We start from the raw sequence: 143,547 nt of genomic DNA, 5'->3' as shown, positions 1-143,547 counted from the left end.
CGTAAAACTTTCGTTCATCTTCGGAACACAAATGAAGATCTTTTTGATGAAATCTGAGAGATTTCTGCCTCTCCATAGACTGCCTTTGTAACTTGATCTTTGACACTTTAAAAAGTTCATAAAGAGATCGTAAAACTTATATTCATATGAATCGAGCGGTTTAGTCCAAATTTTCTGAAGAGACTCGATCACTTTTTATGATGAACAGTTTTAATTTAGGCTTTTATTCACATATAAACCTTGATCAGCAAACAAACAGATGCTCAACCAAACTTGAATGACGCACGAACAAACCTCTTCCGGAAGATCAAAAATGCGGCACGAGAAATAACCTCATTGGTTACACAGCATGTTTGAGCTTCCGGAAAAGAGATTTGTTCTCGTGCGTCGTTCAAGTTCGGTCTTAATTTGTGTTCCGAAGATGATCAAAAGTCTTTCGGGTGGAATAACATGAGGGCGAGTAATTAATGACAGTATTTTCATTTTGGGGTTAACTTTAAGTAAAATACATCTTAAAATACAATTTACTGTAGCTAAAATCAGTAGAGATCATAACCACCACAGACATAGAGGGGGAATTCTGCCAATATTCAGAATAGTAGTTGATCAATATGAGTTTTTCAATGGAACAGTTAGTAGGGTTTTCAACTATTATATTTGGCCCCCCATAATCTTGAATATTTGGTTGCATCATTGCTCAGAAACCAGTGCATATAGCCAAATATACACTCTGACCTCAACCAGAAGCAGAGTACCATCCTAACACATATTTTCCAGAAAAGTGGGTTGAAAAATGTTTTGATCTCTTTCCCCCTCAACTTTTCAGAACATGTGGAGAACATAAACCAGGGCAGCAAAAAAAGTAATACAGAGGTCCTTGCTCTACTTCTTCTAGAGTGCAGGAACTGTGTCACACTTTAACTTTTTAAAAAGTATATTTTTGTGATCCTGGAGAACAAAAGAGCTCCAGGAATTGGATAGAGCTTATATTTTAAAGAGGAAATAGATCAGTGCTGTTATTGATAACTTAAACTATCAAGAACAATTTTCATTAACTGAAATGAGGCTGAAATAAAATAAAATATAAATATCAGTTGATAACTTTAATTTTATTTTAAGTACTAAAATTACTAAAACTAAAAGAAAGCTAAATGGAAATATTTAATAAAAATCATAAACTAATAAAAATGACAAAAGCACATAACAAAACTACCAAAATAATGCCAATTCAATTCGGTAACACTAAAATAATTTGGGAAATGGCATAAATTGATCAAGACAATTATATGACTAAAGTGAACTTTTTCCCAATCACTATATATTGCAAAGCCTTGTCTGCTTTTTAGCAACCATTGTAGCTCTGTTATAGGTTGAACAATATGAAAAAGACCTAGAAAGCCTTTTTTAATAGCTATAACAAGATTTTTGGCTTTCCCCCTCAGCCTTGAGGGTAAATTTACAATGCTGCATATTGTGATTCAGAAAAGCTTTTTATATTCTTAGTCTGTGAGCTCTCTGGTGTGAGTGTTAATAAGAAGCGTGGCTCACAGTGAGTGTGCACTGGAGGGTGTGGACATCACCATGTGCACTGACCACACCTAGGAAGCATCCTGCCACTCACCAGCAAGGCCTCCTGGTTATCAGCCAGAGCCTGCTTAGCCAGGTAACGCTCCCGCTTGATCTTCAGCTCCAAGGACTCAGGGATGTCTGGAACCATCCAGTCAATGGCACGCAGGACGAAGAACACTGCATGCTGAAGATGTGTACACACACTTATTATTAAGATGACCACAAAAATAGAAATGATAATTATTCATTTTGCTTATGCATGGGTGTTTGTGATGCTCTTTAATGTTCTACTGAAGGTAGAAAAAAACAGTATATTCAAAAAAAATTATTGTAGGCTGGCATCCAATTTTATCTAGGAATTGACTGGATAATGAAAAGTTGGTGTTACCTACTTAATTTTGATTTAACGTTGACTTTAAAATGGTCAAAGTGTATACTGAGAAGCTTAAATTCAAGAAAGAATCTGACTGTGATGTGGTTTGCAGGAGGAAGATCAATGATCACCTCAAAGGCGATGATAAAGCCCAGTCTTACAGCCAGAAGCTCCCAGTACACCAGCTTGTATTTTCCATTTTCATCCCGAAATGCTTTATATCTAACATGAAAAGTCATGACAAAAAATAACAAATACCGGTAACCACAAGAGAAAAAAAAAAATGACCACAGGAGAAGAAAATCGAACAGCGCTGACAGCTACAATTTTACAGTTCACTGCCTTGATGAACAATTTTCCCCTCTACTGCGTAACATGGAACGAAAGTCAGGACACTGCTGAGAAACATCAGAACATGGCTAACGTGTAAAAAATACAACAAATTACCCATCCTGAAAAGGGGAAAAATATATTTTTACTTATTTACAATATATAACTGATATAACAGAGTCTGATTTAAGATTGCTTAGACTGTATAACAGCATCAACAATGTTACCTGCACATGGTATGACTGGAGTAGTTGTAACTGGGTGGAGAGTAAGCCAACGTGAAATTGACATAACCATGCAGGTCACTGTTAAACTTGTACTGGTACAGCAGACGTGGCAAGAAATCTGAGGTAAATGCAATGAGGAAAGCCTGTAGAAAAAATAATAAAAGATATTGTGAAACCTTACAAGATGTTAAAAAGACAACATTGAATAATGTGAAGTAATAAGACATGTCATTTATGCTTTTCACAAATAAATAAATAAATATATTATATATATATACACACACACACACACACTGTGGGTACAGAAAGTATTCAGACCCCCTTAAATGTTTCACTCTTTGTTATATTGCAGCCATTTGCTAAAATCATTTAAGTTCATTTTTTTTCCTCATTAATGTACACACAGCACCCCATATTGACAGAAAAACACAGAATTTTTGACATTTTTGCAGATTTATTAAAAAAGAAAAACTAAAATATCACATGGTCCTAAGTATTCAGACCCTTTGCTCAGTATTTAGTAGAAGCTCCCTTTTGATCTAAAACAGCCATGAGTCTTTTTGGGAAAGATGCAACAAGTTTTTCACACCTGGATTTGGGGATCCTCTGCCATTCCTCCTTGCAGATCCTCTCCAATTCTGTCAGGTTGGATGGTAAACGTTGGTGGACAGCCATTTTTAGGTCTCTCCAGAGATGTTCAATTGGGTTTAAGTCAGGGCTCTGGCTGGGCCATTCAAGAACAGTCACGGAGTTGTTGTGAAGCCACTCCTTCGTTATTTTAGCTGTGTGCTTAGGGTCATTGTCTTGTTGGAAGGTAAACCTTCAGCCCAGTCTGAGGTCCTGAGCACTCTGGAGAAGGTTTTCATCCAGGATATCCCTGTACTTGGCCGCATTCATCTTTCCCTCGATTGCAACCGGTCGTCCTGTCCCTGCAGCTGAAAAACACCCCCACAGCATGATGCTGCCACCACCATGCTTCACTGTTGGGACTGTATTGGACAGGTGATGAGCAGTGCCTGGTTTTCTCCACACATACCGCTTAGAATTAAGGCCAAAAAGTTCTATCTTGGTCTCATCAGACCAGAGAATCTTATTTCTCACCATCTTGGCAAACTCCATGCGGGCTTTTATGTGTCTTGCACTGAGGAGAGGCTTCCGTCGGGCCATTCTGCCATAAAGCCCCGACTGGTGGAGGGCTGCAGTGATGGTTGACTTTCTCCCATCTCCCGACTGCATCTCTGGAGCTCAGCCACAGTGATCTTTGGGTTCTTCTTTACCTCTCTCACCAAGGCTCTTCTCCCCTGATAGCTCAGTTTGGCCAGACGGCCAGCTCTAGGAAGGGTTCTGGTCGTTTTTTTTGTAACCTTGGTCAGATCTGTGCCTTGCCACAATTCTGTCTCTGAGCTCTTCAGGCAGTTCCTTTGATCTCATGATTCTCATTTGCTCTGACATGCACTGTGAGCTGTAAGGTCTTATATAGACAGGTGTGTGGCTTTCCTAATCAAGTCCGAATCAGTATAATCAAACACAGCTGGACTCAAATGAATGTGTATAACCATCTCAAGGATGATCAGAAGAAATGGACAGCACCTGAGTTAAATATATGAGTGTCACAGCAAAGGGTCTGAATACTTAGGACCATGTGATATTCAGTTTTTCTTTTTTAATAAATCTGCAAAAATGTCAACAATTCTGTGTTTTTCTGTCAATATGGGGTGCTGTGTGTACATTAATGAGGAAAAAAATGAACTTAAATGATTTTAGCAAATGGCTGCAATATAACAAAGAGTGAAAAATTTAAGGGGGTCTGAATACTTTCCATACTCACTGTGTATATATATATATATATATATATATATATATATATATATATATATATATATATATATATATATATATATATCACACTAAAGGTTTAGTCACATCTTCATTCAAATTTGCTCTGGAAAATTCTGTGGGTGAAATCCAGTCACTTCAATAGGAATCTGCATAATCAGGAGTTTGCAGACCAACAGAAAGCTGCTTGGTTTGAACGTGACTTCTGTGTGAGCAATGTTTTCATACATAGCTGCAATGTTGTCAATGGACAATAACATTGACTTTGATTTCGTTAATGTGACTGCACCTTAAGTATCAAAGTAATTAGTCACATAATAGAGGTTTTGTGTAGGCGCTCACATTGACTATGACAGACACGTGGGACAGCGCCTCCAGTATGATGAACCACACACCGATGTTCTGGGCTCGCTCTGCCACGGGTCTCCGGTATTCACACACAAACTTATGAGCGTCCAGCCTCACTTCCACCCAGTTATTCAGCAGGGCGAAGAGAGGAGCCAGAGGAAAGGCCGCCACAAAAATGGTGATGAAGCCAAACTGAAGGACTGGCAGCAAACAAGATTAAATACTGTAAAGTCATTCATTAAGTAAAGTAAGAGCGCATCTGTACAGAAATGTCATTTCCATTGAATTTTTAATTAAGTTGCATGATTACTGTAGGTAAAAATGGACTCGTCTAAATTAGTGTGACAGAAATTCACTCTTACATAACCAGGGTCGGCAAGATTTTTTAAATAGTTTTGAAAGATCTCTCTAATGTTTAGAGAGGTTGCATTTATTTGATCAGTAAAAACAGTAATAATGTCAAATATTATTACAGTTGAAAATATTTGTTTTCTATATTAATATATTTTAAAATGTAATTTATTCCTGTGATGTCAAGCTGCATTTTTAGCATCATTACTTCAGTCTTCAGTGTCACATGATCCTTCAGAAATCATTGTAATATACTGATTTGCTGCTCAAGAAACATTTCTTATTGTTATTGATGTTGAAAACAGTTGTGCTGCTGAAACCCTAAAGTTGTTCCAAACCTGCATGAATTTCTTTCTTCTGCTGAACACATAAGATGATATTTTGAACAATATGGTTAACCAAACCCCATTGAACCCCATTGCAATATACAATGGAAGTCAATGGGGTCCATCAACTGTTTGGTTTCTGACATTCTTCAAAACATCTTTTGTGTTCAGCAGAAGAAAGACATTTATACAGGTTTGGAACAACATGAGAGTGAGTAAATGATGACAGAATTTTCATTTTTGGGTGAACTATCACTTTAATATGTTGACCATGATGCATTTTTTTTTTTTTTTCAGGATTCTTTGATGAATAAAACGTTCAACAGAACAGCATTTATTTGAAATAGAAATCTTCAGAATTTTTTTTTTCTTTGTCATGTCTCATCTTGTCTAGTGCACCAAGTGAGCCAGGACTGACAGCTCAAGATAGGTGCATGCTGTTCTGGCATCAGTAGCTGTACATTTTCTGACAGAAACTTAGAAAAAGCTCATTAAAGATGAAAGATTATCATCTTACCAATCTCCAGATACTCGTCAAAAAGACCCTCACATGGAATCAACTCATAGTCCTGCTCCCATCGCTTAGGCTCCTCTGCTTTCTGGGCCTTCTTCACGGATGATAAGGCCCGTTTCTGTCTCCAAGCCTTTATTTTACTGAAAAGCAGAGAGAGACAAAGAGAGAATGACACAACCAAACCGAAAGACACAGTGTTCTAATGATGATGATGGTGGCTCTTCTGGGTGTATTTCTAGGTCTAAAATAGAACTGTGCTCATTTTGAACGATCCAGTTTTGCCCAAGCCTGACTCTGGTGATACATTATTGATAAGGGAGTGCTAAAAGCTTCTCCTGTGTGGCATTTATCCTGCTAAACCATTGGAACTGCTGCCTTAGAGGAGAGACATGCTGCAGTACTGGCAGTGATACAGTGATCTGTCTGCACACTGCACCCTACAGTGGTATCTGTGGATTATACACATCAATCAATATCCGACAGCTATTTTTGCTCACATTAACACATTTTTACTCTTTTACCCCTGCATGAACCTACACACACTCTTTCTATGATAGTAGGGACTTCTGACTTCTGCATTTTAAGATGTTCATTAGGACATTATTTAGAATGTTTAATTATTCAGTATGTTTTCTGCAATGTAGGCAAAGCCTGGCCCACACATACACCTCCACAGAAGATTGCTGTGCCAACTCTGCAGCACTGACACACGGTGCTGATCAAATAATATATATTTGTAGGATTGAGACTTCAGCGGTCTTTTAGTTCAAATACTATGCGATTTGTTCTACAATATAAAAAGCTTTTATAGTGTAGCTACAATAAATATGACTTGTTTGATGAAAAGTCAGGCACTGAGGGAGACACGTACGGGATGATAAACTCCTGAGCGTTGTTGATAAGTTGTTTTCCCACCATGATGATGCAGAGCTGCTCAGCCAATTCGATCAGACAGCCCCCTGGTCCACACTGCAACCACAGATACACTTTTTTTAATAGTTTTGAAAGAGGCTCACAGAGGTTGCATTTATTTGATCAAAAATACAGTGAATAATGTGAAATATTATTGCAATTCAAAAGAACTGTTTTGTATTTTAATATATTATAAAATGTTATTTATTCCTATGATGTAAAGCTGAATTTTCAGCAGTCTTCAGTGTCACATGATCCTTTAGAAACCTATTTAATATGCTGATTTGGTGCTCAAGAAACATTTCTTATTATTATCAATGTCTATGATTATCAACAGCTGTGTTGCGTAATATTTCTGTGAAAACCTATAAAAAATATTTCAGGATTTTTTTGATGAATTAAATTCAAAAAGAAATTATTGAAATTTATTATTGTCACTTTTCATCAATTTGAAGCATTCTTTCTGAATAAAGTCATTACTTTTAAAATACTGACCCCAAACTTCTGAACATTAAAGGGTTAGTTCACCCAAAAATGAAAATTCTGTCATTAATTACTTACCATCATGTCGTTCGACACCCGTAAGTCCTTTGTTCATCTTCGGAACACAAATTAGGATATTTCTGTTGAAATCCCATGGCTCAGAAAGGCCTCCATAGCCAGCAATGTCATTTCCTCTCTCAAGACCCATAAAAGGTACTAGACGTCATTACAAAGTCCATCTCACTACAGTGGTTCTACAATCATTTTATGAAGCGACGAGAATAGTTTTTGTTCGCAAAAAAAAAAAAAACTAAATAACGACTTATATAGTGATGGGCCGATTTCAAAATACTGCTTCCTGAAGCTTCGAAGCGTTATGAATCAGTGTATCGATTCATGATTCAGATCGCCAAAGTCACGTGATTTAAGCAGTTTGGCGGTTTGACACCAGTGCCCAAGGAAGTCGACCGGAAGTTGAAGTCGGCCGCGTGCCGCCATCTTGTAGCAGAACTTCACTTGCGTTAGCCATCCCATTGACTCCCATTCATTTTGGCGTCACTTTGACAGCAAATAACTTTACATCTGAGGCGTTTAAAGACTCAATTTGTCCATTATTTATTTCTAAAGATACACGACAATGTATAAAGGGCTCCATTACCTTCTATGTTACATTATGGCCCCGTAGAAACAGTTTTTGTAAAAATAGGCTAACGATTGCGTCATAACCACTCGATTCTCTGTCGCACAGTAGAGAAATTACCGTACAGACAGGAGGAGAAGCTCGCAGGCAATAGTATGCATTAACTTAATATGGCGTACTGGCGTTACATTTTAAAATACTATACAAAATAATTAATCAGAATACTTACTCCTGCTCACTCACGCCAAAGAACTCCCCGCTCAAGCTCGCCGTCTCTGCAAGATTAACGATGGCAGTTTGCACGCACAGCTACTAGAAGATTTACATCTGTCAGACAGGTTGCTGACGTCATCAAGCTTAGTTTGAGTCTGCGCGTCAGAAACGGAAGTGCTAAAAATCGCTAAAAATGGGCTTCACTTGTCTCAATTGAGTTCCAATGGGGTCGCTGTGTCCATTTCTTTTACTGTCTATGTTTGACACGCGATCCGAATCATGAATCGAAACACTGATTCATAACGCTTCGAAGCTTCAGGAAGCAGTGTTTTGAAATCGGCCATCTCTATATAAGTCGTTATTTAGGCTTTTTTTGCGCACAAAAACTATTCTCGTCGCTTCATAAAATGATTGTAGAACCACTGTAGTGAAGACTTTGTAACGACGTCTTTAGTATCTTTTATGGGTCTTGAGAGAGGAAATGACATTGCTGGCTATGGAGGCCTTTCTGAGCCATCGGATTTCAACAGAAATATCTTCATTTGTGTTCTGAAGATGAACGAAGGTCTTACGGGTGTCGAACGGCATGAGGGTAAGTAATTAATGACAGAATTTTCATTTTTGGGTGAACTAACCCTTTAATGTACGGACATTATAGAGGAAAACTTTGCTTCTTTAGTTTTGAAAAACTACAAATAAAGTGTAACCTATTGTGGATGTTTTTGACATTTACACTTGTCCTTTATTACAAGGCTGTCTGGAATACATGACTCTGATTTAGCATCTTTATACAAAATATTTTCGGAAAATGACTGCTAAACAGCATATTTGAGCATTGTTAACAGTTATGGTTATCGTATTATGGCATATAACCATAAAACTAAAGGCAATGCACTTACATCCTCATTCCGCATCCCAAACAGTGTGCCATAATGACCAGGATAGCCTACAAATCTGCAATAAAAGAGCAATGGAAGTGCCCTAAATTATTTTATCTTGAAAATGATGGCACAAAAGGCTGCTTTGTTCTGTTAGGCTATTTACAGGTTACCTGCCCTTGAAGAAGGCCACATAGAAGGGCGATGAGTAAAAGTTGACAAACTGGAAGATGAAGACTTTGAATGTAAAGGCATCTTCATATTGTGTCTGAGTCCTGTGCATTTCTATAGGGAAAAATGTTTCAGGAACAGCCATATTTGAGTACACAAGATAAATGAGATTTATTTATATGGCATGTGTGAAGGCTCAAAGCTTTATTGTAATTGCCTCAGAGGGGAAGACTAAGGACTAGAGTCCTAATGGCTTATTGATTCTCAAAGTCAGCGTGGACGGGCAGGTTCATTACCCTGAGCCACAGAAAATGGCAACACTAGCTTGTGAGATTTGAGTTAAAGCCCTGTGCACGTGTTCCTTTATGGGGTCTGATGTGTGCAGAAAGCCTACCCCATTTAGTAAGCCGTTCTGCCAGGGCTGTGTAGACCTGCCCCATCAGCAAGATCAAAGCCAAGTTCACCAAAGTGCTGGAGATATTGGCGATATTCCCAGCCTGGAAGACAAAATGTGTATGTGGAGTGGATTCAGAGTTCAAGAGCTGCTGCAGGTGCGGAGGAGATTAATGAAATGCTGCATTACGGTAAGTCATCTCATATTTTAATTTAATGCAGATCGATGGGGTGCCCACCTGAGTACGCAGAACAGAACTCCCAGTTTCAAACATCATTACGCTCACTATACTGCGGTATATGATCACTGTGACCAAGAAGATCATCACTACACACAGCTGGGAAAACAAATTAAGAGGAAGAGGAACAGATTTGGGTGAGCAATTATGACACATTATCTCTCTTCTAACTGACCAATTAAAATCCTAGAGCTCCATTAAAGCTCTCCAGTGGGTCTTACCATTATAACGATGACCATAGAGCCAGTCAGCATGCGAGAAATCCGGGCTTTCTCTGGGAAGTAGGGCTCCTTCACTCCTGTCACTGGGTTTTCCTCCATCGCAGGGGCCATTGCAGCAAACTCAGGACGTGGTGGTTCCTGTTTATTTGCAAAAGAATAACTTATTATTACTGATTTATATACCATTTAAATAAAACCCCACTTAATCTGTAACTTTGTCCTTTTTTTCTAGTAAAAATAACTAAACATTCTAAAAACAAGCAAAATTTTCTGGTAAGGAATAATATCAGAGCAAAACAGAAAAATAGCTGACCGCACACTGAATCCAATAAAGACTGAAGCACAAAATTTATTTTATAAATTGCATGGTGCAATAAAGTGCAAAGTGCAGGTGAATTAAAAACAAATGAGAATGAGCAAATACCTAACATGATTGTTTAATAAGGGCAAGTGTCTTTATGAGTCTTTCCTACAATTTATTTTCTGCCAATAAGAAAAAAGGGCAAAAAAAAAAATTGCTTGATTTTCCCCCAAATACAAAAAAAAAAAAAAAAAAATCAAAACCATAAAAGTTATTTTCTGATTCCCCCCCCCCCCCACACAAATAAAAAACATTTTTCACTTCTGACCCCCCTCCTCCCCAAAAAAACAACAAACAAAAAAACTAAAACACTTCACTTCTGATTTTTCCACATACAAACTTTTTTCAATTTCCCCAAATACAAACAAAACAAAAACATGTTTCACTTCTGATATTTATCTTATTTCTCCTCAAATACAAACAAAACAAAAATCTAAAAAACATGTTTCACTTATGACTTTTCCCACATACAAAACAAAAAAGTTATTTTCAGATTTTTCCACCACAAACAAAAAACATTTTTCACTTCACTTCACTTCACTTCACTTCACTTCACTTCACTTCACTTCACTTCACTTCACTTCACTTCACTTCACTTCACTTCACTTCACTTCACTTCACTTCAGCTTTTTTCCACATAAAACTTTTTTCAGTTCTGATATTCACACAAACAAAACAAAAGCATAAGTTATTTTCTGATTTTTTCCCCACAACCAAAACAAAATCAAAACGACTTCTGATTTTTCAGTTCTGATTTTTTTCCCCCTCAAAACAAAACAAAAACTAAACAAAAACATGTTTCACTTCTGATTTTTTCCACATACAAAACCAAAATCATTTTCACATTGCTCTTCAGGAATTATATAATGTTTAGATACCTTTAATGGAAAAAAGACAAAAATACTGATTATGTGAATGATGTTCATCAAACCTCCTCTTCATGGAAATTCATGCAGTCCCAGTGGTGAGCGAGAGTGGCGTTCTTGCGTTTCCAGTACTCCAGGAACGTGACAGCCCATAAAGACATGAACACACTGAAGAAGACGGTGCCAGGATGATCAAACAGATACCCCACCTGAAGAAGTGTTGCCCAAAGCAAGCAGGAAGTCTTAATATTTAGTGTTTATTATTGGGAACCAGACTACATTCCAAAAGTGAAATTACTTAAAATATTCCTACATATTTTACACAATCCATATACACACATTCATAAACTATACAAGCATATTATTAAATTATATATAAGATATACAATCTTATTTTTCTCATATAGTACCCGAAGCAACTTGGGCCAGGGACGATTACCTTGGCCATGGGACAGATGTCTGAAATATTCCAAGGTTTACAGGTTTCACACAGTGGACACATTAGATAGAGTCCTCCACTCTCACAGATTTCCTTCCTGTAGATTGTAAATGGAAACAGGCAACAATGGTAGAGCTAAAAATGAAACAGCCTGTGTTTTTGAAGTAAGTATTTGTTTTCATGGTGAAACTGTGTTGACTAAACAAAGGGGGAAAAAATGTTAAAAATCTAGTAACCGCACTCTTACTCCATTCCTACCAAAAGCAATAGTTTAGTTTTATGTAAAGATCAATAGACCTCGAGTGGCAGAGTGTACATACGAATGCTTACAGCATATAGATACAGATTCAGTGCTTCTAATTGTGTCTTTCTTTATGGGTTCTTGCTCTCTCATTCTCATTATTTTGCTTGTTCATTCTGTGGCGTAAACCGCAGCAAATATTCCCAACCCATCACTATTAGTCCTTCAAGTAGATTTGGTCAACAGTTGCTATAGAAACAAATAAAGGTCATAAAGCCCATTGATATGAAATTATTTCTCATAGCAGCAAAATAGCGTAGAGGAGCACTAAATGTGTGAGTCATGTAGAGCTGCGAGAAGTTCAGCACAGCAGCAGAAACACTGTTAATCGATAATACAGGAGACACTTACGCTGGGGTATTGGATCCCATTGTCAAAATACCCGAAACAAAGACGCATGTCCCAACCAATGCAGCAGGCAAGAGCCAGGCTGTATAAAATCCTGTAAACAAAACTAAATTTGGTCATTATTGGTTATTACAATTGGTAAATATGTTCACAGTACTTGTTTTAGTGGCTCTGTAACACTAGCAATGCCAAGGCCATGTTTGATTCCCAGGGAACGCACATGCATGTCCCTTATTACATCTTTATCAAGTTGCTTTGGGAATGTCAGTGTCAAAATAATAAATAAATTATAGTATTTTAAATTTTATAATTTATATTAATATATGAATTTAATATAATAATTCAAGTGCCACTGATTAATGATTGCTAATTGATTGATATGCATTACACTCGCTCTTGCAATGTCAAGACAATGGAAATCAAATATGGAAATATGAATACTCACCCAACCATGCAAAATAAAGTGCAATTTTCTCTCCAAAGTATTCACGGATGTGATCCAGAGGCTGGTACTTATACCATTTTATCCAATTGGACCAATAGTGGTACAGCACTTGCCTTTTGTTCAGCTGATCAGGCTGGATGTCACAAACTGGGAGCTCAAAGGGGCCCTTTGAAGCAGAGAAAAAGCTGATTAAAAGCTATGCTTTTAACGTACAAGTTTGAAGTGCGTTGCTGTATTTGGTATCCTGTGCCTAACCTCATGCAGAGGGAATGCACCCGTAAAAGCCCCTTCGTTCAGCAGACGAGCGACTCCAACTTCTGCACGCTTCCTCCTGCCATATCCAGTCCTTGCTAGGATTTCATATACCTGCAATGAGCACAGGTGTAATCAATTATCATACACTTGTAATAATTCAATACACCTTCTTATACATTACAGCTTTTTTTTTTTTTTTTTTTGAAACAAATCAATTCTTTTAATCGTCAAGGATGCATTAAAGGTGCCCTAGAACGCTTTTTCACAAGATGTAATATAAGTCTAAGGTGTCCCCTGAATGTGTCTGTGAAGTTTCAACTTAAAATACCCCATAGATTTTTTTTATTCAATTTTTTAACTGCCTATTTTGGGGCATAGTTATAAATGCGTCGATTCAGGACGCTTCCCCTTTAAATGCTCGCGCTCCCTACCCCAAGCTCGCAACTCTATAATACATTGCATAAACAAAGTTCACACAGCTAATATAACCCTCAAAATGGATCTTTACAAAGTGTTCGTCATGCAGCATACCTGATTATGTAAGTATGGTATTTATTTGGATGTTTACATTTGATTCTGAATGAGTTTCATAGAGTTATATAGTGAATAAAGAATGAAGTTGTGTTTATAAATTATACAGACTGCAAGTGTTTAATAATGAAAATAACGACGGCTCCAGTCTCTGTGATTACAGTAAGAAACAATGTTAACTTTAACCACATTTAACAGTACATTAGCAACATGCTAACAAAACATTTAGAAAGACAGTTTTCAAATATCACTAAAAATATCATGTTATCATGGATCATGTCAGTTATTATTGCTCCATCTGCCATTTTTCGCTATTGTTCTTGCTTGCTTACCTGCATAAAGTCTGTGTGCTGTTCCAGACATTAATACTGCCTTATCTAATGCCTTGAACATGGGCTGGCATATTCAAAAGTTGGGGCATACATATTAATGATCCCGAATGTTGCATCACAGTCGGTGATATTTTGAGATTCAGAGGTCTTTTGCACAAATCAAATTTACATAAGAAGGAGGAAACAATGGTGTTTGAGACTCACTGTATGTCATTTCCATGTACTGAACTCTAATTATTTAACTATGCTGAGGTAAATTCAATTTTCAATTCTAGGGCACATTTAAATTGATTTAAATTGGCAGTAAAGATCTGCACATTATTACAAAAAAAAATAAATAAATAATAATAATAATAATAATTTTAAATAAATGCTGTTCTGTTGTATCACGGTTTCCACAAAAGTATTTAAGCAGCACAAGCAGTTTTCAACATAGAAATGTTTGTTGAGTATCAAATCAGCATATTAGAATGTTTTCTGAAGGATCATGTGACACTGAAAACTGGAGTAATGATGCTGAAAATTCAGCTTTGACATCACAGGAATAAGTAACATCTTAAAAATATATTAAAAAAAGAAAATTATTTTATAAAAATAATAATAATAGTTTTTGAAATAATATTTGAATATATTTCACATATTTTTGATCAAATAAACACAGTCTTGGTGAGCAAAACAAACATATTTCAAAAAAAAAATTTTTTAATCTTACCGACCCCAAATTTTTGAATGGAAGTGTATTTAATAACAATTTAATACACCATGTGATACCCAGTTTCTGTTTTTTGCACACTCACAATGCGGTGTCTTTGTGTGTTGGTGAAGTAGTTTTCACGGTCATCAGAGCCCAGAAACCTAACAAAAGAGGAAGCCAAGGTAAATGTCTATATTTTGCTATATTACGTCTATATTTTTGCAAGTAGATAAACATTAGGGCTTTTAACACTGCGCTTAACCCTGGGTTATCGTCGTTATAAATACCACTTTTAACCCCGGGTAAAGGAGCGTTTAACAGTCGTAATTTAGATGCGGGGTTAGCACCGCTTTTTACCCAGGGTTATGAAACCCTTCTCTGGAGCTTTTGCTATGCGGTGTTTGAATGTTACAACGAGATGCTATAGTCTTTATATAAACAGGTCACATGCTGCGTTTGTCCAATCAGTGACACTGACACCGCAAATATGCCCGGGGTTTAGGAATGTGCAGTTTGAAACGGTAGCAACGGTGAATAAAGAACCCAGGATTCCATTTACCAGGAATTTAGAATGATCCAGGGTTAAATTTCCAAGTGTTAAAATAAAGCCCTATTTTGTACATATAGCCTATAGAAGAAGAGCGTAACTTTTCCATTTTGGACTTGCGGAAGGCACACGTATAGTAGTCTACAGGACGGTTGGGGACCGAGTCTTTCATGATGTTCGGCACCCAGAGCTTCTGAAGAACTCGAGCAGAAGTGTTGAAGTCTGGGTTCGGCTGTGCCTGTCAATGAACAAATACAGTGTTACCAACTCTAGTGCTATTTTAAGCCTTCTGTATTTGCATTTGAGAGCTCAGTAGAGAAATGAACATGAAAAGATGTATCTGACCTGCAGAGGCGCTCTAAGACATAACTCCTCAGCGTAATACACCAACACATCCCATGGAGCATGGAGCTTCAGATAATGTATAGTCTTCTTTACACTGGATGATTCCTCCTGATAATAAAGAGAAAACCATTAGAAACATCACAGTAAGTTGCATAAATGGCGCTGTACTGAGAAAATGGACCTAACAACTGAACCTTTTCCATCAATAGTCCAGCACTGTGAAGGTTCTGGATGAATTTGTCCCTCCATCGGGCCAGTTGAGCTTTTCTCCTCTCTGACCTGCTCTCCTCCTGTGCTGCTTCTACTCCCTCCTCCGCCGCCTCTTCTTGTGGCTGTCCTCGACTTCGACGCTTGCGGCGCACCTTCACCTCCCACACCAGCACAAAGTCTGAGGCAAGAGTGACCAGGGTTAATATGATTAACATGTTTAGTCAAAGTAGTTGGTATACTTAAAGCACTTTCATCAAACCATTACCTATTTTTGTTTGGCCATCTCTGAAGTAGTTGCCTGGGGGCTGAACAGGTGGGCTTGCTGTCCGCTCACAATGAACGTATATGGGGTCATCATCATCATTTGCTGCAGCAATCAACTGTCAAAATGACATGAATATAGCCATTTAAGCAAGAGCAAAAGCTGTTGTTCCATAATTTTTCTGTATTATTTTATCATCATCATCATCCCATCATCACATCATCACTTTAATATTTCAGCATTATGTTGCTTTTGCACTAAATAATTTTAACCCTGATTTTCCAGAGTAAATTGAGATTTAGAGTCCAACAAAAGCCCGAATCTTGATCACTTGAGGGACGATCACTATGTGTGAATTTAAAGTCACCATGAAATCAAAATGGACCAGTCCTAATTTTTTTATGGAACATTGCAGTATTTATTATGAATTATTTATCCATGCACATCATTTTATTTTTTTAATTCATGAGCCCTCATAATATTCAATCAAATAATTCAATCAAATTGCAGAGACAACTCTTCTCTGATGACGTGTTTACTGCCGCGAGGGTGGGTCAACTTGACAGTCACGTGATCATAGAAATAATATAAAACACTGCTTCATGAAGCATCGGAGCATAATGAATCAGTGTATCGAATCATGATTCAGTTCACGTGTCAAACTGCCAACGGCTGAAATCACATGACTTTGGCGCTCCGAACAGCAGATTCAATACACTGATTCATTTATGTTCCGAATCTTCCTGAAGCAGTGTTTTGAAATCGGCCATCACTATACAAGTTGTTATTTTGTTATTTTTGGCGCACCAAAAATATCGTCGTTTTATAATATTAATATTGAGCCACTGTACTCACATGAACCGATTTAAATATGTTTTTAGTACCTTTATGGATCTTGAGAGAGGAAATGTCATTGCTCCCTATGCAGGCCTCACTGAGCCATCGAATTTCAACTGAAATATCTTAATTTGTGTTCTGAAGATGAACGAAGGTCTTATGGGTGTGGAACGGCATGAGGGTAAGTAATAAATGACAGAATTTTCATTTTTGGGTGAACTAACCCTTTAAATATCTAGACCTGTCTGCGAATCATCCTGGAGTATGAAACTTGTTTTGCCTGAAAAAAATCAGTGAAATCACTGACGATGATAAATTGTTGTGTAGAGTGAGAAGAACAGCAATCAGATGAGTTGGGCTGTTTAAGTCAAGTTCTGTTTTTGTTCCGCAAAGAAAATAGTTCCAAATGGAGTTCCATAATTCAACCATTGTGCATCTCTGGGCAACACATGGGCTGAATTCAGAATAACATACCACTCATCACTTTGGCCGGTAACACTTTATTTTACAGTGCCGTAGTTACACTTAACTACATGTACTTACTATAGTAATAACAGTAAATTATGTACAACTACAAACCGTAACCCTAAACCAAACCCTAACCCTAACTCTATAGTAAGTAAATGTTGTTAATTAATAGTACTCAGTACTTATTTGATTAATTACAATGTAATTACAGCACTGTAAAAAAAAGTGTAACCCTTTGGCCTTATAAAGATAAGAGTATATACCTTATTTTGCAACACCGAAGTAAGTTATTTTCTGTGAATGTGTGACTGAAACTTCCGATTAATTAGCTGCTATATTCATTAGCTGCTAAATAACTAGAGGAGTATGTTAAAAATGAGGTGGATGATTGCCACAGTAGTAGTAGTGTTTTGTTAACTGAATGAATCAGTGTTTTTGAACAAATCAGTTGAGTGAATGATTTAAATGACTCACTCAGAGTCTGCCACTTATCACCACCTACTGGCGTAAAGATGTAAGCAATAAAAAGTCGCTGGAACTGACAATCTGTCCGGATACTCAAACACAGACAAGCGGAGTGATACAAAGTGAAAGGTCCTGATGCAATTGGACTGCAGTTCGGACAATCAAATTTAAGGACAGGAACTAACTGTTGTATAAATGAAAATATGACAACAATTATACAACTAACCTATATTGTATGTTTTCTCAAAATAAGACTTTAAAAAATTAACCCAGTATCAAAAAGATATTTGTAATGCATCCTCTTTTAGGTCTAGGCATCTTGATGTCACAAAAAACTCACAGGAAAACCACCAGGTTGCTTAATCAGCAAAGCCATATGCTAATTTGACAGCAATTTTAATTCAACGAACAGAACAGCTATGCAATGAGTTTGATGATATCGTTACACACAGAAACTAGAACTCTTGTTCTGATGAATAAATGTATCTTATAAAGTATGCATCAGAACATCATGTTAAAACACAGATCTGTACACTCACATATCGGGGAGGGATGAAGCCCCCATTTTGCAGGCTTCCATAACTGTCTGGACCATGGGTCTCGCCGCTGTAGTCCAGATCCAGCAGAACCTCCCGGTCCATCAGCACCTCAGTGTTCCTCTTCTTCAGCATGAGAATCCCAGACCGTCACAACCAGATGCTGAGGTGGAGCTAGCACAGACTATGTCGTTTGACTCGCATTCAGAGCTTCAGTAGAACTGATGTATATACACAGTCCTACGCTCCAGTCCAGATACTCCTGCAGAACATCAGTGTCCAATAAATTATGCACATAAATTAAATTTGAGATAAAACTATAAGTGCATTCCTCCTGAAGAAGTGCTGCAGGAGAGGAGAAATGCATTAAGTGCCTCTATAAACGGATGAGACAAAACAAGGGCAGAAGTGGGTCTGCAGCATCTCTGTTCACTCTCTCTCTCTCATTCACTGCATCCCACTCCAGAGGGACACTTACCGTAGCTCCTCTGGAATACGAGCCTCTTGTTTTCTTTCATCTTCAGCAAAGAAAAACACGTAAACATTTTACAGCAATACATAAATCCTGCTTCCTTTTAAAGATATATGCATTATACATTGTCACTTAAATCACTATATGCTTGAGACTCTGGTGATGAGCAAGTTTTTAATGCATCAGAACTGCACATAATCCAGTTTCAGACAGACTATAGATGCACTAAATTTAGTGTTTCAGAGGGAACATAAATCTTGCTCCCTAAAGAGGTAAATGATCTATTGAAAGGACAGACCATCACAATCTAAAACTCTTCAGTGCGAAGACCGAAGAGGTAAAATGTCGCATTGGATATTGAAACATTGCCACCTGAAATTTATGAATTGGCTTGAATAAATGAGCTGAGTCACAGAAGAATGATGCTCCCGGCTTTAGTTGCATTGTGTATATTTATGTCTTGTCCTAATCATTAGCACTTAACAGCAATTAAACTCTGCCATTAGCTGTTTAGATGGTATTTGCAGACTTCTGGGTCAGTCCTAAGTGCTGCATGCTTGGCTGAGAGCACAAATAGCTCATATTTCTCATTAGTCAAGTGCAAGAGGGTTTGTGAGACAAAGAAAGTACAAATGACTTGGTTCTATGGTTTATGCCCCCCCAAAAAGAAAATCTCCAGATGTGGCATGTGATCCTTTTTGCTTCAAATTCCCCCATCCCATCCCCCCAATCTCTGTGGTGCATTAATATTTTGATGTTACTGCGGCATTGCAGACAGAGGGAGGAGAGAAATAAAGAGAAGGGGTTGGGCAGATAAAGGGTGAGGGAGGAGGGTTTGAGTACCTTCTGTTCATTGATGTGAACTGCAAGAGTAGGGAGGCAAGGGTAACTGGAAAAGAAGCAATACCACCTGACTGCAGAAATTCACCACTAAACAAGAGGAAAGTCAGAACATAAATTGAAACCGAATCAAGACAACTCTTTTTAGATGCTTTCTCACCATCACTGGATCTGCATGTCTATTTGAATATTTCAGCATACAAGGAAAGTAGCACTAGAGATTTTAGGGGTTCTTTAGAAAGAGGAACTACTGAAAATAAAGAAGAATTTGGGGTAACACTTCATTTTGTTGATGTAGTTACATGTTACTACATGTACTTACTATAGTAATAACAGTAAATTATGCATAATTACAAGTAACTAACCCTAAATCAGACCCTTACCCTATAGTAAGTATATGTAGTTAATATTACTCAGTACTTATACTCAGTAAGTACAATGCAACTACGTCACCTTAAAATAAAGTGTAACCGAATTTGGTAACCTTCATTCTGTTACCTAATGGTTGTGTTTAATTGCCATTGGCTATAGGACTTTGTACATTGGATAAAGTGTTTTTGCAAACAAGAAGCTAAAAAAGGATTTTAGTTCTATTGTCCTGACACCATTTGTTCGATTTTGGTGTGAATCAAAATAGGATTAGTTCATTATGTTTGGCCATTAGATGGCGCCATGATGCCAGTTTTACTTTATTTAATTACCACTTTTGTCTTATTTAAAAAAAAAAAAAAATATTCTAATTTCTCTGAGGGTCTTGTGTTTTTCTATACAATATTCAGTTATTGACCAAAAGATTTTACCCTTTTCAATCAATGTCAACGTCATTACAAATGCAGATATATTATTCATACTTTTTCCCCATTTAAAAAAGTCATTTTTATTTATATTTATCATATTAATGACATCTTCCAAAATGTACATGCAGCATTTAGTGTATCTGAGACATTAGAGTGTTAGAACAACAACTGACTACTGTTGGTCACTCCCATTAAAAAAAAAAAAAAATTAAAAAATTAAAAAGAACTGAAAGTTAAAAAAAAAAACCTTAAAAAAAACAAAACCACAATTCAATTGTTAATGAACAACTGTATTCCATCATTGTCCAGCAATGTATTATTTAAAATCACTGTTGACTGGAACAAACTTCAACATACCTGAGATTCTGCTTCTGTTTCCATTCATCACAGTCTGGCAAAGATCCACATACTCAAGTTTACTCAAGTTTGCTTTCTTTAAAATCACTCTACATTCTTAAAACAACTTTACAGTGTGTCACTGAACATGGTATATTATATCTAATGTACCAGTGAGAAAGGAACTGGAATGGCTTTAACATTTAAGCTAAAACACAGCAACGGATGATTGATCAGTGCAAAAAAACACAAAAAAAAACCACTGACAACATCTTTTGAAGAGTGTGACTTTAAACAAATGCCTGATTGATTGTATTCAATTGTGAACAAAAATAAAAAATTAATGCATTTTTCTCAAACCTGATAAAGCTGTGCTGTGAATGCTTATGTATGATCGTATGATCCTTTTAACGGCATGATAAAAGAGAAAAAAAGAAGAAAAAAAAAAAAAAAAAAACTTTTCTTTCAACAAAAGTACAAACAGAAACACCAACGAACGTGTAATTCTGAACCTTGTGCAATTCTGCTGTAATTGACTCCTTCACTTCTAAACATTGCCACTTTAGTTGCATGAGCATTAATAACTTAAATGACATACTAGAATTGTATGATCCCTAATAAAGTATCTCAATACCACCTGATTCTAACAAATTAGTCCATTATAACAACGGTGACATGCTGGTACCTCACCAGTGTTAGCAGATTGATATTAGATATCTAAAAATTAAATCCAGACCAATTCCCCCCATTTCTTTCTGTATTTTGAGTGTCAGTGCCAAGCCGCCATGCAAACCGTTATACTTTCAAATGGTTATCTTAAAGCAGCCAAATAATATCAATGGTGTAAACATAACTAAAATTCTCTTTCGCAAGAGCTCACAAAGCAGTTTGTACCTCTTTATATAGTTCAGGCATGAACAGTATCTGTCCATAGACTTTATACAAGGAAGAAAGGCGTATTTAAAAAAAAAAAAAAAAAACCTTGGACTATGTATTTACACTCTTTATAGTCCAAACACAATGTAATGTTAGAGAACTGATAGATCTCAGAGTGTCTTTTTGATTTCCTGTTGCAGACTTCCATTTGTAAAAGCCAAAGCCTTAATCTTAACTCCTTAAATATTTGTGCAAGGCAAGTGTAAACAAGGTCATCAGGCCTTATTACCGGTAGTTTAATATTATACGAGCCAACGTTGTTCAATATTGTCTCTGGTCTGGAGAGCTCACCGAGTCTGCTTGTACCTACTGTACGAAACAGTAGGTTTGCTGGTGAGCTGACTTCCCAGTGTTGTCCTATCCAATCCTAGGCTCACTGTAGTGATGTAAAGGTCGTCAGCACCACGGTTCTCTTTCTGATCGACCTCTGTGTAGGCTGTCACTCCTCTGCCAGGCGCTCTTCATCAGCTCCAGCGCCTCCCCACACCTCTTCTGCACCGACAGGTCTAACACCGGCTTACGAGGTAGAGGCACCTGGACAAACGTGTAGAAATTCAGGCTGTTAATCAATGAAATTAATGAATAATTAAATAAAAATAAAAATGTGTATACTTTAAAATGTAATTTATTCCTGTGATGGCAAGCTGAAATTTCAGCATCATTACTTCAGTGTCACATGACAACTTCAGAAATCATTCTAATATGCTGATTTTCACCTACTCCTAGACGATTCACCCAATCATCACCAAACTCGGTCAGCATGAAGCCAAGACTCTAAGAATGCTAAAATGCGGACGAATTTTTGATATCTCAAACGGTTTGGCCGTAGCGAGGCAACAAATTTATGGCGAGAAACAGGAAGCGTGTTATAACTTCTGCATACATTGATTTTGATGAAACTTCAGCTGTGTGTTTGTTGTAGGAGGCTGATCACACGGATGTGACTATTGTGAGTCAAAATCATAGCGCCACCAACTGGCAGCAGGACGTGTGTCAATTTAAAAAATGCTTTGAAATCACTCTCTTATTTTCCCCCCGATTTCAAACTTCATCAGTATAATGTCAAAACAGGGCAGATGTACACCTGTGAAATAATTCTTGATATCTTAAATACTGTTGCCATGGCAACACGTCAAACTTTAATAATATTCTTGGGTGTTTTTGAGGCTTTTAGTATGCTTCAAACTGCATGAAACTCGACAACCACATCAAAGTTGTTGGCCAGTAGACATGGGCAAAGCCTTACCAACGGGCATGGTGGAGGGGCTCAGTAACGCCACCTTTTGACAAAGATTAGGGGGTTGGGGACCAACAGAGTCAGCTAGTCAGCTATTTTGTTTTGAATTTGGATTTTTTTGAAAAATCAGGCTCTGAATTTTAAACTCTTAGCTAGTTTATATGATTCATACTAAACTTTTTCAACATGATGCTGAGACATTGAAGATGCTAAATTGTGAACGGATATTGGATATCTCAAATGGTGTCGCCATGGTGAGGGTTTAAAGTAATGACAAAAAAGGAAACGGGAAGAGCCTCATATCTTGCCATAATCCTAGAATATTCACCCAGTTTAAAGGGATAGTTCACCCAAAAATGAAAATTATGTCATCATTTACTCACCCTCAAGTTGCTCCAAACCTTTAAAAATTTCTTTGTTCTGTTGAACACAAAAGGAAGATATTTTGAAGAAAGTTTGTAACGAGGCTGCTTTGGGGCACCATTGACATCCATAAAAAAAAAAAATAAATAAATACTATGGAAGTCAATGGAGCCCCAGAACTGTTCAGTTTCCCACATTCTTTAAAATATCTTCCTTTGTGTTCAACATAAAAAAAATGTATACAGGTTTGGAACAGCCTGAGGGTGAGAAAATGATGACAATTTTCATTTTTGGGTGAACTAACCCATTAAATGCACATTGCCTGTCGTGCACATTCTCCCCCAAAGCCTCCGGGGTGGCAGTGGTGCTGAGGCTTGGGCCCGTCATCGCTGCTTGCAGCTATATTTTGAAAAATAAATTTTTTGTAACAAAAAAAGTTTGTGGTTTCTTCACCTGATAAACAGCAGTCCAAGCTTGGCTCAATTCTGCTAGTAGCCGATCTCGCTCCTCACATCCGCTAAAATACAAAACCCAGGGAGGGAGAAAGTGAGCGCGGTCTTCTGCAAATTCCTACAAAAAGACACAAAGGGTGAGGAATGCACAAGTTAAAAAAAGGTCTGTGAATCACAAAAGATTTCACATTCATAAGCTAATGTGATACATTAGTACACACAAGTACACATTTCTTCAAACAGTACAAAAAAAAGATCTAAGGAACACCCTATTTGTAGATGTAAAACTACAAACAGCAAACATCTGTTCACAGAGACATCTTATGCACTACAATTTAAATGAAGTCTTACAATGACACAGTATTCTTTATCGTCCTCCAGGCAAACAGCTGTGACATCGTTCAGATCAGCTCCTCCTAGAGAACGGAAAAAACTGGTCTGGCAATCCTGGTGACACGTGAGCAACTTCCTGTCTGTGAGCACAAGGCAACATGGAATACAGGGTGCAGGAGCTACTCCTTGTGGAATAATCTGAGAAACAAAAATATACAAAATGTACTGGTCAACATCTGGGGAATTCTGGTTAATTCTGGCAGGCTGGACTAAGAAAACATCAACTAAAATGCAAATGCATGTCTGGAACTGATGAGGAACAACAACACATTGTCATGAGGCGAATCTGAAAGCATTTCAAATGCAAATGCATGAATGGAAAGAAGTCTGAAACTGTGCATTTAGTCACACTTCCCAAAAAAATGCAAAGAGATCTCGTCTCCAGAATGCATAAATTAAGAACTTCAGGGAAAATGCATATAGAAAAAAAGGTTAGTGTGTGTGATGTTGGCTCACCCCTTTAGAGACAGACTGGCAGAGAAGCTGCATCCAGTCGGCCATTTCCAGTTCGTTTTCTGCGCTGAGCTCTAATGGAGGGTGTTCTGTCAGAATCACCTGAAATGCATGAGGCTTCTCCGTGCTGTTTGAACGCCTGCAGCCTCCACAGTGCCCTCCCCTACAACAGAAACACAATCACACGAACATATAAATGCTTTTAAGTGGCCATGTTTTATACTGATAATGATATATTTATTTCTTCATATTGATATTTATAAATTGCCAAGAGTGAAATCTATGAACTGGAAAACAGTACTGAGAGTAACTGATTACATGTAATCTGGATTACGTAATCAGATTAAGTAAATGTAATTAGATTGTTACATTTTAAAATACTTGTAATCAGACTACAGTTACTTTTTATTGATTACATGTTATTCTCACATTGGCAGTATTTATTTATAATTCGTTGAGTCTCCCTACTACTTCTTTTTTATCTTTTACATTTTCTTTTCTAAAAAAAGCCTACTGTTTAAATACATTTAGAAGGTTTTCCAGCTTTGTGGAATTGCATAGACCAGCCACGGAGCACCAAAGTCACATGATTTCAGTAAACGAGGCTTCGTTACGTCATAAGTGTTTCAAAATTTCAATGGTTCACGTGACTTTGGCAGTTTGATACATGCTCCGAACCACTGATTCGAAACAAAAGATTCGTAAAGCTTTGAAGCTTCATGAAGCAGTGTTTTGAAATCGGAAGCAGTTATTTTGTTTTTGTGGCACACAAAAAGTATTCTCTTTGTCAACCACTGTACTCACATGAACTGTTTTAAATAAATCTTTAGTACCTTTCTGGGCATTGAAAAAGAAAATTAACTTGCTGGCAATGGAGGCCTCACTGAGTCATCGGATTTTATCAAAAATATTTTAATTTACGGGTCTGTCTTACGGGTGTGGAACGACATGAGGGTGAGTAATTAATGACAAAATTTTCATTTTTGGGTAAACTAACCCTTTAAGAATTGTTTTCTCAACATTGCATTTCTAATCAGCTTGTGACAAACACATTAATTATTATTGTTATTTATCACTCAGTGAGTCATTTAACCATGTATTACTGTCTTTGGAAGGTTTTTATCTTCCAAACACATTAAAATGTACACATTCACATCATTTAATATCTGCAACTTTTTTGTCAGCTGTTCACTTGTTATTTACTTGATGTATCCCCTAAGATTTTAAGTTAATAAGTCAATTTTTAAAAAAATATTTTTTAATAAGGGTTTTATTTTGATTGCTTCTATTTTAAAATTATTTATTTTAATTTTTAATTTTAAGTTTTTATTATTTAATTACTTAATATCTTTTCATTAATGTATTATTTAATGCACTTTATGTTGTTGATAACGATATTTTCTTTCTCTGTATGGTATTTTGACCATCCTATTCCAATCAATGTGATAAACGAGTTAGGTGATGTCTAAAGGAAATCAAAAAGTAGTCTGACTATTTTACTTTAAATATGTAATCTAATGGACTATGTTACTAACTAAAAAATTTTCACATGTAAATTGGAAACAGTAACCGATTACAATTTCTAAGTCATCTGCCCAGCCCAGCTGGAACAACAGTGAAAGCTTACCCCATGGTAACAGACATCAAAGGTGTAACATCTGTTCTCTCTGCATACTGATACAGGATGCCATTGCTGCCAGGTGAACAGTAGATTAAGATTCAGTACACATGAACAGCTTGCAGAAACACTGTCAAATAGTTTAAAGCGCCAAACCCTTTTGTACCTGAGAACCAAGTAACAGCTTTTCCACACTTCCTTCCCCAAATAAGAGTTCCCGGCCCGGTACAACAGTGGCCCCTCTTTAGTACTGCTGGATTCTCTGGATCTGGATGGAGATGTAGGTGAAGCCACTGTCACATCCATGGGGTCCTCCCAGTGAACCAGAGAATATAGCCGGATGCTCATCTCCGACAACTACACAAACACATTTTAGCACAAAATCAATGACAAGTCCTAGCATGTGCATTTAGTTAACTATTTGATGTGCCAAATACTTTTGCAATGTCTTCCTTTCAAAAACAGGTAATTTGAACAGAAAGGAAAAAGATGCAAAATTATTTTCTTTCTCTTTGAAATGTAATAATTCATGCATTAAAAAAGGCTAAATATATTGTGTTATAATAATAATAATAATAATAATAATAATAATATTTTTTAGAATTTTAATCACGTTAGATTATTTAAATGTAAAAATAAAATTAATAATATAAATTCTATTAATAGTAATAACAATAATAATATACTCATTTGGATAATTTTAAGTCATCCTGCATTCCCCATCAGTTTGCTGAGGCCACCTAGTTGAGAACCACTGGTCTAAACTGTATGATCATTATCAATGCTTTAATTGTTATAGGAAGAGTCAGCATGAAGAACTAAGAATATCAAAGTGAGCCACTGTCTCATGCATTATTCAGGATGATAGATCTTCTCCACTTACCTCACAGTGAGTCTCTTGGCATACAAACTTAGAAAGAGCAAGTTTCTCCATGGTGGCGTCAGTGAGAACAGAGGGGTAGGGAGGTTCCCTACAGCCATTTTCCAAGGCTGCCTTGAGCACAGTCAGGAACCAGCTGAGGAGAGAACATGAAGAGATATTCTTCAAAGGCTTACATACTAATTAACCTCACAGGGATGTTCTTCAATTTAAAAAACTCACACAGTCAGAGATGAGTCGGCTGTGTCTAGCAGGAACTGCCGTCTTCTGTTAGTGCATACCAGAGTGATAGTCTGCTGGTGAAGTCCCACCTAAGGCACAAACAAGGGCTCTAATCTCTCTGCAGCATGTCAAACTGATCATTTAGGCTTCAGATTTTTTACTCACAGAGATGTAGTCAAGCTCATTATAAGACACTGCCTCCTCAACACTATAAGGCTTCTCTGCTGCCCCTGAAAAACAATAGGACACAACAACAAATGTAAACAAGAGCTTCTGCAGATGTTCCTAGCAATGTCCTGCTCTTCCACTGAAGGTTTGCTGACCTTTACGCAAGAGGTAAATGTAGCAGTCTGTCAACAGCAGATACAGGGGCTGTAAATCTCCTTCCATGTGGCCTGTGCTCATTCTCACCATCTGAAATAAATGTACAAATACAAACAATCAATAGGATAGAATCATTTTACATTTTATTAATGTCTGTGTGATTCATATTACACATTAATAGAAGCATACAATAGCATGTTTAATTACACGTAGGTCAATTATATTTGAAGTAGGGCCTTGTTTACTGGTATTATTTCCCAGATTTCATTCATTAATTTCAAGAGAGTCTCTTATTTCAGGATTATATACATTACCCACTACATAAACACACAAACACCACAAACTATTTCGAAATGTGCACACATTTTAATATCACTACAAATGTGACGTTTTAGGCAGCATATTTGCTCATACTTGTATTACTTTGGATATGCATGATTAATATGATTGTATGTTTATGTCATAACCAATTTTTTCAATAAACCATTGTACATGTACACTTTTATTCAAAAGTTTGTTTTTAAAAGATATTAATATTTTTAATTAATTGCTTTTTTCATAGAGGTCACATTAAATTGATGAAAAATGACATTAAAAACATTTATAATGTTACAAAAGATTTAAATCAAAAAATGCTGTTTTAATCTTTCTATTCACCAAAAAAATCCTGAAAAAAAATATATAATGGTTTCCACAAAATATTAAGTAGCACATCCATTTTCAACATTGATAATAATAATAAATGCTTCTTGAGCAAAAAATCATCATATTAAAGGTGCCCTAGAACTTTTTTTTTTAAAAAGATGTAATATAAGTCTAAGGTGTCCCCTGAATGTGTCTGTGAAGTTTCAGCTCAAAATACCCCATAGATTTTTTTTTTAATTCATTTTTTTAACTGCCTATTTTGGGGCATCATTATAAATGAGCCGATTCAGGGCTACTGGCCCTTTAATTCTCGTGCTCCACGTCCACGGAGCTCGTGCTTGCCTTGAACAGTGCATAAACAAAGTTCACACAGCTAATATAACCCTCAAATGGATCTTTACACAGTGTTTGTCATGCATGTGACAGATTATGTGAGTATTGTATACCGTTATATTGTTTACATTTGGTTCTGAATGAATTTGAGGCTGTGCTCCGTGGCTAACGGCTAACGCTACACTGTTGGAGAGATTTATAAAGAATGAAGTTGTGTTTATGAATTATACAGACTGCAAGTGTTTAATAATGAAAATAGCGACGGCTCTTGTCTCCGTGAATACAGTAAGAAACGATGGTCACTTTAACCACATTTAACAGTACATTAGCAACATGCTAACGAAACATTTAGAAAGACAGTTTACAAATATCACTAAAAATATCATGGATCATGGATCATGTCAGTTATTATTGCTCCATCTGCCATTTTTTGCTATTGTTCTTGCTTGCTTACCTAGTCTGTTGATTCACCTGTGCAGATCCAGACGTTACTGGCTGCCCTTGTCTAATGCCTTTCATAATGTTGGAAACATGGGCTGGTATATGCAAATATTGGGGGCGTACACCCCGACTGTTACGTAACAGTCGGTGTTATGTTGAGATTCGCCTGTTCTTCGGAGGTCTTTTAAACAAATGAGATTTATATAAGAAGGAGGAAACAATGGAGTTTGAGACTCACTGTATGTCTTTTCCATGTACTGAACTCTTGTTATTTAACTATGCCAAGATAAATTCAATTTTTCATTCGAGGGCACCTTTAAAGGATCATGTGATACTGAAGACTGGAATAATGGCTGCTGAAAATACAGCTTTATCATCACAGGAATAAATTATATTTTAAAATACATTAAAACAGAAAACAAAAAATTGTAATAATATTTCATATTACTGTTTTGTTTGTTTGTTTGTTTGTTTGTTTGTTTGTTTAAATAAATGCAGACTTGTTGAGCATAAGAGACTTCTTTAAAAAAAACTACTGCTAATACAAACTTTTGAACGGTAGTGTATATATATATATATATATATGTGTATATACCTTGTTTGATTTTTCCATCTGACTCTGGGGGTCACAAATGTCATAGAATGTTTTAGTAAATGGGCAAAATGAGGAAAATGTGGCCAAGATATCTTGCACTAGTAAGCTGCAGCATGGACACAAAGTAAAACTAATTACATATGTATCCATTTGTTTACCTTAAAGAGCTGTTCTTCATTCTCCCTGAAAACGTGAATCATGAGCAGCAGCAAGTGATTATTATCCACCCTGTACAACAAACAAAAAAAAATAACTTAACCTCATAATACATCACACATTGTGTCATTATTAGAGCTATTCTAAGCCTAAAATCTCATTGATTAAAAGATAACCACAGTTTACAATCTCACTTAAACTCTGCAGCATGGGAGTTTTGTATTGCACGGGCTTTATCCTCCTCCTGCTCTTCTTCTGCTTTACTCTGTTTCTCCTGAGCTGACGTCTCTATGGGGATGGACTGATCCTGCCCTGCAGCTGGTGCCTCTGCTTCTCCCTCATCTTCATCGCCAACAGGAACATCCTGCGGCTCGCCATTCCCTGCAGAGTCATTGTGCCCACCACACGAGGCAGCAGGGTCTGGACTCTGGGAGGTAAAGCAGTAGAAGTCTGCAGGTGGCAGGGGGGCCTGCAGGAAGCTACCGTTTGGGTCTGGAGGTTCACCACCTGAGTCCTCTCGAAAGGGCCGCTGATGGGGAGGTCCATCGTGACTAGTGCATATCCCATCCACTCCCTCCTCACCTTCATGTGGTTGCCAGATGTCTCCATCCAGAGAACCGTTCAGCCTGTCCATGACGTCACGGAGGGGTTGGCCCACACTGTCCATGGAAGTGTCCGTCATTTCAGGAAGCCTCAGTCCAGCCTCCGGGTCTTCATCTTCTCCTTCTTGTCTCCCATTCCTCATGGACTCTGTCCCAGGACCGTCTGGCCCCTCAGGAGGACCCCGACTGTCCACGTTAAGCTTGTCTACTATAATGTCTCTCTCAACCACTATCTGAAGGCTTTCCTCAGTGTCGGCCGTGTCTGGAGAAATGACATTCTGCTCACTGCTCACAGACACAGAGTCTGTTGACCCTCTTCCTCGTCGTTTCTTACCAGGCCTTCTGCGCCTTGCCATTCTGTCACACAAAGATATATTTATGAAAACAAAACAAGGAAATCATCAGTTCCTCTACCTAATGTTAAACCTATTTAGCATAGTGTCAATGTAAAATACATATATAAAGTACATATATTTAAATTGAGTTTAAAGGTGAAGCGTGTCACTTCTGTGGCATTAGTAGTAGCAAATATTATTGCAAAAATTCATTTTCCATTAACACCCATTCAAGAGTGTCCATTTATTCTGATTAAATAAAATATTAAATTAGTTATGTTATGCCAGCGACCTGTTTTGGAGGGCTCTTAAACCAAAAACCATGCTAGCAGAGCAACTGTCATAAAGAAAAATTGAAATGCTAACAGATTTTTCACCATATTACAGAGTTACTTGACAAAACAAGCTCACATCAGAGGTCAAGCCACAAACTGACATCTCAAACTGCTCAAAAAAATGTTTCGAGAACGTGTTTACAGACTTTGGGAAGTTAACCAAAAATGGTTTACTTATAGTTACATTAAATTAAAAGACATTATTGTAATACAAAATGACACGCTTCACCCTTTCAACGAATAATGTGTGATTTTCCACTACTATATTCCTTCACCATTAGCGCTAATGCTCAAGACACACCTAATGACTTCCAGCTCAGTGTTGGTGATCTCAGCATCTTCTCCTGTTGTGGAAGCATGACGGCTAGCCATGTGAACCGGGGTGACATCAGCGGAAGTGTTAGTGTCCGAGTCCTCATTGAAGGGATTGTGCCGAAACGTAGGGCTTCGAGACAGAGACATGGTCCTGATGGTGCCAGCAGAGGCCCTGATCACCACACAGTCACTGACAACAGTCTGAGGGTCCGATCCTGAGGAACGGGGCCCGCTGACTGGATCGGTCAAGTCTCCCTCTGTTAGAAAACGACAAGAAGCGAAACCATCTTAAACATGCAGGTATTAATAACTCATATTAGGAGTGTTAGGCAGAATAAACAGCTACTGAATCATGAGGAATGCACAGAGACATACAACAAACAGAAGTTGTTTTGAAAAACAAACTTAGCTTTCCAGCTACTTCCATCTCATCCTTTTATTTATCTAAAAATTATGGGAAAATAATCACAAATGGTGCAAATGATTAAATCACCTGTAAATAAACATTTTTTGCTGTTACTTTGCCTCATACATATATACATATATTGCAGTACTGAAGACAGACACGTGTGCTGGAGCTCTTGCAATGGTTCTGACTATTCTGACTGTTTATTTTAGAAGGAGGATGGAATATAATTGGAATATAAAACTGCTTCATTAAGTGTTATATCTGCATTAAATACAATGAAGTACTCTACAAAATATAATAATAGTATATTAATAGTATAATAGTCTTTTTTTTTTTAAAGAACATACTATTAATTAATTTAATATCATGCAAACAAAGACTTCTACATTTAAAAGACTGCTATTTGGCTATTATGGTCAGCATTTCATAATCAATAAGTTATGACTGATATTTGCCTTTGAATTTAAAGCTTTGGAAGCAGTTGGTTGAAATCCAAGCAGCAAACATGCAAACCAGCCGCCACACTGCTGCAGGTGCAATAGCAGAAAACGCAATTCATCAACAGACAGCGAGTTTCAGCTGCATCAGGCACTGTATATGCTTTAGTATCACCCCAAAAAGCCCTGCATCAGCAAAGGGTTGAATTCTGTTTAGTCTAATATAGACCATGGGCACCAGCAACCCGTCTATGAAATCATTACAAGCACATTGTCTATAACAGCTTCTGCACATGAAGAAACAAACGTGCACTGAGTGAAACAGACATGCGCAATGCTGGTTAGTAGGTTTGGATGGATGGATTGTGTGGGGTTGCAAACGTTAGATTGGGGAGGGGGAAATAACCATGTCCCACCTTCCCAGTCTGCACTCGGCAGTGACTGCAACACAGGGAAGATGTCACCAAAATCATAATCTAAAAAAGGAGAAATAAGACTCATCAATAGGCAGGAAAGGATGATGAAGTGAATGAAAGAAAAACAGAAACTGTAAGAGAACAAAAGTGTATGTGAAACTTGGCATATAAGGAACTAATAAAAAACTGAATGAGACATTGTGACATAATGAACTGTGAAATGTGTCACTACATTAAATGAAAGCATTAATGTGTGATGATCATGTAAGTTCACAGATTATTGAACACTCACTGTCCTCATCTTTTATATAAATAAACTTTAACAAAGTCATCTTGGTCCAGAATAATGAATTATATCAAGGGAAATATGCCAATTTGTAAAAGAAAGAAGAAAATAGAAAGACAGTATAATAATAGTGTGAAAATAAGATAGAGAAGTTGGAATAGTAACAGACACAGAGGGAGAAAAAAGAATCCGGGCAGCTCACCTTCACTGGATGGGGCAATGGCGCTGTCGTCCCACTCAAGGTTAGTGGAGGTGAGGGAAGTGAAAGAGTGCAACGACAGGCTATCAGAGCTTGGTAACCTCTCCTCAAAATCCAACAGATTCTGAGGTTTGTAGTATTCTGGCATGTAAGGAGCAACATCAAGGTATGGCACATCCTGTTACCAAATAAAAAAAAATAAAGCATTATTAGGCCATGGAGAAATCGAAACATTCAGTCATTAAAGATATTGTATGGTATAAGATTTATTAATGGAAGAGTGGGTAATTAAGAGGGTAACTGACATTAAATATGTATAAAGTGTATATGGCATTCATAACTCCATCTAAAACAATTTTAAATAGTTTTGCTAATTTTTACAAATATAATTATTAGCACTTCAAATTGAGAGACAACATAATATATACATAGTTATATATAAAAAAAAAAATTATATATATATATATATATATATATATAGTAGTCAGCATTTGAAGTGGAGCAAAACCTTTCATCAAAATTGTCCTAAAACCTTCTTCTTAGGACAACTTAGTTCTTAAGACAACTTTTATGAACTTTTTTTGATCCACTTCAAATGTTGACTACTGTGTGTGTATATATATATATATATTTTTTTTTTTTTTTATATATATATATATATATATATATATATATATATATATATATATATATATATATATATATATATATATATATATATTGCAGGGCTATTTAAAAATGAACTATTGAAGGAATGAGAGTGATTAAAAGGTGTCAAAAAAACCTGACCTGTCAGAGCACCTAAATGATACACTTTATCATATTTTGAAACAGCTTGTAAAGAGCAGTCAGTTGTTTGGCACTAAACTGTATAACATATGATATGTCCTGTATTAGACACTTCAGGTCTAGGACATACAGTGGAACAGCCAATAAATAAAGAGTAATACCAGTTCGAGGTCAAAGCGGATGAACTCGAGCCCAGAGACAAGCGTAAGAAACAGAGTGAGATGATCATGACTGCAAACCAAAGCATTTCTGTAAAGGAGGAAATCACAAAAATCAGATGACTGCTTAAAGGAAGCACTTATATGATCTGAAACCACAGAAAACAATAATACCCATTATCTCAAAGTCACTCACTTGTAATAGTATTTCTGGAGCAGTCCTTGATTCTCTTGAAAAAGTCGGAGGTAGCTTTCTAAAGAACTTTCACTGAGTGCCAAGTAGAGCCAGGCACGACCTGCAGAACACAGCAGTCATAACTGACCACATGAAACAAGGCCACACAGTGCCACAATATTCAACATCTGAATATATCTGCAAAAAATAATACTGACCCTATACATTTGAACAGTAGTGTACTTTAAAACCACTATAAAGCACATCACAGAGTCAGGTGGTAAAGGTTTTGGTCTTACTTCTGCCAAGATTGGTAGCTATGTGCTGGAGTTCGTCGATCTGTCTGACGGCCTCTCGCCGTGTGAAGTGTAATACCAGGACCCAGTAACCTGATGAGATGTCCTGCAGCCTTTAAATCATAAAGAAAAGAGAAGACCGGTGTGCTTTCAAATGTCTACTTAATAAGTGTTTGAATTTTCAAAGGTTTTGACCTCTATGTCTAACCCATAAAGCAGAGCATGATCCAGGTGTTCACACAACCGCTGAAGAACCCGGTCGTGATTCCTGATGGCTGGCGTCTCATCCTCACAGGCGGCAAAGTAACTCTGCAACTGCGGATCAAATGTTACAAAGTGTTAAAGAATGATCACTTGAACATGAATGAAAAATGAATTGTTCTGTCTGGTAAATTTCTGAAGTGCACACAACCATGACATTCCAATCAATCCTTTTCATTCTGGATGAACAACCTGAGATGAGAAATGCACTTTTCTTTTTTAGAATTCACCATTCTGTGATTAACTGATGGAAGTGGAGCTTATGTTTGTAAGTCCATCAAAAATCCATGAGAAAGTACTAATACCAAGCACCTGATGAGCTAATATCTGAATGACTAAGTCAAAAGAAGGAAGGGTGTGTAAGCCACTATTAATCTGATTGAATCGCAGGTGCAAAAGACCAAGAAAGAAAGTTGCAAACAGCAAAGGTTCAATAAGTTTATACAGAACAAAAAGACAGGATGACCTGAGATGTTCCCATAAAATAAGCAGCAAGCTGTTTGTCCTATTAATAGGATCCCATTTGATCACAGGACTTGTTTACAGGGGCATCCTGTCACCGTTTTGATGTGTCTATAATGCACAAGTGTTTACTTCACTGAAGCCTAAAATGAATTTATCCCTTTCATGTCATTTTACTGATAAGTAGGTATTAACTACGCTTTAGGTACACAATATAAACCAGAATAATCAATTTAATGCAGCGACAGTTGACTGGTTAACCTGGCTAACCTCATTAAACATTGACTTGGAAACACTGGATGTTATTCTTAAGATGTCAAGGCGTTTGTCTTCACCAAAACAAAACGGGAGGGGGAGGGAGGCCCAACTATTTTGATAGCGTTAACATCAAAAACCTCAAACTAACCTTCGAATTATAATCTAGAGAAGCTCGTTATATATCCTCGCTGCATGTATAGAGGTTTCTTACCTTCTTGACGGAAAGAGAGATGTTTTCGAGGATCCTGTCTTTGACTTTGAGTTGATCCATGTCTGGCTCTGCTCTTTCGGCGGGTGTCAGCTGACGCGCGCTCCCGACTCGGTTTGTGTTCACAGGCCACGAGCTGTTTAGTGATGACGTTAATGTGTAGTTTTTGCGGTTTCGTTTTATGTAATATAAGGTCTGTGGTAAACATTACTCGAAGAGACTTTCAAATGTTACTCTAAAACATAATTACACGCGGTCATACTTCAAATTTGGATTTTGAAACAGCAGTTTGTTTTAAAAACATACGTTTCTAGCAAGTCGCTATAAGGACTACAACTTCTGTCGGTTAAATTATACGTCATTGGTCAAGCACGTAAACCCACATTCTTGTCTTGTACGTCTCTTATTGCATTAACAAAACAGATAAAAATGTAAAATGACCAATTTAGATTAAAATCACATATAACAGTTTATCTCCAAGAAATCTGACTTCGAAGACTACTTACATTTAGATGTATTCATTTAGCAGACGCTTTTATCCAACGCGCCTTAAAAAATAGAAATATTTTATTCAAGACAGGAGGATTGTGTAGATTTGTATATTAGTCCTTATATTCACATAACAAATCATTCAAAGAAATGATTTTTTTATTATATGGATAAAAAATTGAACTGTTCTCGCAAACAGATGTGAAGGTGGCCCTGAGGTACAAAATGTTGAAACTTTTGACACCATACAGCATACACTTTATGCAATAGGAAAAAAACAAGGGTGTCAGTGATGTACACTACCATTCTTAAATCATTTAAAAATGTTTTTAAACAAATTTTAAATAAAACTAACGTTTATTCAGCAAACATGTATAGCATTAGACTTCTATTTCTAATAAATCTTGAAAAAATGTATTACAATAAAAACAATCGATAATAAGAGCATCAAATCAACATGATGATTTCTGAAGGATATGCGACACAAACTGGAGTAATGACTGCTGAAAATTCTGATCTGCCATCTTAGAAAAAAAATGACATTTTAAAATAGAAATATTGTTTAAATAGAAAAGTTTTTGCAATATTACTGTTTTTACTGTATTCTTGATCAAATTAATGCAGCCTTGCTGAATACAAGAGATTTCTCCCAAAAACAAACCTATATAAAATTCAACAACCCCAAACTTTCGAACAGTAGTGTATCAAATAAAATATTTAAAAAATGATAATGCACGTCATCTGTGTACAGTGTTGATATATTGTCACACGTTCCTACTATCCCATATTCCTTTCGATTCCTAAATACCCATATATTTAAGAATTTAAAAGGAATAACATCACAAATAAAATAAACTTGGCTGCGTAGATTAGAGATGAGGTTCTGTAAAAACTATTTATAACTCCATCATGAATAGAATCAGGCACTTTCAAGTGTGATGCAACTGAACAACAGAGAGACAAAAAAGTGTAGTGGTGGAATGTTAAAACTTTACTGCCTTCAGGTGTTTCAACCACATTTTGAGCATCAATTCCTCTTTTTACAAATGGTAGATTCCAAAACAATCTTTTCATAGCAAGAGCCGAAACATCAGTGCATGTTGTATAATAAAAACCAATTCAAGTTGCCTTTTATACAAATAAAAGAAGAGTGCCCCAAAATCACTTTAAATAACCAAATGGCAAACCAGAAAACAAAAACATATCTTTTGTTAGATTACCCAACCCCCCTCCAAAAAAAATGATTTACAATTGTTGTCTTTTGTTGTAATGGCACACCATCCAACTCACCAAAACGAGCCCATACCAACATATTTCAGATCTCTATTCATCATGACTGCTAGAGGTCTGGAGCACATCAGCTTTGTTTTTACATTTTCTTGCACTCCTCATTACTGGTACTCATTTTAATCAGACTTCTCTTTTTCTCTCATATGCAAAAAGACGAAACTGAAGACAAAGAGTCCTGCCATCATAGAGAAGGCACTGGCATAATATGGAAAGGCTGAGGGGATAAAGCGCTCATATTGGGTATGCTGCAGGGGGCGGACAGACACCTGTGGAATAACAAAAGAATCAGTAAATATCAAGAGTCTTAGTAAATCACTACGGAAATGTTGAGAACCCTAAATTTATACAGAAAGTTTTAAAATTAATTATGAATCTCACCTGGGTTGAGGAGTACAAGTGTGTGTAGCCAAGTCTGTTGTAGTCAACTTTGAACTGAAAAACTCCATATACATCTGGAAGCTTGAACTGTACACTGTATTTTCCACCTAAACAAACAGTCATATATATTTTAATGCCATTCATTATTAACATACACTACTATTTAAAAGTTTGAGGTCAGTAAGATTATGTTTTTGAAAGATGTCTCTAACACTCAGCCAAGGCTGCATTTATTTGATCAAAATACAAAGCAGTAATAGAGAGAAATATTACAATTTTAAATAACTATTTTTTCTAAAAAATCATTTATTCCTGTGATCCAAAGCTGAATTTTCATTATCATTACTCCAGTCTTCAGTGTCACATGATCCTTCAGAAATCATTCTAATATGCCGATTTGGTGCACAAGAAATATTCCTTATTATCATTGTTGAAAACAATATTTTTGTGGAAAATGTGATTTTTTTTTTTTTTTTTTGGATTCTTTAATGAATGGAAAGTTTTTACTGACACTTTTGATCAATTTAAAGCATCCTTTTTGAAATAAAACTCTTACTGACCCCAACATTTCGAATGGTGGTGTGCATGCACTTGAGACTATAATAATAACAACATACCATTTTTCTTAAGATAGGTCCTAACAAATGGATCAATTCTGACAAATTCCAGCTGAATGTCATCTCCATCAAAGGGCACCCACTTTCCACCAGACAGCATCTCAATCACAATGCTGTATTCCTGTAGAGACAATGCAGACAGTAGTAGTAAGTCAAATTGCTCTGTTTGTTGAGCATACCATGTTTCTTTGAAAGAAAAATGAAAACATTCTTTAGATTTAACAAGCAAAATATTTGCTTGCTTAAGTCACAAATCAGAAGACATTTCCAGTTCCAAAACTGTCAAATGGACTATAGGGCTTTCGCACCGGAGAACATTTCATAGTTCCTAGAACTATTGGCTGAAGTACCCGGATTTTGCCGTGCCGCACCGCAGGAAATAGGAATGATTTTAGTTGTAGGAACTCCTTTTAGGGGAACTAAATTAACTCCTACTTCAGAGTAGGGTCTAAACCAGCACTATAGGAACTATTTGTGACTCAAGTGAACATTGATTGGTCAAACGCAAGTCAAACACCGGCATTCTACATTTTACAAAAAGCCGTGTAAACATTTACTTCACAAACACGGAAAAAAACGATAACGGCATTTACCTGTTGTCTGCAGGGTTGTTTTTTTCTCCGCCTCGATGATATGCAATACTGAAAGTTGTCATAGGAGATTTTGTCTCTTAGCCCCACTTTTTGCTCTTTCAGTCGTGTAAATTATGTGTTTACATTTAATCTCTGTTATCACGAAACCCACGACACACAACAAACACAGCTCCGATCACGGCATCCTCCAACGTTTGTAAATGCCGCTGAAGTGGGGCATATATATATGAAATTAATATATATCTTTTAAGTTATTAATCAACATTTATCTTTCTGTTACATTATTTGAATGGCTTCTTCAACGTATGTTAAAGCATTTATTTTCCTTTTCAAACACTAGAAAATAAATTTTGAATATTGTCTGTACCTCTCACTGAGAGAAAAGAACATGTTATCAGTATGTTTTGGGAAAGTTTACTGCTCAGAGCAGAGCTCAGACCAACTTCAACCTTGAAGAAGGTGTGAATCATGTGTATCTGTGTATGTGCGCTAAGTGTTCTCTGCAGGTCCTTTGTACTGGTGGACAACTGGCACTCTGCTGGAGAACAGACAGACGCCATGTCATGACCCCAAAAGGACATCCAGTACCTAAATCCAAGGTCCCCTCGTCACGAATGGAGATATGCTTCTGACTATCTGTCCATGTGTGGAAGATTACCAAATTTGTCTATTTTTCTTAGCCAATCAGAATCATTTTTACCTTAGTAATGACATAGTTAGTAGACTCTGTTAGAGTAAAATTGTTGTGGAAATGTGAATGTACGCAGAGCGGCCTACAAACTTGAAGCTGGCTTCTGCTGATGAAACTGAGATCTATTCTTCAGTAAAAAAATTTCTTCAATTTATTATTTTTTAAAACTCTGACTCCAGGTCTTTATTTCATCATATCTGGTCTTTTGGATCTTTAACTGTAAAATTCCCTAAAGAAGGCCACTGTCGGCAGCTTCACAGTCCCTATTCCCGGTGCGAATGCAACCAGGAATATGACCCGAGGGAGAAATTAGTTCTCGGGGAACTATCTTAGTGGCTAGTTCCTATAACTGAGTTCCTAGAACTGTTCAGTGCGAAAGCCCTTACAATGCCTATAAAAACAATATACGCTATGCCTCACCACAAGGTCAGTGATGGTATAGGCAGCAGGGGGTGTGCTCTCTCCAACTGGATGATGGGTAACAGCCCCAACCCTCAGAACACCCGCCTCCTTAAACACCCAGCGGGACAGGGCCTCAGCCAGCTCCTGGTTACCAGTCTGTTCATATCTATGAAGAATAGACCATTATAAAAACTCTAAACAAATGGAGAATATCTTTCAGCATGATACAGTTAGTTTAGTTGAGAGCCTTGACTTCACAATTGATCAAACATAAAAACACATATTAATGGTTGACCAATATATCGACCAATATTTGGCATGTTTTAATTATCAGCATTGGCCATTAAGTTCTTGGCCTTTTTGGCCAGTAAGTGTCAGTGACAGATTCGCTGTCTTCATTAGTTTACTGCCTTTGTTTAACAGTTCTGTCTAAATTACACAGAATATTACACAGAACTGTTAAACAAGGAAAATGAATGTCATATGAAAAAAAAGCATTAAAGCATTTGCATTTCTATTATTAGTAATAGACAAATGCTATAATACTTTCTCATATAATGCTAACATTCATCTAATACACATTTGAGTAGAACAGACATACAGCAAATTTTGTATGTCAAAATATTCAGTTGGCAATCATTTTTGTGTCATATTCACTGTATGTAAAATAAGCCCTACCTGTTCTTTATTTGATAAAATATGATTCCCAGTGCACACAGACTCATCAGATTACTGACTGAGCTGTTGGTTACAGTGTTTACTTTCTTTTTATTCATTTTTCATCAATCTCTTTATTTGTGAAAATACTATAATAGCATTCCAGAATCAAGAAGTTTCTATCTAAAGTTTAAATCTGTTTATTTTAGAGTTGTACTTTGTCAAGCTTAAAGCATTTTTATATATTTTACAATTAAAGCTGCAGTCCGTGATTTTTGGCCCTCTAGCGGTTAATAAACAGAACTGCAAGCGTCTTGCGGAGGAACATTCTAGCCGGAGCTACTTTTCTCCGTGTATGTCTATGGCGAGTCACGCAGTTACTGTGATACTCTGCAGCGAGTCCTACCAGTCTTGTCTGAAATAGTCTGAATATAAACACTTATTAAAAGTGTACCATAATGATTCAGGGTAAGACTTTTTTTAACAAAAAAAGTTGCGGACAGCAGCTTTAAATACTTCTAATCCAGTAAATATGCAAAGTAATTAATTTTATTGTAGCAACTGTTACTGTGTGTTACTGTGTGTTCTCGAGCTCCGGCGAGAGCAGCGCGGCGCGTCTTGGACGGTGAGAGCGTCGAGGAGAGTTGAAATCAGGTTAACTTTATGGTAATGAGCTATGACGCGGTTCGGCGGCAACCAATTGGAATGTAGAGGTCCTCGCTTGAGAGGCTTCCGATTGGTTGACGCGACTTGTCATTTACTTTGACCCTCCCGTCGGCGGCGGTTTGAACGAACAGTACAGCGTTGTTGGCAGGGCGGCCAAGGCGAATGCTGACGCTCTCGCCGGCGGCGGTGTGAATGCACGGTTATGAATGTGTTATTTACTATCTTTAAAATAAAGTGTAATCTATTCATTTTAAAGATAGTAAATAACGCATTTGTTCACAATGCATTTTAACGTCTGAATATATAGCAATGTAACATAACAGACCTCTTTGACCCAGGGGCAGCCTTCTGCACAGGGGAGTTGAAGAAAGCATCACTGAAGAAGTGCAATGACCCGCTGAAAACCACACGTGCGTTGTTTCTTGCCTGCAGACCGGCAATCAGCAGGGTGTTCTTTCCGACTGCATGAGGATACTGGAAAGCACAAAGGGAACTGAGGTGAGTGGCAACGAATCTACCAAAAATGTAACATTAAAAGCTTTTGGCTGTCATCAAGCACCATACTTTGAAATATTTACCTGTGTGATGGGACGATCAGGAAAGTAGGAGTATGAGGTAGAGGATCCTGTCAGAATGTCCAGCACCAGAGAGTTATCTGGGTCAGCCACCATGCTGAGGAAGAAAGGTAACTTGTAACTTGAACAGTTACATTTTCACAATAAGCAAGTAACAGGGCATCAAGAGACCACTTACCCAACACCTTTGAACAGGACTGGCTTATCAGTGGGATTGCCAACTATAGTTGGGGCTTTAAGAAGATTCTCTGGATCTGCAACAATAAGCGTGTGCTGTAAAAAAAAAAAAAAGAATAAAGAATTAAACTTTAACATGCATGATAAGGCTTCAAGCAAAGATTTGAAACTGGTGTAAATGTCGAGAGTAAAAGAATTACAATATTAATTTATGAATATGAAATAGCAACCCATTTTAATTCTAAGGTCAAGTTCACCCTCAAGTGTTTCACATTAAATCTTTTTCTATTGTTTCCATATTCTTTATTACACAGTTTTCATAATAAAGCACTTAATTAGTGTTACAAAACAAGATTAAATATTTTATATGTTTACCTACATGTCATGTGACCATTAACCAATATCAGAGAACAGTGCACATGTTAAGTATTGCTAAATTATCGAAATATTAACTTAAAATCTGAGGGGGTACTTCAATGAAGTATTTTAAATCAAAGTGATTCGTCTGAAAAACAATGACTAAATGCTATCTTGCTATTGGCTAAAGCCAAACAGCCTACAGTAGGTGACATCAGCCAAAGTGAAAAATCATTTCAGAGTCTATGCAAATAATTTACATTACAGGATTTCAAAGACTTTTTTTTTTACTTGAATGTGGTGTAAGAGTCATGGGCAATAATACGAGAGAAGAGTGCATTAAGAAAATAAGTCAATTCTTATTTCATGCTCATATTTTCACATTTCATTGTATATAAACTGCTTGAAGCCGTTTTTCCTCCTTCCATTACTTGCCTCGCCAGGATCAGACACATCATAGTTATGGTGGTCAATGACAGCGGTTTTCTCCTCATCAAATTCAATCCCACATTCACTGCCTAGCTCTCTCAGAGGGTCACCTGCCAGAGTCATATAGGTAAAAAGATTACTTTGACATGAACAGGCCAGTATGCGTACACTTATTCAAAACCAATACAGCACTCACCAATATCAGAGCTGGCAGCAATGAGAACATTTCCTCCACCATCAATGAAGGCCGTAATGGTCTCTACGTTGATGTTGCCCCCAAAATCTGTTTATTGGATATTTGTAAACATAAGAAAATGGATATTCAAAAATAAAAATTGCAGCATGACATGAAATTCAACAGGCCTCACCTTCCACTGATGGAGAGAAAAGGATGAGATGGTCGTAGAGGAACTGGCCATACTTTATCAGAGAGAGACCAGGATCATCAGCAGTCTTGAAGGTAAGGTCAAACCCACGATCTGAAAACAACAAGAATGCAATTATGACACTTAAAAAGAAACGTACCATACCTTTTTGTGTCAGTACAGGCATGTTGGTGCAATTACTCAATCACATTCACATCTTCTTAACCCGCATCTTCTACTCATATAGCATATAAATGAACACATTAAACTTGTTTCCAGGTGCTAATGTGATAATTTGTAGTATTTTAATAAAGAATATCAGATAATGTGTAGCTCACCTGCTAAACTGCGGAAGAAGATTGAATGAGTGTCTCTGATGTTGGGATTGTCCAGCAAAACGAGAGTCTTTCCGTCTCCTAAAACCGCCTGCAACATTAACGCCAGGGATAAAGCAAACAGAGTGCTTTTGCTGAACCCGCCAGACAATGTGGGAATCATTGTAGCACGCCGTCTTTTGCAGGTTAATGTTGCAAGAGTCGCGGTGTCCCTCATTGACAAGCAACCCATCGCCATTTTCCTCCTTTGGACAACGTCAGCGCTAACGCGGATGCGAACTCTGACCCAGAGCTGCAGCCAATCGCGTGCTGCCTCATAGGCTCATTAATATTATAATGAGACAAAATATCTGTCATCGTCCACACCATACACATATAATAAACGTGTTTAATTTTGAAGGAAATTTGATAAAACATACATGCAGTTGGAACAACTTATTTATTATCAATTTAAATTAACAATTTTATTTATTTATTTATTTATTCCATCACATTTATTTTCAAACAAATAATATGTTAATTTAATTTATGCGCGTGAACAGATTATCCTTATAGATTTAAAAAAAAAAAAAAAAAAAAAAAAAATCAGCCTTTTCATGTTATGTACAAACTATGTTTACATTTCTAACGACCAACAGGGGTCAGTGCAACACAACTTTATGGCCTCAGTGTGTGGCAATAAGTCCAGTGAATTTTATAAAACTGAATGAGAAGATAAGATATCATATATAACGTTAGCTATTATATACTTGTAGGTTAATTCATTCATTATACTCATATACTTAATATTTGTTTGCTAAAACAATGCTTTTATAGGCGTTGGTTTTTATATGATACATTTCTGAATGTTACATTTTTACATTTGTGTGGCGTTTCATGAATTAAATTACTTTTCATAATTTTACTGTTTTACATCTAGCTTGCAAGTTCTATTTTGACAACTTACCACATACAGTGTCAATTAATTTAATCTTTGGACAATAATGGCGGAAAGGCTCAAGGTATGTCAGAAAATTAAAACCTGTGAAATATTTACTTGAGTAAAAAGTGTGGCAAATAGATCCAAACTAAAATTTTAAGAAAAAAAAAAAAAAAAGGGCAGCCAAATAATCAACACCTGTTTTCCTGTTCATTTACCTAAACGTTTCTCTGTAACCCTCAATGAGCTATGACACATGAAACAACTGACACTTGTTTTGAAGCAAAGGTTCAATCCTTAATTATCACACAACTTGAAACACCACATGAAAGAGCAGTTACTGCCACTGGAAGCCTATTACTGAACATAACCACACTTTAAAACAACAAAGCACCCATACCTCTGATACCTGCAGTCCCGACCACGTTCAACAAAATGCTTTGTAATGAGGTCCAAGTAGTGTTGTTTTTAAACTGATTAGATTTTTAAAGCTTTCATCAATGTCTCAAAGCGTTTTAATAAACTGTTTTCATGCAAATTAAATTAAGTTAAACAACCAGTAGCTTTGATTTCCTGGCAATAGTATAGGCATTTATTTCAGTGGCAATAGTAACTCAACTACCATCCAAAAGATAGTACTTTATTAACTAAATTGCACACTTAATCACTTGTAATACTAGTTTATATGAGAGTATTTGACAACGAAAGCTGTGACATTCAAAATTAAAAGATTGATTGCAACACACAGTAGTAATAACAAGAATTTTTAATAGTCCATTCTCTAGAGTGCATTTTAAAATGAAAATGTTCAAGCAGTACTATTCTCAAGTGGAAAATGAGTAAACTCTACAAACCACAAATCACTAATAAATGAATCGATAAATAAAAATTCGGTAGCTGATTTGTCGAAAAATGAAACTTGCACGACAGTCATATGTTTAACTGGCCTCAGTAAACCAGTCTACAATAGTGTGAATACATGATCTGGCAGAGAACATTTACAGGGAGACAACAGTATTAAAAGGTTTGAAAGGATTACAAATGAATTTTTATTCATATTAAATTACATTTTTTTCTTTTTTATTTAAACTTAACTCTATACAATGTACTTTTAATAGTGCTGTGGTTTGAGATATTATGACATCTACCTAGCATTTTCAAAATATGAGTGTGTTTAATTATAGCATGTTAATCAGTAATAACCATACCTCTGATGAGAAATATTACACTTTGTGACAGTCTAAACTCCATGTGGATCTCTCTGTCCTTTTAACTCCTATTGGGCTAATTCAGGTCAGAAACCCCTCACTGTTCTTGGCTTTCAGTCTACACCTTTCCAGACCCCTCCTCTGTCTCTGCCTGTGAACTGGTCTCCTCCTCTGCCCCCTCAGTTTGAGATTCTGGCTGGGCTAGAGCTCCTTCTCCTTCCTCACTGTCCTCTTCCCGTGTCCGGAACAAGAGCTCCCCTCCCTGGATGACCTGCTCGGTGGTTTGCCATGTGCCGTCTCCTGCGTACTGCTGATAAAAGTCAGAGTCCGCCTGAAACATGACCAGGGCCTGGGCGGTGTGAATGCGCACATGCTGAGCGAGAGAGCTGGCATCCAGGAACTTCTCACCACATGAGTCACATGCATACAAGATCTGGGTGTTGGGATCTGCAGGAATAGAGCAGCACACTGTTTTAGCTTGGCATTGAGTGAGCAAGTTCCTAACAAATTTTCACATCTATTCTGTGTAACTCCTAGACGATGACCTGCTTGAGTGCCCTGATGTTTGAGTAGGAGTGTTGCTCAATCTTGTCTCTACAAAATCCCCCACAGGTGCCCAATAGTGTTAAAGGAGTCCTTCATTATGATTTCATTGTTTTTAACTTTAGTTAGTGTATAATGTTGCTGTTTGAGCATAAACAACATCTGCAATGTCACAACGCTCAAAGTTCAATACAAAAGGGAGATATTTTCTTTTACATTAATCTCTTTTTAAGGACTACAACAAACATCTGGAAGGAACTACAACAAGCTTATTCCTAGGTTGGTGACATCATAAACCCCAAAATTGACATCAGCCCTGCCCCCAGGAACACGCAGCAAAGGGGCCGAGGCCATGTTGGGCTGCTTTAGAGAAGAGGAAGGGTTGTTGTAGTATGTAGAGAAAAACACTCAAAGAACAGGCAAATCTCAACATAACACAGACTGTTACTTAACAGTCGGGGTGTACGCCCCCAATATTTGCATATGCCAGCCCATGATCGAGGCATTACACAAGGGCAGCCAGTATTAAAGTCTGGATCTGTGCACAGCTGAATCATCAGACTAGGTAAGCAAGCAAGAACAATAGCAAAAAATGGCAGATGGAGCAATAATAACTGACATGATTCATGATAACATGATATTTTTAGTGATATTTGTAAATTGTCTTTCTAAATGTTTCGTTAGCATGTTGCTAATGTACTGTTAAATGTGGTTAAAGTTACCATCGTTTCTTACTGTATTCACAGAGACAAGAGCCTATTTTCATTTTTAAACACTTGCAGTCTGTATAATTCATAAACACAACCTCATTCTTTATAAATCTCTCCAACAGTGTAGCATTAGCCGTTAGCCACGGAGCATAGCCTCAAACTCATTCAGAATCAAACGTAAACATCAAAATAAACACTGTACTTACACGATTAGACATGCTGCATGAAGAACACTTTGTAAAGATCCATTTTGAGGGTTATATTAGCTGTTTGAACTTTTTTTATGTTGTTTAAGGCAAGCGCGAGCTCCGTGGGCGTGGAGCACGAGATTTAAAGGGCCACACACCCTGAATCGGCTCATTTCTAATTATGCCCCAAAATAGGCAGTTAAAAAAGTGAATAAAAAAAAAACTATGGGGTATTTTGAGCTGAAACTTCACAGACACATTCAGGGGACACCTTAGACTTATATTACATCTTTTAAAAAAAAAGTTCTAGGGCACCTTTAAGCACTTTACTACCAAGAACTTAACATTGGGCCCAGGCACTTCTCACTATACTCCTCCCCCTTGCAATGTCATACATTTTGGATGATGTTAGATACAAAATGATTGATCCATTCTTTTTCCATTTCCAGAAGTCTATTCTTAGTTTCTGTTATTTTTGCTATATTTTCACACTTAAAATGGTAATCCTCTTGTACCATTGTCTTCTTTTGTGCAAAGAAATAAGTCTTCTGAGTATTCTCTCATTATTGTCAGCATTAAGTCTGAGAATGATTCATTTGTTAATTTTTAAATCAATTGACAGCACTAATATATAGAGTATATAAATTATATATTATTCACCTGCTTCTTGGACTTTCTCCACTGCTTTGGTGATCTCTGCTTTCAGTGCCTCAGTTTCATCTGCGGATACAGAGGTTGCCACTGGCAACACTATGGGGGTCGAGAAAAACAAATAATATCAGTAGACCGTTCAAGTGTCATTATGGTGACACTCAGATTTAGCATATTTCCTTAGGAATCACCTTTCTACAAGGCACAGAGTAGTTTTATCACACTCCTCTGTCACATTCTCTCACCTGTGAGCTGTGCTACAGTACTACCAGCCAGAGCCTCTGTGGCCAAAGTCACAATGTCATCTGTAGTAACCGTGACGATGTTGACTTCGTTATTGTCGAGCTCTGAGCCGGGGGCAGAGTCAGGCAGCAGCTTCTCCTCCTCGTCATCCTCCTCAGCCACCACCAGTCTCTTCATGCCCGCCTTCCCCTGGTGCACAGTCTTCACATGAGAACGCAGATTATCCACACGGTTGAATCCCCGGCCACACTTATCGCACAGGAAAGGTTTCTCCCCTGTAAACAAGAAGTCATTAGAAGCCCATAATAGAGAAATACACAAGAAAAGGCTCAAATATAAAAAAAAATGTTGCATCTTACCTGTGTGAATGATGATATGCTTTGAGAGATCTCCCACATTGACAAACGCTTTGTTACAGGTGTGGCACTTGTGTGGTCGGATATTGTCATGATGACGGATGTGATTGGCCAGCTGGCTGGACTGGACAAACCTTTGAGGTATGATAGTCAAATCAAACTTTTAATATGTGGTGAATCCATTGTGAATCTATGCAAAATCATTCATGCAGTGTCTCAAATACCTTTTTCCACAGCGGTCACACACATACGGTTTCTCCCCAGTGTGTTGGCGAACATGAGCAATCAGTGAACTGGCCTGTGTGAAGCCTTTTCCACAAATCAGACACAGACAGGGCTTTTCCCCTAAAACAGTAAGACAGAAACATTCAAATAAACTTTGCTTTTTTACATTGTCAACTTTCTATAGTGTTATTCTTTATATCAGTAAGCTCTGTTTCTGAAGTGATGCTGATTTTTCCACCCGGAACTAAAGTGACACTTCCGACACATGCTTGAATGGGGTGACCAATCACAACACACTAATCCAGCCGACCAATCAGAGCACACTGCATTTTTCGGAAGGACTGGCTTCACAGAGAGCGGAACTACACAGAGCGTTACAGACTGACCGGAAAGAGAGGTGCTGCAACAATGTAAAATATGTGAAAAATAATGTGTTGTTTTTTGAACATTTAAGTGTGAACATTCGGAACAAAATCAAGACATTGTAAAAGGGAATAATAGTTCCGCTTTAAATATAACAGTGATATGAGAAACGTCTCATACCTGTGTGGATGCGCACATGTCTCTGCAAGGCACCGGGGTCGGCAAAGGCTCTCTGGCAGTGCATACAGACAAAAGGCTTTTCACCACTGTGCACACGCAGGTGTCTCTTCAGGTTGCCTGTGAACAGACCATGGAGGAACATTAAAATTCCTTTGTGCGTATATATATTGCTGCAAAAATGCCACACCTTGTCCCAATTTGTAAATCTCACCTGAGGTGGTGAACTGTTTCCCACACTCCTTACACTTAAGCGGCCCATCTGCAATGTGGATCTTCAGGTGTGCTTTCAGGTTCCCCAACTAGAAAAAGAAAAAAATAAATAAAAATCTATTTGTTTATAGTTATCAGTTTACTGCACATTCTGCCTCAATAACATAAAAAGATGTGTCCTGAGCATTTTGTTAAGCCCAATCAAAATGCCTTTGTAGTATACTTTTGTAGAAATGGCTACAATGTAATTTCAATAATATGGTATAATCCTATATAAATTTATATAAAATATATACATTTTGTCTGCATATTATATTATATTTACAAAATTATTTTTAATACATTACATATTATAATATAAATAAAGCAAGAGAGTATAACATTCTGTTGTGATGCTTACAATATTAATAACCTTTTAAAAAATATATATATTTTTATTATTTTTCATATCAATTTGATTTTCATTTATCATAATTTATTCTATATTATATATTGTTGTAATATATATTGTTGTAACGTTTACAATAATATTACTAAACTATTAAGTACATGTACATTACTATTAAAAAGTTTGGGTTCTGTAAAAAAAATGTCTCTTATTCTTAACAAGACAGCATTTATTTGATCAAAACTACAGTAAAAATGGTAACACTTAAAAAGGTTTCATTTGGTAACATTAGTTAACTACAAACATTAACTAACAATGAGCAATACTTATACATCATTTATTAATCTTAGTTAATGTCTCAACATTTACTAATACATAGTTCAAAAGTTGTATCTGTTAACATTAGTTAATGCACTGCGTACTAACATAAATATGAACATTTTTATTAACTAACATTAACCAAGGTTAATAAATGTTGTAAAAATATATTGCTCACTGTTAGTTCATGTTAACTAATGCATTAACTAATGTTAACAAATGAGATCTCATTGTAAAGTTTTACCATAAAAACAGTAATATTGTAAAATATTATTACAATTTAAAATAGCTGTCTTTTAATTTAATATATTTTAAAATGTAATTTATTCCTGTGATGGCAAAGCTGAATTTCCAGCATCATTATCATCATGATCCTTCAGAAACCATTCTAATATGCTGATTTGATGCTCAAGAAATAACATTATTCTTAATATTATCATCAGTGTTGTAATCTGTTGTAATCCATGCTGAATAAAAGCGTTAAAAAAAATTATTGACCCTAGACATTTGAACGTTAGTGTATATTTTACATATAATATGACCATTAAGACTCTTTTTACATCATTATACTACTGTAAGGTTTTTATAATTACATTTATAAAGACAATAGTAGTCATATTTTACACAAGTACAAATGGATCCCTCACCTGGTTGAATTTCTTGTCACAGTGTTGACATTTGTGACCTTTGTCAGTATCGTGGGTCTCTAGATGTCGCATCTTGGCAGTGGGGTCAGAAAAGGCCCGTTCGCAGTAGTCACAGTGGTAGGGTTTTTCTCCACTGTGCACCAACTGATGCCGCTTTAGGTTTCCAGAAGTGGTGAAGAGCTTCCCGCAATCCTCACAGCTGTACCGCGCCTCATCCGTGTGTCGCTTCCGGTGTAGGTTCAGCAGACTGATTTGCCGATAACTCTTTCCGCAAGTGGAACAGCAGTATGGCTTTAGAGGACTGGAGAAACAGAAACGTGTAAGAATGCGTATAAGGAAAACTGCACATTGTGAAGTTTTTCTGTTAATATGGTTTACATATTTCGTCTTATGGTTCACAAGTCAGATGAGACTGTAGAGGAAGAGCATTAGGCTCACCTGTGTGTTTTCTCATGTGCTTTGCAGGCAGCTGGGTCTGAGAAGGCTTTGTTACAGTCTCTGCAACTAAATGGCTTCTCACCAGTGTGAATGCGCATGTGACGTTTAAAATTGCCTGTGTGTGTAAATTTCTTCCCACAGTCCTGCACGAATCAGATAACCAAAATGAAAATACAACAGTAAAGAGATCTATTTAACCTATTAAAATCTTTACTTTTAAGAGTGTTTACAACTTTTATAAAGAACAAAGACAATAAAGATTACAAAACTGAAGAATTTCTCACCTCACATTTGTGAATGACGGAGCCATATGCTCTGGACTCACTGCGCTCAGCTGCGGTCGCAGACTGCTTCCCCTCCGAACCCGTCGTTTCTCCATCCTCTGTGTCCATGTCCTCATCTCCTTCTTCCTGCTCCTCCTCCTCTTCTCCTTCCTCGTCTCCTTCATCCTCTTCTTGTACCACGTTCTCCACGCTCTCAGTTTTTGACACACTTTCCTCTGCGTCATCAGCTTTTAGTAAAAAGGTTAACAGTTATGAAACCTAATCCTAAAAATATATAAGGTGAATGTACACCATAGTTATATAAGGCAGAATTTACCTTGTGCAGATGTGTGAACGGTTGCATATTTAGATTTGCTTCTCCTTGTGCTAACATACGACCGTTTAGCCGCCATCCTCTGTGAGAGATCTGTAGGAGCAGTGTAGTGTCACACAAGTACTGAAACATGGTTAACATTAACAAAAGCACTACGAGTAGAGAATGGACACTAACTAGGAGTGTAGTCTGCATCAGAAGGGTCATCTTGGTAGGGTGGAATCTCTTTTGTGGCTCTCTCTTCCTCTGTTTCTGTCTTGCTATCCAAGACAATGGCCTTTTTTTGTCTTGTTTTGGACAGCCCACTAATTTTGCTGACGGCTCTCAGAGACTTCGTGCTTTGTTTCTCAGTCATGTTGCTCACAATCTCCTGGGTTTCTGTTGTTTCTGACTGCGAGGGAGCTTCCTTCACTTCAGGAACCACATTCTGAGTCATTGAATGACTCTCCTGCTCATCCTGGGAACTTGCATCCTCCGGATTCTTCACAGATCTCGGCTGCTCCTCCACCGGCTCAGTTACTACTACTTTACATGAACACAAATGAGAAAGGGCGGCTTGAGAGACTTATAACTTTAGTACCTTCTTAAACTAACAGCATATGAGAATCTGAACTCTGCACTAACCAGGTTTGGTTGATGAAGGGGCAGTCAAGGACTGAAAAGCTGAACAAGCATTGACAATTTCCTGCATTTGAAGGAAAGTAGCTACAGCAATAACGTCCTCTATGTTCTGAGGGTTCAAAGTCAGCTTTGCGGTGTACATAAACTCAAGGACCTGCTCAAGACCTGAATAAAAGATTGAACGCATTAGAACAAAGGCAGAAAACAACAAATAACTTATGAGCACAGAAATGTTCAAATTTAATTACATATAATTAACCACAAAAGATCAGATTAAAGGGATCGTTAACCCAAAAATAATTACTCACCCTCATGTTGTTTCAAAAGTGTATGACTTACTTTCTTTTGTGGAACATGAAAGAAAATGTGTTCTTTGTCCATACAGTGGAGATCAATGGGCACCAATACTGATAGGTTCCCAACGTTCTTTAAAAAACCTTCTTTTGTGTTCCACAGAGAGAAAGAAATGCATTTGGAACGACATGAGGGTGAGAAATTGATGACCGAATTTAAATTTTTAGGTGGACAGTCACTTTAATTAAAGTTCTCCGTATGAATGCAAGCCTACCTGCTGCGTTGCTGATATCAAGATGAACAACATCTTTCTGGTCCAAAAAGAGTGTGCGGAAGTAAGCACTACATGCCGCCAGCACAGCCTTGTGGGCCTTGAAGTCTACTCCATCAACCACAAAAGTGCAGTCACAAAGAAGACCCAACTGACGTTGTTCATTAAGTTGCCCAAGGACTTTCCCACTGTGCCAAGGAAAGTCCATAACTGATGGAGCAGACTATATAACTTTAAACCACAGTATCCTGATCATGAAAAGAAAAGAAGAAGAAAAAAATCATTGCACTATTGCTACTTTTGAATTTGAGGCTCACAAACAAATGTCCCAGTTTGCAAGGATGTAAACAAATTGAGGTGAACCAGGGCTGCTCCATTCTGCTCCAGTCCCAACCCCTGTCAAATTTACCATATGTAAAAGTTTAAGAACTATCTGAATAATGCAGAGAACACATGGTCGTTCATGTGATTATGGCCATGATTCAATATTATAATATTCAGTATTTTTTTCAAAGCAAGTGCTTTCACAATTTAAAGTCCTAAAATTGAAGATTTATCCCTGTACTATGATCAACATTTCATAGGGTCAAACTGCTGTAGGCTATCTGAATATGTAATGAAATTATCTAATCCACAGAACAAAATGATCCCTCTATGGTGCATTATTCTCATTATGATTCAGTGCATGTACATTGCCCAAACATTAATCATCCAACAGACTTTATTTACTTCGATAAACAAGCATCATTACGTAACAGTCCGTGTGTGTTTCTGTGCGACACTGAAACGTTTATCTCGAGCTCGCTCGGGACATTCTGTCCTGCAGTCTAATTCAAACTGTCATTATCAGCCGAGTCGAGCACAATGATGTCTGATTGCCTGGCTTTAACGAGTAAATGTGTCTAGTGATTTGGCGAGCAACTGCGCAATAACCCGACAAGAATGTGACGATGTTGCGGATTGATTATGAGTCCTCTCTCTCTCTCTTAGCTCCGGGATTAATTTAGCGTGCCTGGCCCTGCTGGATCAAGATGGCGCTGACAGAGGCGGGCTGTAATCCTGCCTCTTCTTTGCTCATTTTAGCTGCGCGTTCGTTTAGAGACGTATCTGAAAAGTAGTCCTAAAAACAACAGGATGATCGGGTCGTGTTTGACGTTCTTTACCTTATATAATGGACGAGTTTCAAGCTTTCCCTGACTTCAGCTGATCCGTCCAATCGAGTGTTTCGGTGATCGATCTCAGTGCTCAGCCTCGTCGCGCCGCCATCTTCCGCTCTCTGATCGATTGATAGTGGCCGAGCTAATGGCTGGAAGTTAAGCACCATAGCGCATGCGCGGGCTTTTCTTGTAACTGTTTTGACCACATGACGGCGAACTTTAGCTATTATTAAAAACAGTGATCTAATAATAAGACCAGAGTGAGGAAATATCCATAAAATAAAACGCAGCTAGTTTATGAATTGGGTCATTAATGCGTTTTAAAAACCACCACGGGTTACATATTAAAATATGTTTTGAGTTGAAAGGGAAATCTTAGGGGGCATTAACTAAATCGTCAGTGAACCATTACCATGTATCTTGGGGCAAAAATTGGCAGGCCTGTTTCTTTGTTTTTTAGGTGCTTTACATATACATTAAGCTTATTAAGCTTTATGTTCCCGAATCACATTCAAATAACGGTAGTACATCTATATATGTGACCCTGGACCACAAAACCAGTCATAAGGGTCAATTTTTTGAAATCTAGATTTATACATCATCTGAAAGCTGAATAAATAGGTTTTCCATTGATATATGGTTTGTTAGGATATGACAATATTTGGCTGAGATACAACTATTTGAAAATCTGGAATCTGAGGGTGCAAAAAAATCAAAATATTGAGAAAATCGCCTTTAAATTTGTCCATAGGAAGTCCTTAGCAATGCATATCCACTCAAAAAATAAATTTTTGATATATTTATGGTAGGAAATTTACAAAATATCTTCATGGAACATGATCCTTACTTAATATCCTAATGATTTTTGGCATAAAAAAAAAAAAAATCGATAATTTTGACCCATGCAATGTATTGTTGTACAAATATACCCGTGTGACTTATGACTGGTTTTGTCATCTAGGGTTACATATGTTGCTACATTTTTAATCTAATGTAAATGTTCATATTTCCTCAAGAATTTAGAATATTAATATAAACTTTGAATGCTGGAAAACATTTTTTTTTGGTCTTAGCTGATCTTCCAATCTGATTTTAAAGGATTTTTTTCTTTTCTTCCATTTTTTAGTTGGTTAGGCTTGGAGACCAGCTGACCTAGTTAAACCAGCAAAGACTAGTTTAAGATGGCTCCTGTCCAGCATGGTTTAGGATGTTCAGCATGGTAGTGTTTTTGATATTCCATTGCATTTCTCTGGATGCATGGATAATTTTTTAATTTTAATTTCAATTTTGAAAGAAATAGTCTGTTTTAATATGTACAACAGGTAGTGATTTGCATACATTTGTATCTGGTAGCCTACAGCACAGTGACAGGTTGATGGATGACATAAAGCATAAAAATAGTAGATGATAAGACTGAATAATAACAGCAGACTCTATTTATAGAATAGTACTCAGAGACACATAGAGTACCTGTCATTTGCACATGATGTCCACTTTAATGGAAGTGGACAAGAACCAAATCACTGACTCACAAGCTCAAAATATTCATCAAAGGTGTCCTGGTTTTATTCTTATTTAAAGTAGCATTTTAATCACACAACACAACAATTTTACATTTAGAAAATGTACCTTTTGATAACAATAACAATCCATTCAATTAATAGGTTTTTCGCCATTTGGGAATTAGTTGCATCGTTCGTTCTGATTGTTTGTCATACAGTAGGCTCCAAAATTGTGAGAAGTTACCTTTTTTCAACTTGATTAGTCCTTTTTCCTTTAATGATAGCAGAATTTGAGCTGCATAAACTTGACAAGTTTGTGTCAAACCTGATGATCATGTTCTTCAGCATAATTTGATAATGATTGAAAAAACATCTTGACCTTAAATGAAACCAAGAACATCTAACCGCCTGTACAAAGAGTCACACGATTAGTGTCATAGAAATAGTGCAGAATCTGAAATATTTCTTATTAATTTAAATATACATATTTTTTCTTGTCTACTCTCAAAATCCCAAAATGTTCTCTTTCTTTCTAAGTTTAAAATTTGAATCACAGATTTTCAATGTGGTCTTTTGGACCCCACTGTATGTATACTGTAAGGTGATATGCAATTAGCAGGGAATTGACGTTAGCAGTACATTTGTCTTGAATGTTTTGAATATTACAGGATTAAATTCCATCCAAGTCTAATGAGAAGAAATGAGAGAAGGTCATGGAGGAATGACAAAGCAGGACTAAGTAGCTATATTTTCAAGGTCATTTATCACAGGGAAACAGATACAGCAAGAGGGGAAGATCTAAATTTTGATCTCTGTGCGGAACGTCTGTGCATGCTCTAGTTTTGCAGTGTTTCTCTGTGCTTTTATAGTGAGAGTCCCATCAGCCCTAAACATGACTTGACCGAGGTGGGGTCCACGTCCTCTGGTAGTTGGCATTTATGGGTAAAAGTGTTCAACACTGTCCCATCAGCAGCAAGCTGTTGAACAAAAATGCATGCATAAAGGAATGAATGATATTCTGAAAGTCAGATGTATTATACAAAGGTCTGTGTCTGTTTACCTTTTCAGCATGAACTTCAATCTGATTGTTTGAGGTGGTGACTATCACATCCTCAGGTGAAAAGTCTTGGACATCCACTGTGAATTGGTATGTGTCTCCCAGAGTCTTGATGTTCCCAACTGTCCCTGTTCTGTCTAAAGGAAAACATCAAATCTTTTGTGACATCTGGAATATATTACACATGCGTTCTTGAATACTTGATTCTGATTTGCCAATCGCACCATCCAGGGTTCTGAAATGTCCTAATATTCACTGTCATTCATGGCGGCGCAACTTTCATGTTTCTCGTATCGCACTGCAGACTGCACACTGGCATCATCTTGTGTCTCAATTATCGACTGAGGTTAAAAATGACAATATATTAATAGGTCTATTACTGTAGAATTGTTTGCAGTTTTCGTCTTGTTGCTAGGCAGATAGTTTTACTACATCGTAATGGACTGTTTTTTTCTTAGTGGGAGCTTAAAACAGCCAAGATTATGAAATCAAAATTTCATTAATTTCTTTGTTATTCAGTGACAACATCATGCTTTCTAAATGTGACTGAAACTATCAACTGAAGTATTAACCCTGTGATATTCCTCACTGATGGGTCACACTTCTGGGTCAAGACTAAGCATAACTTTTTTTAATGAAAGAAATTTACTGTATTTTTTTCAGTAATATGTATTCTTTTTTGAGGCGATTTCATGATACTGGACAATATTCACCTCTTAATTATCCATTTTTTTCATATATAAAATAATACAAATATTAGAAGAAAAATGATATTCAGTTCTATCCAATTCATGTAAGTGGGAGTGGGAGAAATTCATGTGTATGTACTATGGTATGAATGTATTTTCACTAGTTGCTTATTGAAGTATTTTCAGACATAATTACTTTTATTAGGTTTTCCATTTGGATATATTTTGACATCCATTGTCGTTATTATTGTCAGTTATTTGTGTGTTCATATTGCAGGCACCACAAAAACACCAAGTTTCATACCATTCCAATGAAGTAAAAAATTCACAACATAAATTTTTTGAAGACCACCAGAGAGTTAATTAAATTTAGCAATGAGTATTGTACGTATATAGTCTCAGTTATATTACGCAAGCACCACTATGTTACAAATGGGCATTCCTGTACATTAATATCCTTCTCTAATGATGTGTGAAAATTTGCCTTGGTGAATCTCAGACAAGCACTTCATATCCATATATCACGCTCAGCAACAGATTGCCCTTGCGCTGTTAAGTCATTCCCCAACAGTGAAGTCACAGCACTGGCTCTGGCCCAAAACATTCCCTAATTTACCCTTTCTCTCCCCCCCAGGTGCCCTTGTATAGCACATGTGAACAATCTGTTGTTGTTGTTTTTTTACACATACCAACCGTGAATATTAAATACATCTGCCTTCACATATACATCACACAGACAAACAGTCAAATGTCTTATGCAGTCTTGAAATTCATATACTACCATAAATATATTTTCAGGCCTCATGCATTTGACACATTTGTACAGTCATTAAAAGTATAATAGAATGTGAATATATACAGTAAATACTGATACTCATATCCAAAATAAAAATGTTTAATGAGTTAAAGCTGATAAAGATACATTACGCTATATATATCCGTAAAGAACTGGAATCAGCCTTAATAACTCACTTGGAAATCCCAAAGCATCTTTCGGACACATGAAAGATCCAAAGTCCTCAGCAAAGAGTCCCCGGCTCTTCTCCATGTATGGGTTTGTTGAGGTTGAGGATGAAGATGAGGAGGATGACGTCTGGTGGTAACTGCGCTCCGATCGGTAGGCAGAGGAGTTGGTCCCACTCATTAGTGTTTAGATGGTTTCTTTCCCTTAAATTGATATCCAGTCAGAGTTTTGGATTGATATAGTGAGCACAGAGTTTAGAAATGAAGTAGTTTTGTGCCCTGCCTTTTTAAAACATGGTATGAATCCACTCTCAAGCCTGTTTGTATTAGCCGTGTCTCCCTGGTGTGGGTATTGTCTGTCTGACTGTCTTATATATGGTCGGTCTAGCATGAGAGTTATTACTTCTATGTGTGTGTGTGTGTTAATTGTGGGATGACAGTGTGCTATAATTATCGTGCGAGGGAGAGGGGCTCTGTGGTCGGAAAAGTTTTGTGTGATGAGGGCTTGAGGTTGAGAAAGGGGCTCTGACAAAGACTCAAAGATAGGAAAGGGAGAGAGATACGGATGGGGGGGGGGGGGGTTTGAGTCAACAGCTGGCATTCCAGACACTCGCTCCCTGAAATAGCCGTTCCCTTCCTCTCTCCCGTTCCGTCTGCTCTCCATCCACTTTTTCTCCAGCCTGCCATCCAAAGCAGTTTGCCGTGATTTACAAATGCAGGCATCAGAAGCTTGCGATGCCTGTCAATCTAAAAATTACAGCAAACACAGGTCCTGAGAGTGTTCATCTCTGCATAAACAACAATGCTGAGGAATGACAGTTCAAACTGAGGATTAACAGAAAGATGGAAGGAATGTTGATGAGAGAGTGACGTTGAGGGACAGATGACGTTAGGAAAACGGATTAGGAGGCATTTGTTTTTGGAGGAGTTGCTAATATTAGACACTTTAGTGTCGGTTTACTCCTCATTACAGAAATCACATGTATTTTCTGTTTCCTTTTCATCAGTTGTTTAAGATAAAGATGCACTGATATTACATTTCATACCGATGCCGATAATTATTTTCATGCTATGGTCAAATCAATATTAAAATTCTGTACAATTCTGTGTAAATAGATACATTAAAAAAATGCTAAAAGTGAATATAGCCATAATGCAGAGTATGAAAATGAAAATTAATTTGGCTAAAGATTACATTTAACAGTGTTATTTATTATTAGATATTTAAAGATTAAATTTACAGTGCTCAGAGTAAATGAGTACACTCCCTTTGAAAAGTAACATTTTAAACAATATCTCAATGAACAAAAAAAATGTCAAGACTAAGTTTAATATAACATCTGTTTAACTTATAACATGAAAGTAAGGTTAATAATATAACTTACAGAACAAAATTTTCAGTTTTACTCAAATTAGGGTGATGCAAAAATGAGTACACCCCACTGAAAGTCTCTGGAGCAGAGCTAAATTTTAGACTACAAATGTCTAATTTAACAAGAATTCAACCACAGGTGAGTCTAATTATTCATTACACAGGTGTCCAGCAGACAGTTGACTATAAAAGGGTGTTAAAACCCCTTCCCATTTCATGCTGTCAGCAATGGCACCACATGGAAGAGAAATGTCACAAGACCTGAGAAAGAAAATAATTTCTTTACACCAAAAAGGTAAAGGCTATAAGAAGATTTACTTATCAGTCAGAATATTGGAGCAAAAGTGGTACAAAAATGAAAAAAAAAAAAAAAAAATGGAACTACAACCATCTCACAGAGACGTCCAGGTCATCCACGGAAGTTAACACCTCGACAGGAGCGTCTTCTGATGAGAAGGGTTGAAGAAAATCGGCATGCAAGTTCACTGCAGTTATCTAAAGAAGTAGAAAGCCAAACTGGGGTGACTATTTCCCGTGACACAATACAGCACTGCAGAGGAATGGCATGCATGGGTGCCGTCCACGAAAGAAGCCTCTCCTAAAGCCCAGGCACAAAAAAGGCCGCCTAAAGTTTGCCAGGGCCCATGCTGACAAAGATGAAGACTACTGGGACTCTATACTCTGGAGTGATCAGACCAAGCTAAATGTTTTTGGAACTGATGGCTTCAAAACTGTATTGTGTCTCACAAAGGTGAGGAATACAATGAAAAATGCATGGTGCCTACAGTGAAACATGGTGGTGGCAGTGTCCTTATGTGGGGCTGCATGAGTGCTGCTGGTGTCGGGGAGCTGCATTTCATTGATGGCATCATGAATTCACAGATGTACTGCTCTATACTGAAAGAGAAGATGCTACCATGACTCCATGGCCTTGGTCGTCATGCACTTTTCCAACATGACAATGATCCTAAACACATTTCTGAAGAAGAACAGGGTGAAAGTGATTCAGTGGCCAAGTATGTCTCCTGATCTGAACCCAATCGAACACCCATGGGGGGAAGAGACAAGTTGAGCATCACTCTCCATCCAGCATCCAGTCTCTAAAAGAGGTCATTCTTGAAGAATGGAGAAAGATAGATGTTGCAAAATGTCACCAACTTGTTCATTCAATGCCTAGAAAACTTGGTGCTGTCATTAAAAATCACGGAGGCCATACAAAGTACTAGATGTAGTAGTTTTTGTTGTGGGGTGTACTCATTTTTGCATTACCCTAATTTGAGTAAAACAATTGTCAACATTTTGGTAATTGTTTTTGTATTAATTGAGATATTGTTTAAAATGTTACTTCTCAAAGGGAGTGTACTCATTTACGCTGAGCACTATAAGTGTTCTATAAGTGAGTGTTAGATGACAGCAAATGTAATCTGAATGTAAAAAAGAGGAAATTATTAAATATCCAATAATGACCAATACTGATAAATTAAAAAATCTCTAATATCAGCTGATAATCGATTTGGTACCTAAGGGCTTTCCACACTTGAAATATTTAACCCTGGGTCATTCTAAACCCCTGAAAAACGGAACCCTGGGTTATCTTCATTCACGTTTCACACTGCTCATACTGTATTAATCCTGGGTATTCATAAGCTACCGTTTCACACTGCACATTCCTAAACACCGAGTTAAAGTCCTTATCTACACTGGACAAACGTGACCTGTTTACATAAAGGCTCTAGCATTGCGCGTCCTCATATTACAAACCGCTGACTGTAATATCATTTTTTTTCTTTTCTGAGTGAACTTTTAGAACTATAAAGGTAATAGCGAATCGTGATGGTCTCTTCTTTACTCCAATTGTTGCATTTTCCATCGCCGTTTGATCACATTTTTCCTATCATACGCAGAAACGACTGTTTATACATCGTGCGCTGTTTCTGTGACTGCCCAAAGCGCGTGAATATAAGGCATGCAAACGTGGTCGTTTGCTAAGCATCTAGTTGTAACATTCTAACAGTGCATAGTTTCACACTGCAAGTTTGGCACCACAAAAGCTAAATGCTTTTAAATGCGGTGTTTTAAACGACAATAACCCGAGGTTAAGCGCAGTGTGAAAATCCCTATGATCATCCCTATAGTGTTAAAGGTGCTAAAGAGGATCTTTTCGTCGTCTGAGAAACCAAAGACTGTTAGTGAGTTTTTGAAATGAGCGCATGCGTAAGAACAACCCCCCTTCTTCACAGCTTGTTTCGAGGGAACGCCTCCCAAAACTCGTGCACGAGTATTGGAACACGAGTGTTTACCACCGGCATTCGCTGTGTCGTGTTTGTGGATTCATTATGTCGGACTCACCGCAGGTAACTCATAATCTGCAGTTGTTACTCCTGTCTCCTGACAAAAACATTGCATGCGGCGCCTGTAAAGTGTGGAAAGTTACTGGAGCGCGCAGCCACGCACGTCTCTCACAAGGAACGTCATGGCAGTGATTGACAAGCCAGAGGGCCAATCCGCACACGTCTTTCACAAGGAACGTAATGGCAGTGAGTGACAAGCCAGAGGGCCAATCGTTTACGTGATGATCGCGTAAACGATTGGCTGATGTTTTTAAGGCCCTACCTCGTGCACAGATGATGTATATTAATATTATTCCTTTCAGTGCACCTAATAAATAGTCTTTTATCAGTTAGTAAAGACAGTTTCAAGTAATATTGCAAAAATGTATAAAACAAAACATCCTCTTTAGCAATTTTAAAGTGATAATTCATGAAAATTATGTCATTATTTAATATTTTCTCATCCTCATTCCAAACCTTCAGTGGAGCATAAAAGAAGATATTTTAAGAAATTTATCAGTGTTTTTTTGTTTGTTTGTTTTTTGTCTATACAATAAAAACCAAAGCGGTTATAACGTTCTTCAAAATACCATCCTTTGTGTTCCTTCAGAAGAAATAAAGTTACACAGGTTTAGAATGACACAAGGGTAGATGATGAAATAATTTTTATTTTTTGGGTGAACTATCTCTTTAAGATGTTAATTGCATTTAATGTATTGAATATTTTTAAATAATAGACAGCATTTCTTTGGAGTCTGTGTTGTCTACAGTGGCCTCTCATGGCATGTAGTCGCATGTAGTGTTCCCTAACACTTTACAGACTTTCAAAGATTGTCTAAATCTAGCTGAGAATCTCAACATTATGTCTATAACAGCATGTGTCACCAATGCAGCTCTTCTAATTAGATTCTGTGCTAGAGAGAGAGAGAGAGAGAGAGAGAGAGAGAGAGAGAGAGCATTTAATCAGTCAACAGTGTAATCATGACTAGCACAGTTTGTCCTCAGGCTTAGTGTGAGTTCACTTCAGAAAGTTCACTTGATATCCACACAAGTATTCAGCTAGTTTATGGATGTCATTGGACAGGCCTCGGGGGACAGTTTTGTAACAGCATGAATAAACATGAGGGTATGTGGAGATAAATGGGCTGAAATTTAGTTTATATATATAAAACTTCATCCAAAGCTAAAGTTAAGAAGCTAAGGCTTCCATTTTCCATTGTCCATAAGTATCATAAAGTACGTAAATGTGTTACTGTTGGTACTGTGTACATCTTTAAACAATATACAGAGGACCACTGCAATATATGTAACATACTTGGAGGCTCAGAGAGAGTTTGTGTTGTGTTATTGTCTGTAATTTTCTCAGCTGCTGATCATTACATAATATTGGATTATCATTGTGGCTCAATGTGACTGGCTTGTTTTGCTGTTTTGGAAATACACAAAGTAGAGACTCAAATTATAGTACCAAAACAAATCATATAGTAAAGTTTGAGATGAGAAAGTAAATGCATTCAAATAGCCTGGTGCGTTCCATACGCCTCAGTCAATATATTCTCTTTTTGCATTTGTGGCTTTCATGTGTCTATAAAAACCACCGGCGTCTGGACCCATCTGAGAAAAATGAATGGAAATTGTCAGGGAAAACTAACTGGATGCGGAATGACAGAGGGTAGCCGCTCATCAGTCATGGAGGGAGGGAAGGATTATTATTGTGACATTTCACACATATTTACCCTGTGATCCAGTCACTCCTTTGGGAGTAGCAGATTGGTTCTGTCAGTGGGGATAAAACAATTCCAAAATGGAATGGGAGTTTTACATTTCAAATAAACTGAAATTTTACCTTTTGTCACTCAGTTTGCAGTGAGGGTTGTGCCACAAATTATGGGAGAATGTTATAGAGAAGAAATTGTTTTTTAGCAGACAATAAGACAAGTTATCTATTTGTGTTTTCAGAGAGCAGAGAAAGTGGTGCCATTATAATTAAAGCATTTGGCCATGCAAGCCCTCAGCTAAATTAGTCAATCGGGATATAATATGAGCGTGTGCAACAATAATAGCTTTATTGTTTGCCTTTGTGTGTGAACTAGGAAATGAATAATGCATCTTGATATTTGTTCAAAAAGATCAATTTATCGTCTGAGTTAGTGCTGATCATCGTGACTATAATATAAATTACACAGAAATAACAGGACTTTAAAATACAGGAACAGAATAATGCATCAATGTTTTTATTGTCTGAAAAAGCTTAATGAAATCCACTGATGCATAATGAAATTATAATATTAAGTATTTCCACCGCAGCTATGTGATTTAGGAAATTCTATGTGAATCAGTGATTGTGTGTGACATTGATTTGGTGTGTGTGTGATTGCTTTCACCTTGAACGAAGGTTAATGCAATACGAAACAGTGCTCAAATAGAGACCGTATAAGGGGCAATCACCATCTAAATTACGCAATACATGAGAAAAGCTGGGTACACTTTTTAATTCATGCTGCTCTTTTCACCTGTTAAGAAACGTAGTGAGGGCTCATTAAAGGGAGTGAGTGTTATAAGAGTACCGATGACAATTCTAAAGGTCAGTTGGGTTCTATCACTTTCTGCACTCTCGGCCTTAACAACAGAGATTCATAACACATCATAGGTCATTTCATTAACCACCTAATTAAAACTTCCAAAAGGCCACAATGAGCTATGTCCGAATGACATTTGTGAGATCAAAATGAATTTCAGAGAAAACAAAAAAGGAAACTTCAATCTCACATTGTTCCAATTCAGTACCTGCCCAGAGGCAAAGCAGCAGAGGACGTGCACCATAAATAAGTTAAAGCTTAATTTTCCTTTCATGCTACATCTGGTGACGCCAGGCTAAAGAGTTGATTCTGACCTCAACGGTCTTTCATGTGGAATGAGTCAACAGGCTGAAAGGTGAGCTCTCTAAACTTTATATTTCAGTTTTCAAATGACTTTAGCTTGACATTAAATAATTTGCTATATTTCTGTTGTCGTTATTAGCAACGTGCAGTGACTTACACGGCTACTCGCCAAAGAAATAAATGCATGGATACGAAACAATGATTTGATTGTTATTGTATGTTCAAATTATTGTATGATTTTACCTCCGCTATACTTTTACTTATGACCTTATGCACCAGAGAAACAAGCGTGCAGCCATCTTTAGAATTTTGCGTTTGAACTTCCATTTTTGCGGTAGCTCCGTATATTTCTATGGCATCACTTAGCCTCTATACAGTCTATATAGTTGCGTCCCAAACGACACACTATACACTATGCACTTATACACTATGTACTTATGGACTATGTACTCATCCATGTAGTGCGTGAATTGTATAAGGTTATTTTGTCATTTAACAACGGAGTCCGAAACCCCCTCCCCCTCCTCTACGTAATTAAAGCTGCGACAGTTGAGTGCACGAAGTGTCCAACATTCCACACTTCCTTTTTTCCGTTAATTTAGTACACCATCCGGGTATTTAAAGTGCACTTTTTCTTTTTGGAATTTTCAGTGTGAACACACTACTTGCACTATTTATACTTAAAAACGTAATAGAATAGTACAAAAGTACGCGAATTGGGACGCACCTTATTTATGCTAGCACAAACAGAAGTTGTGTTTGACAGAAATGTATCGGTGTTAGTTATGATTCACCCACAAAACAGCTTAGACTACTAATGTGATGTCATTTTATGCTGGGCCGGACTGCTTTGCAAACAAGGGTCAATTCAATGCTGGAAAAGATTAACATGACGGCATATGCTAGTCGATGAGTTGAATCGACTCCACAGCAACTATGTAAATTTATCCACTAACCGTTTAGGTCCCCTTTAAAAACAGATTCAGGAAATAAAACATCGCTGCTGCTGCTGCTTCATTTGCAGTTATTTTTGTTGCGGGAGCAAATATCTAATGAAGACCAAAACATTAGTTACAAACTCCAGCATCACATTTGCATATCTGTGCTTTTACTTACAATCGCAGTACAAACATTTACGCACTTAGGTAACAAATTTCCCCAGGCAAATGCATCTCTCCTTAGTAATTACATATAGTATGCAAATCCTTGCCACCAACAGAGTATGGAGAAAAAGTGGGCTGGTGTGTGTTTCATGTTATCATGAGAATTGTGTTTGAAGCAGATGTCATAAACTTCAGTGGATTTTAAAACGAGCAGTTCATTCCTAAATCCGTAAGATCTTACCTTCATGTTGTGGAAATACAAATCAGAAGATAGAACATAACGAGTACAGTGCTGAAAAGGGCGGGGCTACAAAAGGTGTATATGAAAAGCAGTATGGGAGTTACCGGCTCATACGGTTGCACTGGACAATAGAGTGCCCCAGGGATGACGCGTTTTTGTAGGCCAACCCGGAAGTTAGCGGCGCACGGGTTCCCTCGATCGAAAGCCTATGCATTTTTCCCATAGACTTTTGGAAAATCGCAAAAAATAAGCTCTGTGTTTAACAAAGGGTTATGACACTTACACGTTTTGTCTATCAAGATAATCTTTACAAGTTAACACAACATTTATAGATTTTGAAGCCTAAATAAAATCGTCAGATATAAAAGGCTAACAGTTGGCTATAAACGGACTACAGCACACCATGGTCGCGGATCAACGTCGTCACCACCAAGCTTCCTCAAACTGTATTTAAAAAACAACTTTATTTAAAAACATGCTCACTGATTATGATCTGTGCTTTTATGAATACTTTTCCACTTTTTCATGAGAAATGCTGTCCAAATGTCCCGTTTTTAATGATGACGTCTAAAGTCCCCGCCAAAGGAAGTAGTCCCTTTTAGCAACTTGTTAGTAACCGCAGATTTTAAGACACAGTAAAAGTTTAAAAAATCACAAGCGGGTTATAACTGGTGTGTTTTATGTCATAGATCAAAACGTGAAAGTATTTAGAGGCTTTGTTAACCACAGACCTTATTTCAGGTGATTTAGCAAAAACCCATTCAAAAAAACCCATAGACTTTACGGCGTTGGAACCGGAAGTCCTAAAATGCTAACTCGCTTCTGGGTTTTGCCTACAAAAATGCGTCATCCCTGGGGCACTCTATGGAGAAAATAGTGAAATATCAGAACACTGGGCAGCACGATTAGCCAATCAGAATCTAGAATTCTAGAGCGGCATGTATCATTTTTATGTAAAAATCATTTTTTCATGAGAAATGCTGTCCAAATGTCCCGTTTTTAGTGATGACGTCTAAAGTCCCCGCCAAAGGAAGTAGTCCCTTTTAGCAACTTGTTAGTAACCGCGATTTTAAGACAAAGTAAAAGTTTAAAAAATCACAAGCGGGTTATCAAAACGTGAAAGTATTTAGAGGCGTTGTTAACCACAGACCTTATTTCAGGCGATTTAGCAAAAACCCATTCAAAAAACCCATTGACTTTACGGCGTTGGAACCGGAAGTCCTAAAATGCTAACTCGCTTCCGGGTTTTGCCTACAAAAATGCGTCATCCCTGCACTCTATGGAGAAAATAGTGAAATATCAGAACACTGGGCGGCACAATTGGCCAATCAGAATCTAGAATTCTAGAGCGGCATGTATCATTTTTATGTAAAAAAAAAAAAAAGTTGGTATGAAACGGAAGTTGCAATAGTCTTTTCTTCCATATTATGATGCATATCCAAAATAAATTACTTCTTGAACAAGAAAAAATGTAGGGAGGGACTTGATTTTGTCCATAAGGAATTGATTACATCATTGTGGTTTGCTACTGCAGTGATCTCATGTGAGCGACAGGTTGTCCAGCCCTCATGCCAGTAAACACATCATCAAAAAAAAAAAAAGAAGAGATGTCGCTGCAAGAGGGAGAGCAAATGATTTTGATTAAAGATTATGAGGGAACATGAATTTAAATAAAAAAAATAATAATGATGTGGACAGATAAATCATTTATATTAAGTACTGCAATATTCCATAAAAAAATTGCCCATTTTAATTTTCATGGTGACTAGAGCGTGCATATTGCATTTCAGACAATGGATGAGATTTGTGTAAATGTAAAGCGTCTTGAAGAAAATGAAGAACAATGCACACATGAAGATAAGACAGACCCAGATACGGTGGAGGAAAAGCTAATCAGCTCTAATGAGCGTTCAAGGAAACCATGGCAACAATCGCGGTCACGCATCAGAGGTGAGGTGGATCATTTCCTCCTCATCATCAGTTATCTCACATTATCCTCAATGCAATAAACTCAAAATATCATAATTAACAAGTGTAATTTATGTGCTTTGCATTTGGGCAGAGTGTGTGCTATATGTGAAGAAGGTTCTGGTGTCTTTTGCTAGCATGGAGTGGTACTGTTATGCACTCTTAGGGATCATCACCGCTCTAATGAGCTTCTTCATGGACATGACTGTGGCCAAGCTGCTAAATGGTGAGCGGTTCCACCATGTCACTTAAAAAATGGTTAGTACAAAATTTACATACAGATGCAGGAGGGTCAGTTGGGAAAACTGTTTGTGCACTGAAGCATTCTAGCAGCTGAGTGGGGCAAGGTCTTTCAAAAACAGACTTGACCTTAGATTCATTTCTTACACACTGTTAAACCTCAGCTCATGTCCTTCTCTCTTATTAGCTCACCAATGGCTGTACGGTTGTCTGAAGGGTCACCACCTGCTGCAGTTCCTCTGCTGGACGCTTTACCCTGCCTGCCTCTGCGCTCTGTCCACCGGCTTCGCCCACAGCATCTGCCCATTCTCTGCAGGTCAGCTAGACATCCATCACATCTTTACAATGTGTAAAAAAAAAAGAAGGTCAATAAGCTTTAAAAATTAGGGCAATAATTTACTTTTCTTTTTACTCAATTATTTTAAGTAGATGTATTCACTGAATTTAAAAGGTTAAATTGCAATTAGGTGTATCTAAAATTTGCCATCATTGTATAAATTGCTTATTTAGAGTAGGTACGGCCAAGATGATTTATTATAATTATTATTAAAGGGTTAGTTCACCCAAAAATGAAAATTCTGTCATTAATTACTCACCCTCATGCCGTTCCACACCTGTAAGACCTCCGTTCATCTTTGGATCACAAATGAAGATATTTTAGTTGAAATCCGATGGCTCCGTGAGGCCTCCATAGCCAGCAATGACATTTCCTCTCTCAAGATCCATAAAGGTACTAAAAACATATTTAAATCAGTTCATGTGAGTACAGTGGTTCAATATTAATATTATAAAGTGACGAAAATATTTTTGGAGCACCAAAAAAAACAAAATAATGACTTATTTAGTGATGGCTGATTTCAAAACAATGCTTCAGGAAGCATCGAAGCATAAATGAATCAGTTGTTCGGAGCGCCAAAGTCACGTGATTTCAGCCGTTGGCAGTTTGACACGCGATCTGAATCAATTCGATACACTGATTCATTTATGCTTCGATGCTTCATGAAGCATTGTTTTGAAATTGGCATCACTAAATAAGTCGTTATTTTGTTTTTTTTGGCGCACCAAAAAAATTCTCGTCACTTTATAATATTAATATTGAACCACTGTACTCACATGAACCGATTTAAATATGTTTTTAGTACCTTTATGGATCTTGAGAGAGGAAATGTCATTGCTCCCTATGAAGGCCTCACGGAGCCATCGGATTTCAACAAAAATATCTTAATTCGTGTTCCGAAGATTAACGAAGGTTTTACGGGTGTAGAACAGCATGAGGGTGAGTAATAAATGACAGAATTTTCATTTTTGGGTGAACTAACCCTTTAAGTTCTTTATCACATGTGCATGCATGAGACAAAATCAACAACAACATATTATTATATATATATATATATATATATATATATATATATATATATATACACACACATACACACACACACACACTATATTGCCAAAAGTTTTGGGATGCCTGCCTTTATGTGCATGTGAACTTTAATGACATCCCATTCTTAATCCGTAGGGTTTAATATGGAGTTGGCCCACCCTTTGCAGCTATAACAGCCTCAACTCTTCTGGGAAGGCTTTCCACATGGTTTATGAGTGTTTTTATGGGAATTTTTGACCATTCTTCTAGAAGCGCATTTGTGAGGTCAATCAGTGATGTTGGCTAGAAGGCCTGCCTCACAGTCTCCGCTCTAATTCATCCCAAAGGTGTTCTATCGGGTTGAGGTCAGGACTCTGTGCAGGCCAGTCAAGTTCCTCCACACCAAACTTGCTCATCCATGTCTTTATGGACCTTTCTTTGTGCAGTCATGTTAGAACAGGGGCCATCCCCAAATTGTTGGGAGCATGAAATTGTCCAAAATGTCTTGGTATGGTGAAGCATTAAGAGTTCCTTTCACTGGAACTAAGGGGCCAAGCCCAACCCCTGAAAAACAACCCCACACCATAATCCCCCCTCCACCAAACTTTACACTTGGCACAATGCAGTCAGGTAAGTACCGGTCTCCTGGCAACCGCCAAACCCAACTTGTCCATCTGATTGCCAGACAGAGAAGCATGATTCGTTACTCCAGAGAACATGTCTTCAAGGCTCTAGAGTCCAGTGGCGGTGTGTTTTACACCACTGCATCCGACGCTTTGCATTGCACTTGGTGATGTAAGGCTTGGATGCAGCTGCTCAGCCATGGAAACCCATTCCATGAAGCTCTCTATGCACTGTTCTTGAGCTAATCTGAAGGCCACACGAAGTTTGGAGATCTGTAGCTATTGACTCTGCAGAAAGTTGGCGACTTCTGCGCACTGTGCGCCTCAGCATGCGCTGACCCCGCTCAGGATTTTATGTGACCTACCACTTCGTGGCTGAGTTGCTGTCGTTCCCAATTGCTTCCACTTTGTTATGATACCACTAACAGTTGACCGTGGAATATTTAGTACTGAGGAAATTTCACAAATGGACTTATTGCACAGGTGGCAACCTATCACAGTACCACGCTTGAATTCACTGAGCTCCTGAGGGCGACCCATTCTTTCTCAAATGTTTGTAGAAGCAGTCTGCATGCCTAGGTGCTTGATTTTATACACCTGTGGCCATAGAAGTGATTGGAACACCTGAATTCAATGATTTGGAGGGGTGTCACAATACTTTTGGCAATATAGTGTATGCATACATATAAAATGAAAACATATCTCCTTAATGTAGAAGATGCAGTGCAACTGGACTGCAATTATTTTTTATCAACAATTTACAGTTTTATTATATAATTTAATTATATATTTAGTCCATATATATATATATATTCAAAATCGGTTTTGAATGCGCAAGACGCATTTGCTGGAAAAGCCTTGTTGACAGTGACAGAGATGATTGCTTTGGGATTATGCTGATGTTATTAAACATTAATCATAAATATCGAGTTTTTCTTGAGAAGGGCTGTCTATTATATTTGGTTATGCATGATGTGTTTCACCCATGACCCTTCAGGCTCTGGTGTTCCTGAGGCGAGGGCTATTCTCTTAGGGATGGACATGCCAGATTATCTGTCCCTCTCCAATCTGTTTGCTAAACTGTTTGGCCTGATATGCACACTAGCTTCAGGCAGCACAGTCTTTCTCGGCAAAGTGGTAAGAATCTTTTATGCAAATTGTAAATTTTAAGTAAATCGACGTTCTGAATATACTGACCTTTTGCAATATAACTGATCTCAATAGGGTCCATTTGTCCATTTATCTATCATGGTGGGTGCGTTCATGAATCGCCTGCATGTTTCCTGTCGTGGTGGAAAGCAGGTAGCTGAACTGCACTGCAAAAATTAAACCATGCAGCCCACTTTAAATCTGTATTATGAGAGCCAGATGGAAATTGTATAGAAGGCCACTTATGCTGATGACTCTTGTGGCTCTGTTCATTCACAGAGAGCAGCTAAAGGAGAAATGCTGGTTGCGGCGTCAGCAGTGGGCGTCGCGAGCTGTTTTGGGGCTCCAGTCAGCGGTGAGTTGACGTCACAGTGGTCCATGATATCCTTTAGTAGGCTACTAAAAACACAAAGCCATTAACATATCTCATCAGTCTTGACCTTTCCCTGAATGTTTATCTCTGTTTTACCATCATAGGCGTTCTGTTCAGTATAGAGGTGATGGGGACTCATTATTCAGTCAGAGATTACTGTCCCTGCTTCTTTGCTGCGGCTTGTGGAGCAATCACCTTCAGGCTGCTTTCTGTCTGTAGTAGAGATCAAGGTGAGAGGTTTACATTACCTACAGCGCCCCCTAATGGATGCTACTGGTGTGGTTGTAGTAATCTCATCCACCACAAGACCATCAGATAGCCCTATTGGCATTATTGGATTGAAATATGATCGAACCCAAAGTATCACACCACCAGAAGCAGAACGATATATGAGAGAAATAATTCAATGTTTCTTTGATCTATGTCCACAGAAACAATCCAGGCCCTGTTTAAAACCAGCTTCACTAATGATCTGCCTTACCACCCTTTTGAAATATTCATTTTCGCTCTGCTTGGGTACGTTCTCAATTATCAGATTGGTGATGGACAGTCATAAGTTAAATACTGCTTAGTCATATCTGTTACCTCAGGGTTTGTTATATTATTTAAATTCATGAAGCAGTAATTGTTCTAATTGTGTTTTCCTCTGATTCAGGCTGTTCTGCAGTATTCTCAGCTGTATTTACTTATTCTTTCATCGCTGGGCTCTGCGTTTTGTCAAAACAAACAAACCCATCAGCAGATTTCTGGCAACAGAGTGAGCTGAAAAATTTATTCCCACAGACAATTACAATTTCATAGACTTTTCCTTGTCCTCATAGTGTGTGTGTATATATATTTACACACACACACACACGCAATGAGGTCCAAATGTATGAGAACACTACTGAAGTGGTTCTGCATTTTTCTATTTTTGCATATCAGCATGATCAAATATATGTCTTTTGATTGGGTGCCTGAAGATATTTGTTGTGATCTAACCCAGAGCTGCCTTTTGTTTGTATTCGTAATCATATCCAGAAAGGTACTTTATTCAGCCATTGTGGCATTTCTCCTAGCCTGCTTTACGTTTTATCACTCAGCGGGACATTTCATTGCTGCTGAGGTGAGGATAGGCCTATTTCTGGAATATTGGCAGTACTTCAAACTTAGGTGCTCTCGTGTCCATGTTTTCTATTTACTTTAAACTTCTCTTTGTTTTCTAATAGCTTACAATGAAGCAGCTGCTTACTTCACTGTTAGATGGCAATTCCTGGTACACCATTTCCCAGAATGCCTCTGTCCTGCCTGAGCCTCAGAACACATTCTGGCAGGCATGGAACCCATCTGGCAGAAGCTACTTCCAAACACTAGGAATGTTCATTACTGCAAAGGTAAAATAAAATGAGAGCAGTTATTATTATTGTGTTCATAAGCTGCTTGTCTAAGCAGATTTCATGATTTCTAACATCTCTCTGTAAGGTTGGGCTGTTGGTCGTGGCTTGTACTTTGCCTTTACCTGCTGGCTATTTCATGCCAGTTTTTGTTTACGGTAAGTAATTACCATGGGATTTACATCATGCTAACTGGGGGAAAAAAAGATTATTTTTATTATTATAAAATAAAAATATAATAGTAGTTCAAATGTGATGAAATAAAATATTAAAGGTGCAATGTGTAAATTTTAGCGGCATCTAGTGGTAAGGTTGCGAACTGCAACTAACGCCGCACACCCCTCCCTTTCGGAGGAGCTACGGTGGCCGTATGGCCGACAAAGATGTTGTCGTCTGAGATAGCAGAGAGTACATTAGCCAGTGAAGCAATGAGGTTTCTTCTTACTTTTAACAAAGAATGGTCTCTGCTTCTAATAAACCAGACAACGACGACTACTACTACTACGTATTCTGCATATTCAACGTAGTGACGATGCAAGCTGCCTCTAAACCACCAACAAATATAGTGAAGAAATGCGATCTGTAGAGCAGTTTGTCTGTTTAGGGTTACTGTAGAAACATGCCGGCGCATAATGGCGACTTGACATGGAGGGGGACCCGCACTGTTTGAGATGCGTGATCCCCCCCCCCCCCCCAAACCAGTTCAGCGGAAATCCCACCCTGGAGCCGATTCTAAACATTTCTTTGGCCATGTCAATCACAGTACCGATTGCCTACACCCAAGTATGTGATGTGATCAAATAAATATAAAATAAAAATGTGGTAAAACACAAACAAAAATTAAATGACAAAAATAAGAAAATAATGATAAAATAAAAATAAAATGTAATAAAATTAAAAATATATGAATAAAATGTAGTATTGTTATTGTCAAAATGTAGTTAGTGATAGTTTATAATGTATGTTCAATGAATCCAGTGGACCAAAAGATGTTTGACAAAAGCCCCATTGAAACAGCAGTTGTCTGTGTTTTAGGTGCTGCAGTGGGGCGTTTAGTAGGCGAGGGCTCGGCTTATCTGCTCTCAGATGGAATCTCATCAACAAAGAGTTTAATAAACCCGGGCGGCTATGCTTTAGCAGGTAAACAAACTTATTATTCTGTCAAATTTCTGAAGGGGGATTATCAACACTGCAGGCTCACTGAGATGATAAGGCCTGTCTAAATGTATTGATGGGGTCATATTCTGCTGTATGTGTGTGTGTGTGTACAGGAGCAGCCGCCTTCTCTGGGGCTGTGACACACACGCTGTCTCCTGCCCTATTGGCTCTGGAAATGACCGGCCAATGCTCACACGCAGTCCCTGCTCTGGTTGCTACGCTGGTATCCAACGCGGTAGCTCGCGCAAAGCACCGTCCATCTTTCTACGACGGTCTATCCCTTAGTAAACAGCTCCCGCACTTGCCATCTCTCATCCGAGCTTGTCCAAAGTGAGTAATCTATCTGCTCGTCTGCCTTCAGGCTCCGCCATGTTATGACTTGAAATTAAATTGCATTTTTCTTGAGATGACACAGCCTTGCGTTTCTTTCTGCAAAACAAGATTCTGGAGGGAGACATCAAGGTAGTGATGGCTGGATAGTAAATTGTTTTCATCATGAATGCTCTCCCACAGGTTGGCCAGTGTTCAGATCAAGAGGTTTGTGGTCCCAGCGGGAGCCGTGCTGAAGAGGACAGAGACACTGACAAGTGTGCAGCACATCCTAAACGACAGCACAGACACTGAAGTTCCTGTGGTGGACTCTCACGGTGAGCCTAACTAATATCACCAGCCCAACGACACAATCTCACCTCTTTACTTTAATAACACACCTCTGTGCTTGACAGAGGAGGGTGAAAGCCAGTGAAATGTTTGTGCTGATAAGGGCCAAAGGCCAAATGATTGTGTGAAACACTCAAGACTGCACCCTCAAGATAATGTTCCAGTACAGTACAATGACGATACTATTGAATGAAATGAGGCTGATAGTCTGAAGCTTGGACTTAGCCATGCCATTTACTTTTTCTCTTGTCCCCCAGACTCCCCTATTCTCCTGGGAACAATCAACAAATCGCAGCTCCGGGAGTGTCTGCAAGAGCATAGAAATGAGGTAATTGAACCCATAATGTGCTGAGTCATAACAGGAATTGTCCAAAGTTACTGAAAGAATAATAAAAAAATAACGAAAGAATAATTAACGCATTTCAATTCAGAGGCTGGATTCTCCACTGGGGCTTTTTTTCTGCTTCTGTTTTGAAGTGGCACCAGTGCCAGTTGTATACCAATGCCTGCTTTTTAATTGTTTTTACCCATGTAAACATGCACTAGAAACACGTCTTGGACCATTAAAGGGTTAGTTCACCCAAAAATGAAAATTCTGTCATTTATTACTCACCCTCATGTCGTTCCACACCTGTAAGACCTTCGTTCATCTTCCGAACACAAATTAAGATATTTTTTATCTCCTATAGAAAGCAAAAAAAATGTCCATATTCAAGGTCCGGAGAAGTAGTAAAAACATCGTTAAAATAGTCGACGTGACTACAGTGGTTCAACCTTAATGTCATGAAGCAAGGATAATGACTAAAATAACACAAAACAAAATAACGACTTTATTAAATTTTTCCTTTTCCCTGTCAGCCTCCTATGCAGTTGGCGCAGCTGAACACAGTGCTGAGCTTCCGTGTTTACGTCCAAATGCCAGCTCAGTATTGGCCGACGCTGTTCACGTGAACACCACGACGCATATGTGTGATGCTGACGCAGGAGCCAGCCAATAATGACTCGGCGTTCTGACATAAAAACAAGGAAGCTCTGCTCTGCGTTCACTGCATAGGAGACTAACAGAAAAGGGAAAAAAATAAGGGAAAATAAATGTTGAATAAAGTCGTTATTTTTTTGTTTTTGCACACAAAAAGTGAAGAGTTCATTTGCAAAAACCGATAAAGGCCATTAAAAAAAAAAAAAAATGAACTAAGTGCTGTGCATTATTCTCCATATATAGCACGTTCTGTACCCTAAATCAGTTTTGTCAGAAAAGCCGGTATTGTCCACTGTCAGGCATCGCAAGTTCACTTTTCACAGCAGAAGCCGACAAGCGCCCTTGTTGTTTGTCATTGTTTGTGTACAGAAACCGATAAGTCCGTTTTACCGAATCAGCGCACAGTATTCAGGTCAGGTGACAAGGCTTCTAGTCACTTCAAAAAGAAGCGCTAGCTGAGGGAAGTTCTGTCAAAGCTGACTAAAAGTGATCGAGGATTTACAGTTTCGACTTCCTGTAAGTCCTTGAACACCATACACTACTTACATGCTTAAACCTTGGTCGTTCTTTTGCGTGTGTGTGCGCGCGCACGTGTGTGCGTGTGTGTGTGCGCGTGCGTGCGTGGATGTGTGTGTGTGTGTGTGTGTGTGTGTGAGAGAGAGAGAGTGTACTTGTGTGTCGATCTGTTAGTGTGTGTGTGTGCGCACAGTGAGTGGATGGGTGTGTGTGTGTGTGTGTGTGTGTGAGAGAGAGAGAGTGTACTTGTGTGTCGATCTGTTAGTGTGTGTGTGTGCGCACAGTGAGTGGATGGGTGTGTGTGTGTGTGTGTGTGTGTGTGTGTATGTTAGTGTGTGTCGATCTGTTAGTGTGTGTGTGTGCGCGCGTTTGTGTGCACACGTGTGTTTGAGTGTGTTTTAAATGCATTAACAAAGCAATTACTTGGGTTTTGTTTAACTCTGAAACATGAAATGTGGAGTTATCTGCTTTTGCCAAAAAACGACTGCTGGAGTTATCTGCTTTTGCTAAAAAACAAACATTTAATATAAAAACATAATTTCAATGAACTTTAATTTTTTTAATTTACCTGTATTTTTTAGAGTTATTATTACGTAATCAAAGCAACCCAACTGCAGTTTGATTGATATTACTTGGAATGCACAATAAAAAAAAAACATGATTTGTGAGAATTAATAAAAATGGAGTTAACTGTTTTTGCAAATAAACTAATCAAGTATTCTCGTCGCGTCATAAAATTAAGGTTGAACCACTGTAGTCACGTGGACTATTTTAACAATGTCTTTATTACTTCCTCTAGACCTTCAATGTGGTAATTTCATTGCTTTCTAATGGGAGATAAAAAAAACCTTGGATTTCATCAAAAATATCTTAGTTTGTGTTTTCTGAAGATGAACGAAGGTCTTACGGGTGTGGAACGACATAAAGGTGAGTACCTTATGACAGAAATTTCATTTTTGGGTGAACTAACCCTTTAAGCAGTGTTTTGCTGTTTTTCAGCATCTTGCAGCATGAGCGCTGTGTTTTTCCGATGGCACTGCACCTTGTCTCAGTGGGGGTTTATTTGTGTATACAATAAAATTCAATGGGGTTTATTGTTTTGGACCCCACTGACTTTCATTATACGTGCAAAAATCAGTTGATACGTTCTTCAAAATATCCTCCAAATAAGCAAGCCATAAAGGGTTGGAACAACATGAGAGTGAGTAAAAGATGACAGAATTATCAATTTAGGTTGAACTTTTACAACTTATGAAAGGTAACTTAGAAACATTGTAGTTCTTCACATGACTGTAAGCAGTGAGAAATGCTACAATGATCAAAAACTGAACGTCAATCTAGTGCAAGTTTAAAATCAAAAAGGGTTCAAATTAGAAAAAGTTTCAAATTTGAAACTATATATATTATATATATATATATATATATATATATATATATATATATATATATATATATATTCTATTTTTTTTTTTTTTTTTTTTTTTTTTTTAATTAATGAATCAAGCAAAATTGTGGTTGAACTTGACAGTCCATGATAACTATGCTTTTTCCTTGTCCTATGGAAAAAAAGTATGAGAATAAGAAAATGATGACCAAATTGTCAGCAATTAAACAAATGAACAGAAGAAGGTAGGACTTAATTTATTTTAAAAGCATGAAACTTTTTAAATTGTGTAAAGTGTTTCGTTACACTTAAGAATGTCTGTTGGGGAAACCATCAGAATTAAGTGTTAGCAGATATTAAGCAGATAGTCTACAAATAATAAGAGTTAGTAGACATGTAATAGCAAAGTTACTTATAGCCAGTGTTGGGAAGGTTACTTTGGAAAAGTAATAAGTCACAAATAACAAGTTACCCTATTTAAAATGTAATGAGTAGTGTAACTATTTCAGTTACTTTAAGTAATGTAACTGATTACATTTGATTCCTTTTTGATTACTTTTCTAAATTTCTAATGAATGTTTTCAACTGTTAATCATTTTTTAAATATTTAAACCAGGCAGGGTTAACCTTACAGTAGTACTCAACACTGATTACTGTCAGACTTTCAAAATCCTTCATCACTTGAATTAAGATTATAATTTAATTTTAAAGCACAGCCACTACAAAATCAGAATTTTGCAACCTCTTCTTACTTTGAGATCATTCTGAGGTTAAATACAAATTTAAAATCATCACAAGAAATAGTTATGATACTATTTTTGAAATCAAATCTTTGCATAGCTATGACAGGAAACTCTGGCATCTAACAATGCCTTGGAAAAAACAGTTAATCTTAAAAAATGGCGGCAAATCTCAGACAGGTAATAGCCTAAAGCTTTCAGCAGCAATGTGGATTGATGTAACTGACAGACAAACCTCTCTGCTCAAAAATCTGATGGGGCACATGACGCTCCTGCTTCTCACCATCATTAAATATTTTTTCTTACAGGGTTCATGTAAACAACTAGAAGAAGTATGTTCTATTCAACCTGTACGACTACATCTGACTCCTGAAACCACCGTAAAGCAGGTGCAGTGAGAACAAACTGGTGGCTTACTTCTGTTTCCTTCACATTATGTGTTTGCTTTTGTTGAGGTGTTCCTCTAGTATGTGCGTGTTTGTGTGTGTTCTGTCAGGCTCATTGTATCATGAGTGTCACGGGCGAGCAGCGTCTGTTTATAACAGAGAATGGGCGGCTGTGTGGCGTCATCACATGGAAAGAGGTGATAAAAGCAGCCTGCACAAGACAAATATGTACACACATACTTCTATACACAAACCAGTAATGATGAATACACCGGTCACACTGACTATATGTACGTATTGCATAAAGGATGGTCTTATGACACTTGATTTTACCTCCAGATGAAGAAAATAATTGAAGAGATGGCAAAGGAAGTCTGACGCATGGACAGTCAGCTCAGACATCAGAATCCAGGACAGCCATCAATGTGTGCTTTCCATGTTTAATAATCATAGTTAATATTTTATCTGCTGGAGATTTTACATGGATCATTATGTGGGGATCAATGAATAATTATTTATAGTGAAATAATAAAGAAACATTTATTAAATGAAGCAGCAATTTAGTATGGTACAACAGGGAGAAAGTCTCTCCAAGGTAAAATTTTTCATTTTATTTTTTTAAATCAAAAATAGCAACAAACACCACCAGAACACTTTCTTGAACATCTTGACAAAAGGTTAATTTTGAGGTAGATTGATCTACCTTAAAATGTAAATTTAAAATATTTTTTAAATGTAGATTAATAGGACTAATATCGTAATATAATAATACTAATATCTAAAATTATGACGTGTATTTTGAGACAAAAAAAAAATGCGTTTATGATTTTCAGTTTTTGTCAAGGTGATTAAATCAATAGATATTTAAAGCTGAACTCAGTAAGATTTGCGAAGCTCCCCCTACAGGTTCCTTCAGTGAATCACACTGTCGTAAATACTCCAAGCGCAGCTCTGGACTACAACGACTACAACGCTCACCAGCGCAGTAGTTTTGCAAATACAGTACATGAAATCTCGATGGAGGTGGGTAATTTTCGAAATTGTCTTATAAAGTCATAATATATACATTGTTTTTGAATTACCATAAAGCATTTTGTCACTCTCGTGTGAACGTGAACATGAGGCGAGATTGTGTCGGGTCGGCGAAGCTCAACTTGCAAGTGCTGTTTTCTGGCATAGACGTGCCAGAGGGGGTTAGTGCACACCTCAAACACACCACTACAAGTCAATTAACCATCGTAAGGACTTAGAAACTATTTATGAAGGTAAAAAAGTTACTTAGTTCTGCTTTAATAACCATCTAATAAGTGGAAAGATTTTTGATATTGACAAAGCCCCTTTTATTGCATCTTGAAAAGACCCAATGGTCAAATATGCCACCAAAGAGATTATGTTGGATGTACAGGAAAATTCAATTAAATGTTTATACACAAATGTTGCTTAAAAACATCTTGCTAAACCAAATGTATCTGCATATGCATATTTTGACCTATCACTGTTGCTTTAAAGGGTTAGTTCACCCAAAAAGGAAAATATTGTCATTAATTACTCACCCTCACGTGTTTCTACACTCATAAGACTTTCGTTCATCTTTGGAACACAAATTAAGATATTTTTGATGAAATCTGATGACTCAGTGAGGCCTCTATTGCCAGCAATGTCACTGAACCTCTCAAGATCCAGAGAGGTACTAAAGACATACACTATATTGCCAAAAGTATTGGGACACCCCTCCAAATCATTGAATTCAGGTGTTTCAATCACTTCCATGGCCACAGGTGTATAAAATCAAGCACCTAGGCATGCAGACTGCTTCTACAAACATTTGTGAAAGAATGGGTCGCCCTCAGGAGCTCAGTGAATTCAAGCATGGTACCGTGATAGGTTGCCACCTGTGCAATAAGTCCATTCGTGAAATTTCCTCACTACTAAATATTCCACGGTCAACTGTTAGTGGTATCATAACAAAGTGGAAGCAATTGGGAACAACAGCAACTCAGCCACGAAGTGGTAGGTCACATAAAATCACAGAGCGGGGTCAGCGGATGCTGAGGCGCACAGTGTGCAGAAGTCGCCAACTTCGAGTCAATAGCTACAGACCTTCAAACTTCGTGTGGCCTTCAGATTAGCTCAAGAACAGTGCATAGAGAGCTTCATGGAATGGGTTTCCATGGCCAAGCAGCTGCATCCAAGCCTTACATCACCAAGAGCAATGCAAAGATGTGGGGTTGTTTTTCAGGGGTTGGGCTTGGCCCCTTAGTTCCAGTGAAAGGAACTCTTAATGTTTCAACATACCAAGACATTTTGGACAATTTCATGCTCCCAATAATTTGGGGATGACCCCTTCCTGTTCTAACATGACTGCGCACCAGTGCACAAAGAAAGGTCCATAAAGACATGGATGAGCGAGTTTGGTGTGGAGGAACTTGACTGGCCTGCACAGAGTCCTGACCTCAACCCGATAGAACACCTTTGGGATGAATTAGAGCGGAGACTGTGAGCCAGGCCTTCTTGCCAACATCACTGCCTTACCTCACAAATGCGCTTCTAGAAGAATGGTCAAAAATTCCCATAAAAACACTCATATACCTTGTGGAAAGCCTTCCCAGAAGAGTTGAAGCTGTTATAGCTGCAAAGGGTGCATGGGCCAACTCCATATTAAACCCTACGGATTAAGAATGGGATGTCATTAAATTTCGTGTGCACGTAAAGGCAGGTGTTCCAAAACTTTTGGCAATATAGTGTATTTAAAACAGTTCATGTGAGTTCAGTGGTTCTACTTTAATATTATAAAGCGACAAGAATACTTTTTGTGCACCCAAAAAACAAAATAACGACTTCTCAACGATATCCATGGGCGATTTCAAAACATTGCTTCATGAAGCTTCAAATCTTTACAAATCTTTTGTTTCGAATCAGTGGTTGGGAGTGCCAAAGTCACGTGATTTCAGTAAGCAAGGCTTCGTTTACGTGATCTGAACCACTGATTCGAAACAAAAGATTCGTAAAGCTTCGGATTTCATAGAAAATATCATAATTTGCGTTCCGAAGATGAACGAAGGTCTTATGGGCGTGGAACAACATGAGGGTGAGTAATAAATGACATAATTTTCATTTTTGGGTGAACTAACCCTTTAATATCTGTACTATTTATATCTGTATTAGTATTGCCCCTGACTGCCTTTTGCCCCTCAACACTTTTATATTTCTGTGGATTTTAATCAGAGCAAACTTCTTTTATTATTTCTTTTTCACAAATTTGTGTTTCCCCATCAAATTTAAAAATAAGAGAATATATATTCTTAAACAGTCATACACTTTGGTGCCAGATACAACTACAGGGGATATTTAGGGCCCTATTGTACCCTATTGCTGTCAAGAATTGTGGATGGATCCGATGAATATCATGTGCATGTCTAGAGTTTGAATGAAATGAGATATCTGTTTGTACCCTCATGCAGCTTGTTAGCTTTGTGAGCCTCACACTGGGAGAAAAGAGCAGAACAAAGGCTTCAATAATAAAGAGCCTTCGTTTGATTTTTCAACCATCCCTTTTCTCTCATTATTCCTTGTGCTTTTTTCATAGAAGAGGTTTTATAAGAATTCATTTAAATTCGCAGTGTATTGTTTCTCAATATATTAGGCTGAAATTGAATTCCAGTTACAAACACAATTTCAATTCTGCTTACCACCACAGAGCCTCTATCTACACAATTAAATCCTACTTCAAACCCTCCCCTGGAGCACAAAGCTGTCACACACATTATCTGACACCGCACACCAGGATCACACTGTGTAAACTTCTATTAAAAGACCCTGGAGCATGATAATACTTGACCATTCCACCTCCCAGCACCCTCCTGTCTTGCCCTCTCCTGCCTCTGCATTTACTATAATCCCCTCTGCCGCTGATTCCCCTCTTCTACGTCATCCCTCACTCTCTCCCTCCATCTCACTCTTTCAATCACCTTTCTTTGTCAGTGGAGTGTGAATAGGGCTAATTATGGAGAAAAAGCAAGATGATTGTGATTCCAACTTTCACTCTTATGTCTTAGACACTCACAAAAACACAGAAGAATTTTCTTCTTAGCAAGTGATTTCTGCAGCAATATAGATTAAGATTAAATCAGAATTTACATGTACAAAGAACTGCACAAAACAGAACAACAATTAACACAAAATTGAGGCAAGTTACTCAAAGGCAGCTGAGGTAACACTTTTTTTCACTTCTACATATATGTGATTTAAAAATATGTGGCAATTGTGACCATAACCTCTTTTTTTAAAGTTGAAGTATGTAATTATTTTGTTAAATACTTTATTCTCTAGCTTAATATTTCTAATATTAATGCTAATAATAGCATTAATATTAATGAACTAATACTTGCTACAAGTAAGCCATTTATAGTTTGATTCAATTTCATATTCCATCTTAATATCATTCATATTAATATTTATTAATATCAATAATTACCAATTTTACTATAATTAAGCCATTTGTTGGTCAATTTAATATTACACTAGCATTAATAAAGTCATTTATAGCTCATATCTTATATTACACCTTATTAATGTTAATAATATTCAAATTAATATTATGAACAAACCCATTTTTTACTACATGTAAGCATTTGTCGATTTAATCTCATATTCCATCTTAATCTGAATATTATTTAATTCATATAAATAATATTGCTATTGGTTATTATTAATTATATTAGTGCTTTGGTGCTCTGTGAGCTTTCCAACCAGCAACACTGGCTCAACCAATTGCATGAGTTTGGGGCGGGATCTTTTTTTTTCCATCCAATAACAGATAGTGGGAGTGTTTGGAATGTACTTGAAAACAGTCAATATTTTAGAATTTTTATTTGATGAGGATAGTAAAATTACACACTTCAGCTTTAAGGATACATCTAGTCATTTGGTGCGTTAGATGTTTTATACTCAAAATCCCCATGGAAACATTTAGCAATATGAAATATCTCTAAAATCACCACCTCACTGTCCCAAGTAATGATTGCGTGTTTGCTCAAAGGTCAACAAGTCACTTTCAACCTCCAGAATCCTCACAAAAGGATCCTATTCACACTGTAGTCCCATTGAGCCATTCTTAGTGGAAATGCACCAGAAAAAATGTCTGTGGAGATGAAAGCGTGTTTTATTTTGGCTCTTTCTTCAGTCTATAGTGCTAAAAGGCCTCAGCTTCTTTTTGATGGTGAAAGGCTGCTGCAAATATCTACAAACACTCTGTTAAAGGTGAAAGGGCATTATGGTCTTGTTCACCCCTCTGTCAATGTATAATTTTAGAAGCATTCATGTGTGATGACTTTTTACCTTCCTGTAGACATAATTGGTGTGACCCCATTAACTTACAATCCAATCTCTAACATCATTACCGCAAACGCAGAGGCTTTCATTTGCAAAAAGGCAATGTGATATGGACATGTCCACATGAACAACGATCCCTGCGTTCTTTGCTCGTCGAAGAGGCTCAGCTGTGGGTATTACATACTTTAACGGTAAAGCGATAACCCCAGACGTAACCTCATACGTGTCTCTCCCACATCAGTGAATACAAAGAATAGACATAGTTCCGCTGTGTCATCAAAATTTCAGTTATAAAAAACCTCATCCTCCGACAGGGAGATGCTGTCTGCGTGTCGCACGGACCCTTCCGACGGCGAGATCCTCTGCTCCTGCGGCGGACGCTGCGTGTCCAACGGAGAATGAGAATGACTGGGGGAATGAGACTGAGGAGGATGAGAAGGCGCCAGGGAGCTGGTGTCATCAACTTCCATGTGCATTCTGTACAGGTGCTGAGGAACACCCAGACTCCCTCCATCCAACAGGAACTGAGAGAGATAGAGGCCCTCGGGGTCTGTGAAGACATCGTCATTGTTGTGAGAGCAGAAATTAAAAGACCTCAAGCACACACACCTTCTAGAATGAAAATTGTAGCATAAATGAATAAGCCCAATAAGCCCCAAACTCAATATAGAGCTGATCTGCTTGATCCATGAGTCATCATGTCCCAGACACATTCAGACATTTCTGTTTTTTCAGTTATTTATTCATTTGTAAGACTCCTCAGTAAAATGTGTTTTGCACCTGGCTCATCTAGCTAAACAGGTCACATCATTTGTCATTATTCTGGGCTTATTACTGCACAAGGGCTGTCATCCTCTTCATAATGAAATAGCACTATTTTTATACTAGCTGAGACAGAGTGAGATGAACCAGATGGTGAGAACAGCCCCTTTCACACATAGTCTTTACTGGTAAATTACCGTTAAGATATCATGAGTGAATAAGACCTTTTCAAAAAGTTTTGGCAATTTCCCGGTATGAAAAATTGTAACATTTCCTTTGTGTGTGAACAATGAATGAAGATAAGCTCGTACGAGGTCAGGCTGACATAAGAGGTTTGCTTTGGGCCAACCGTAAAGCTCTGCTTTTCTATGTAAACATGCATTAGATGAACATCTGACCGTTGCACTGCGTCTCATGCTCGCCTTCCTTTACATTCATCAGTGCTGTGGATCTGCAATTACCACATACTATAGTAACTGCAATAGCCTACTATGGTAACTATTAGATGCACCGATATTAAATTTCTCTGCCGATACCGAAAGCCGACTATTCAGAATGATATCGCCCGATGCAGATACTGATAGTTTGGTTTTTCTTAATGAAAAAAAATCTCTCCCAAATAATGTTGCAAACTATACAGGGAACCCTCTCATTTGGTACACTGTAATATTAGAGGCTACAATTAACAACAGAGGTATTATATTCAGCTGGTGTTTATTTTCAGATATAATGATTACAATCAAATAAAAACTGTAATATTTGTATAAAAGTATCACATAAGGTAGTTTTCATAAGCACTTGTCTTCATGGCAAATTTACACAAACATATCATTAACAGCTAAGCTAAGGAATTGTGAACATTGGAAAACATTCCTGAGGTAAAAGTGATATGATGTGATTGTTCACATGATGGTTGTTCACAAGCTGTTTTATTGACGTCTTTCCGCGGTTGAAACACAAATAAAGTGATTACCGAGACATGATAGGCTACATTCCGGTAAGTTGTACTATATCTTTCAACATACCTTTGAAGTTCATGCATGTTTTTCGAGATATAGCCTAACTTGTATTGAAGAGGAAGAAAAGACTCGTGCTCCGCACTGCCGCCTGAACTGAGGCATTATAGCGATCTGACAAGTCACGTTTAAGAGCGTCAAAACGCCATTTATTGTTTGAATTTCATGATAAAATTGACAGAATTTTAAAACTGAAACTTTTATTATTATCAGAAGTAACAAAGCACAAAGCTTTTTGCGATTATTGGATGGGAGGCGCTACAATTAATATTTGATGAACGCAGACCTGGCAACCATGGCTTGAACTACGGGTGATTCATAGGGTTAAAAAGAGCCTGCTTTAACGTCACTATTTTTAAACTGTTAATGTGTTAAAATTCAACACGAGTGATTTTCTTCAGTATGAGTTGCAGTCTGACACGTTTTTCGACACCCTTTTGACTGACAGGATATAATCGGCCCTGATCATCGGCAGTTTTTAAACCGGCCGATGGTCAATAGTGATAATAATAGCTTTTATCGGCCGATACATCGGTGCATCACTAGTAACTATTATACGTTTTGTGTTTTTAGAGCAAAATGCAGTTCTGTGTGATCATCCCTTTACGCCTGTCACGAAAAAAAAAATAAAAAAAATAACCAAAATGAAACTAAAGCACTTCTCCTTATCCAGGTGGATGAAGATGTTTATCGGTATTTTGGTACTGATGTGTGTAATTTGAGGTATTTTGGCATATTACCGCTAAAAAGATGGAACGCTGTTGTTTGTGTGAACAGCACATTTGTGTTTTTACCAGAAAAGTAATTCTGGTCATTTTACTGTAATTTACCGGGATTGCTGTGTGAAGTAGGCCTACTGTTAGCCTATATGGGTAAGTAAGATGCAAGATTTTCTTCAAAAACGGTGCTGGTTTAGAGCTGGTCTTGCTAATGGACCAAAATAGCCAGTATATTTTCACATGGACCAGCTATCGTAGTTACCAGCAAAGCTGATCATTTCATGGTTACATATAGGGTCTAAAATGAACTTTTATCACATATACCAATGGGGAGTGAATTGAGAGATGTACAGACCGGAAATATTTCTTACCAACCATGAAACTATTTTCATTTTTTTCTTTTTAATTTAAAGCAGTTCATAGTTTGTCTCTCATAGCATCATATATGAAAAGAGTCTAAATGTCTCTGTAAAATGGCACCTGTCACAAAAATGTTTTTTTGTACTTCAAATTTTTATTTTGGCGTTTTATGTCACACATGTTGCTGCAGGGAGTGCTAGAGGAACACTAGATTAAAGGATTAGTCCACGCCTTCTCTATACAACTTACGGAACGAACATGGCGCCAGTTCCGTTTTTTTTTCCGTAAGTAGAATAGGGAAGGCGTAGGACATACAGCTTAAGCTTTTTGAAGAATACGGAAAGTGGAAGCACGTGCAAGGTGATCATTTGTGTTTATAAAGCATATACAGTTGTATTTTTTTTAAAATGACCAATCGTTTCGCTAGATAAGACCCTTATTCCTCGCCTGGTTTCGTTTAAAGCCCTTTGAAGCTGCACTAAAACTGTAATTTTGACTGTTTGGAGAGACCATTGAAGTCCACTATAAGGAGAATAATCCTGGAATGTTTTCATTAAAAACCTTAATTTCTTTTCGACTGAAGAAAGAAAGACATGAACATCTTGGATGACATGGGGGTGAGTAAATTATCAGGAAAAGTTTATTTGAAAGTGGACTAATCCTTTAACTTCTCATGGTAATTTTGAAAAGTCTAGTTTATCTAATTTTCCATTAAAGTCCAATTTTTAGAAGATGTTTGAGTTACAACAGATGTTTTCTTAGTATGTAGTTTAACATGTCATGTCGCTAACATTAGCATGATTTGATTCAGATCATTGTTACAATCAGATGTTAACCATGCATTATATTTCAGTTCCTATAAAGTCACTAGCTAAGTGGCACATTTTATTTACTCACATTAGCCAGTTTGTGTGCAGTGTTAATTTTAGACCCTGGTCACATATATTTGGGTATTGCAGCTTTGTGTTTGGGGCAAATGACAGTGATATCATTACCTTGTAATGGGATTGTGCCGGCTGTGACTTGATTTTCAATGTCCTGTGTGGACCAGGCATTCATCGCTGCCTCAGCCAGAGCAAACTGCTCCGCCACACCTGAGAGAGGAAAAAAGAGATAAAAGGTCACAGATACACAGAGTAATGGGGGAAAAAAGAAGAAATGTGCTCTTACTCTTACTACCTACACTATTTTTCTCACTCATGTCCAATGAAGAATCATTTAACTTTTAAATAATTATAGGCAATTACCAAGACCAAGGAGCTATTTCACAACTGTCTGTCTGTAAAAACAGAAATCCTTCAGATTATTAATTACATTTTTACATTTACGAAGAAAAAATTAGCAGTGTTTGCTGTACCAAAGTCACCAAGACAAGGTCTTTCTAATGACAATGTCATTTTGCAAGTGATAAAATCGGATCTGTTCGTTCAGACAGTGTAGTCAACATCCGGTATATCTACATTGGTTGCTATAGTTCTGACATGAATGCCAACACATCACCAAGAGACATACATGAAGAGCTGTCAGTGTGGAAAGAAAGGATGGAAAAATCCTGCCTCTGTCCATCACTTTGTGCAGTGCTGAACTCGTGAGGTGCAATAGATAACATAAACATGGTATTACCCTATTTATACTTTTATGCAGGGCTGAAGTTTATACTTAGGGTTAGATATTTTTTTCAAAACTTGGCAGCTACATGTTAAATATATAAATGCTGTCTCACCCGCGGCAAATCGTGCTTCTTTGATTTCATCAGTGAGGTGGGAGTAGAGCTGCTCGTCCTCCTGCAGTGCGGCTCCCACACCTCCCCATCCTCCGCCATCTTTAGTCCAGCCACACCAGCTCCCTCTAGACGTCGTCTCCCCTCCCCAGCTCTTCCACTCGATCAGGTGGGCAACTCGGCCCTGGGCCATCGCTGTGGGCTTAGTGATGTGGTCTTTAATAGTGGCCAGCAGTCCTAAAGAGATTGGAGGGATTAGCATTGGTGCAAAATATAAGAAATGAAAAGAGGGAAGGAGGTGAAGAAGTAATGAGGGTTAAGAGAAGTAAAGAGGTGAGAACAGATAAATCGACTGTGGAAAAAAGGGAGCTTATTCTCTCCAAGTCATCAAAAACTGAACAGCTTTTTTAGGATTAGTGTCTGAAAGCAGAGACTAGAGGACACTTTGAATGCATTACACTTTGGTGCCCCAAGACAATTTTTTTAATTTTTTTTTTTAAGAGGCTTAAATACCATATTTTCTGTTTTGAGATTGATTATCTAACATTTAGCTTGTTTCAAACAGTATCCTTCCCCTTAAATTGGTGATTTTGGCCTTTAGCACCTCAGAGGTCTTGACATTCACAATTGTGTCCAACAATTAAAATCATTAAACAATGTCATAATTTTGACACAATCTGCTAAATTGGTTTTTACTTAAGTTATTGGAAGAGAAACATTCAAACAAATATTTCTCTTTAAATTACTTTTTAACTACAAATCAACATTTGGTCCCAAACTAGACCCCCTTTACTGGGTAATATGGGGTAAATTTTGACATAGGGTAAATTTTCAATCCTGTTACCCATTCTGGAAAAGTGTGTGTGTGTATACATACTGTATATATACATATATATATTATGTTAGATGCGATTAATCGCTATTAATCGATTTGACAGCACTAGTTTTAAACTATATTTAGACATGCCCCAATTATTGATGAAAGAGCTAAAAAAAAAATGCAAATCTCATATAAAATTAATATAAAATATAATAGCTCACATTACAATTTGTATGACTCTCTGATGTTGTACTAGTGAAAAGAAACACATTTACACAGCCAAACTGAGCACATAATTATCATGCAAGTCCTTACAAACTTATTACTGGATGCAGCAATGATTTGCACTCCCCATAACGTGTTTTATAAATTAATCTTTCTAACAGCATTTTCCCACAAGCAGTTAATTTCTAGCTCATTTTTCTGGTCGATCAGAGATTTGTGGTTCTTTTTTGCTCATTATACATATTCATCGGCTGGTGACTGCATTTATAATTAGACTGAAATGATCAAAAATGTTCTTTGGAAAAGCTTAAAAACCCATAACACATTATTAGTCTCTTTAATTAACTTCCTGAAGACGTCAAGACGTCAAGCAAAGAAACAGGCAGAAAAGAAAACAGGTGGCTAAAGAGGCACTAAGAAGGAGAGAGAGAGAGACTGTTCATAAATGAGAGATACGCAGGCAGAGGGAAATTACATTAGCAAGCTTCTGTAAAGGTCGACTGCTCTTCTGATTCAGATGAATGATTCTGAACGACGGCAAAAAACAACTCACAGTGTGACAGTGTCTAACATGTGCTCTTTGCTCCTCACCCAGCAGGGAAGATGTAGCCAATTCTCCAATGTCATACCCGCTGCTGCTCCTTTTATCTGACATGCTGCCATTGTAGGGCTGCTGGTTACCCTGAATAACACAACAAGATGGGACACACATATGACAGCCTACCATACCAAATAAAACCTTACAGAATATCACATTTGCAAGCAACACAGTGAATCACAGGTGCTAATTACACCTAACAAGACACTTTTATCAGATCTTACACATTCAGAGTGTGAAAGAACTCCCATGTATCACTGAAATGTATTTTCATATTCTACACGACAGGATTTTAACTTTCGATTTTTATGAGAAAACACACCTTGAAGATGGGCTGTCCCTCAGCGTACGACTGAAGCTCTTCCATGGGGTGTTGCTGGCCACTTTGCAGCTCTGGAAGGACAAAATACACTGCTGTTAATTGGAAATAATTGTTTATTTAATTTATCTTCTCGACATTGTGTGTGCAATTGGCAGTGTGCATTGAGTTTTATCTGGAGTGGATGGACGGGACTCACTCCTGTTGCACTCATGTTTCCATAGCAACAAGAGATTGTCTTGACAACACCTCCCTGGGGATCCCCAATGTTCAAGTGCACATTTTTCGTCACCGGCCGCATCACACTGAGGTTAGACCTCAAAGAGGACAGCTAATTTCAGACCTGTGGAGCTTCAGCAACCCGACAGCATGTTATTTGCTAACAAGTATCAACTGACAATGTGTGACCTTTACAATGTCACAAGTCGTGCGTGTCCCCCCATCTAAAAACCCACCTCCCATTCATCACTGTGAAACTCCATCCATCTCACATATGCATTATACATCAGTTTTGACCCTGGCATTTCGCATGCCATGCTCCGCCTTAGCTACGGAGCTCTGGACTTTCTAACCCCACAAGGCTCTGACAAACAAACATACCCTTCGCTCTTTGGGATTTACAAATTATCCACTTCATTGGTGCCATTTCCTGGGAGGACACCTTGAGGATAAAATGTCACCTCTTATCTTAGACTCCATTTGTAAATACTGTGATACTACACCTGTGTACCTGCAAAGCCTACCTTACCATAATGCACTTGTCTTAGACGATACAAATAAGAACAGAATAATTTCCCTCTGGTGCTCAGAGGAAACTTCCCAGAATCAGCTGTGTTACTGGTTCTGTTTACATCTAAAGGTGGCCTGTAAATTTTGCGCCAAATAGGCCTAACTAAAATAAATCCCTCAGCATAGAAAGTCATTATGTACAGAGATATTCACCAAATCAATTAATATGTAGACATGAAATATTGATGAGAAATTTTTTATTCATTTTTCTAGTCATTATGTAGCCTAAGCGATAATGTACAAAAAGACAGTCGTTATCATAAAATAAATTCACATTGACAGAGTTTTATACACATAATACATGGCTACTCATCAAATAAATACATGAAATATTAATTTGAGAATAATTTTTGTAATCTTACCTGAACAGTATTTTAAAGCTACCGCGAAGAAAATAGTCAAAATTACAATGTTCAAAAATAAGCGGCCTTTTAACAACACTGTAACAGTAATATTAATACTGAAGTTCTCTGAGGGTGTGTTAAATGAACACAAGATGGCGCAAATTGCGTTTGTTTGAAACTGTGTGGTACAAAAGACATAAAAGTAGCGTGAGAAATCGGTAAGCAAGCGGTAGTAAGAAATTATATATAGCCTGCACTTTAAATTGATACACGTTTTTGAATTTATGTCGTTTGTTTGTAAACTTTCTTAGTATAAACTACGAAATAAACTATTAGTTGACGGAGACCCGATATACATCGCTGCCATGACGACGCCGATTATTAGGAAATATCGGACCGCTGAGTGTCGCGATTGACCAATCAGAATCAAGAATTCCAAAGAGCAGCGTAATATTTAATTATAGTACAGTAGGCTACGTAAGCATCAGTGTTTTAGCAGAAACATGCTTTCTGCTGAGCAAAGAGCTGTACATCAGTATCATAAAGCATAAAACTTGCACAAAATAAAACCATGTATTCATAAACACTGCATTTATTTTAGTCACTCACAACTAATGTTCATTTTGCATTATTTTTTAATGTTGTGATTTTTTTCACATTCATGCATTATGTAAAATGCTCTCTATGGTGGAGATAAGAAGACAAGTGAATAAACAGATAAGATAACTGGACGGACCAACAGGTAGGCTTGATGGACACAGCATGGACAGATACAGACAAACTCAGATACAATCAGGAAGAGACTGACCTTGGTGACCTTTGCAGAGGCAGGAGCCCATGTTCAACAGCTTAGCAGTTATCTGTTCACCATGCTGACAGAGAGCGGGGCGACGGGGAAAAATTAGCAACAGTGAGAGAGAGAGATGAGTGTGTGTTTGGAAGAAGGGGATGTGGAACTGGCAGAGAGAGCCAACTGGATGATAGAGGTGGAGAAATTAAGGAAGGAAAAAGACTGGTCCAGGAGGAGGAAAAAACAGACTTGGTGTCCATCCGGTACAGTGTGAAGCACTGTTTCTCAAGTGGGGATGGAAGTGAGGAGAGGGAAAGAGAGAGAGAAGTAGGGGGAAACAGCACACTGACTGTGTGCACTCAGTCCCTCCCCTCCTCTCCTCTCTTCTCCTCCCCCTTCTGCTCTCATTTTCTCTCTCAGACACAACTTTCACACCATCTGAATACTAAAATTATTACCTTTCATTGAGGTTATATTAGAGATGCACTGGTATCCGATAACGGTAAGCCGATAATTATTTTTATGTTATGAATAATCAACAATTGGCTTGTATTAAAATGAATTCAAAATAAATTAAAAATAAATAATAAAAACTAGGTGAATTTAGGCATCACAACATTATATGTACATGTACAGTATGAAAAAAATATATATTAATTCTGAAATTTGATAAAGATAACATTTAACAGTGTTATGAAATTATTAGTGTTTTTATTTTAAGTGAGAATAAAAATAGGGGACACAATTAAATATCTAGCCCATAGATATTTATAAATAAAACATTTCTAATATCAGACGATAACCAATATGATTGGGCATAACATACCTGAATGAGAAATTGAAAAGAGAAATGAGAAGGAGAAGAAGAGAGATTTATATACACATATAACAGACATAATGGAATATAAAGGTGTGTTTATGATTAGATATTTTCAGATAAGATTCTGCAAGATAGCTGAAATTTCCAGTGCTGCAGAAACTAATAGAAGTTTCTATAGCTACTTATTGCTTTTTGCTGCCCTCCAGTGTCACAAAGGTAAAGTTGCATGCAGAAGCACACTCGACGTGAATGCTAAATAACTATTTTAGTTTAAAATTCTACATCCAATTTATAGCAATGTATTAAAGGGTTAGTTCACCCAAAAATTAAAATTCTGTCATTTATTACTTACCCTCATGCCGTTCCACACCCGTAAGACCTTCGTTCATCTTCGGAACACAAATTAAGATATTGTTGTTGAAATCTGATGGCTTTGTGAGGCCTGCATAGGGAGCAATGACATTTCCTCTCTCAAGATCCATAAAGGTACTAAAAACATATTTAAATCGGTTCATGTGAGTACAGTGGTTCAATATTAATATTATAAAGCGACGAGAATATTTTTGGTGTGCCAAAAAACATAACAAAAAAAATAAATAAATAAATAATAACGACTTATTTAGTTACAAACGATTTCAAAACACTGCTTCATGAAGCTTCGGAGCATAATGAATCACGTGACTTTGGCACTCCGAACAGCCGATTCGGTACACTGATTCACTGATTCATTGTGCTCCAAAGCTTCCTGAAGCATTGTTTTGAAATCGGCCATCACTAAATAAGTCGTTATTTTGTTTTTTTGGCGCACCAAAAATATTCTCGTCGCTTTATAATATTAATATTGATGCACTGTACTCACATGAACTGATTTAAATATGTTTTTAGTACCTTTATGGATCTTGAGAGAGGAAATGTCATTGCTCCCTATGCAGGCCTCACGGAGCCATTGGATTTCAACTAAAATATCTTAATTAAGGTCTTACGGGTGTGGAACGGCATGAGGGTGAGTAATAAATGACAGAATTTTCATTTTTGGGTGAACTAACCCTTTAAAAATATTTGTTATGTAATATTATGTAATATGTAATGATTCACTCTATACATCTTGAGCAGATGGAGAGTAGGCTACAGTCTTCCTCAAGGGCAGACAGTTCAGAGGAAGAGCTGAGAATGATCTGAACATGGATCCTCAAAGAATTATAGTGCCACTTCCATGACAAATTGATTATAAATTATTTCTCAATTTATCTGTAAATACTGAGCGGCAGTAATCTGTGATTTACCACAAATGTAGATAGCTATTATCCTTCAAATTTAAAGCATATGAGTCATATTATTTTTCTGTTTTTACATTTAGTCTTGCAAGACAGTCATAATAAACATAGAACTGCAATGTGCCATTATGAGTGTGGATCAACATTGGCAAACAACCTACATTTTAATCAATTGCCAACTCTAGTTTGAACATGTTGCTATATATATGGGTAAATATAAGAAATATTTGTTTTCACGACATGCGAATCATCTGTGTTTAAGGACAAACTTTGTGGAATTTAGACAACCCAAATAGGCCTAGTTTAACTGTATTTTAGCCTATGCGCATTTTTACTAATTTTATTTAACAAATCAAGCTCAAGTGTGTTTTGGTCGGTTTTGGTCATTTTTGTATATTGGTTCATTTTGTTATCATAAAAGAAAAGTTTTATTTTTACACTCTCACTTATCTTTTACATGTCTCAGAGCACGCAGGACACATGTCTGAACTTGTGGCTTCAAAAAGAAATTCTTTTCAGTCTCCTTGTCTCTTGTTAACCTGTAATCCAGTAAGCAAACATTGTTCAAATTGTTTTTTACTGACATCACCTCAAGTCATGCTCTTGCACAAGAGAAACTGCTCCCTTTTAACGGTACTGTGAACAAACCTTTCTTTCTAAGGAAGTAAAGGTTTGCATGTTTAAAATTTTTATTAAATAATGCAAATGGAATTTAATTTGCTAAACATATCTGGCATACCTCAGGGTAACAGATACACATCAGTAACATTCCTGATGTTAGCTCAACTTGAAGTTGAATTATATTTTAGCTTGATGAAATTCTGACACCTAGTGGTAAATAAATGCACTTGCACTCTGCACATTTATGTTTTTTGACACAAATTAAGTGAACTTTCTATGTGAAAATAGTAAAGATTTACACTAATTGTACCATGTCAAAATGGGTTATTCTGTCTTTCTCTGAGGTTGCACATGTGTGTCTGACTTTTGTGGGCACATAAATTTCCATTCTGCATTTAACTAGCCATTTACTATTCCCACTCCCATTTCCCTGCCCATTCACACCAGCTCTGTCTATTTCTCAAATTCATCACAGTGTGGAAAAACTACATAACATACTATTACCATCTAAGAGAGAAATTTAGAGGGCGCCTCCACCTTTAAAATCACAATTATGATAGAAGATAACCTCGGGGTCCAAAAAATCTGAGAGCAATATGAAAATGCTTGATTTGCATTTTAATTAAAAAAGTGAAACACACACACACACACACATACATACACACATATATAAATTCCCAAAGAAATGAATTAATATATGAATTCAACAAAAAAACTCTTTTAAAAAAAAAATCGACACCTTAAATAGTCACTAAACAGGTTATTAGGGAGAACATTGTGAGGATCACCTGTTTTTGTGTGTTCAGGGTTTTGTGTGATGCTTGGAGATTTGCTAATATAATCCTGCAGATGACACTAAGATGTGAGTGATGAATTATAATTGGAGAACAGGGCACAGCAAATATATGTGTGCAGCTTTGTGCATAACAAAACATCTGAGTGTGCGCTTCATCAGTTTAATTGCAGATCCTGGACTCCACAGGGTCTTCTGAACAACTTCCACCATCAACTATGGTATGGTTGTTTTTTGTTTTCTGATTAACTCTCCTAGTAATCAGATTCATCATGAATAATTAATCATACGAATGAACGACAACAGTACATTGAAATCATTCAAAGGCACGGCTCTAGTCTTCCTCTTGCATGGCATACAAGTGAAAAGGCAATCCACCTATTGTTGTTGTTCATTTAAGAGTTAATTGGAAAATTATGAGCCTTTTTTTTTGAAGATGACTTCAACTGTTCAGTACCCAGGGACCCCCTATAATGCATTGTGGGGTCCCCAGAAAGTACTTCAGTAGTACAGCGGTTCCCAAAAGGGGGTACGCGAACAAAATGCTGAGTAGTTCATTTAATTCTACCTTAAAATAATATTAAAATCGAGCATGTATTTCTAAATGCCAAAATGTCATAAATCCAGTACATTTAATCAAATTACCTCATCATTTGCAGTCAAAAACGACTGTATCCACAGAAGCAGCATGGATATGATAGATTGCGTGCAGATTCTACTGCCTTAAATCACGCTAAATTACTGCCGTTCTCGACAATGTACCTTTGTAAAAGTGGGGATTTAGCACTTACTCGCATGAAGAACAAATATAGACACAGATAGTGGATTGATATCGATTTAAGACTCAAACTTTCTTTGATACAAAAACATACCTTGTGTGAGTTCTTGTATTTAATATTGATAACGAGCAAGAATGCAATTGTTCCCAAATATCCACATGCGTTGTTGTTTCGCGAACAATTCTGTGGCTTTGAACGAATCGTGAGAGTCAATGATTCAATGATTCATTCACAGCCACTTGCTTCATTACTGAATGAATGACTCGATGACTCACTCATAAAAACAGTGACTTGCTGCCACCTGCTGGCGGTTTTAGTTTAATATTTAAAAGGTTTACTTATTCTGCGTTCCAGACAAGTTTTTGAGCCCGCAAGTCACGACTTCAAATCACGACTCACGACTTTGTAGCATTCCAGGAAAGTCACGCCAAACTGCGTAAAAGTGTAAACAAACCAACATGGCGGACCGTAGGGGGCTTATGCTCATTAACAATTATTTCTAACGCCAAAGGTGCTTACTCCTTGCTTATTTGAGGGAAACAGAGGAGGAAAACGGCGCATAAGGCAAGAGAAGCTGTTATAGCTTTTATTTTACCGTGCACTTGCATAAACACCGCATCCGTAGGGGCTGCCATTGTTATTTCGCGGGCTATGTGACGTCAGAACCCGTAACTGCGAGTACATCGATCTAGTACGAGTTCACGTGTGGGAAGTCACGGGTTTTTGCTGTTCCAGTGCACTTTCACGAGTAGAAGGTTGGAAAAACACGGGTTACGGGTTGCCTGGAACGCAGCATTAGTTTTACCATCATTGCATATTTCTCTATTGAACATTTTTTATTTAAAACATTATTTATTTTATAAAATTATTCATAAAGGTAAAAAAAAATGCACTGGAAAATCAATTTAGGGGGCAAATATTGTCCCTTAATGGAAAAGGTGTGACTGCAGTCGAAATGGAAGAGAGTGCGCAGAAGGATGGTAATCCCTTCAGGGGGTACTCCAAGCAAAAAAGTTTGGGAACCACTGCAGTAGTAGAAATAATAACAAAATCAATTTACTCTAGAGAAATCATGCTCGTACTTGTTTTAAATAGAATATTTACATCATTTAAATTATTAGTGTTTTATGAGTGTTTACATTATGAGTGTTTTACATGGTAATGGATATGACAATGAAATGTTATGTCTTGATGGTATGGATCTGCTATGCTGCTGCTGCAGAGCAAGTACGGGACTTGCTACTGCCAATACATTCACAACACGCTGCTGTGAGCAAGTAAGACACAAATTACCTGTAGCAGACAGGTGGAGCTGGGGAAGGTGGAGGGCTTCTGGAAGTGCACTGCAACTGCTACAGAAAATGCTAACCAGTATTTGAAGGTTGAACAGTGAGCTCATTGGGTACTGATAAAGCAGGAACCAATCAGCTGTGCCCTACAGAGAATGATTTGATTGCAATCAGTGTGAATTAAGGACATGTCAGCCTGTGCCTTCTAGAGTTTCATGACAGAACTTTGTATTTCCCTATTCTACTCTAACAGCTTCACTTTTAATGTACAAATATGTTTTTGCTGTTTCAGAACACCAAAAAAGAGAGATTCTTTTACGAAAAAAACGAAATCCCTTTCCCGTGGGACTTGCTTGTCAGTTTGATCCCATCACTCACAACAACACACTCAACACCACTGATTTTATTTTTGGCTGCTTATTTTGGAGGTCTTTGGCTCAGTGCTTTTCTTCTCTCTGTCTCCATACAGTTTACATACTTCTGTCACCATAAATAACTTAACTAAAGCAATAACCCATTTTATGAGTTGTCAGTGGTTATTCCCCTGGAGAGGCTGGACTGAACGCTTTACTCAGTGGCCTGAGACATAAGGTTAACTCCTTTAAGCAGAGATGCAGTCAGAGGATGTTTCCAAAATGTCTAAATATTTGTTGCAGTCTAGCTTTAATTAAAAATAGTGTATTTTAAAAAGATAATGTTAAACATAATAATAATAATTTGACTTTAATTTAAAAAAAAAAAAAAAGAATAATCTACACAAACAAAATTGAAAGTGCAAACAAAATGTTCACCTTTAAAAGACAGATAACAGAACTGAACGAAAATTTTGGTTATGCAAGACGATATTTAATAAATGATATCTAAAATAGACACCACACCAAAAGAAGTGCTTTTGAGTAATCTGCAGGACAAAAAAAAATCCTTACGATGACTACCAAAGAAGCTATTTTTCTTTTTATGAGCATGTTAAAACATGACAAATGAGTGTCACTTAAATTCAACATCAGCCTTGAAGAGCTAAGCTAGGGGATTTCCAAAGCTGGTGCTATGAAACAACACATTCTTACCGTAATAAATCACCTCAAACTCATAAATTCCATGTCATTTGTTTAAAGTATTGTATTTGTTATACGCCAGAAGTCATTATTGATTAAAATCTCATGCATTTAGAGCTTCAATACATCAGAAACCTGATCTGCTCTTCCTGTCCAGTGTTTTCCCACTGTAAAGGCCCATCCCTGCTCCACAGCACCAGCTCAGCAGGTTCCCACTACTGTTGACTCCCTCCCACTGTCTGCTGTTCTCACACTTCAGACAAAGATAATCTCACCCGCCTCACCTGCTGCTGCGAGCAAATCCTCTGAGACCCCCCACTTGTTGCTGTTGAAGAGAAAACCCTCCACATTCTTTATCTGCTCCAAAGAAAATGCTGAAAGGTGGATTCACAGATATGATCTGCATGTGGCATTTCTTGTCATTTCTACTGATGCTGAACGCCTCCTAGTAGACGTTTGGTCCAGTGCTTGCAAAAGCCTGTCAGGAAGAGAAGCAGAAAAGGGATCTGGTTTCCAGTCCATTCCTGTTTCTTGGCTAAAAGTGTTAACCTAAACTGTTTTTACAGCAGTAAATCTTGTACTGTAATATAAGAAAACCTAAACTTGACAAATCTCATTTGCAAGGGTTTGAATGCTTCAGGACAAATGTGTTGCAGCACCACAAGAATTTAGCTCATGAAGAATCAAGATCATAATATCAGCACAAGAAAGCCAGTGTGTTTTGGTTAAACAAAAGTGTAATTGTGTTGAATAGAGCTATTTCACAGTAAAAACAGAAACATGAAAGGAAGATGGTGACATCACATGTATCTCATGATACAAAGCTGAAGTCTGATATTAGCCTGAAGGAGGTTATTTTGATTATGACAGCCAAATGCATTAGTGAAATTATGCAGGAAAAAAAGTAAATTTTCCATTGTCAATAGCAGCTTTCTATTGAAATGACTGGATTGCGCCCACGAAAATTTGCCAAACGGTAAATAAAACTGCACCTTAATCATTACACAGTTTTTACAAGAACACTTACCAAATAAGTAAATAAATTAGCATGAAATATTAGTTTCATATAATCTAATTACAGTTTCAGATTATATTTTTACAGTAGTATGTCAGTGCAACAGTCCAATATAATGTGTGTTCACGCCATATCATAATTACTGTAACTATGGGATTCTGGCTCTTGAAAAGCATTCACGTCCTCATAGAGCTCATAATTACAGTTTGTAAGCTGGGAGTTTTCTGAAAGCTCCCACGTGTACCACGTGGCCGCTGTACCACCTGACCACTGTAGATTCATTTAGGCGTTCATAGTGGTGCTATAGAAAGCATAATTCCCAGTCTGAGGACGTGAACAGCTCTGAATATAACGTCATGTGTTGTCATCTCAAGATTACGGTAATTACGCGGTGGCGTGAATGCAGCAACACAGTTCGGTCATTATTTAAGGTAAGCAGTAAGCACCACACAAGCAAGAGCTGTGCTGATATTCACAATTTCGAATGTGATGTTGTTTGTATACAACAATAATTGAGTAACTTACATTTTACACACAATATTGCCGGTTATATTGTTTTGTTCTGCCAGCGACAGAAGATCCACACAAAGACAAAGCAAAATCAACTGTTTCCCCATCTTCAAACAAACAAAATCATCTGTTTTGAATAAATCGGTTGAGTGAATTATTCAATGAGACTTTTTCTTTCCTGAATGAATCGGTGCTGTAAACGAATCAATTGAGTTAATGATTCAATGACTCATTCACTTCTCAATTCTAATAAATGAATAACCAATACAAATAAATTCTCCTCCTCCTTCACATTTGTCACAATCATTTTATTTATGTTTTACCTTCGCAGTTTAAATAAACATCTCACATATTTCAGCAGGGAATCTTGCTTTATTAATATTTCTCAAACATTTCCTAAATAACCAAACTTCAACAACATAAGGTGACTCTTGAACAATCAAGAATATTCCAATATTCAAAAAAGTTTCCCTTCGATGTGCTCATTTTCTTTCCTTGCATCCTTTTTCGGCAGGCAGTGTTTTATGAATATATTAATTGGTATACTGGCTGCATACTGACTTGTTGCTTCGCTGCCCGATCAGGCAATGACTTTGGATTCAGACAAGCAGACGAAGGCATCATTTTTAAGTTTTTGGACACAGCCACTGTTTTGTCATGTACAATACATGGAAGTAGGCATATTCTTATTCATAGGCATATGCCTCCTACATAACCTGCAGAAAAAGATACAAACAGTGAAACATTTTTGGAATGCCGCTCAACCGATTGGTCTGACTGACGAATCAGAATCAAGTATTACAGAAAGCTATGTAATAATCACTGTAGTAAGTAATTTGATCACTTTAAGTAAGCTAACATAATAAAATATATATCTGAGCATGAGGCATGAACAAAATATGTTGTTGAAATCAGTTTATATGACTGAGGGATAACATATTTCATATATCTTCTTCTCAGTTGTCTTTACGTTGCCCTCCTTTGTTTGAAGTCCTCTCTTACATCAGGCCAGCAGCATACATCTGCAACACCGTATTCAAGGCTCAGCTAAAAGGAAATTGCTTTAATCCAAAATTGGGTTGAAGCAATTTCCCCGGCCCCTTCCTTAAGCAGTGCCAGATACGGGGACCACCTCAGCAGAGGCTCACGCAGGGGATGAATAGCAGACCTCAGTGTCCTCGGGGCATGTTAACTCTCGTTCCATATGCTGCCTAATTGGTTTAATTACTGTAATTATCTGCTGGGGTTCACATTGTGCAGGCAGGAACGATTAATGGCTTCAAGAACACATGCAGACAGGAGTATAAGAAAAGGGAACTGCTGAAGAACGCCAGCAGAAAGAGGGCCGATAAAGTTTGAAAGGACTGTCATGGCCACTCAGGGACTAGGCAAAACAGATCTAATTGAAAGAATACTACAGAGAACTGCAAAATAGAGCCTGTGTTGTTGAGCGGGTAATTATTTGACCTGAAAACCTACAACAACACAGTGAAACTTCACAGGAAGCAATCATGCTAGTTTTGTACCGTTTGCAGCTGTCTTCTTTAAAGCGTAAGAGGGGAAACAAAGGGAAAAAGTTCATATTTCACTGTCAAGCTGTCAAGGTCTGAAAGAACCGTATTTAAGGCACACTGATAGATGAGTTACAGTCTAGTACGCATAATTAACCAATCTTCCTGGCACATTGTAAAAATGCAGATAAGATAAGCTGTGTTAAAAATAAACATATCAAGGTCACTTTCATCACAAAGCAGCATTTGTTTAGGCACCGTAACAAATTTATACATGTCACAACTGCTAAACAGATAAATCTGTCTCCATAGAGTCTACCCTCATTTTAAGGGTAGAAGGAAATGTTATATTTTTGCTAAATACATGCACTAGGTGTTGTCCTATAATATCATATACATTCAAATGTGTTTTTATTTGACCTGAGAACAAAGCTGGCCTTTGTATATAATTGTTTGAAAAAAATTTCCCGGTTCACATGTTTTTACATGTTACACGTTTTCCACACATGTTTACATGCAGTACTTAAAAAAGGCTACATAAAAAGCAAGTTGTTGCCACAAAGTAATGAAGAAGCATATAAGTTAAACCAATGGTTCTCAACTGGTGGGTCACAACACAAGTTGCCCCAAAATTGGGTTTCATTAATACTGTATGAAAAACACAAACAATAAAATGCAACTAAATATATTACTGTGCATAATTAAAATAGCAATTATTATTGGTATACACCTTTCTTTTCTTTTTTTTTTAAAGATTTTTTAATTTATTTTATGTAGCGATGCCATAGAAGAATCATTTTTGGCTTCTTAAAAAACCTTTAAATTTTTTCTTAGTGTGAAGAACATAATAATCTAACGGTGTGTTCACACTTGTAGTTTGGTTCTCTTGGTTCTTTTGGTCCGGAGCAAAAAAGAAAATGATACATTTAGTCCTGGTTCACTTAGCGTTCACACTCATTTTTTAACACCGAACCTAAAGACACAAAACAAACAAGAAAAAAAAAGGCTTTTATGACATATTTTGGTTCATTTAGATGTCTTTGGTCTATGTTGTGTTCATATTTCAGTAAAACCGCACCAGAGACTTTTCAGGGGTCTTGGTCCATTTGTTTGATGTGCATAAGGTCCGAATGGCAGCATTTGCACTTACAGAATTTAAATTAATCGCATTAACAGAGCAATCATATCAGAGTTTATTTTAATTGAACCAAACCTATTAATTGAACCAAACCTATTAAGAACCTTTTGAACAATGGAAAGATTCTTCATGGAGCTATAGATTCCAATAAAGAACTCTTGTTTTTAAAAGTGTAGTCAGATTACGAAGATGCCAACATTGACGGTTGAGTTTTTACACAAGGTAAAAAAAACAAAAAAAAAAAACAGATTACATTAAATACAGGTTCACATGCAGCTGGAATAAATGTGGTTTAGGGCTGACTCCACTGTGTTTTGTGCGGTAAAATTATTGGCTGTGCACTGCAGAGAACATTAAACCATTAAAAAAAAAAGAGATGTTTTTCCTGTTCAGCTTATGTAATGGTTTTAAATTTGTACATTGCTAGATCTATGCAGTCCAATTTTAATACATTGTAATGAGAACATTTTGTTCACTTTTGTATGCTAAACAATTTCATTTGAATCGCAACTTGATGCCCGACGCAAAATCTACGCCCTGAAACAACTTTGAGAACCACTTGGTTGAACATAAGTTACCGAAAACACCAATGATGAAGAGAAAAGGAGCTGGTGAGTGTGGTAGCATAGCCTAAAAACATGAAAAAGTCATGAAGACAACCAGAATGATTTGAAGAGGAGAAAGAGAGTGAGGAAAAGAGTGGAGAGAGTGAGAAACACAGAGAGAAAAACTGAGGGAGAAAGACCAATATAGCCCCAAATTGGAGGATGTGTTTTTTGGTCAGAAACCCATCTCTAAAATTAGCCAGGGATGTAAATTCCACAACGTTTCTGACTTTGTGTGTTCAGATGAAAAAGAGGGCTATGGAAAAGACAAGAAATAAATATAAAAGGGAAAACTCATACTTGAACTGTATAATGATGATTTTTACAATGGGAGTACTTTAAAGAGCATGGACGTTTTCAAAGCCACTGTAAAGGAGGAGGAAACCTAAAAATGAAAGCCGCAGGCCTCACACAGGACATTTCGCCATTAAGGTTAAACCATGTGTACAGCGCATAAAGCACCACAGCCCAGCCTTCAACACAGTCCTCACCTATGCTATTGTAGCCTGTAATTTAAGCTTACACACATACAGGGAAAAATGTGCCTCCCATAATCCACATTCTGGGACATTTCTGCTCATAGATGGGAATGGTGCTGTTTACATGCAATGTAAATGTATTCTTTAAGTGGCAAATACTGGTAGTGCTTTCAAAATGTCTTCCCCTTACCTTTACAACACTGTCACTTTCTTTTCACTGGTTTTCTCTTTGTGTTTTCTTTACAGTAAACATGAATTGTCATTCTCAGCCCATTTACTTGCACAATGTGATGTATTTCCAACTGAAATAGGATATTCAATGAGTAAAAAGAAACGTAGGGAGTGACTTGTTTTGCTGCTGAATCTTCAGCGTCACGGAAAATCCGTCATACCGTCATACGTTGGAAATTTGAGATCGCAAAACTTTGCAGTCTGAATGTAAAAAAACAAAACAAAACAAAAAAACAACTTTAAAAAAAAAAAGAAGAAAAAAAGAAATAATAGCATTACCGTTGTTCTCGTTGTCCTCACCGACTATCCATTCACAAACAAATGACTCTTATGAGCTAGTCTTTTTTTAGTGAATCTACAGCACGAAAAGTGTAGTCTAATTCGCTAATTTCTCTTAGTTCTTTTAATTAGTGGTTCAAAAGGACCAGTTCACTGAATCGAATCTCTCAACGCTGTTAAAGGGTTAGTTCACCCATAAATGAAAATTCTGCCATTTATTACTTACCCTCATGCCGTTCCACACCCATAAAACCTTCGTTCATCTTTGGAACACAAATTAAGATATTTTAGTTGAAATCCGATGGCTCTGTGAGGCCTGCATAGGGAGCAATGACATTTCCTCTCTCAAGATCCATAAAGTTACTAAAACATATTTAAATCAGTTCATGTGAGTATACAGTGGTTCAGTATTAATATTATAAAGCAATGAGAATATTTTGGTGCGCAAAAAAAAACAAAATAAAGACTTATAAGTATATAAATATATAAATATAGTGATGGCTGATTTCAAAACACTGCTTCAGGAAGCATCAGAGCGTTATGAATCAGCGTGTCGAATCAGCTGTTCGGAGTCACGTGATTTCAGCAGTTTGGCGGTTTGACAGGCGATCCGAATCATGATTCGATACACTGATTCATTATGCTCCAAAGCTTCCTGAAGCAATGTTTTGAAATCGGCCCTTTTTTTTTTTGCCGCACCAAAAATATTTTTGTCGCTTTATAATATTAATATTGAACCACTGTACTCACATTACCCACTTTATGGATCTTGAGACAGGAAATATCATTGCTCCCTATGCAGGCCTCACAAAGCCATCGGATTTCAACTAAAATATCATAATTTGTGTTCGGAAGATTAACGAAGGTCTTACGGGTGTGGAACAGCATGAGGGTAAGTAATAAATGACAGAATTTTCATTTTTGGGTGAACTAACCCTTTAATGAATTTGGGGTCTTTTCTGCGAATTGCAAGTTGGCAGAATGCAGAAATAGGAAAAATAATAATCAAGTTCCTCTTACTCAAATTTAAAACTATCTGGCCCCCGCCGACAGACGGAGGGAGGATCCCTTGGGCTCCTGGCTGTGGAACGGCCTAAATGACGTCAGTGGAACAAGAAAGTGTTTTCAGAGGTGAAGCAAGATATTAAATTTTAATAAAAGACAACATTAGGTTATTCTTTAGAATATTGTATCAATAAATCACAAAATTCACTAAAACTTTTTTTTTTTTTTTTTTATTCATCAGCGTCAAACATGCACACTGAACCACATGAGGCACATATTACGTAAAATTAAAGGCCACTGATGCAGGTACATCTGAACAAAAGATGACGAAGATGCCTAGACAATGACAAACATGCAGACATAAACAGATGCAGGACACCTTGTTCCCCTGCTGTACCTGTTTGACTTCCATGATGGCATTTTAATTCTTTAGCAAGCTTCCTCTGTCCGCTTATTTTCGTATATAAATATTTACATTCCAACCTTGACATTTTCCACCTTATCAAAAGGGTGCATTAGTGGCATTGTTACCTACATCAGTCAACAGCAGCTGATAAATTCAATACTCTGGGTGCCAGACAAAAGCCTCTCTTAATTTGGGTTCAGTGAGGCTGCGGTTATAGACAGGAGGGGCTAAATTGAGAACAAAGTAAATTGTCCTGCATGGGTTATAAGGTTCATTGGTTTCTGTCATAGTTTACAGATGGACTGCAAACCGGCAACTAATTAAATAGGGGCTGCTCTGACCAATTAGATAATGCAGTCATGCAAAGCCTCTGGCTTCCTCGAGTACATTAGAGCTGTATTGACTTGCTCACTGTGGCAGTGGTTAATGTACTACAATGAAGCTCTAATTGGGAGCAGCAACTTCATTTCCATTCTACTGTGCCTTTTTATTGTTGTGGATGAAGAAACAAATAAAGAAATCATAGTGACATTGAATTTAAAGGCTACAAAGATTTTATTGTGACTGAAAGACAAACTTCCATTACAAATAAATCCCAATTCAGTGTAATTAAAACAATAAATAAAGTAAAAAATAAATAGACTATTAAATAAAGTACAAAACAATTGGCCAAATCAAACATGTTTTTGTTTCTGTAGAAATACGCCCATGAGTGGGGTTTGTATGTTTGTACTGAGCTTTTCAAATTTCAATATTTAGAAAAAGGTCAGAACTAAGATGGCAGATCAAAAATGACAAATTTCCCTTTCCAAAAAGTCCTGCCATTATTACAGTTTGCAAGTATCAACGTCCCATTTGGAAAAGATATGAAACAATATCAACTGCAAACAAACACTAAATATGTCATTTCTAAATATGGAAAAACTCAAATGCATTCAACATCTAGAAATAATCAGAATAAAGTGAAATTAACAAGGAACTGCAATATAATCCAGTATGAGTTAAGGACTCTGATTCTTTCCTCTGTAAAAACAATATAGTCTTGAAAAGTAGAGTTAAACATTGAAACACTTTCTGTATCTGCCCCCATCTGAAACCATATTGAGGTCCTGGAAGTCAGAGGAAATAATCAAGGAAAGTTGTAGCATTTCATCCCAGCATATCTTGGATCAGCTAATCATAAACCAGATCTTCTGAAGATAGTCTCCGCAATTCACAGCTCCAGGCGACGTTAATCCGCGGACACCAAATGAATAACAGACCTTGGTATATCATCCACATATCTGTTAAACATAACTATCTGTTTGATCCATTTCTTAGTTTGCAAAGACTGTCACTTCAGAAAATCAGAACCGTGCATTTGTTTGCAGAACACCGCCAGATTACATTTTCCCATTTGATTTAGAACGACAATCTGTTCCAGAGCAATTTTTTCCTCTTTACCATTTCCATTTTTTCATTTCGGTCGCTCTTTGTTCCTTCAATCCTTAATGTCATCATTGCTGTAACCTTTCATAATGATAAGGGATGAGACAGCTGCTGAGATTTCTGATTTAAGTGCTATTTCATGGCGGTGCCTCCGCTCTTCTTGTTTGCAGAGAAAACACAGGATTTAAGGAACGCCTTGCTGTTCCGTTCATCTAAACCAGACTTTAAACTTGATGGTCCAAAGCATATAGCGCTGAGAGTGCAATTGTAATGAAAATGTCGTCGTGCGAGACATCAAATCATGGCCAACTCAAGCATGATAGAAACCAGAAAGCATTACAATCACCTTGATCTCAGCGGAACATCACTAAGTCTTACGTTAAACCCATAACCGCCAGCTTTGAGTCTACATTTCTGGTATAGAATGACCTGTTGGTCTGTTTTTCTCTCGTAATGCTGAAGAGTTCAGTCAAGTAGAGAGCAATACAGTGCCAGTTCTCCTTCAACACCACTGGAGGAGCAACGTATAAAATCCGAGAGTAAAGTGACCGCTAACTAGCATTGATCACTCTCTGATGAGAATTAAGCATGCATATGAAACTAAACAAAAAATTAAAAAACAAAACTAAAGAAATTACTATATTTTCTTCTAAAAAATAAACATATGCATATGGTAAAAATAGATCTAATATACATGGTTTGATGCGTACATCAATAGCTTTTTGATTGTTTTACACTTCCTCCATTTTTGAGAAGTACATCAAATGCTACATGGCTCCACAGTGGTGAGAGTCCATCTCGCTAGGCTGGAGGGTTAAGGCCAGGTCAAGGGCTGTCCCTGCAGTCCAATCCTGAGGCAGCTGAGAGTTTATTCAGTCCACAGCCAAAGGTTTTGGTCCCTTCGGTGCATTTTAAAGACAGTTCACACTGCAAACACACTCAGGGTGCTCGTCTGGTCCTTAAGCCCCAAGATGCTGTAGGCAATCCTCTTCAGATGGCCCGGCAGACGGACTCCGATGTTACGGATATCCCTGGGAAACAGAAAAGAATGTGAGAATGTGAGGGCAGGGTTATTGAAATTTTTTATTTAGTTTTATCTTCAATTTGTCTTTTCATTTTATTTTTTGTTCGTTCTCAACAGATTTTGCTTAATTTTGTTTTTTAGCCAAAGGTAATAATGCTCCAAAACTGGGTTTTCACAGCGATGCCATAAAAAGAGCCATTTTTGGTTCCTTGAACCTTTCTGTGAACAGTTATTAAAAGAACCATTTTTTTTTTTTTTTTAGTGTAAAGTACTTAAAGGTTCCATGGGTGTTGAAAGATCTTAGGCCCCATTTACACTAGTGCGTTTTCGTTTTAAAACGGTCGATCCTCGTCTACACTGGGGTTTCCACAGTGTTTCAGTCTACGCTACATGACCAAAAACGCATGTCACATGACCGTTCATGCACACTGGGCATGTGCATACAAGTGTAAACAGTTGCCTCTTGCGCATGTAGGCAGCTGCAGTTTTAAAAAACGCAGAGTTTAACTGCACAATGGCTGCTAAAAATGACAACAAAGCCAGTAAAGATTGCAGTTCAGTCTCCATGTTATTGTTTACACGGTCGTCAAGGATACGCAGAGTGAACGTGGGTAGCCACGCCACCGTTTCAAAAGTCTCCATTTTGGTCTGTTTATACTGAAACGTATAAACAGTGTTTTCGAAAGTCTCCGTTTTCGAGGTTTGAAAACGCCAGTGTAGTGTAAACGACAGGCTTAGCGTAGCAAAACTTAAAATAAAAACACACTAGTGAAACCAGGGCCTTAAAGGGATAGTTCACCCAAAATGAAAATTTGATGTTTATCTGCTTACCCCCAGCGCATCCAAGATGTAGGTTACTTTTATTCTTCAGTAGAAGTTGGACATAGTGGTGTTTTAGAGGTAAAAAATGATATAAATACTGGTCGGTTTCTCACACAAACTGATCGTTTTGTGTCTTAGGACATCAATGCGTCGTCACGAGCCGTAGGGTTTAATTTGGATTTGTCTGTGCCCATTCATTCCCATTATTTGACTGACAGACAGCAATGGTTGCAGTTAAAAATCATCTTTTGTGTTCTACTGAAGAAACAAAGTCACCTACATCTTGGATGCGCTGGGGGTAAGCAGATAAACATCAAATTTTCATTTTTGGGTGAACTATCCCTTTAATGGATCCATGGATGCAACTAAAGAACCATTATTTTTAAGAGTATATGCTAAATTTTATAATAACGAATGTATGAAAAACTAAATCTAAAATGAATTTATGTTCATTTTCGTTTTAGTTAGTTTTGAAGTCATAATGGCCTGGTTTCACAGTCAGGGCTTAGATTAAGCCAGGATTAGGTCTTAGATCAATTAGGGCATTTAAGTAGCTTTCATAAACATGCCTTAGGGAAAAAAAAAATTACTGGTCTGCATCTTGAGACAAAACAATGGCACTGACATATTTTAAGATATGCCAGTGCTTTCAGTTAAAACAGCTCAAACATGCATTTTAGTCTGGGAATACCAGGGGAATGTATTTTAGTTTGGTTTCAAGTTATGTAATTACTTATTATTCGAAAATGTTTATTCTTTAGTTTCAATTTTAGTTTTAGCCAAAGTTAATGAAAAGCTTAATAATAATCTATGTATCTAAAATTAAAAATAATTTAGGTCCATTTTCATTGTTTCATTTCATTTCTTTTCTTTTCTTATCTTTTCAATTTTATTTTCCTTTTTTTTTGGAAAATATTCATATAATTGTTTGCTTTAGTTTTCATCAATGATAACACCACTGTAACTTGAAAATGACACAATCTTATCTCTCAAAAAGTAATTCTGAAGCGGCATTTGAAAGATAACATTTTATCCAAGTCCTAATTACATTTTTAATTAGCGCCTTGATGATTTAACAAGTATTCCCTTCACACATCATGAATCCGAGCTGGCCTGCACAGCCAACACAGGACTTGTAAATAGTTTCTGGTTTTAAAGAGTGCTACCAGATGACACCAGATGGAACAGTCGGCCATAAAATAAAAGACAAACACATCAAAGACATTTCTGGTCCTCCACACAAATTTCAGCGAGCTTCTAGGCTAAAAACACCCACGGGAGCTGAGCCAGAGGTCTTGGAGCTACGCTGTTACTACACTCCCAACCCCTTCATCAGTCAAACTGCCTCCTCCGTGAGGTCCAGCACTGTCGTCTCTACCTCCACATGTACATCAGCTCTCTCGTTCACCATCGCTACACTCTTTCATCTCATGTCCTGACTTTTAAGTCCAATCCTGTTGATGTGAGGGGGAGTAGCCGCATAGCCTCATGGCCCCAGCAGGCAGAAACAGTGGTTCCTGGCTGCAGTGGAAGCACAGGCCTCAACTAACGCTGTTGGGAATGGGAGGGATGAGAGAGTCTACCGAAACAGTGGGAGGAAGGGAGGGATGGCAGAACAGGGGAGGGGGAACAGCATGCCACAATCCACCACATCGAGGCCACTAAAAACGAAGGCTATTCTTTCTTTGCTGCCACAATGTTTTCCGCTCAAACTTGAAGCAAAGAGTTGCATTTTAAGCTGAGAAGACGCTGAGAAGTTTTTAAGTAAAATCTTACTGCCCGACTTGATTAAAAGTCTTAAAAAGGTTAAATTGTTATTACAATAAATGTGGTTTCTGCACTCGCCAGATACAGTAAATCAAAAATGGTCTGCGGTTGTGCGAGATTATCCTTGTAACCGAAGCATAAATTTAAGCCACATTCAATTACCGGATCCCTTAAACAAAAACATGGAAAATATTTATATGTTCTAGGAATTATTAAAAGTTAAAAGATACCATCTTATTTAAATACGATCTTGTCCCGACCAATCAGCCTGAGTGTAGGCTGCATGCCACAGGAAAGAGAACGCTCCAAACACTTTAAATTCCTTCACAAATTCCCAGAACTCTCAAATTATGTTCATCTGGGGCCATTTCACTCAAAAGGCTATTTTACATAATGTCAAAATAGCAGCCCAACTAATTTTGTATTATGTAAGAGGGAAAATTGAAGGAATTTAGCAAAATTGGATACTGTATATCCAAACAGTAGCAGTTTTAAAAGTATATCAGCTAAATTACTTTTTTTTAATAGTGAGATAATAATGTATTTATTTTTATTTGTGAACTTTCATTTATGAGTACATGGTGGAAACAGATCTTTTTAACAGCTAATTTATTTATAAATGAAACTAAAAAGAGACTTTTTACAAAATATTTCAGAATTTAAGTTCAATAAGTATGAAACATCATTTATGGGTGAAGAGACATGAAAAAAATCTTTGTTATATATTTTACTGAAAAGTATATACTGTATTTAGAGACTCATTTTGAGCAAATTCAAAACATTCCGAATCATGTTAACAATAGAAAGATTAATAATTTACTTTTAATCTTCTGACAGTCCTAGTTTCCTACTGACCAAGTTAAACACTCCATTTATCTTGAGCACCAGGATATGACACACCAAGCAAAGCAGAAATCAATTCTGCAGAAATGCACTTTGGACTGTATGCGTGATCTCATCTCATTGTTCACAGCTACGCTTCCCTTGTATAGCGTGCTAAAGGTCTGGAATGATGGCAACTTAGTGTTACTCACTCGCTTTTCATCTGCAGCACCTGTTCCATGTTGACGATCCCGGCTATGCTGAAGTTTTCACTGTACTGGCTCATCTTGATGGACTCTAGCCACTCCGCCACAGACCTGAATGGAGAGCCATCTGAGCCACTGGTGCTGGGAAGCCGAATGGAAACTCTGACAAAGACAGAACACAAATACATTCAGAAAACCACACAGTGAAACCTTTTTTGCCTTTGCTTTGTTGTAAATGTTGGGTGGGAGAGACACGCTTCGAGAGGAAAACCTGTCTGTTCGGTTCAAGAATCTGATAAAGAAATGAAACTGTCAGATTTTCCCTCTTGCACACATACAGTGTGATAAACATCAGAAGATGCCAAAACCATTCAGAGGTACCATTGGTACGTGGTGCGTGTCTAAACTTTCCCAAGGAATGGGTTTGTTTGAACTACCACTTGACTTTCTTGCACAAAATTGTGTAATAGATGGTGCATGCCTCAACTTCTCTCTGCCGTTCGGGTCTTGTAAAAATTCATACGAGCCTTTTAAGAATTCAGAGCATGTGTTGAGCTCTTACCGAGGGTCAAAATCTGCAATGGCCTTCAGAGAATCTGGGCTCTTGAGGAGTTTGTCTAGTAGACTGACAATGTCACCAAAGCGAGGCCGTTTGGAGCGATCTTGCAGCCAGCACTGTAACATCAGCTGATACACGGCAGAGGGACAGTCCATCGGAGCAGGAAGGCGGAAAGCCTCATTAATGGCCTTCATTACCTAGAAAAAAGATAGTCAGATAAGACTTTTTGCTCCAAGGAAGACCCTTTGAGACAAACAGCAGAGTTATTGTTCATAGCCGGTGTGGTGTACCTCATGGTTACTCATGTCCCAGTATGGCCTCTCTCCAAAGGCCATGACCTCCCACATGACAATGCCAAAACTCCACACATCACTTGCTGACGTGAATTTCCTGTAAGCTATGGCTTCTGGAGCAGTCCAGCGAATAGGAATTTTACCTCCCTGTTAGGAAAAAAACATATAAACAAGTGTCAGGCGATCCCTTGTAATTTCCGAAAATCCTGAAATAATAACCAGGTTGTAGTAATGGTAAAATAAAGACATCTGGAGTTAAGTGCAGCTTCAGAGAACATTCGAACCACACATTTATTTGCAATGTGAACTTACGCTGGTGGTGTAGGTTCCTTCAGGGTCATCCTCCAAAACACGTGACAAACCAAAGTCAGACACCTTGCACTCCAGATTGCTGTTGACCAAGATGTTTCTGGCAGCCAAATCCCTGTGTACATAGCTCATGTCTGAGAGATATTTCATTCCAGCTGCAATGCCACGGAGCATACCAACCAACTGGAAGGACGACATCTCGCCATCGTGGTCCTGTGAAAAAATTAAAGATTCATTTCTAGTTTTTCTTGATAATTTGGACTAAACTATTTGCTATGTTAAAACACCGTCATCTGTCATCATTTTTCTGTCTGAGTGAAGAACTTGACAAACATACCTTCAGGTATTTGTCAAGAGCTCCATTTTCCATGTACTCAGTCACAATCATGGCATGCTTGACTGCAAAAAACAAGCACAAAGAGGCTTTACTACATAACAAGTAAAAGCTAATTCTACTGAAATATATTCATATAAAAGTATAAAAGTAAAAGTAAAGAAACTATTTGACTATTATGACTATTTGACTATAAAAGTATTATGACTCTAAATTCTCTACCTTTTCATTCTCAACTATTTAACTATTATATCTCTTATTTTTATTTAATTAAATAATATTATTAATTTCATGCAAATATTTTATATTTATACTATAGAGAAAACAATTTTTATTTTATTTTTTGTTCCTGAATTAAACAAAAAATAAATAAAATGCAAAAATGTGTGTTTATGTGTGTGTGTGTATATATTATATATATATATATATATATATATATATATATATATATATATATATATATATATATATATATATATATATATACATACAATTAATTATCTATCAAATTTACATAATATAATCATTAATCAAATTATTTTTAATAAACAATTACATATTATTTTTATAAGAATTTTTTTTTTAAATGATAAAAATACATTTAAAATATTTATTTAAAAAATGTAAATAAAAAATTAAAACTCACATTTGGTGACCACTCCCTCCAGTCGGATGATGTTCTGATGTGAGAACTGTCCCATGATGCTGGCCTCACTAAGAAAGTCCTGCCTCTGTTTCTCTGTGTAGCCTGGCTTCAGTGTCTTTACTGCTACCGCTGTTTCCTTCCGGCCAGGAACTTTTAGAATTCCACGATACACCTCTCCAAACTCACCTACAGCACAGGCAACAGAAACCACCAAAGTGAGAGACATACAGGCATCAGATAAGCAACATACCAAAGGGCAACTCCTTAATCGTGTCTCATGACAAATAGGGGTTATTTAAAAACATGAAAAAGACACTTGGAAATATAATCAGTGTGCATCTAATGCTAGGGCCATGGAGAATCCTACGAATGGATAGCGAGTGGACTCATGAGAGGGGGTCAGAAAGGGCATGAGAATTTGTGTACAACAAGCAGACAGAAAGTGGACAAGGGCCATGTCCTGTGGGCGGCTTGAGAGGGGAAACGTGACCACGGTGCACCGATCTTCTCATTTAAAGTTGACGTTTGAGATATAGCCTATAAACACTTTAGGACTTAGTACTAATTTAGCGGTTGTTTGTTTTATTTTTAAGTCATGATTAATTAACTCAGGATTTTTTTATAGCAGTACTCCTCCATGTGGGATATGAAAAAAAGCTCTAGAGCGGGTTAAGAAAACAACACTAATTCAATTTGAATGACATCGGGAGGGAAAAAAAACGTCTCTGGAGGGAAAGAGTTACTACACTAAAAATATTCCAGCTCTAACATGTAAAGCTTGAATTAGACAATTTCTGATGTTCGCCTTGTTTAAGCTGTCACTCCAATGAACTGAAAAAAAGCTGTCACTTTCAATGAACTGTAACATAACTTCAAATCAATGAGTGTTGAAAGTGCCATCTCCCAGAATGCCTTCAAAACAGCCCCACGGCGGGTTGTCAAACCGCCACGGATGTACTAACCTGCTCCGATGACTTTCTGCTTGGTGACGTGACTAGGATGGATCTCGCTGGCAAACTTCAGCACTGCAGTGTTGGGGTCTTCGTAAGTGTGAGGATCGACGTAGGTCTTCAACGGCTTCAACTGGTCTGGGTTGACAAGAATATAGGGAGAATTTAAGAGGAGGAAAGGGACAGGGTTTTAAAAGAAGAAAGCCACCAAATGAAATTCAATGCCACTAACCTGGGCTGGAGAAATAAGTGTCCTCTGGCCCTTGCCTGGTGTGAGAGTTTCTTCGGCTGTAGAAGAAAAACAACTCAATGAGGGCTTTATTTTTCAGCAAACCGACAAATTTCTTTTCAGACTTGAGTATGAAGAGTGGCTAGCGCTGGACTGGCTCCATTCAGTCGAGGAGTGCTTAGGAAAAAAAAAAAAAGCGGTCTGTGTTTGCCAAGTGGTGACAGAGGTCTGGGTTATCACAGGGAACTAGAAGGGCTCAGGTCACCTTCACAGAACCGCTACAAACCCGCTGCCTCTTATCTTACACAATATGCCTCTCTGATTTAGCTCCTTTCAAACATGCCTCTTGTTAAGATACACTTAATGAGCAGTCAGCGGACAGTCAGCGAATTGATTCTTCCTCAAAATTGGTAAGGAGCAATTTCAGTAAGAGTGTGAGAGCGGTAAAAAGGAAACAGTGAATGGATTTTTAAGGAGAAAGAAAAGGAACGGCTTGAAGGAGTGACTAGGGGAGAGGTACAAAGCTGGGTGTGTGCGTGAAGTGCTTGTTTCTAACCGTTTTCGCACAAGCAGGACCACTACTACGATGAAAAGCATGACGCCTCCCCCAATCGCTGCCCCGAGGATCACCGCTGTGTTTCCCGGTTTTTGAAGAGCTGGGAAAACAACAACAACAAAGCAGCCAGGCAAATGAATCACTCAAGAATAAAACAGCACACTCCATAAGATAAAAGAGCAAACAAACATTCTCTCTCACTTTGGTACAAGTATGTTGTTCAGGCTAAAAAGAAACAAAAAACTTTCTGACACTGATTTTTAATAATAATAATTTACAATGTATATTTCTCAAAAACTATAACATTTTGAATTTTATCATTTCTGAAAAATATTTTTATTAATTATTAAAGACCCCATGAATTCGCTTAACAAGCAGCCTGTAGTATTAAGGGGCGGTACATTCTCATTCTAGAAAACATTTGATTGGATATATATCTGTGTAGTGCAGAATGAGTCATCAGCATTTTTGGTTCATTTTCCAATAGGAAAAAGACTACATTTTTTTTCAATGTTTAGGTGTGTACGAGCATATAAGTGGCCTCAAATCCAAAGAATTAAAAGCCACAAAAATATCATTTTGATCCCATAGGGTCTTTAAAAAGTGCAAAAAAGCACTAAATAAATAAACTGTAAATATAAAAGCGAACATTTTCATTTCGTTTACCTTCGGGGAGTGTTGAAAACTCCTGTTCCACGCTGTAGCTGCCCGAGTTTCCCTCTGAGCTCAAAGCTTGGACTTTAAACAAGTAGACGGTGGAAGGAGACAGATTACTGATTTGAACCGAGTTCTTTTCCAGCACCAGCACAGTGTAAGTAGTGACCTTTCCACTGGCCTTCTCCTCATCATTTTCCTGTAGACATGACAATGAAAGGAAGATGATGAAATGGAGAATAACAATGCCACTATCACAGATCAGGATTTGCAGTTAAACATTAGGGATGAAAAGGATATTGTTACTGACCTTCTTGCGATACATCAGTTCGTAACGTGAAGCAACTGGCTTGGCACGGTGAGAAACAGACCACTGAAGCGACAGGCTGGTGGGGCTACTTTCCACAAGGTGCATTGCAGTCACTTTTGGGGGATCTGGAGGTAAAACGGCAGTTAAGTGTGAGTCATACTGCACACTCAAAACTTTTAAATCTGATCTTTAGGACTAACTGCACTCCCAAAGTGAATGTCACATGGTTTGCTATTTGAGAAAAGACTTGAGGGGAAAATGAGTTTAATTGGAAACAGCTCAAGTAAACACTGTGCACTTACTATGGCGTCGTGAAAAAAATCTTGAAATCCGATCTGACCGGAGTCACCGTACAGACTATAATTCACAAAATATCTGATTTTAATCGGATTTCAAACCACAAATGGAAGTGGTTGGGTTTGAGTTTGTAAACATTAGATTTTGTATATATATATATATATATTTTTTTTTTTTTTCTGCATGTTTGAACATTGCCTAAAGTATTTATAATATATTCTTGATTTTTGATTTCCAAAAAGGACAAAACAAAATGATAATATATATATATTTTTTTTTTCTGCATGTTTGAACATTGCCTAAAGTATTTATAATATATTCTTGATTTTTGATTTCCAAAAAGGACAAAACAGAATAAAAAAAAAATATATATATATATATATATATATATATATATATATATTATATATTATATATATATATATATATTTATTTATATTTTTTATTTTATTTTTTGCTGCATGTTTGAACATTGCCTAAAGTATTTATAATATATTCTTGATTTTTGATTTCCAAAAAGGACAAAACAGAATGAGAGAAAAAAAAAAAAATCTAATTATTTTTGCTGCATGTTTGAACATTGCCTAAAGTATTTATTTGATCAAAAATACAGTAAAAACAGAAATATTGTGAACCATTATTACAATTTTAAATAACAGATTATATATTCTATATGAATATATTTTAAAATGTAATTTATGCATGTGATGGCACAGCTGAATCTTCAGTGTCATTCTAATATGCTACTTTGGTGCTCAAGAAACATTTCTTATTATTGTTATAAACAGTTATGATGCTGCTTAATATTTTTGTGGAAAGTGTGATTTTTTTAGGATTCTTTGATGAATAAAATGTTCAAAAGAACAGCATTTAAATAAAATGTTGTAACGTTATTAATGATTTTACAGTCACTTTTGATCAATTTAACACATCTTTGCTAAATAAAAGTATTACTTTCTTTTTTTATATATATATATAATATTTATATAAAATATTTTTATTATATAAATTTAAAAAAAAATTTATATAAAATATTTTACTGACCCCAAACATTTAGTGTGCAAATTCCCACAAAGTTGAAAACAAAAACAAAGTACACTACTTAAAATGACTCAACCCATTTTCCTTCTACTACTGCGATCAATACCAACCTGTATAATGTAAAGCGGTGTTGATGCTGCTAATGGCTCTCTTATTGCTGAACTGAGACACTCCGCTCCGTGCCTCTACTGTGAAGCTGTAGTTCAAATGGGGCTCCAGTTCACTCACAGTGACTCTGGTCTCCTTCAAGTCAGAGTTGCTTGGGTCAAAACGCACTTTCTCGCCACAAGTCTGACACGCCCTCCCCTCACACCGCTCACAAACCACAGTGTATGTGATATCACTGCGGCCACCGGTGTCTGCAGGGGGCCTCCATGACAATTGAAGCCTGCCTATTGACATCTGAGCTGTGGTGGCCAGCAGACTCTGAGGAGCGGAAGGTAAACCTGAGTAGACAAAGAGCAAACAAGCCTTTTATTTACCTGCTCACCTATACAGGTTTAGTTAATCCCTAAAGTAAAGAGCGACAGAGAAAGGATATTGTAGGTAAATATAAAATGACAGGAACTAGCTCATGACAGCAATGAATGTTCAAGTCAGACGTTTTGAATTCTCACCAGAGCAAGCGGCTGTCTCGGGGTCCTCGGGTGCTCGATAAAAGCCCTCCTTGCAGGAACAGCTGATGGCGCCACGACCCGAGGGCTGCGTATTTTCCGGGCAGGGTTTGCAGGCCTCACTGGACACTGAAGATTTGAAGAAGCCTGGCTGACATTCTAGCAAAAAAAAGAGCAAAAAAAGACACATGCGTGATGACTTGGATGCGGATGAGAGGAAACTGTGCAATTAAACTGTTCACATCGTATATGTCAAGTGATCATCTATGTATGAACACAGTAAATGAACCTCCTTTGAAGATGTTTTTTTTTCCCTCTACAGCTTTTTTTTTAAGCTCTGTGCAAGAGTGCGCAAAGTTGACAGAGCAAGACTAAGCACACTCCTACTCATCCTGTGTGAACCATCCCCCTCGTTCTCTACAAACAGGACCAGTCATCCCACATTCCAGCCCGGTACCTCTGCTCTCAAAACTCAACCATGAGAGAAAACTGAACAAAATGAATAAAACCAACAAACAGGATGAATGCTGCATCTAACAAAGGATTCAATACAAAAGTCTTGTGGATTTTTCATGAATAGTTTGCAGTAACAAATATTGACATTCAGTGGCTCCAAAAAGTATTTGGAAACTTAAGTCACACTTAAAAATATATGTATATATTTGCATAATATATAATAAAATATCACATAATGTGGCATTTATTTGCAGCGCAATGACTTAAGTTTCAAATGATAAAAATATATTGTACAAAATGAAGTATTTGGATATGCTGTAGCTATCAAACCTCATTGAAACATGTCCAGAGTTAATGTGATGAACTACACCTGTGGTTACTCTTCTAGGTAGGACACCTGTGTAAACTTGAAGGGAAATTACATCATACATGTACTAATAATCACCTTGAGATCAGTTGGTTAAATGTCATTGAAATAAATAGTTAAAAAAGTGAGATCACACATCTGACAAAACTGTCCCCACATAAAAAAAAAAAAAAATGTTGCTTATTTACTGTATTCTATTATTTTATTTTATTTTTAAAGAATTAATAAAGCAAAAATCTGAATTTGCATACATTTAGTCAATCAGAATTTTAAATGTACAAACAGGAAAAAAAGAAAGGTGTCCACGGAATCTGTCTAGAAACATTCCAAAATGCCCAGCTCATGTCCTTCCGCTGTCCAGAGTCTCATTCACAATCCACCACCACCCTGTGTACACACACACACACACACACACACACACACACACACTGCTTCCTTTCTGAAACTTGCGTTTCTTTCGTTTCTTTGAGCAGCCACATACAGGACCATTTATCTACTTTCACAGTAAAGAGGTGATATCTGGTTTTTAGTTTCAAGTGCACGTTTTATCAGTCAAAAGACAAGCTGAGACACACGCGAGGCATAGATTATAGCAATATTATACAATCGTACACCATATGTGTCTGATCAGGTGAGATATTTATATTTGTGTTTTAAAATACTGCCAGAGGCAAAGACAGTGTAATACTATAGAGATTATTAAACATTTGCCCAGTAGTTTTAGTATTATATATATATAAAAAATTCATTTATTACATTTTTTATTAAAGGGATAGTTCAATAATTAAAATTATCCCATTATTTACTCACCCTCAAGCCATCCTAGGTGTATATGACTATCTTCTTTCAGACGACCACAATCGGAGATATATTTAAAAATATCCTGGCTCTTCCAAGCACTATAATGGTAGTGAACAGGGGGCGTGTTTTGAAGCCAAAAATAAATGCATCCATCCATCATAAATATAATCCATATGGCTCCAGGGGGTTAATAAAGGCCGTCTGAAGCGAAGCGATGGGTGTTTGTAAGAAAAATATCCATATTTAAAACTTTATAATGTAAAATAACTAACTAAATGAGTAACCTCTCATACGATGTATGATGCAGGATGTAGAAGTAGCCTAAGCTTAGACGCCTCTCGCAATTTAAACAAAATATGGACTTTTTCTTACAGAAACCCATTGCTTAGTTTCAGAAGGCCTTTATTAACCCCCTGGAGCTGTATGGATTATTTTTTATGATGGAGGGATGCATTTTTTGGGGGACTTCAAAACACTCCCCCATTTACTACCATTATAAATCTTTAGAGAGCCAGGATATTTTTAAATATATCTCCAATTGTGTTCATCTGAAAGATGATGGTCATATACACTTAGGATGGCTTGAGGGTGAATAAATCATGGGATAAATTTCATTTTTGGGTGAACTAACCATGGCAATGGCATGCATGGATTTTAAGTGTGGCGAATAGCGTCCAAGTACTTTCTGCAGTCGTTGTATTTCAGTAGCACAGTGACCACAAACCAAATCATTGTTTCCCTTTTCTAATGGTTTGTTATCTGAAGATTAGCCAAACAGTTATAATTACAGAGTAGGGTGCTTCCTCCTTCCTGAATGCTTTGTATCAATTGAGGCCTTGTTTTGGGTTGAGCCACTTGCTCTCCCTCACAGGAAGGGGGTTAACGGTGGTATACATTACCTCTAATATTTGAGAGCACGCATTCTCTTATTTCAAAAGAAAACTCGCAGCATGAAAAGAATTCAGCACGGCAGCGTAGATCGAGCCAATGTGTTATTTATTCCTTCTTTCAAGTTGACTCCTCATCTTGTTTCTGTGCCAGCTGTTGTGGAGACTTTACTGCAACTCATTAACGCACCCCTCTGCGGAGGTGGGGATAGTGTGGGATAGACAGGGGGACTGAGGGAGAGACAGAGAGAGGGATAACGAGTCCTGGTGGGATTTGAAAGGAAAGGGGGGAGTAGAGAAAGAAAAAGAATTGTCCTATTCACAGTGAAGGGGGCCAAACAGCTGCTGCTGCGAACCCCGTTTCATATAGCCCCCCTCTCAGCTCTCCACTCGTAATCTCCAAATTCTTAAGTCCCCTCGCTTGCCTCATGGCCACATGTGAGGGTCTAGCACAACATTCGGCAGCCCATTCACTCCGGACAACAGGCGCAGAATGCCACTCGGGGTAGCGAGAGAGAAAACACTTGTTTCGAATAGTGTAGATGCCACATGACGCGTTAATATGCTGGCTGGCTTCTTAACAGCCACGGACAAAAACCTGACAGCGTTTTGGAGGGCTGCTTTAATCCTTTCATGCAAAAAGTTTACAAAAGAATTTGAATGACTCAAAACTTTTATTCAAAACACTCTGTATGTTACGAATCAGATCTACCAACTTTGCAAGCCAAAGTAAAACAAAATGGGTGTAGGATTTACTTTGAACCAATTTTCACTCAAAAATTGCTAGTAAATTTTACTTTTAATTTCACAATTCACAAATAATTACAACAATTGCAACACACTGAATTAAATGCAAAACTTTGACGAAGTAAGACTGATATTGAATTTTTCTTGTAAAATGTGCTCCAATAATTTTTGTTTCAACTCTAAAAGCTGTCATATAGGTTGCATTCTAAAGCTACCATGGCTTTTTGAGTCAACGTTTTACTTTCCAAAATCCTGCAGGAATGTGGTTCAGCACGAGGGTCTTTGTCTTCGCCTTTCGGACACAACAGGAAGCAGGAAGCACAAGGCTGACTCGTAGCTTCCTTCCTAAGGCAGCCAATCAAAGCATGCAAGGACAGAGAAGGCGAATGCTGGACACGTTCTGGAAAGGAGAACTAGCTCAATCGCAAAAATCGCAACGAGAGGTCAAAGGAGAAAGACGACTTATGGCTTTTGAGGAACGCTGATTACATTTATGTAATACAAACTTCCCAGCAGAGATACATAGACGTGTCGGCCGTCTCTCATTGGCCCCATTTCGCTATCTGGCACCGAGGGCCCAGGCCATAAGAGCCTCTGAGTGACTGTTTGTTTATTGTGAGAGTAGCTGGATCTTGCTCGCCGGTGACCTACTGGGGTCTGCGAGCCGTATGGGTTGAGTGGAGCAGTCAGAGCGAAGACTGATGAGAGGGTGACGTTAATGGACGGATGTATGGATGGATGAGTTGACCGAGAAGGGGAAGGAGGGCTGAATGAATGAGTGTTTACATGGCGGCGGGACAGCGCGAACCCCTCCAGGACAAGAGTTTGATGGGGGAGTTTCGAATGAAGAAAAGGAAAGAAAAACAAAAGGCCTAGTCATTTAAACCTAGGCACAGAGGGGCTTACATGTAGCCCTAGGCAGAGTTGAGTTAAAGTGTGCTGCTCCGCCAGGTGTTGATGGCCAAGTAAAACAAACACCACAGCGGAGTGAGTGCCGACAGCGGCCAGGGGCTCGTTTCACAGGGGAAGAAGTTCAATTCAAACAGAGAGCCACTGAAAAAATAAAATATGTACACATAAGAAAATGAAGATAAAGATAGCATGGTGCAATCATAAACATTGGTTTTCTGTGGCCTACAATGAGGTGAAGACAAATTGTAGCTAGATCTAACTAATCTTTTTAAAAATTGTATATATATATATATATATATATATATATATATATATATATATATATATATATATATATATATATATATATATATATATATATATATATAAGTTTTAGTTCTGCAAGATGTTTTTAAAAGAAGTCTAATGCATGCACACCAAGACTGCATTTATTTGATCCAAAATATAGCAAAAACAGTAATATTGTGAAATATTATTACCATTTAAAATAACTTTTCTATTTGAATATATTTGGAATAAAAAATAAGATTTTTGGTTCCAAATTTTTATCAATTTTACTGGTAGTCCACTGTATGAAGAATTTTTGGGTATAATATGTCACAGTTTACTTTATTTTGCTATCCTCACTTACATAAATGAACTATAGTGTCCTGCACCCACTAGTAAAAATATATCAAAAATATCTGAATAATTTAAAATAATATTATTTAAATAATAATTTGAATATTATTTATTTATTTATTTTTTACAAATTGCTTATTTTTTTATTAAATAAAAATTTAGTTGTCATTTTTTAGGAATACACAATATAATTTTTATTCATTTATTTAGCTAAATATAACAAGAACATATCTGGTTTCGGATGATAATAGTGATTTTTTTAAATGATCATATCAGTCAATATTGGATTTTTAAAAGTCAATATTGGATATTTAAATGTGGATGCTATGTTTCTGCCTATTTTTAGATTTTGTTTCCAACAAAATAATACAAAAATCTAATGCAACTAATGATGTTGTGATTCCTAAATTCACATCCTAAACTTTTTGCATAAAAGGATTAAAGCAGTCCTTTGAATTGATGTAAAAAAGGCAATAAAAACTAAAATCAATAGTTCTTGTCAGACAAAATATTATCTTTTTTAATGTATTTGCAATTAAGTAATAATTAATATATGAAATAATTTTATTTTAATATCAGTTCATCCCTAAAAATGCTTGATTTTGGAAGCTTAATATGCATATTACCACATAATAGCTTATATTTTCCACAGAAAACATTTGTACCATCTCTGAATGGTCAGTGGAGTGGTTCTTATGGTCAGACGGGACAAAGCCAGAGCTTTGAGTGTGTGTTTGTATGTATAGGGGGGATGCAGTGGTAACATGAAGCCAGCAGGGAGGGAATGGTCTCTAGGTGTGGTGAGAGCATTAGTGCAAAGGATTATCAGCCCAATGGAACAGTTGTAAGAGAATTACATCTACGCTTTACAATTCCACTCACTCTTTCATCTAGTCGTTAACAGACACAATAAATGCTCTAATCCCTCTCTTTTCACACTTTTCACTCATTCTAAAGGAAAGAGGGCAAGAGGAAGAGAAGATGACAGAGCACAAAAGGACACAAACATTGAGACCAATCCAGAAGATTTGTTAATTAAGAAAGGAGTTAACTAAGAAATCTAAAAGACGAATCTAGCGACTAGTGTTCTGGTTTGCTCTTATTCTGGCCCATACAAAACACTGGCCCATTGTCCAAACTTTGAGATGTCAACACCTATGGGTAAAGTCTGGTTTAGGCCAAAAAAAAAGTGAAGCAAAAACATAAACAAAATTCCTTAACAAGTGGAAAATGAATAAGTGAATGAAGCCAGTGACAATAAAAACCCCTGAGCGGACGAGTTGGAGGGTCACCGAGGATTAGCAGGCCTCCGGTTTCCGCTATAGCTTGTCCTGTTTCGGGGACGCAGAGCTGACATAGGGGCAGGAAACTGCTGATCTCACACACTGGCAGCACAATACACTCAGCACATGCACACTATCCTGAAGTTAACTCCTCTCATGTAAGGGCTTCAATGTATATAAAGCATCTAACCTAAATATTCCACTGCATCGGTCCACCAACTGTGTCACTGAACTAAAAAAGAAGCAAAATTATATATATAAAAAATTGGCAGAATTGTATGCAACGGATTTTCTTTCATTACTAAGGTGGAATAATCCACACAATTACCTCCTTCTGGTGACTCACTTTATCATAGAGAACTTCGCCCACCTCCTTCTACATGGTCATCGTGAACATTTCAAAGAAACTGAGTAACTTGGAGTTCCAGTGAGTATAGTTTCATTTAATTAGTAAGTTTCAGCAGTCATTATACTTAAATTAACAGAAGAACCATGTCATCCACTCTAGTTTCATTTGATGTTGGCACATGAAGTTGACAGAGGATCAAAGAAGTCAAACAACCCCATTTGGAAGTGCTCATCATTATCTAAACTTGCCCAGGCAAATGGTACTGCAATGGAAAGAACTGGCAATGAATTGTTGCGGTTGACTGCTAGTTAAGTAAGATTAGGAATCCCAAAGGTGGAGATAAACGGTTTCTGTGGCTTAATGGGTATTAGAGAACGAAATAGGCAAAAGAAGAGAGCATTAGTATCACATAAAGCAGAGAATAATTACACCTCAGGGTACAGATCATCACAGCTTTCATCAACTTCGTTTAGGATTCTGGTGGAACACTGCTAAACTATGTTTAGCGCAAATAAGCTTGCACAATCATTTTTCACTTTTGTTCATTTGTAACCTAGCAAACTCCAGATATCTCACTTTTGGAGGATTTCTGTTTTCCCCTTCAGTGCTGTCGCCCAATAGCTTGAGGTATTTGAGCGCTCTGTGAACTTTCTCAAGCAAGGAATTCCAAAATTTCACAACCTTTTGACCGTATACATAAATGCATGTGAGTACGAGTTAACGTTTATTTAAAACACATTTGCATGTAAACTGGGGATGGTCTAAAACCATCTATTTGTCTTTGGGAGACAGATTGGGATAAGCAAAGCTGTTTATTTACAAGACACCATTTGAAATCTCCCAGAAGAGTTACAACAGTGTTTGCAGGGCCGTGTGAAAGTGGATGTTTAAACTTTCAATACATGTCACTTCCAAGACCTGCAGTCAAGGCCAAAAATAACATATTGTCATCAGAACAGCCAATAACAATAAATATAAACCATGCCTAGTTGGTTTAATTTGGGAAAACTCTAGGGATCACAATCAGTTTGGGAGAGGCTATAAAGGTGGGACAAACTAAGAGCAAGAAAGCGAGAAAGAAAGAAAGAAAGAAAGAAAGAAAGAAAGAAAAGACCAGAGTAACAGGATAGGAAGAAGATCCATCCAAAACCAGTACTTATGGCTCTTGAAGACACACACCCAAGTCAATTACTACCCAGCCAGTCACTCACCACACATTATACACGCACAGCTCTAACTTGGTCACCCATAACTCTCAGCTTTAGCTTGTTCCAGTAAAGCACAAGGTTTCTTCTACAGAAATGTTGCTATGAAAGATTCAAGACCATTCGACTTCATCAGGGTCTCATTTTTACTATAGATCAACAATATGGAGGCCAGTAGCAGTTTGAAACATTCCAGAAACTATAACTATCCAACTCAGGCAACCTCAGTTTACTGTGAGTGACAGGGTGTGGGTATGAATTCCTAGTGCAGTCTAGCACAGGTCAGGCAGCAGTCTTTGTGTGGTCAGCAAAGGTATGTGCACTTTTATTCGTTACGACTGAGAAAGGCTCTGTTTTATTAGTGGAAAACAGAATCAGCGTCAATACTGATTAAACCACAATGCTGCGTGCATGTCTGATATTTACATTTTTAAGAAATCTCACCACTACAGGACAGTTTGCCATCCTTTTTTGAGAACGAAACGTTGTTTGACCCCACCCACGCATTTACCCATAGTTCTCTGACCTGGCTATTTGACAATGATTGCCTTTAATCAACAGTACATCCATCAACATGAGTCAGCTCTGGCCTGGAGCTCTCCCCAGGGAATTCCTCAGGCAGGCAGTAGTTGGGAAGGCTCCTTAATAAACCTAGCAGGAATGCATCAGCGGAGTGAAAGAGGCACTGGTGGGGGGGGGACCTGTGGAGGGGGGTATGTCTCTGAACACAGCACTACATTGTTCTGCTACCTTTACATTCCATTCTCCACCTTTCCACTACAATCTCCTCCCTCTCCAAAGTCTGACACTTTATCTTTTCCCATTCTAAACCATGCACACACACACCTGTTCCCACAATTCCTAGTCTATAAAACAAGGAATGTGTGCGAACCAAAAAAATGCATGTGCATGATCTTGGTAATCTGTATCTGTTAGAAATTGTAACCCAGATTGCCTATTTGAGACTTTGCTATAATTCATGTTTCATTTCCTGCATTTTACCTGTCACTGCATGTGGCTGAATTGTGAAAATATGTTAAAGTGGTGAGGTTAGAGGACGTTTAAAACTGAATTATTCTAAACAAGTTCCAACATGCCAGTGCCTCTCATTTCTGCAGTCACAAAGAACTTTAGGACTGTCACATGGTTGATCTCGCTCTGGTGTGGTAGGGACAGAAACACAAGGAGAAAAAAAAAAAAAACAGGTGATATGCCTAATACCAAGAGAAACTGTCACATCCTCAAAGCCAGATTTAAATCTGTCATTGAAAGGTTCTGCCTAAAGCACAATAGATTTGCAATAGTTGTTGACGTCTGAACTTGTGTTTCAAAGAATGCTGGGGGTTATTGGAGTCAAGCGCACAGTGACAAAGAGCAAACAGGTTTCAAAGCACTTGAAAGTTTAACAGTCACAACATGAACAAAATAGCTGATGAGTAACTTAAAATGTGAAAAAGTGTTTTTCCAAAAAAGAATTGTATGTTAAAGATACTGGCGGGCAACTACAGTCTTTTTTAATATATATCCACAATAATACAAAACATTTTTATAAAATAATAGAGTAATTCATATAATGATGTACTATGAATGAAATGTTAATCACTATTCATGTGGAAGTTTAGTCAATATTCAAATTCCCGACCCAAACCAGAAATCTTAACTGACAACAGCTGGTGCTGGCTTCGATCTGTAGAAACCAAACAAAGAAACTTATGTCTTACCTTGGCAAGCATCGTTCATGGCTTCGAACCCGGGTCTGCACTGGCATTGGCTCACAGGTACCACCCATTCTCCATCCGTGGTACAATAAATGCGAGGTTGGTCCTCGCTTACAGCATTTTCGACACAACTTCCAGCCACCTCCCGCAGGGCTTGGTTCTCTCCCCCTGCCACTGTCTCAGGGAATGCTGCCAAGCTCTTCACTGTGGCTGGACATGTTTTATAGTAAACCCTGACAGAGTAGATGGCTACGCAGGCCCCAATGTCCTGGAAGGCCAGGTAGAAGCCCTTGCGAGAAAGATTATCCACTACTTTTGTCTCGATGTTCATCTTCATCTCCCCGAGGCTGGATATTTCATCTGGAGCAATGGTGGCCACCTTGCGGAACAGTCCTTTGCGAAAAGCAGTGCCGATGTCTGCGTCAGCCTCAGAGGCGTACAAGTTAAAAGTCTCCTTGCAGATAAGCGAGTCTGCATTGAAAGAGTTGCAGTCACGAACTACGAATCGCAGCTCCACGAAGACCCTAGAAGCAGTGGGGTTGCGCTGGATGAACGTAGTACGAAGCCAGTTGTCTTGTTCTCGTTCCTCCACGTTACATATATAATAGTTATACAACAGAGAGCCGTTCACAGCCCGCTGGCCAATCTCCCACTGAAACGTGAAATAATAAAAAAAATGTATGTTAGCAATAAAGTCAAAACCAAGATTGTGGAAAAAAATTTCAAAGAAAAGATGCCAGCGAAGGCTGAGGACAAAAATAACATGAAATGTCCTGACCATGGAATTTTAAGTAGTAGTGAGGATGCTGGTCAATACCCACCAACTTCTGGCAAAGAACAATGCGGCAGTCTTTCTGCATGACTGATGTAATATGCTGTAACATATCTGTTCACATGCAGCGTACATGTGTGTTTTTAGCTCTTATTTCATGTGTCACCATGGTATTAATTACAGGAGAGGTGCATTGTTTTCGTAGTGTGTGGCATGGCAGTAAAACTGTCTCTGCAACGAATGCTTCCAAATAAAAGGAACTTTGTGGTTTAAAGCATTTCATACGCTTGAAAGGCATTAAACTCTTAAATAAACAGCAGCTCCTTAAGAGTGCAATTAACTTTCTATAAAATTGAACATGCTGACACCTTGTTCACATTCTTCATTTCTCAGCTTTTTCCAGGAAAGTCTGAAGGAAACAATACTTTGCATTTAATTACTTTGTATGAATTTGTTTTTTCCACATTTTAAGATGAAAACCTTCAGTTTTAGACTGGCTATTGATGGAAGGAAAACTTATCAAGTCTGTACTTGCCATCTCAAATCATTCCCTGCTGGAAAACCCAGTAGCCCTTTTGGAACAAGGTTACACTAAGCTTGTCAACCAGCTATCATTCAATGCCCAGCTTGACTATGACCAGTTGCGTTTGTTGCAAGTCCAAATTGGTCTACCAGCTACAATGTTCTAAAACACATCCTTTTGATTTTAAAACCAATTACGCTTCTAAATTCTAGTTAACATTATAGCTTCAGTTCACGTCACAAAAAGCACCATATGCGCCAACCTTTAAAAGTTAATTACACCCTCAGTTTTACAGTCCCTAACACAGGGCTTTAAAATCGCACGAGACTACAAGTGTTCAGCAGGCAGCGAAGTATTAATCCTTCAGGAACGTTTTTGAGGGTAAAGTCTGAATTATCCTTAAGCAATAACGATAATAAAGAAATAATAAAAAACCTTACATTTTAAAATCTGGTGAAACAAACGAAACGAAAAGAAATGCTGCCAAACATATCTGAAGGCTCGTACTGTACACGAGGAATAAACTCACCCCACGCTCAACAGGCGATGTCAACCAACCCAACTCTGCTCCCGATGCCATCATATCCAACAGCACCTCTGTGATAATAAAGAAAAAATATTATATATTAATTATTTTTGCTCGGATAGACAGCAACGGTAACGCATAAAACAACAATAAAGTAGCCTAAATGCATATAAGCACCTCAGGTTCCTACTAGAAACAAACGAGGAAATAATATTTAGCTACTACTGCTGCAAATAAAACACATTTCAGTTCATAATTACAATAATAGGCTAACATTTTCATAATAACAGTTTATCTTCGCTTATTTACTTCAAAATTAGACTGATTTACTTGCGTTCACGTATGATAGGCTAGCCTACATTAAATGCCACTTATAAAGTCTAAAATAGCCTGCTAAAATGCTCTACATTTTCAACATTAAAAAGTATTTAAATTCACAAAAGGTTGGAAAGCACAATTTTGCATTGACGAAGCTTGTTAACATTTAAACTATCTTTTTTTCTCGCACAGGTTGATTTAGCATTACGCCGATCACTTGCGTTGTTGCAGTTTTTCCCAGTTATTTTAACGTTAAATACACGGCACAGGATTGAACCTTTAAACCTGAGTAAGAAGTTTTAGAAAGTCTCAGAGAGCAAATTTCACGTACCTTCCTTTTTCTGAAGAGAAATAAATACAAAGTTCATAAATACAGTGACAAATAAAATTCGCTTAATCCGTCTGTAATCCATTTTGGCTTCTGAGTGGACAGTGCTGTTGGCTGCTCCACGCTCAATCCAGTTGCTGTTCCAGTTGCGCTCTCCACAGACTCATTGAGAAACGCGGAGAGTCATGAACCCCGCCCGCTGGAATGTGATCGACGTCTTTATAGCAAGGAGGGGTGGTCACGGGCATTGACATGTATGAGTTCTGTCCTGGGACCCCGCCCCTGACCTTTCTCTTTAACGAGTAACTTACCTGTAAAGTTTATAGTGGACACAATTTTTAACTTTTAAGACATCAAATGACTAAATCTCCTCCTTAAATGGGGATTTTGTCCTGTCAAAGATCTTGATCTTCTCAGCTGTAGGCTACCTAACAATTAAAATCATAGAACAAATGTCATAATTGCTTACATTAACTTTTGAATTGATATTCAAATTATTGTATGCTAATATTTTTAAATGAGTAACATTTATTTTTACATTAATGTGTAGCCTACTGCTAAAAAAAAAAAAAAACAGCAAAATAAAAGATTAAAAATGTATCAACTGTAAGCAGAATTGGTAAGAGCTTGAGTACAGGACTTAAATCCTGACAAAAGTGTCCCATGGCAACTCTTAGGAATTTTGGAGTCAAGCTCCCTGTGTTTGAGACCCCTACTTAGCTGCTCCACTGACAGCCACACAGTGGAGTCACCAACAAAAAGTGCACAAGTGAAAGGATTTACTTGACAAGAGAGCATTTTACGACGGTAAAAAAAAAAAGTTCATTTAGATAAAAAAACAACAGATGGCATAACATACATATTATTTTCAGAACTAATTCAACTCTTAAATAGCAATTTTTTTCAGTCTCAAAGTATTTCTCTAAGACAAAAATGCTCAGAATACTGTGCAACCCCTAATTTTGGAGTTCATTGCTGCTGTCATTGCACCGCTCTTGTCAAAATATTCACTTTCCACACCTCTGACGACACCATTCCCACAAAATCTTTCACACCAGGGGCTGCTCCCAACATTTCAGAGATTTTTTTGGTTAACAATGCCATCTCCTTAACTTCCCCCACACTGCTATTCTCACCTCACACCCTTTTTTCACACATTCATATGAACTTGATTTGAGAATGAAAAGTTGCACTAAAAAGCAGAACTAGTTACTTTTGCACAATCATTATTTATAATAATGTGTGTAATCACTTTGAAATCAATTATTTTAATTATATCTTCAGGGCCTTTATGTGAACTAATTAAGTATTCTTATTTTATGTTCCTTGTGATGCAATTTAAGTTCTTACATTATAGCAATTTAAAATTATAAAATGTACACTAGTACACTAGTTACTGGTACAGCTAGTTACTAGTTACGGTAGATTTTCCATCCCCATCCACCGACAGAGGGAGATTCCGAGGACTCCTGAAGCTGGCTCGCCAAATCGTGGTAGATTTTCCCCTACGCACCTGACTGGTCGGTTAAATAATGTATACTCTAGCAAACGTCGGCTGAGTCGGTCAATGTCTTGACCCTTTTGAACACCATCACTTGCGAATAAGGTTTCTAGTGTTGCCGAACTTGCTGTGCAGCAATAAACCAGGCAGACTCCAGACTATGCCTTAGAATATGCTTCAATCACAGCTGGAGGACCTCTTATCTATCACAGAGAATCCCACCAGCAAAAAGAATACAACAGTTTATATAGGATAGGAGCATGGCAAAGCATTCTACAATATGATTGGTTCTTCATATGTCAAACCCTTCTGTTACTAGGTAAAGCAAGATCTGCCCAAATCACGTGTTTTTTAATTCATTGGTTACTCAATATTATCGGGCTATTATATTTAGCTGACTAGCTCTCCCTAAGTTTAATTTCCCCTTTTGTTATATTCAGATGTGATTCAGACACACACTGACTTTGGCCTAAGTTTAGATTTCAAAAGCATATAAATGTTATTCCTGCAAGGAAAAAGAAATGTTAGTTATCATTAATTTAAAAATTCCATCAAGGTGGCAATAACATCATAAATCTTGAAACTTAACAGTCATGAATGGATGGAGAAAAGGGTTGTTTGAAACTGTGGGGGAAGTTGTGAAGGGAGTGCTGTTGAAGGACAGGTGGTAGTCCACTCAACAGCAGAGAAGCAAACAGCAGGTCCATTGTTCCTAGCCCATCAACATACAGCAGCAAGTGTTGCTCAAAGACGCATGTGTGAGCTAATGTATATCTCAGTGAATCACCTCTGTGGTTACACTGAGACTTCCTGCTCTTAAAGGGATAGCTCACCCATTAAAGAAAATTCTGACATCATTTACCCACCCTCATGTCGTTCCACCAAACCTGTAGGACTTTCTTTCTTCTGCAGAAAACAAAAGAAGTTCATTTTTAGAACAAAAAACATGTACATGACATGACAAAAGAATCTTTATTTTTGGGAGAACTATCCCTTTAAAGTCTGGAATGTTGTTGTATAGTCTATATACCAGGAACCAGCATTATAATCATTGCTTAACCATTTTACTTGAAATAAAATAAATGTTAACTGAAATTAAATATAAAACCTTTTTATTTCAGCTAGTTGCAAATGCAACATTTCAAATATTTGTTTAGTTTAACTTGAAGTACTAAAATAACTAAAAACTAAACTAACTACTGATTCGAAACAAAAGATTTGAAAAGCGTCGAAGCTTCATGAAGCAGTGTTTTGAAATCGCCCATCACTAGATACTGTTGAATAAAGTCGTATTGATTTTTGGTGCACAAACAGTAGTCTCGTCGCTTCATAACATTAAAGGTGCCCTAGAATTAAAAATTTAATTTTCCTCGGCATAGTCAAATAACAAGAGTTCAGTACATGGAAATGACATACAGTGAGTCTCAAACTCCATTGTTTCCTCATTCTTATATAAATCTCATTTGTTTAAAAGACCTCCGAAAAACAGGCAAATCTCAACATAACACAGACTGTTACGTAACAGTCGGGGTGTACGCCCCCAATATTTGCATATGCCAGCCCATGTTCATGGCATTAGACAAGGGCAGCCAGTATTAACGTCTGGATGTGCACAGCAGAATCATCAGACTAGGTAAACAAGCAAGAACAATAGCAAAAAATGGCAGATGGAGCAATAATAACTGACCCATGATATCATGATATTTTTAGTGATATTTGTAAATTGTCTTTCTAAATGTTTCGTTAGCATGTTGCTAATGTACTGTTAAATGTGGTTAAAGTTACCATCGTTTATTACTGTATTCACGGAGACAAGAGCCGTCGCTATTTTCATTTTTAAACACTTGCAGTCTGTACAATTCATAAACACAACATTCTTTATAAATCTCTCCAACATTGTAGCATTAGCCGTTAGCCATGAGCACTATCAAACTCATTCAGAATCAAATGAAAACATCCAAATAAACACTGTACTTACGCGATTAGACATGCTGCATGACGAACACTTTGTAAAGATCCATTTTGAGGGTTATATTAGCTGTGTAAACTTTGTTTATGCTGTTCAAGGCAAGCGCGAGCTCCGTGGGCGGGGAGCGTGAGCATTTAAAGGGCCAGCAGCCCTGAATCGGTGCATAATTAATGATGCCCCAAAATAGGCAGTTAAAAAAATTTATTAAAAAAAATCTATGGGGTATTTTGAGCTGAAACTTCACAGACACGTTCAGGGGACACCTTAGACTTATATTACATCTTGTAAAAAAACGTTCGATGGCACCTTTAAGGTTGAGTCACATGAACTGTTTTAAATATGTCTTTAGTAGCTTTCTGGGCATCTGAAAGTGTAAATTATCTTACTGTCAATAGAGGCCTCACTGAGCCATCGGATTTTATCAAAAACATCTTAATTTGTGTTCCGAAGATGAACGAAGGACTTATGGGTGTGGAACGACATGAGGGTGAGTAATTAATGACATCATTTTCATTTTTGGGTGAACTAACCCTTTAATAAAAACTATAATAGTATGTAAATCACAAAGGGAAATTCTCAATGAATATTCCATTTTAGCATCGAAACAATGACAATGAATAGAGTGTTAATTTTATATGGCTTTCAGTTTGTTATGGTAACGATTGAATCGGTATTGACACATTGTGTGTAATCACATGATAAGAGTCATTAACTGGTAAATTCGCCTACCAGGTCAAAAGTTCAAAAAGATGAATTGTTATTGCGACACAGAGTGCTTGGTAGAATATTTACTTCGATCACGGTCAGAGTTCATTTTACTGCAAGATCACAGACTATGCGGGACACAATTCTGAAAGATGCTCAGAGCAAAGACCACACACAGCTGAGCCACATGAAGGGGCTAAACAGGGGTTTTGCTTGGGAACCATCACCACAGAAAGTTTATGATTCGACTTTAGCGATAACATACGTAATCATAAAACAGAGGTCTTGAATGAGGACAACCTAGAGCACTAAACGTTAGGTGTGGTCACTTTTGCCCTTAACGACAGGCAGGATTGAATAGAGAGATCAACGATTAGTCTAGGTTTGTTTGGTTGAATTGGCGTGGGAGTCGTCACTAGTATCTATAGTGCACATACGGCCAACACTTTAAATGTAGTTTCAGCATCTTAGTTGAGCTACAATGTAGACTCTATAACGTATGTGGTCACAGATGGAGATAATGATGGGAATAGAGGAGATGCCACTGCGGCCCTAACCCTAAAATTACTGCAAGACTGTGTGGTCGGTAGAAAGAGACATAAAGAGAAATTCCTCTCCACTGACCAATTTTCCAATGCTTCAGCATCTCTGAAATGCAGTCCATTCTGTTGATTCGGATGAAGGGGGCTGAAGATGGGGTCTTCACCACTCTTTCCTTCGTATCACAACTTCTTCATGGATCAAATGTTTATTTTCATAGGTATAATCACAGTCAAATCTGTGTAATCATGAAAATGAAATTATTATAAATAGCACATTGAGCAAAGCAGGTTAAATTAAAGCAATACGCCATGAGAAGTTGTGCATTACAGTGATTTAATACAAAGCGGAGTGCCTAAAACTTGGTTACTGAACACACAGACTCAAGTGACTTATTTGTTTTATAAAATGGTGGCGACAGCACATGAAAGAGAACCATGTTCAATAAAGAGTTTCAGTGTTCACTGATAAAATACCTTATTTAATGTATTGTTTGCATAATTATCCAGTGTTTTCCTTACACTCACTCATACCTTTAAATCAAGATGATTTGCAAAACAACTTTTCATAACTAATAACTGTTATTATGTTTTTATTGTTATATTGTTGTAATTTTAGTGAATTTTAGGAATCATTGTGTCAAAAGCATAAATATCCAGCAGGCTGTTTGCAGTTACCATCAAAGTAGCAACCTGGCTAATTAAAGTGTTTACCCAAAGATGAAAATTCTGTCAAATCAATGGTTACTAAAATGGTTTGGTTACCAACATTCTTCAAAATATCTTTTTTGTGTGTGTGTGTTCCAGAGGGGAAGAAAGAATATAGGTTTGTAAAAACATGAGGGTGAGTAAATGATGACAGAATTTTAGTTTTTGGATGTACTGTCCCTTTAAAATTTATAAAGTGCATTTACATATGGGTCATTGACAAATAAAAAAACATAATGGAGATATAATTAATTTTGAAGTTTTATTAAGTGACAACAAGAGACGTGTTTTTTAAATCAACTGACACTGCTTTTGTCATTTTTTACAAGATGGACAAAATTTGTCACCAAAAAGTCATTCGGTTTAACCAAAATTTCAGTTTTACCGAATGACGATATTTTCAAACAGGCTGATATCTAGCAAGCTAGCTAGTTATCTTGCTAGCAAGCTAGCAAAAGGACAATCAAACATTTTATATTTAATACAAGTTTTTAAAATATTACAACATTTTCAATGTTTTATGGCGGTTGTACCAAAGACTATAGAATAACACAAGACGTGTCACTCGTATTGTTTTGAATGGGAGAAAGTATAACGCGCAATATGGCGGAATAAGTCCCGCCTTCTAAATAAGAGCCAATTGCTGACTGGTAAAGTCATCGCGTCACTTCAGCGGCCGTTAGAATCACCGATTTCTATAGAAACAGTCAGACGCGCGCCTCCGAAGAGACGCGCATTTAGGTCTGCGCATGCGCATTAGCTTGATCCAGCCTGAAAAATACATTTTTTTTGTCATTATTCGAGCGTTTAGAAACTAAATTTATGAGCTGGTTGTTGTTAGATTTCATTGTTGATTTCAAATATGAAATTTAATCGTAAGGTTGGCGAACAGTTTTGGAGAATTTGATGTTTCCCCATTCAAAGTGATTGCATGATGCCCAGGATGCCCGAGAGGCGTTTCAAAGATGGCCGCAGAGTGAAATGACTTGTTTTAAAGGGACTTTGGTTGTACCAAATTACCTGATGTTTCGGGACATGCGTATGAGCAAGTGAAAACATGAATTTTTCAAATAGTTAAAAGATAGTTAGTAACTTTGCTTCATGATCATGTGGTCCTTTGCAGGCGTCTGAATGATGTTACATCCTGTCACATGATACTGACCGCATGACATGATCCAAAATGGTCCCTTTATTTTGTTACTCCGAATGACAATGAAATTAATTTTTCCGGACATTCTTTCTCATAACAGAGCAACGACTTCTACACATAATCTTAATACCATTAAAATTAATACCATTAAATTTTAATCACAAATGAAATGGCTGTATTGGCCTTTGGACGGTTAAACCAAATGACCTTTTAACACTTCAAAATCTTTAAAATATGTAGCAAAATACAATTAAAACTTCTGGATTCAATAAAATCTAGTTATACTACCTTACATACTTGTCATGTCATTTATTTGTTTTTTATTATTATTATTAAGGCCATAAATAGTCATTTAACAACTTTGAATATGCCTTATCCAATCAGAATTGAGACTCAGAACCATGCATTTCTATTTCACAATACAGTACAGTTAGAGCAAATAGTCTAACTGATAATCTGATGCAACATTCCTGTAGATTACTGCAATTTTAATTCTTGCGCTTGGTACCATAAATCTCATTTATCTTTTCACTGACACACCCAAACAGACCAAAGAGTCGAGACCGGCAGGGAAATGAGCCGCCACTGATAGCTGGGCAATCATGTGATCAGACAACATAAAGCAGTGCACATATTCACTTGAATGAATAAATGCTTTCTGGGCACCAAGGGCCTTTATAACAACATTCCAATGCTCTGACTTGGAACACAACAATATACCTCCTGTTCAATTAGATATGCTCAAGGCTCAGTTAACACAAGACCAGCAAAAGGGATGTTCTACATGTTCATTGGAGGTGAATGACCTTGTCACTGGGGAATTCATCCACCAACAAAGTTATCTATGCGAGGGAATGGTTTAAAACTTATGTGCGAAAGAGATGGAGAGATTGAGAATACAAATAACGACAAATGCAGTTAACTTAACTCTAACATAGTTGGCATAAATCACATCGGGGCTTATTTACTGTATTAATGACAGTCTTGTTGAATGGCCACCTGTTGATTCAGTGCTCATGACCCACCCAACATTGAGTGTGTTCAGTCATGCGTCATATCAGATGAGCCCGGCAGCAGGAAGAGATAGAGCAGCAAATAATATGCACGGGTTTGTGTGTCCTAACTGCGTGATTGAATTCTTTGCGGGACTGTTTGTGTGCACTTGTGGTCGGCTAAGTAGTTACGGCTTCACTGCGCTGTATTGAGTGAGCAGACAGCAATAAGGCACCTGTTCCAGCAGTCTGAGCCCCAGGAGGTTAACATTGGTTTATTGAGGTAGGCTTTAGGAACGTCAGGCATGTCACCCACCACCCCCCCACCCCCAACCAGCTGACTGGCCCTTCCTTCCTCCCTCACCCTACAAAGGGGCCAGAGCCAAGAGAAAGTGGAAGGCAGCTGTGTAAATTACTGATGGAGGGGGTAACTCATAATGTAGTGGTATCACATAAGGAAAAGGAGGAAAGAGGAGGATCAAAGTGGAGATTAGTCAAAAACGAGATAAAAAGGATTACAACAGATGGAAATGTGTTATCCATTTGATAAGAACGAGGGACCTTAAGTTTTCAAAGTAGCAGCTCAAGGATGATGTATTGTACGGTTATGTAGGTCATGGAAGCCTCATTACTGATGGGAACATAACAATCGAAACCAATGAGAGACAGCTTGGGTGTTGCACAGAACAGTGTAGTGAGTCCAGCAAGAGTCTGAAACAAAAACAGAAATTCAGTAATACTTTGACATATTTTACAAAACCAATCCAAATGCGAAAATGATTACAAAATTCTCTATGTCAACACTTTCTGAGACAGATTGCAAAGGCCAATGATATATGACAGTCCATGATAAAGAAAAGCAAAAAAAAAAATCTGACATGCCAAGTTTGTAGAAATGTACTCTTTGTATTTAAGATGGTTTCATATGGCTTTTCATAAAGAAAATTTTAATGTCTCGTGTCATGTGGTGTAACCATCAAGTAAAGAAATAACATATTTTCCTTATAGCTCCAATACATGCACTATACTTAATCATAAGTACATGAGTGTAAAATACTGATTATTTGATATAAATATTGATCATTTAAATATAATTTCCAAGGTATATTTTTTCTTCTTTTTACAAATATCATTAATTATTAATTAAAAAATTTGAATTTTTGGGGAGTCGTACCACATGACATCCACAGGGGGGGAAACAGTATATTTTTAAATAAATTAATAAGTTGGACAAAAAATAAACAAATCAACTGACCCTAAAACATGTCAATCTAAAAAATAAAAAAACTCACTGACCCAAAAAGTCATCATGTTGACAGCTGGGCAAAACAGCTCCTCTGTTTTGACAGGTAAGTAGTGGTTTGGAATTGAAGGCTGCAAATCATTTCCTCATTTGTTGACAGATGTCACATCTTACACAGTGCTGTGAATCTGTGGCCCATCATCTTCTCATGGGGGCTTTAAATGAGGTACGAGAACATGTCTGTCCTTGCTGGCCCGACTTAAACACCACCCTCAGAATGATTCACCAGATGACAGCAGCCCTCTTCAATTTAAACACATTGGCACATGGTGACCATTTAAAGATGCCTTTCCCTTTTCCAACCCCCTACCAACAAGTACACACACACACACACAAAAACAGGCGAACAATAAACACTGTTTACTACAACCATTAAAGACTACTAAAGAGCATTTCAATACTATATGTGACCCTGGACCACAAAACCAGTCATAAGGGTCAATTTTGTGAAACTGAGATTTATACATCACCTGGTAAATCTGAATAATTAAGCTTTCCATTGATGTATGGTTTGTTAGGATAGGACAATATTTGGCCGAGATACAACTATTTGAAAATCTGGAATCTGAGGGTGCAAAAAAAAATCAAAATATTGAGAAAATCGCCTTTAAAGTTGTCCAAAAGTAGTCCTAAAAAAGGGATATATTTACGGTACGAAAATTTACAAAATATTTTCATGGAACATGATCTTTACTTAATATCCTAATGTTTTTTGGCATAAAATTTTTTTTGACCCATGCAATGTATTGTTGGTTATTGCTACAAATATACATGTGCGACTTGTGACTGATTTTGTGGTCCAGGGTCACATATGAATAATTATTCTTTTATACTCTACAATATTGAATGGGTTAGAACATTTCCACACTGTTCAATATTTTTATTAAATACTCTGTAATACAGTTCGTAAGTGTGGGAAGAAGGAGGCGGGAACCGGCGAACGTTCAACAAAACTTTAATATGTAAATAAACAAATACAAAACGAAAGTAATGCCGTCAGACCCTCGCGGACGTCTGCCGGCCACACAAACATAATAAAACATAAAATAAAGTCCAGGCCTGGTCCTCTCTCGTCCTTCACGGTCGTCGCTCCTCCTTTTATGCCTCCGGAGCTCCTTCGTGAGAGACTCGAGGCCGGCGCGCCTCGCAGGTGATGCTCATTATCACTCGCGCCACCGGCCTCGCACCGTTCCCTCACGGCTCTCGCCCGCCCTGCTCGTCACATACTCGATTTTTTATTTCACACTAAACAGTTACAATACTACAATATTTAAACAATTAATTTTGTTTTGTTTGATCAACTATTTAGTAATACTCACAAATCTTAAAAATCACAGTTCTTGTTATTATTATTTTATACTGAGCTGGTCAAAAAGTGTGAATCTGCCCTATGCAAACTCAAGAGGAGAGATTTTTTTTTTTAACTGTTCACTTTATGGTTGCTGAAAAAGGTTTGTGTAATTGATGTGAAGAATACTCCATACAAATAAAAAAAATAAATTAAAAGAATAAATTAAAAAATAAATAAATATAATAAATCACTAAAAGGATGGTGTGCTTATTTTGCAAATCACCCCACTCATTCTAGAATGATTAATTCTTCGCAAATATCAAGTCATCCGGTGAACATTCCTGTATTTCTTCATGTCGCAGAGAAAGTAAATATTGCAATGTCAGTTTTTTCCAATTTTGTGCAGCCCTATTGCACACTTGAAAATATATGGAGCTGAACAGAGAATGCCATATTACAGAACGTGTCTCTTTTTCTTATGAGTGCTTTAGGCCACTGTGCGGTACATGTGACGGTTAAATTGGTGGTGATCCTATAGCACTCCTATACTACATCTCTTCCTCTCTCTCTCTCTCTCTCTCAGCTCCTTCTGCTTGCTCTTACATGTCCCAAACGTTCCACCTTAACCACAAATAAATCAGGTGTGTTGGTAGGGTGTGTGTGAGAGACTTCGAACAGGCAGGAACAACTTATGCAATACAAAATGTTGCATTGTTGTCCTGCATATGATTCTTTCAAGATCACACATGCCCTCTGTATCTGAACAGCATGTCTCAATTTGAAGAAGACTTCTATTTACCTTTTATCTAAGTATTAAGCTTTATTTTGTTCTAAACCCAGTTGGGAAATGAACTTTTTTCAATTACAGAATGTGTTTATCCATTTTAAATTGGTCTTTTTGCTGTATCGTTTCAAAAAACCTGTTAACAATTTAAAAAGTCAACATAGGCCTGATTTTGTAAATACAGAAAAACAATTTTCCTGCAAAAAAAAAAGTTGACAAAAAGTCAAAATAAATGCCAGACAGTGTGTGTAATGAAATTCACTCCCTTTAAGCTAAATAGCCTGGTAGGTAAATACGCCTACACTAGTCTTACTGTCAAGCGCTCTGAATAATACATCCTTGCTGGGACTGCATTTATCTTATGTTGTTTCAACAATTTCAACAAGTCAGAAAAAGCTTACTGTCTGGCTTGTGGATTTTCCTTTTTCAAACTTGGAGTAATCCATTGACTTTAATGGATTAATTTCACAGGGCAACAGATATGCCCAAATGCTGCCTCACCCAAAACTCGGGCATTGTGGGAGTTCTGGGTTAGTCAGATCCATGCATGTTCTAAACTAAACACAAACTCCACACACACGGAGCATTGTGTGATTGTGCTTAAAAGAATATTACAGCTTCAATATAAGTTAAGCTCAATCGATAACACTTGTGGTGTAGTTTGATTACCACAAAAATGAATTTTGACTTGTCCCTCCTTTTCTTCAGTCAAAAAAGCACTTACAACGGAAGTGAACGGAGGCCAATCCATAAATGTTGAAATATTCAGTGTTTCAACAGTATAACCACAAGACATAAACAATAGGCAAGTTATGTTAGTGTTAATGTCTGTAACAATGAGAACAACTACACAGCTCAAAGTCAAACGCAAGTTTACACAGAATTATTGTAAAATTATACGCTTCACATTTGTTTTTAAATTCTTTAAAGCTGACCCAGTTCACTTCCATTGCAAGTGACTCACTGCAACCTTGATTTTTGCATATATGTTTTTTTTTCAAAGAAAATTAAGGATGAGTCAAAATT

General features: G+C 37.4%; 8 protein-coding genes and 1 long non-coding RNA gene across 20 annotated transcripts in view; 1 reads left to right on the top strand and 8 right to left on the bottom strand.

Annotated features, from left to right (window-relative positions):
* ano11 (anoctamin 11) overlaps positions 1–20,284 on the bottom strand; it is a 21,256-nt gene extending 972 nt beyond the window's left edge. The window contains exons 1-22 of the mRNA XM_048178465.1: positions 18,270–20,284; positions 15,964–16,078; positions 15,683–15,876; positions 15,489–15,596; positions 15,245–15,381; positions 14,700–14,757; positions 13,040–13,150; positions 12,785–12,950; positions 12,343–12,433; positions 11,691–11,787; positions 11,317–11,460; positions 10,025–10,162; positions 9,804–9,902; positions 9,566–9,668; positions 9,174–9,285; positions 9,022–9,076; positions 6,746–6,843; positions 5,878–6,014; positions 4,678–4,883; positions 2,500–2,642; positions 2,074–2,164; positions 1,622–1,753 (exon numbers count right to left, since the gene is read on the bottom strand). Coding sequence (XP_048034422.1) covers positions 1,622–1,753; positions 2,074–2,164; positions 2,500–2,642; positions 4,678–4,883; positions 5,878–6,014; positions 6,746–6,843; positions 9,022–9,076; positions 9,174–9,285; positions 9,566–9,668; positions 9,804–9,902; positions 10,025–10,162; positions 11,317–11,460; positions 11,691–11,787; positions 12,343–12,433; positions 12,785–12,950; positions 13,040–13,150; positions 14,700–14,757; positions 15,245–15,381; positions 15,489–15,596; positions 15,683–15,876; positions 15,964–16,078; positions 18,270–18,401 — 2,667 coding nt within the window. The 5' untranslated portion in view covers positions 18,402–20,284. The remainder of the gene's footprint in view (positions 1–1,621; positions 1,754–2,073; positions 2,165–2,499; positions 2,643–4,677; positions 4,884–5,877; positions 6,015–6,745; positions 6,844–9,021; positions 9,077–9,173; positions 9,286–9,565; positions 9,669–9,803; positions 9,903–10,024; positions 10,163–11,316; positions 11,461–11,690; positions 11,788–12,342; positions 12,434–12,784; positions 12,951–13,039; positions 13,151–14,699; positions 14,758–15,244; positions 15,382–15,488; positions 15,597–15,682; positions 15,877–15,963; positions 16,079–18,269) is intronic.
* Positions 20,285–20,644: 360 nt separating this feature from the next.
* Positions 20,645–35,885, bottom strand: plekhm2 (pleckstrin homology domain containing, family M (with RUN domain) member 2). 3 transcript variants are annotated; one of them, XM_048178461.1, is made up of 21 exons: positions 35,704–35,885; positions 34,720–34,826; positions 34,515–34,624; positions 34,237–34,336; positions 34,044–34,131; positions 33,097–33,271; positions 32,609–32,668; positions 31,333–31,603; positions 29,954–30,718; positions 29,762–29,831; positions 29,604–29,627; positions 27,589–27,679; positions 27,431–27,495; positions 27,266–27,354; positions 27,047–27,179; positions 26,330–26,520; positions 26,173–26,238; positions 24,549–24,708; positions 24,051–24,230; positions 23,701–23,817; positions 20,645–22,181 (listed from the first exon to the last, which is right to left on the bottom strand). In XM_048178461.1, exons 1-21 carry the CDS (start codon positions 35,761–35,763, stop codon positions 22,044–22,046), a joined length of 3,060 nt encoding a protein of 1,019 aa, XP_048034418.1. In that variant the 5' UTR covers positions 35,764–35,885; the 3' UTR covers positions 20,645–22,043. The 3 variants fall into 3 exon arrangements, with proteins under 3 accessions (XP_048034418.1, XP_048034420.1, XP_048034419.1); XM_048178463.1 differs by lacking the exon at positions 32,609–32,668 and having other exon boundaries at positions 35,704–35,884; XM_048178462.1 differs by lacking the exon at positions 29,604–29,627 and having other exon boundaries at positions 35,704–35,880.
* Positions 35,886–37,159: 1,274 nt separating this feature from the next.
* On the bottom strand, positions 37,160–43,995 carry ddost (dolichyl-diphosphooligosaccharide--protein glycosyltransferase subunit (non-catalytic)). The gene is made up of 11 exons (XM_048178466.1): positions 43,725–43,995; positions 43,390–43,500; positions 43,218–43,304; positions 43,028–43,131; positions 42,237–42,331; positions 42,062–42,155; positions 41,809–41,957; positions 40,179–40,326; positions 38,475–38,595; positions 37,858–37,964; positions 37,160–37,745 (listed from the first exon to the last, which is right to left on the bottom strand). Exons 1-11 carry the CDS (start codon positions 43,957–43,959, stop codon positions 37,596–37,598), a joined length of 1,401 nt encoding a protein of 466 aa, XP_048034423.1. The 5' UTR covers positions 43,960–43,995; the 3' UTR covers positions 37,160–37,595.
* Positions 43,996–45,391: 1,396 nt separating this feature from the next.
* On the bottom strand, positions 45,392–54,582 carry zbtb17 (zinc finger and BTB domain containing 17). Of its 2 annotated transcripts, none has more exons than XM_048178337.1 (15): positions 54,255–54,582; positions 53,095–53,339; positions 52,530–52,691; positions 52,083–52,427; positions 51,909–51,998; positions 51,593–51,819; positions 51,309–51,451; positions 50,871–51,171; positions 49,519–49,606; positions 49,308–49,424; positions 48,764–48,884; positions 48,543–48,673; positions 48,186–48,458; positions 47,950–48,039; positions 45,392–46,295 (listed from the first exon to the last, which is right to left on the bottom strand). In XM_048178337.1, the coding sequence occupies exons 2-15, from the start codon at positions 53,297–53,299 to the stop codon at positions 45,967–45,969; spliced, it is 2,622 nt and encodes an 873-aa protein (XP_048034294.1). In that variant the 5' UTR covers positions 53,300–53,339; positions 54,255–54,582; the 3' UTR covers positions 45,392–45,966. The 2 variants fall into 2 exon arrangements, with proteins under 2 accessions (XP_048034294.1, XP_048034293.1); XM_048178336.1 differs by having other exon boundaries at positions 52,083–52,430; positions 54,255–54,579.
* A 1,208-nt stretch (positions 54,583–55,790) lies between these two features.
* On the bottom strand, positions 55,791–68,922 carry hspb7 (heat shock protein family, member 7 (cardiovascular)). The gene is given in 5 exon segments (XM_048178746.1): positions 55,791–56,643; positions 56,646–56,727; positions 56,811–56,944; positions 58,469–59,206; positions 68,788–68,922. Coding segments are annotated over 4 exon segments (483 nt in total). The 5' UTR covers positions 58,641–59,206; positions 68,788–68,922; the 3' UTR covers positions 55,791–56,548.
* clcnk (chloride channel K) lies at positions 68,091–80,290 on the top strand. 2 transcript variants are annotated; one of them, XM_048178745.1, is made up of 19 exons: positions 68,092–68,337; positions 68,450–68,581; positions 68,783–68,911; positions 71,582–71,721; positions 71,809–71,886; positions 72,013–72,088; positions 72,211–72,336; positions 72,538–72,622; positions 72,762–72,863; positions 73,127–73,211; positions 73,315–73,479; positions 73,568–73,637; positions 74,515–74,619; positions 74,751–74,967; positions 75,151–75,284; positions 75,555–75,625; positions 79,225–79,305; positions 79,413–79,499; positions 79,642–80,290. In XM_048178745.1, exons 1-19 carry the CDS (start codon positions 68,181–68,183, stop codon positions 79,678–79,680), a joined length of 2,079 nt encoding a protein of 692 aa, XP_048034702.1. In that variant the 5' UTR covers positions 68,092–68,180; the 3' UTR covers positions 79,681–80,290. The 2 variants fall into 2 exon arrangements, with proteins under 2 accessions (XP_048034701.1, XP_048034702.1); XM_048178744.1 differs by lacking the exon at positions 79,642–80,290 and having other exon boundaries at positions 68,091–68,337; positions 79,413–79,624.
* LOC125260407 lies at positions 71,949–73,467 on the bottom strand. The gene is made up of 3 exons (XR_007183040.1): positions 73,338–73,467; positions 72,203–72,319; positions 71,949–72,132 (listed from the first exon to the last, which is right to left on the bottom strand). It is a non-coding gene; the product is annotated as an uncharacterized LOC125260407 (long non-coding RNA).
* A 3,864-nt stretch (positions 80,291–84,154) lies between the features above and the next one.
* Positions 84,155–105,282, bottom strand: fam131c (family with sequence similarity 131 member C). 8 transcript variants are annotated; one of them, XM_048178877.1, is made up of 7 exons: positions 105,175–105,282; positions 100,011–100,204; positions 91,176–91,246; positions 90,847–90,937; positions 89,214–89,447; positions 88,486–88,584; positions 84,155–85,183 (listed from the first exon to the last, which is right to left on the bottom strand). In XM_048178877.1, exons 3-7 carry the CDS (start codon positions 91,218–91,220, stop codon positions 84,918–84,920), a joined length of 735 nt encoding a protein of 244 aa, XP_048034834.1. In that variant the 5' UTR covers positions 91,221–91,246; positions 100,011–100,204; positions 105,175–105,282; the 3' UTR covers positions 84,155–84,917. The 8 variants fall into 8 exon arrangements, with proteins under 8 accessions (XP_048034834.1, XP_048034837.1, XP_048034831.1 ...); XM_048178880.1 differs by lacking the exons at positions 100,011–100,204; positions 105,175–105,282 and adding exons at positions 93,114–93,177; positions 98,676–98,738; XM_048178874.1 differs by lacking the exons at positions 100,011–100,204; positions 105,175–105,282 and adding exons at positions 93,114–93,177; positions 97,476–97,493.
* A 2,153-nt stretch (positions 105,283–107,435) lies between these two features.
* Positions 107,436–131,915, bottom strand: epha2b (eph receptor A2 b). The gene is made up of 17 exons (XM_048177933.1): positions 131,583–131,915; positions 130,937–131,004; positions 129,116–129,764; positions 119,770–119,925; positions 119,263–119,598; positions 117,815–117,939; positions 117,517–117,703; positions 116,851–116,950; positions 116,298–116,353; positions 116,078–116,203; positions 115,116–115,301; positions 114,473–114,534; positions 114,139–114,348; positions 113,824–113,973; positions 113,537–113,730; positions 112,981–113,136; positions 107,436–109,364 (listed from the first exon to the last, which is right to left on the bottom strand). Exons 1-17 carry the CDS (start codon positions 131,662–131,664, stop codon positions 109,256–109,258), a joined length of 2,952 nt encoding a protein of 983 aa, XP_048033890.1. The 5' UTR covers positions 131,665–131,915; the 3' UTR covers positions 107,436–109,255.
* Positions 131,916–143,547: the final 11,632 nt, after the last annotated feature.

The sequence above is a fragment of the Megalobrama amblycephala genome, linkage group LG24, assembly GCF_018812025.1.
Source record: "Megalobrama amblycephala isolate DHTTF-2021 linkage group LG24, ASM1881202v1, whole genome shotgun sequence".
NCBI lineage: Eukaryota > Metazoa > Chordata > Actinopteri > Cypriniformes > Xenocyprididae > Megalobrama > Megalobrama amblycephala.
This window is presented reverse-complemented; position numbering and strand designations above follow the sequence as displayed.

Coding starts and splice junctions, on each gene's coding strand:
- clcnk (XM_048178744.1), top strand. CDS start 68,181: ATGGATGAGATTTGTGTAAATGTAAAGCGTCTTGAAGAAAATGAAGAA. Junction 71,887..72,012: donor CCTGTCGTGGTGGAAAGCAG/GTAGCTGAACTG, acceptor GTTCATTCACAG/AGAGCAGCTAAAGGAGAAAT. Junction 79,306..79,412: donor CTGAAACCACCGTAAAGCAG/GTGCAGTGAGAA, acceptor GTGTTCTGTCAG/GCTCATTGTATCATGAGTGT.
- zbtb17 (XM_048178336.1), bottom strand. CDS start 53,299: ATGGACTTTCCTTGGCACAGTGGGAAAGTCCTTGGGCAACTTAATGAA. Junction 51,999..52,082: donor TGATGCAGACTACACTCCTA/GTTAGTGTCCAT, acceptor CTGCTCCTACAG/ATCTCTCACAGAGGATGGCG. Junction 48,674..48,763: donor TGTGACCGCTGTGGAAAAAG/GTATTTGAGACA, acceptor CATACCTCAAAG/GTTTGTCCAGTCCAGCCAGC.
- fam131c (XM_048178872.1), bottom strand. CDS start 92,095: ATGACTTTCTATGCTGAGGGATTTATTTTAGTTAGGCCTATTTGGCGC. Junction 88,585..89,213: donor AGAAGCACGATTTGCCGCGG/GTGAGACAGCAT, acceptor TTCCTCTCTCAG/GTGTGGCGGAGCAGTTTGCT. Junction 85,184..88,485: donor CGGCACAATCCCATTACAAG/GTAATGATATCA, acceptor ATGTCTTCACAG/ACCCCGAGGGCCTCTATCTC.
- epha2b (XM_048177933.1), bottom strand. CDS start 131,664: ATGGATTACAGACGGATTAAGCGAATTTTATTTGTCACTGTATTTATG. Junction 119,926..129,115: donor CATGAACGATGCTTGCCAAG/GTAAGACATAAG, acceptor TTTTTTTGCTAG/AATGTCAGCCAGGCTTCTTC. Junction 117,704..117,814: donor AACTGATGTATCGCAAGAAG/GTCAGTAACAAT, acceptor TCATGTCTACAG/GAAAATGATGAGGAGAAGGC.
- ddost (XM_048178466.1), bottom strand. CDS start 43,959: ATGGCGATGGGTTGCTTGTCAATGAGGGACACCGCGACTCTTGCAACA. Junction 43,305..43,389: donor TTTCTCTCCATCAGTGGAAG/GTGAGGCCTGTT, acceptor TCCAATAAACAG/ATTTTGGGGGCAACATCAAC. Junction 40,327..41,808: donor GCTGCCCCTGGGTCAAAGAG/GTCTGTTATGTT, acceptor TATTCTTCATAG/ATATGAACAGACTGGTAACC.
- plekhm2 (XM_048178461.1), bottom strand. CDS start 35,763: ATGGATCAACTCAAAGTCAAAGACAGGATCCTCGAAAACATCTCTCTT. Junction 34,337..34,514: donor AGCTACCAATCTTGGCAGAA/GTAAGACCAAAA, acceptor TGTGTTCTGCAG/GTCGTGCCTGGCTCTACTTG. Junction 34,132..34,236: donor CTCCAGAAATACTATTACAA/GTGAGTGACTTT, acceptor CCTCCTTTACAG/AAATGCTTTGGTTTGCAGTC.